The 116,439-nt window shown below is 44.7% G+C and overlaps 1 protein-coding gene across 2 annotated transcripts; it reads right to left on the bottom strand.

Moving 5' to 3' along the window:
• Positions 1-2,687: 2,687 nt before the first annotated feature.
• Positions 2,688-105,826, bottom strand: jarid2b (jumonji and AT-rich interaction domain containing 2b). 2 transcript variants are annotated; one of them, XM_083982543.1, is made up of 18 exons: positions 105,269-105,826; positions 54,096-54,222; positions 46,530-46,656; positions 32,267-32,490; positions 21,178-21,396; positions 18,080-18,324; positions 10,872-12,411; positions 9,388-9,932; positions 6,767-6,859; positions 6,441-6,559; positions 6,249-6,319; positions 5,969-6,083; positions 5,745-5,850; positions 5,459-5,641; positions 4,161-4,291; positions 3,719-3,905; positions 3,373-3,477; positions 2,688-3,148 (listed from the first exon to the last, which is right to left on the bottom strand). In XM_083982543.1, exons 1-18 carry the CDS (start codon positions 105,311-105,313, stop codon positions 2,885-2,887), a joined length of 4,446 nt encoding a protein of 1,481 aa, XP_083838669.1. In that variant the 5' UTR covers positions 105,314-105,826; the 3' UTR covers positions 2,688-2,884. The 2 variants fall into 2 exon arrangements, with proteins under 2 accessions (XP_083838669.1, XP_083838670.1); XM_083982544.1 differs by lacking the exons at positions 46,530-46,656; positions 54,096-54,222; positions 105,269-105,826 and adding an exon at positions 43,193-43,224.
• Between the last annotated feature and the right edge of the window lie 10,613 nt (positions 105,827-116,439).

Genomic DNA, 116,439 nt, shown 5'->3' with positions numbered 1-116,439 from the left:
TGTCAACTGTTAAAACAACTTATAATCATGCTCCATGAGCTGCATGGCTCAAATTATATTCATTAATGATTAGTGAGCCAATTATCTTCTTCAAATCAGCAATTACTGTAGTCCAGTTGCCCAGTTACTTTAAATTTATTCCTTTTGTTATGTTTTTTCTTCTTTTTAAGTTTAAAAAGTCTGAGAAAAAAGAAGCTGGAATTGACTTTTTGGTATTTTAATATCTGGTACTTTGCTTTAAAATATTACAATTACAATTATTGGATATCACATGAGGTAAGTGAGGAAATTATTTAAGAATTAATGCAATGTGGCTTTCCTGTATGAGACCATGAACTCAAATAATAAAAGTGTTCACACCCTTGTTGAAGTGACGTTAGGAGTCGGCACACAAAGAGACACGCCAGCAGGTTGGAAAGAAATGACAGTGAATTGTCGGTAAGTTTTTATTAAACCTTAAGTACAAACTGCAAAAGTAAAAAACTGTCAATATAACCAACATGAAACTCTCTTTCCGAGTGGAGGGAAAGGCCGAGATGCGGCACTAATAAATTAAGTCACCAGAGACCCCACTGTGAGCAAGTATTTTATACTGTAGAAAATGGAAGAAACAAACAATAAAAGAACTGAAAAGCAAACAAAAAATCCCATCAGAATAAAATATATTGTAAGGCCATAAAAACTTGACAACCACTTTTTTTTTTTTAATGTTGAGAACACCCGACTTGGTATTTCATTAAATAGTCCTAAAACAGTTCAGTCTTCTGCGAGGGACGACAACCAACAAACTGGATTATAGGATTTTTCCTTGACAGTCACCACTGGCAAGCTCAGTGCAACATGAGTAGCTACTACATTTTTGTTGAATTTTCAGTAATGAAAATGTAAAAACCCATTTTTTTTTTTTTTTTTAGTGAACATATCTTTTTCCCTTTTCTTTAAAAAAGTAAAGCTAAACAAACAAAACTAGGTTGGGGGCAGTCATTGGCTACTCAATATCTTCTTTCTTAGTGATATAAGCAGCACTTAAAATTTTTATACACGTTTACCAGAGCAACCCTGTAAGCGTCAAACTCACACGGATGAAGAAAGGGAAATGTAAGGCTTTTTCTTCATCAAGCACTCTCCTCTGGAACATTTTCTCTCTTCTCTTTATTCCTTCCTTCCTTTTCTTTCTTTCTTCCTAAACCCCAGAAAAAGGCTCAAGTATTTAAAGAAATTTACAGGATTATGTACAAAAAAAGTTGATGTTTTGTTTGTGTTGGACTTTTTTTTTCCTCTCTAAAAATCACTCATAATATATCTGGAAAAGGGAACAAAAGCAAATAAGCCAAAAAACAAAAACAAAAAAACAACAAAAAGCACAGTGAAAGAAAAGGAAAAAAAAAAACTTGGATTCCATATTTCACATTTTACACTCTTTGACTAGTGGCTCTACTTGAGATAACACATCAGATCAACAAAAGTAAAAAATAAAAAAAAAACACAAAATAATAATAATAATATAATATAATAATTAATGTTTACTGGTACAGATGAAACAAGAGGACTGGAAGAATGGAATGTTAACACGATTGCACATCTAGAACCAGAAAAGCCTGAAAGCTTTTCTGCCCTGTGGGATGGGGGGAGGTACTTGAGCTAGCTGTTAGCCGACAACAGGCGCTAACGCCCCACCCCCCCACCCCCCCGCTCCCCCTGCCTCCCCGATTTTTAAATTTTGTGTTGTTATACAGTAATTATAACCAACAGCACCAATAAAACGGATCTCCTCGCTAAGAATCAGGCACGGTTTTCACTTGCTAGCGAAGGAGGGATCCCTCCATGCCACCAGGAAGTGAGGTGAGCGGTGACCCTGTCACGGGTCAAAGCAGCTGTAGCTCTGCCCCCTCTCACATCCACCACCAACGAACAGAAATATCCACAATGACAACAAAAAAAATCAAAATAAAGTACACAGAAGACTTCTTGCAAAAAAAAAGAAGCTAAAATTCAAATTAGAACTTGAAAAAACATAGCCGACCAACAATAAACCAACATCATCTGTCTTTCAAGTTTTTACCTCGCATCGCCAACCCCCCTTTGAAAAATAAAAACACAATGCAGGAGCTGCATCAAGAACATCTAAAATCAATAAAAAAGGACTCTTCTTCCTCAATCCAAGGACAGAGAGAAACTTTGGGTAACTACTTGATATCATTTTCATTTCAGAAAACCAGGGAAGAAAAAATTCAAAAAGGCCGCCTTTTCATTCGTTCCATGTTCACAGTTGAGTGACGTGTGATGAGAAGGGATTGGGGTGGGGGGGTGGAAAGAGGAGGGCAGGAAAGAGTGATGCAAGCAAAAGGTAACAAATGTAACCCATTTTCAGTAGAGGGAAAGTGGAGGGCGGAGGTAAAAGGTAACAACAGGGCCCATTGAGTCTTCTTATGAACGTTACACTTTAATGCTTGTAAAATGTTGTTGAGGACGACTTCAGTAGGGGGGGGGGGGCGCTCTAAAATCATCCAGAATGAAAACAAATTCTTCTTTCACACTAGTGCAAAAAAGACAACTTGCTTTTCTTTTTTCTTCTTTTTTTTCTTCCTTTTTTAATAAAACAAGCCTGTCATACTAAGGGGGGAGGTGAACTTTTTTTTGGAAGGGGGGTGAGAGGGGCAGAGGTCAGGTGAGGGGGGATTTTTAAAAGCTCAGAAACAGCCGAACTTAAATATTGGGTGGTGTAGGAGGGATTGATCCTGTTTAATGTTTCCAAAAAAAAAAAAAAAAAGATATGGGAGCTGAGGAGGGTGTAGGGAGGGGGGCTGGCGCGGGTGGGGGTGGGTTGGGACGTGGGCACAGCAAACAGGGTGGCGATATCAGGACGTCCCCCTCACGGCCTCTCTCAGGACACGGCCGCTGCCTTAGGCATGTGGCTGGAGGGCAGGCGGGGCAGGGACACCTCCACAGTCTCACGCTTCCGGGGGCCCCGCTTGGCCGGCGACGCTTTGGCGGGGGTTAGGCCGAGGCAGGGCTCGCCCCCTCCTCCTCCCCCTCCACTGACGACGACTGCCCCACCACCAACAACACCAACACCAACACCGCCGCTGCTGCTGTTCTTCAACATGGCCCGGCCGCACACCTGGTTCACCAAACTGTTGATTTGCTCCTGAGCGAGGAAAGAACAGACAGAAACAGATTTTAAAAAGAACCCAGTTCAACTTTGTTCTTTGATGCATCTTATGAACGACAGCACTGACAAAACTAAAGCACAGAACGTGACCACTGTCACATGATGGTGAATTATCTAGTTCCTGGAGTAGTGTAAACCTGGCTGATGTCTCCCCCGCCTGGACAGAACCAGAACTGAAGGAGGAAGCAGCAGCAGCTCACCTCATCATATCGGTACATCATCTTCAGGCCTCTGCAGGATTTGTGTTCCACGTAGCGCAGGGCACACTCCAGACAGAAAACCACATTTTCAGTCTCCTGAACCACCTGCACAGGCACAAAAAAACAAAACCCAGATGGGGACATTTATCTTTGACATTTATCTTCGATACCATTATTGTAAAATGTCATTGTTTTAGTTGACATCATTTTGAAAATGTCACACTGTGCTTCTTATTGTGGAGGATACAGGTCAAATACCAAAAAAATGTATCCAAACTGTCATGAGAGTAATCTAATAGAACAAGTCCTCATGTTCCAGACACTCAGTGTTAGTGTTGGCTCTCACCATGGACAGGTAGCAGAGATGCTGACAGATCTGGCAGCGTCTCTCCGAGGACTCCAGTGCTAGCCATTTCCCGCGGGGCTTCTTGCGTCCCTCGCCGGGCCCTAGGCTGCCGTCATGCGTGCCGTAGCGAGCAGAGGAGAGCAAACCTGCCTTGTAAAGTTCCTGCCGTTGGTGCATCTCTATGTTCCTATTGGGCATGAAAAAAAAGACGCTCATTAGACCCAGAAAACCTTCGCTGCCATTGTGTAAAATCTGTGCTCAAACTGTATCATGATACATTAGTACGGATGTTTTTTTTCTGCTCTGGGGAAAAAGAACTGTGGTTTAACCCAAATATTACAAGGAACAGAAAATGTGAATATAGATTAGAAATGACAGAGTAGGAATATTACTCTATACTATATATGTAGCGTGTGTGGATGTGTGCAGTGCAGCATCCTACATGAGGTCTTTGAGTAGGGTGGAGATGGTGGTGAGGAGAAGGCCGTTGTCCCTCTTTGACTCAGCTGTAGCAATCTGGTACAGTAGCTTCTCCATGGAGAAGGGTTTGGCTATATGACGACATTTCAGGTCCTGCACACAAAAGACAGATTTTTATTTTTCATGCATTACAATGTAGTGTCTCAAACTCAAAAACAGAGATTTAGCTGTATCAAGTGTCTGGTGTCCTTCAGTGTGTTTGCACAGGAACCACAGAATCAGATCAATATTTCTCAACCTCATCGGTTAAGCTGCAGTTTACATTTATTTCTGTCTGGGGAATAAATGTCAGGAAGAAAAGGTGTTACGTGTATGTTTGATTTGTGATACTTTGGATGAACTGGACTTTGCTTGGTCCGTCTTGTTGTGTGACTTCAGCAAGAAAAACAAAAACCAGAGGCAGAGCTGCTTTTTTAATAAATCTGACGGATCAAAGTTCAATTTTAAATGTTGCTGAAGAAGAAGCAACAAAAACATGACAACTTCACCTCGGTAGTAAGAGAAAAGATGGGTCAGTGTCACCAGCAAAGTGTTGGACAAAATGTGAAATACGGTTACAACGTCACTCCTTTGTGCTGAGGGTTGTGGGGGTCACACTTGACCTTTGACCTGGGAGCTCTAAAACCTCATGTTTTCATCCTCATCTGTGCCAAATTGAAAGAAATTCACTATGCTATTTCTATTTATGAGTGGAACAAACGGAGGAGAGTGTTAAAAGAGGTTGAGGCACGGCTCCACACCGAGGTCCGCTGTATGAATGTCATATTACCCTTGAGAGTAATCTTTTCTGTGGCTTTGAATATGATGGTAGTGCTGGAGGTATATGTTCTTCCATCACCATAATGCCCATGATGACAGTAAGGAACATTTTCTCCTCTTCTATTACACATATAATGAGGTCCAATGGTCCAATGGCTCGCTCATGATCACAAAAAGGAAAAAAAAAAAAATCTAAATATACCTCCCGGGGAGACTTAGAGCTGCAATTACTCCTCACAGTTCAACACACTGGCTGATTAGAGAATCAAGCTCCAGGTTCTAAGTTCATTTATCCATTTCAGTTTCAATCAACTCCACATAAATCAGAGCTTTAACTGCCTGTTTCCACAGGGGGCCAGTGTTGAGAGGAATTAGAAAGCAGGAGTGGAATAAAATAAACAGGCCACATGTAAAACCTCTAATGTTCACTCCAAAGACACCCAGGTTTTGTGTTTACAGAAAGTATTTTATGTATCTTATTGCATTTGTTCATGTACTAACCTTTGCAGCCTGGTAACCCAGGTTCATCCAGTGCGGCGTGGCAAAGTGCACCGTCTCTGATACGCTGTAGCCACAGCACACTTTAGAGACAAAGGCACCGGGGAAGCAGACCACAAACTGGCCGCTCCGCTGGACTGTACGGTAAACCTTGATACCTTCACGGCACAGCACCTCTGGAGAGATCTGGAAGGGCGAGAAGGAAGAGAAATAGGGTTTTACATTTCTGTGACTGTCATGTAAAATTTAACATGAAATGAAAAACATGACAAACACAAGATATACTGACCATGATGTTCTTCTCCAACATTTCTAGTCCTGGGGTGCCATTGGCCTGAAGCAGTGTATGGACCACCTTGTCCAGCTTAGCCTTCTCCTCAGCAGGGACAGAATACCTGTGGAGGAAAAACATGACAAGGCGTGATTCTTCCAGACGGATCTTCTAGCTTTTTTTTTTTTTTTACACGTTTACAATTTCATACGAGAGTGCAGGACAGGCCAGCACATACTCACCAAATGCAATCAGCACCAGTGTGTAAGTAATCAATATATGGAAGGCGATTTTGGTCTCGAGACCAGCATGAGGTAGAAAAGACCATGCCAATGTTTAGCCAGGGAATGGTCACCCCTGGAAATGCAGAAGGGTTGACAGAGAGAGAAACAACAGCACCAGTTATTACCAACTGTAGAAAACACAGAATGAGTATACAAAGCTAAAAAAAAATTATTTTTACACATATATGTACGATTATATTGCAGGTTAATTTGTCTTTTTTTGAATTTGTGTCCATACCAGGCACAGCACCCAGATGCCTCAGAATGGATCCAGAGTTATTGGGGAGGACAGTGAGGTTCCATCCATGTCTGAAGTTAAGAAAAGAGAGACGGTCATTTTTTCTAACCCAAGAAAAGCAGTGACCGTCAACAGGCGAGACATTCAGTCCAAACAAGAGGGAGTGTTGTGGGAGGTCTGTGGCCTACTTACTTTGAAAATGGCTCTGACTTTCCTGTGGGGAAACCACTGCCATGTGTACTGGTGTCCACCTTCCCACAATGCACTGCCACGTGCCTGTCTCTCTGCTCCACAATCCTCCAGTACTCTTGCTGCAAGGGGGGTAGTGTGGGAAGGGGATAAAAATAAGAAGCAAAAAAAAAAACATAAGATGAAAGCTGTTGAGCAGAAGAATGCATGAAACAGGGTACAGGTTTCAGGTGATCTTTCATCTGACAACCGGTGTCATAAATTTGAGAGCGAGCCACTAGTAGATCATTTTGGCTGCGGCGGTTTAATAAAGATGTTTGCACGCTAACCTCAACCTCAGCAGCCCCTGGTTCCTTGTTAAAGCACATGGTCATGGTGTTCCGCGCTATCCTGAAGAAGTTAGTCAAAGACACCGATTTCCCCTGCAACAAAGAGACAGTAAACATCATGAGTCACATCAAAATTAAAGAGGAGGCTGAGGGAAACAAGGCTCCGCTCCACATAGTTATAAAGCTCAGTCATGGAAAAAACAACTGCAAATGAAAAAAGAAAAAGAAAAAAAAAACATCAGCAAAGAAAATACTCAACCATGAACTGCAACTTCCATGTTTGTATGGGAGAAAATGCTTTAAAGAAAATGTATCTGTAACTGTATTTCTGCTTCTCTATGAGCCTCAACCTCTGTGCGTTCTCTATAAGTCCCAGATACATTTCCCCTGGACTTGACCCTCTCTCCTGTGGACACTCCTGCTACAGAGCAGCTTTGAAGGTGGCCATAAATCTGCCGGGGGATGTATGGACCACGCTGAAAAATGACCTTGCAAATTCCTCATCGTCACAGCGACAGTTTGTCTTCTTCACCCCCCCCCCCTCCTCCTCCCCTCCTCCTCCTCTTCGGTGAGCAGATGTGTGTGTGTGTTTTTAAGTGACTGACATTGTATTTTTAGTATTAGAAAAGCTACAGGGTTGTAAAATAATACAGCATAGCAGTGACCTAGTAAGCACTGACAAGCCCTTCTTCAGGCCAGTCAGTAGCAGCACTTAGCCAAGCCTTTCCTGCTGTAATTAGAGATAATTATATCCTTGACGTGCACTTTGTTCTCTTGATAGAAAAGGTGAAATCTAACCTCCTCTTGGGGGCCGCTCTTGATGAAAAATGCATACAAATCAGACTTGTACAGAAGAGTGATGGGTCATATTTAGACAGGCCTGTCCTGTCAGCACGGTGACAGCCATTCACATGTCACTATGTTGAATAGTGCCTCTATAACTCAGACGTCTATGGACTGTACTGGGTCAAGTCTGTTGACAATATCTCGGTTCCTCAGAGGGAGGTCACACACAGGGATTTAGTTACCAGAAGAACATGGAGGGAGGAGAAGAAAAAAAAAAAAGGGAAAATGGGATCCAGATTCAAAATGGGTGGAGCATTGTCTTAGAATGTGAGAGAAAGCCAACACAGAAACATAGTTATCTTTAATGACTGAAAAACATTACTGTGTAACATCACTTTGTCGAGATGCTGCGGGGAATTCGTGCACACAAACCGTGACGCAGAGTCTGTGCACACAGCATGTACGACAAAGCTGGAATTCTTATATTGTGCTGCTGTGTGTTTGCACGTGTGGATATCTGAATGTACATAAAGAACCGATAGCCTCTGTGTACATGTCTGCAGACGGGAGAACGAGGGCTCGGCAAGAGGGAGAGTGCACGAGGAGGGTGGGCTCGGAGAGAAAGAGAGGGCTGGGAGGTTTTTGTTTTTGGGGGGGGGGGGGTGGGATTGCTAAAAGCAAGGACATGGGCTGAAGGAGAGGAACCATGGGGAGAGGGGCTGGATTAAAAGGGTGGAGAGAGCTGGAAGGGGCGGGGCTTAGAGTGGGCGGGGCAGTGGGGGTGAGGGGAAGGGCTGATTTGGGGGCTGCCTTCTCTCTGACCTACATTTCAGCCAGCCAGAAACAACACAGCTGCTAGCAGGCTGGGGAGGTGGGGATGCATCTACACACACACACGCACACACACACGCACATTTTGTTGACTTGTCTTTATGTTGTGATTGCAGATTTTTGTTTAAATGTATTGGTTTTAACTGTGGACCCCAGGAAGACTAGCGGCGTTCTAGAGCGCAGCTAATGGGGATCCTAACAAATAAAACAAATAAAACACACAAGGCTACTGACCACCTTAACACAGAGACACAGCTTCACAGAAATATTACAATCAATCTACAAGAAGAAGTGCATGATACAAACACTGCTGTCCCTCACTCATACACACCAACATCACACAACAACACTACTCTGCTGCATGGAACCAGGTGTTCAAACCTTTTGTGTTAGCTTTTACAAACCAGAAATGATGTCAGATAACAGCAGGATAATGTCCCTAAGGAAACTGAATAACAATTTTAATAGGAATCTGAATCTTTGCTGTTAACACCAGTAACATTGACCCCAAGAGTCAGAGTGCGCGCAGCAATTTCTAGCAGTGCATATTTTTGTCACTAATGAGCGAGCACAGAGATATCAAAATACTCAAGTTTTAGTGGCAATAAAATTAAAGGCGTCGAGTGTTCACACCTCATGGGTGACATTAGTCTCGAGTCAGATTCTAGTGAGATCTCTGACACCAGCAGTAATGAGGCATTTGAAAACAGCTCAGGTGCTGTCAACAAGCCAGACTGGGTCAGACATTAGCCAGGACAAATAAATGTGGATATTTCTGATTCTATTTAAGGCGTGCTGTGGACGGAAACAAACCTGATGAAAGTAAAATGCTAAAGAAAACACAATCAACAAACTATTGACAGTAGGAGGCAGAGAGACCAGTACAGATGTGCTTATACCTCAGAGCCATAAACATCATTTATGAAAGAGAAGATTAGAAAAAAAAAAGAAATAGACTTAAATTCCAATGTTGAATCGACAGCAAACGTCTTCTCCATCCTCACCTTGTAAATACATTTGTGCTGGTCACTGAGAACGCCCCTGTCCTCCTCCTCCTCCTGCTCTTCTCCATGCTGCCTGTCCTCTTTGCCTTGTTTTTCCTGAGCGAAGAGCCGGCGCCGGCCCGCTTTGACCTGAGCCTCCAGCTCCTTCAGTTGGTGATACACTCCATTGGGGCGCTGGTGCCCCGTCCCGCCCCCCACGATACCGCCTACTAGCCCGTTCTTGGGTTCGTAGCGCGGCAGGACCAGAGCGCTGGGCGTCGAGGAGTCCAACAGTCCCTCCAGAGGGCCCCGACGCGACTCCAGGTTCTTCTTCTCCTGCAGCACCTCGTCCTGCAGTCGGAGGCGCTCCTCGGCGCTGAGCGAGTCATAGGAGAGGATGTACTGGAGGTACGCCTCCTGCAGCTTGGCCAGCCGGTCCTGCGCTGACTTAGGGATGCGCAGAAGATCGGCCAGCTTGGTCCACTTCTTCAGGTCCATCACCTGCTGCATGCCGCCCATGTCGTTGATGAGCTGGAAAAAACGTGACAGGTCCACTTCGCAGCCACCTGTGCAGGGCAGGAGGACAAAGAGACGGTTACTTCAGAGAATGAGTCCGTAGAGGAGTCGCCTCTGGACTCGAGTCTAAACTAAGAAAAAATCTAATCAAATCAAGACTGCCATTTCGGAGCATCTGCTCCTGTGGCTGAATATGCTATTTCCTCTAGCCCATTTCATTTGATTTGGAACAGCCAGTTGAGCTATCAACTTTCAAACTGATGTGAAACACCACAGCACTAAAACAGAGACACAAATTAGTCTTAATGCAGAACTGATCTGCTTTGCAGAGTAAAGGAAGTCATCTGGAACGAGGACATGGCGGCCGGCTGAAGCCACTGGCTGCCAGGTCTCTCTCTGGCAAACGGCCACATAACCGTACTCACACTGAGCTCATCTGTACACAGCGATATACAAACACTACAAACACATGGACATCACCAGCCAGTGTAAAACTAGTACACACACACACACACACACACACACACACACACACACACACACAGTGTCCGTCTGAAGCAGGACTGATTAAGCGTTCATAAAATAAAATGCTGATGTCATAGTGAGAAATGGAAGGTAACAAGGCACTCTGGGGGAAATATTGTTTTTGCAGCCTGTCAGGCCCCTCGCTGTGTTGTTCCACATTGTTATTGTCAACTATAAACAGGAAGATAAAATCAGGCAGAGCGCCACTGAGGCTTTCAGACCTCCACTCACACCAATGGAAGTTGCTATATATTTGATGATATGCTTACTGGCTGCTTTTTAAAAAAATCTTTATAGAACCCAGAAAGATTTGACAAAACAGGTACACCTGCAGGAGACTGAGAAGGTAACTGTGCATCATCTTCTGATGTCTGACGTCCTCCATGGACTGTTGCTTAGCTAAGTCAGTGAGATTTTTTTTTTTCCTCGTTTTGTTCATTCATACATTTGTGAGTCTCACTTACCAATCACAGGTGGCTCATCCATGGTAATGCCCTGAGATTTGAGGTGCTTGCGGATGCAGGCCAGCCGCTGCACGTTGGGACCCCAGCGCCGGCCCAGCATGTGGACCCTCTGCACCTGTGTAACAAAACGCATCTCCTCGCTCAGCTTGCACTCTGGCCGCCAGTCTGGAGGCGGGACAACGCGGCACATGCCAGCCGCCTCGGCCTGTTCCCTCACCGCGTCCAAGTACACCAGGGGGTCCTGGAACTCGCGCGGCGCTGGCCGGAACACAGGGACTTCGCCCAGCGCTGCCCAGCCCTCTGGCCTGCTCCGCTGGCGGTCCCACTCCTTCTCCTGCTCGCGTTCCCTCTGGCGCGTCATCTCCTTCTCACGTTCCCACTCTTTGTCACGCTCAGCGGGCCGCAGCGCTGCGGGTTTCAGCTGTCCAGGGCTGTTGGTGGAATTAATCGGGGAGGAGGAGGTGGTGGTGGTGGTGGTGGTGGTGGAGGAGGAGGCGGAGGAGGAGGAGGAGGAGGAGGAGGATGAGGAGGAGGAGGAGGAGGATGAGGAGGAGGACACGGAGGTCTGTTGGGGGTCTGAGGTAGTGCTGGCACGACTGGGGTTCTGTGGGTGATTCTGGCCTGATGACGGGGAGGAAAAGGAGGAGTTCCGACCATGAGACCTGCTTTGCTGCTGCTGTGCTTGTCGTATCAACATCAGCTTGCCGGCCGACGCCCGCTTGGGTCGCTGGTTCACCGGCTCCGTATTGGCTGCTGGTGTAGAAGGAGTTGGGGTTTGTTGAGGTGGGGGAGTAGGAGGTGGGGTAACATGTGGAGTTTGTTTAGGAGACAAAGGAGTTTCTGATTCATGTCCATTAGAAACTGGAGTGGTAGGGGTGGCGATTTGCGTGGCAGCTTTCTCTTGATTAGCCACCTTCTTGCTGCTGCTGCGCGTCTCCAGAGGCGTCGGCTGAAGCTTGGCCTTCTTCGCCTCGGTGCCAGTGGTTTTGGCTTTCTGCTCGACAATCCCCGTCCCCACCGAGTTGAGCACCACCTCCAGACGCCGCTTGGAGTTACGCAGTCCCTCTCGACCCGGACACTCCCCCTGGCCCTGCTGGCACTGTCTCTGCCCGTCCTCCTTGGCCAGGGTGTTGTGCCGCTGCCCGTTTAGCCTCCCGTTGGGACGGGCACCGGCAGCCACATTGTGCAGCCCATTGGATAGTAGCACCTGTTTGCGGGTTTTTGCATTGCTGTGGTGGGCTGGTGCCGCTGCTTTTCCTGAGTTGGCCAGCCCATTGCTGGCTGCTGGCTGGCTGTGCTGATTGTGATTGTTCGCTGACGATGTTGCCGAGGCGGCGCTGTTGTGTTTGTTGCTGCTGCTGAGTTTGGTTTTCTTGCCCAGTTCTTTCTGTTTGGCTTTGGTGTAAGTGACGTGGCCCTTGGACACGGTGGCTGTGTACTTCTTCACAGTTTTGGACGGCAGTCGGAAGTCGCGGCTCTTTTTGGCACCACTGACAGCTTGTGCCGAGCCCGCCCGCGTCAGCCCGTTCACTTTAGAGACCTGTGATAAACAAGAGGGAGTGGGAGAGAGATGGGACATATTAGATCCGCAGCATTTCAAATATAAAGGAAATATCACTGAAAAACGATTTGGCACATCATGCTGACAAAGCTTAAATCTCAAGATGATCTGGCCTGATCAGATGTCTTTTGTCCTGTGTATCAGATCACATACATGTAAAAGCTAAAAATATTATACAATACAAAAGAAATGTAATAAAAGAACATTCATGCTGCAGTCAAAGAACACATGCACTGCCAATGAAGCTGTGAGCTTTTCAGCTCTGCAATAAATCTTTTGGCCAAAAGTATTTGTGGGAACTTGCACTATTCATTAGAGAACCAATCAACTGTCTGGATTACTATACTTTTCAAATGCAGTGCACTTGTACAAACTGCAGCTCAAACTTTTGATGACTTTGTCAAAACCACATCCTGAGATAAACAACAGTTTAGAATGGGTGGAAAATAAAGAGAGGGAGAGCAGCGACGGCTTCGTGGTCTCTCTGCTAGCAGATGGCTGGACAGTATGAGGTAGGAGGTGGGGTCGCTGGGATGGAATAAGATTCCATTTGAGCAACAACGGGGAAAAAAAAAAACTGGCCTTTTATTTGCTATGGTTTTTTAAAATGCTATCATTCAATTTTTGTGCTATGAATAAAAACTCAGCCTGTGTGTTTCTGTGTGTGTATGTGAGGGAGATAGACAGAGGGAGCAGTGGGAGTGTCTGTGACTGTGTGTCTGTGCATGCGATAGTGTGTGTGCACAGTCTTTGAGGCACCCAGCTGTAGATCAGAGCTTTGGTACAGTGGTGTCTGGTTCCCCGGCCGGCTGGCTGGCTACAGCTGTGGGAAGAGACATGACCACCCTCTCCCTCAGTGGACAGAGCTTTACAGCCGCCTCAGTGCATGTTTAAAACCACTGTGTATTTCTGTCTGTCTTGTTCCAGCCTTGCAGTCTTTTTTTTTTTTAGTATACTCCCTTTTCTCAAAATCACTTCGTATCCAGCATCATCCACTTTTACTTTGCCTGTATGCATTTCCATGAATATCCATTCTCTCTCTCTCTCTCTCTCTCTCTCTCTCTCTCTCTCTCTCTCTCTCTCTCTCTCTCTGTTTTCATGGCCCACTTTCAGTGCTGCCAGGAGTTTCCCATTCCCTCTTCCTTCTCCTACTCTCTTTCCCTTTTGATTGGTGTATATATGTGTGTTGTGTGAGAAAAGGCCCAGCAGAGTGTTTGCTGCTCTTGTGAAGTTGAAGATCAGTATTTGGTTGTCAATATCTGAAGGCTGAGCTGGAGGTCATGCTGCTGTAGTTGTTTTAACATAAAGGAGTATTCTTTTCCCCACATTTTATTTTGAAAACATTTTCAAACAAAATCAAATTTCATTTTCTCTTTGCCTTTACTCATTAACTCTTCTTCTCAAATCATCCAGACAAAACAGGGATAAACTCATTTAGCCATTTAGATAGACAGAGCCTTTAGAAAACACACAAATGTGTATGGATAATCATGTGTGGCTGTCGTCTGTCTACAGTATCTGTAAGACTTTCTGTACATACCGGCTGGAAATGAATCGCAAATGCAAGAAATGAGGGAGGATGGGAGAGATGGAGTTATTAATCACAGTCAGGCGCCACAGGAGGGAGGTGACAGCCGGCCCATTGACAGGTTTGCCTTTGAAGGGCTCTCGTGTCACACTTTGTCTGTGTGTGTGTGTGTGTGTGCACATGTACTGTATTGTGTTCGTCTCAGGTGGCGGGGGGCTGACACAAAGATCAGACCATTAAAAGATAAGGGGGGGACTGAAACCTAACCCTGCCTGCGTCAATCACCCTCCACCCCTAACACACACACACACACACACACCCTTGCAATATAAAAAACAAGAAGTGAGAAGTGAGAAGACATGTTTGCAACAGAGTGAACAGAGGAAAGGTTGAAAGTCTGAAAGAGAACGTAGAATATAGATGAAGGACGGCTGCACAGGGAGAGCTGCCAAATAAGTACAACAGTTTTCATGTGATACTTTCTGTACTTTGTGTCACACATAATGTTCACTTCTCAGAAACAAGCTGTAGCCTACAGTCAGTGTGATTGTATTTATTGGAGAATTAATCTGACACATAATCTCACAACTGACTTATTTCTTATTGTTCCATTTGCCAAATCAATACAAAGTCCAATGTGTGTGTTTATTTAGCGTTCCACTGATGCTGAGAGAGTAAGTAACTGCTAAAGCAGCAGTTGTCCAGACAGCTGCTATATTTATCCAGCCACAGTTTGCTGACAAAGCGTCGAGGCCAAGAGACACACTGTCATGACCGCTTCCTGCCACAGGAGGGCTCAGAGGACCGGCGGTCATTAGGGGGGCTCCGCAGGTCTCTCACTTTTCTCCCTTTAATTATTTGGTCTGGTGAAAGAGGGGGATGGCAAGAGAGTGATGGCAATAGAAGAAAAAATACAGAATAAAGAGGTGGAGGAGGAGGAAGAAAGAAAGAAAGAAAGAAAGAAAGAAAGAAAGAAAGAAAGAAAGAAAGAAAGAAAGAAAGAAAGGATAGTTCATTCCTGCTAAAAGGCACTGGCAGAATTCGAACAGAAATTAAAAGGATGATGAACAGAACAAGAAAGACAATGAAGCCAAAAGGGAAAAAATAGAACGCACGCACACACACACACACACACACACACACACGCAGGCACATACACACACACAAACACACAGACACACACACAGGCACAGGCGCAGGCAGCCGGAGACTGTTCTGGGGTGGATTTCGGTCGCACGTGAGCAGGGAGAGGGGAGGGAGTGGGAGGTGGGTCTAGATGACATCATGTGTTGCTATAGCCCAGCTGAGGCCTGGCAGGAAGATTTTTAACAGGCAACATCTGCAGGAGCCGGCCCTGAGCAGGAGGAGGGGAGCGGGGCAACGGAGGAGGACAGCGAGAGAAGGCCAGCCAGAGGATAGAAGAAGTAGAAGACGAAGAAAGAAGAAAGTTTAACCCTTGAGAATCACTGTCGGCCGACAAAAGATACAATCATCGACTCTTTTTTAAACCTGAAATCAAACGTGGTCTTTGTTTGATGTACTGGAGGTTCTGCGGCTCCACCTGAGCTTCCAATGCTTCTGACAAGCACCTCCTTTAGATTATGAAATACTGTAGCCACCGTAAGTTGAGGTTTATAATGGCTGCAATCCATTGTTTGATAGCATCCAACGCATCCATCACGCAGAACTGTGGTGCAATGACAATCAGGGGGTTAAATCCTACGCTGAACTATAAATCAATTCCTATGCCACACTCATTTACGGCGCGACTGGCGGAACATCTCGACCACGAGACATAAATCCGGCTTAAGCCCCCTTTCCCCTTTGCTGTCTTATTAGAGGCGCAATGTGATGCAGCCCAGGGCAGGTTGACTTTTAAGCAGCTGGAGAAAGGTTACTATGGCCTGGCACTAACAAAACACACCATGCAAAAATCCCTTATATATAAAGCCTCAACCTACAGGGACAAAAAAAAACAAATAAACAAGCCATTCTTGTTCTTTTGTTTGTCATCTTTTGCAATTTTGTACATGTTGTAATAGCGAAAGGAAGGTTAATTGACGTCTGAGGACAAACAACTAAACAAGAAAGTGCAGAGTACTTCTCAAAGGATGCCGACTCGGCTAAATGGTTTGGCCCTGCAAACCCCACCTGCGCTTACTGCTGCGTGCAGCTGCTTTGCTGACATCCTCGCTTTTGTTATTTAATTAAAATGGCTAGAATCATATTGTTTTATAAAAAGGTCCTGTTACGGCACATGTATTTTGTTGATACAAGCCACTATTAAATTAGGGAGAGCTGAATCATGGTGAATTGAATTATGATAATGCCTCTACCCTTCGGTTTTACACACAGAACTCGTAGTTCGCTTTACGGCTACATAATCACTTAACCTTTTATATGGCTTAGTCTGTATTTTCACAGTTGGTCGTGTGTATAAGTGTGTGTGTGAGTGTGTGCGCGTGTCTTGAACACACATGGTTGACGCACATACTGTTCATGCTAATTGGAGAGAGAGAGTAAGAGGAAGAAAAAAAAAAAGCACTAATCCTTCCAAATGATTGGAGCCATGTTGTCAAGGGCAAGATCCGTCTGTTTGACACAGGAACAGAGAGAGCGACAGAGAAAGAGAGAGAGAGAGTGGCGCATGAAGAGAAAATGAATGAGATCGAGAGAGCCGGAGATATAAAGAGAGAAGAAAGGTGGAAATGAGAGTGCAGGAGGAAAAACAAAATACACGGTATGAGAGGAGTCAAAAGAATCACACGGGGTGCCAAGCAGCGAATTGAAAAAGAAAGCGAGAGAGTGGAGAGGAAGAGCCACAGAACAAAGACGAGCGATTAAGCGAGCCTGAAGTTTGTCTTGGCAGGCAGACGCTCTCATTGAGATTCATTGTTGGTTTTTTACTGGACAATTCCAGCCACTTAAAAAAAAAAACCTGAAACACATGCCTGAGTCTGCATCAGCAGCAGAAGAACAGTACAACATCAACAACAGCAACAGCAGCAACACTGCCTGGAGGATGGTATTCAATAAGAAGTGAGAGGGAGGGGAGGAAATGGACAGGAAGACGGAAAAGGAGCAAAACTGGGAGACAGATTATAAGAGAGAGGAAAGACAAGAGAGACAAGTTGCCTCAGCAGACAATTGCGTCTCATTATGTGATCCTAAGACAGACTGCCTGTTTTCTGACTAAAGCCACCTCTGCCCATTCTCTTCCCTCTCCGCTTCTTCTTCTTCTTTTTCTTTGCGGGGTTCCTTGAAACCTGCTAAGTACCATAGAGGGATGCTGGCTTTCACAGCCCCTAGCCAGCACTACTAAATATAGCTGCAGTCACGGCAGGCCAAAACACAATCATTACTCTCTCAGACACGAGAGAGGAGAGGAGAGGAGAGGAGAGGAGAGGAGAGGAGAGGAGAGCGTGAAGACAGGAGCTGCACAAAGATAGGAAAGTAAAGGGAAAGGAAATGAGGTAATAAGCAATGAAAAGGATGTATAGCAGGGAGACAAGAAAGGCACAGGAGTAGTTAGAGGAAATTATTGAGAGGGAGATTAAAAAAAGAAGACGTGGCATCAACGAAAGAGAGGGGTAATTCAAATGGGCCTGATAGCCAAACAAGCATGTTGCTCATGGAGCTGGTTAATGCAGAATATTCCAGCAAATTTAGGTAAAACACACAGTGAATGGATGCTCCCGTCACGTTTTACAAGCCATAGAAACACTTCTATGTTTCCTCTCGTCCGTTCTGTGTGATATTTAGTCAGTACTTTAGTCAAGTAGTGGGTACTTGATGGCATGTGGTTTTCCTTTCATGAGTGTCACTCAAGCATAAGGGACAAGAGTTTCTGAGAAGGTCATGCAGCTCTCATGTTAGAAGGAAAGTAAGGAGGATATGGGTAGATGACCGATAGTCTAGGAACTTGGCTGATCTATATTAAGTCTAGTATAGTTTACACTGTCCATATATGGTGGTGGCAAAAAGACAAATAAACAAACAAACTATCTCGACTGATATTTGTCTCTGATGTGAATGAACCGAGCTCGACACATCACGTGTCCATCTGACTCCTCCTTTAACTGACCTGATCCCTCAATTCCATTATTAAAATTACAGCACCTGCTTGCGTAGCTCCTCTGCAGCTCTCCTCGGTGGCAGCCCATTGGCTGAGCCTCGACCGCTGGCCAGGGCCTGCTGCTCCCTCACGTGCTCCCGCGCCTCCGCCCGCTCGCTGCGCTCCCTCAGGAGGGGCGGAGGTGGAGGCGGAGGAGGCGGCAGCGGCGGGGCAGGCGCATCCCTGCCGTGGGTCCCCGCCTTGGGCCTCGGACTCTCCCTGGTCCCTGCTTTGCTGTGGCTGTTGAACACTGAAAGAGGGGGAGGGAAACAGAAGAATTAAGTGTGTTGCTTTTGTGATTTTTAATTAATACAGGGAGAGAAGGTTGTCTACAAGCACCTCTCTCAGTGCATGAATCGGGCTTGTATTCATCATGAAGACCATGAAAAGACCTTGGGTGTCCTCTTAGCTTTGCTGCACTGTTGAAACTCAGGAATTTATACTGGTTTTATATGTTTTTTTGTAATGCAAGTTCCCATATTTTTTTAAAAATATTTATAGATGGTAAAAAACAAATTAATAAATAAAATACACCACTGTAAAGAAAAAATAAGACCCTGTGGAAAGTTCCCATCCAGTGCCATGGCATGACTACCCTTAAAAGGACGTACAGCTACTATGCTTTTTCAGGCTACCGTCTACATTATGCAAATGCATCCCTGTAGCGCAGAATGGCTTACACACTCCTGGCACCGAACCACAACGATCAAGTGGAAAAGCCCGCACAAACATTGGAGTGACAGGCTTTTGGCTAACATATAGCCCCCAATCAGTGAAATATGCATGATTTAAGGTGTGCATGAAAACGTCTTTATGCTACATGTCAATGAACCTGTTCAAAATGGACGGAGACTACAGCAGCCCCCGGGGATGATGCTAAGCGAGTCGAACAGGAGCGAGGTAATTAACATACACATTTCAATAGCTCCCTCTTCAGCTTTTTTAAACCAGGGTCAATTTGACGTTTCATGGCATTTTAATATCAACAGGCAACAGGCTGTGTGGAAAGAATGACAGGAGAGGCCACAGCGCAAACAAACCGTCTTTACACTACACAGCGTATAGTACGGTATACTTTGAAAAGCAAGAAGTGCGCTCCGTACGCAACCTGTATGTGTCATTTTTCATATCAGTGAATGCAAAAAGTTTTCACGTGTGTGTGTGTGTTATTCATTCATGTGAAGGGTAAAGTGGACCCACAACCAGAAATAAGTGTCTGCGAGCCTCTGGGGCCCCAGCCTCAATAAAAAATGAGAGAAATCCTGACATTTTGAGAAGTGAGCTAAGCAAGAAACGGAGCCCAATAAAAGCTGTTTAATTTAGCTATGTCAACATGGCACATGGCCGAGAGAGAGAGAAGCGGAGAGACGGAGAGCTGATGAATGGCTCACAATGTAGGGCCCTTCCCGTCTCTCTTTACCTCCCAGAATAAGATGTTTCTCACTAATTCTATTTCTCCTTTTTCCTCAACTGCCTGCCCCCCCTTCCCTCACCCCCTTCTCCCCCCTCCCCCCCTCCTCCCTGAGAGCCCATATAACCCTGCTCCTGCTGGAAAGAGCGGGGCCCGAGCTGCATATTAAAGTGTCACGTTTGACACCCATCTTAATACCGCAAAATGTACAAAGGTGTGTGTGTGTCTGTGTGTGCGCCTGATATCCAACACAGTATAAACACTGTCTCAACACTGAGGCAATGGCCCAGTCTTGACTGTGTGTGCACACCTACGTATGTACACACACGTCCGTTTCTGTGTCCTTAACCCCCTCATCTCTTATTGTCCCCTACAAAGTATATCAGCTTATTTCCTTCTTATCTATTTATTTAGCATATCACGGTGAAGGCGCCAAGCTGCTTTGCAAACAGTGTTGGTATATGAGATAAGAAGGGAGAATAAGCTGTCCTCATGCACACAACAAGCCCGGATTTGTTCAAACAGGTCTCCCTGTCCTACAGTTTGTGCTCCTTATACAGAAATATGCAAATGTACAGTTTGTGTTTCATGGCGAGGCTACAGATGTTCTTGTTCGAATGAGAGACAAGTATATGCAACTATGGACCTCTCTCTGTTTTTCTTTCTTAATCCCAAACAGTTTCTCTCCTCCTCCACATTCCACTTGAGAGGATGACAGAGGAAAAAGCTGAGCAAAGCGTTCACCTTTTGAACCTTTTCTGGCGATGATTCTACAGACTGGTGGTGGGGGGGGGGGGGGGGGGGGGTGCATGAAATCCAGCCCTTGTTTCACGGGGAAACGCCTGGTCGGAAGGATTGTGTGTCTCTAAAGTCTGCCAGGGAGGGAGGGCCTCCAGGTTAAAATCGGTTCTCTAAAGCTCTCTATGAATTGTACAGTTGACTCTGATTTAAGATGTTTTATATGCTTAAAAAAATATTTTGCATTATTTCTCTGGACAACAGGTCATGTTTCTGAAATTTGATTTTACAGTGCCAGTCTGTTCTCATAGGCTCAATTGCACGCATCTGATTTCCTGAATGTTGCGCACAAGTGTGTGTATGTGTATTCATCCAAATGTCTATGTGCCCCCAAGGAGTGTACGTAGGCTGTCACTACATTGTGTGTGTGTGTGTGTGTGTGTGTGTGTGTGTAAGCAGAGGGCCCCGGCCAGCTGTTGCAGTGTGTGCATAAACACCTTGTTAGGGCTTAGCAAGCTAAGTGTTAATTGGGGTGGAAAGAGTCGATGAGCTGCTCGACTATCCCATGTGACTTACCCCGTCTCTGCGGTGGAAAAAAAAAGGGCAAACTTGAAATCGCTCTTACTCACTCACATAGAGGGAGAGAGAGGGGGACTTTACTGTTCAAGTTTGTCTTTCCTTTCCTCTGTAGTTATTCTGCTAGTGCACCTACACTCATTTTTTCTTTTTCTTCCATCTATCTTTTCCTCCACTTCCATCCTCTATACAAACCTCCTCTTTTATTATCTCTTTCTTTCCCATCTTATCCCCTCCTCCTCCTCCTCAGACGCTCACACTGGCGGTGTCTGCGGCGCATTATATCAACTCAACCGGAGTATGAAGACAGGAGAGGTGTGTTCCCAATAAAAAAAATATGACATGCTTTTGTTCCGAGCCGGTGTTCTTGTTCCTTACCATGCCCGTTCAGCGGCTGCCTGGCGGGGAGCTTGCCCTTGCGAGGTGTCGAATGGCAGGAGGAGGAGGCCGAGGCTTGGCTACTGCTTCCCCCGCCGTGAGAGTGGATACCACCGCCGTTCCTCACCTCCTCCTCCTCCTCCTCCTCGTCCTCCTCCAGGTCCTCCTCCTCCTGGGAGCTTCCGAAGTAGGCCATGTTGCTGGGCAGGGCCGATGAACCTGAGTGCAAAGAGGTGGGGTGGGGTGGGGGAGGCAGGGAGGGAGGGAGATGAATAATGAAGGGGTAAGCCGGAGATGGAGGGAAGGGAGAGGAAAAGGAAAATTGACAATTTGAAATAAGAAAAAGCTGCTTTACTGCAGATAAAGTCTACATGAGATGCTATCCTGTTTGAACACAAATACACCTTTTCTGAGACCCCCAGTTGTTCATGTGTGGAGAAAATAAACATCTCTTTTTTTCATTTTAATCTCAGACATTGCAGATGAATTAACATCAATGTGTAAGTGGTGAAAAATTTATGTAAAAATAGAAGTTGCTGAAGGGTTTGTGAACGATGGTGATTGTACTGCTGTGTTTTTTTTTTCATCTGTTATTATCCCAGCTGGTGGCCTATTGATGCTTTGTAAACTGCTCTGCACATTGCTGCTCCATTGTCACACACACACACAAACGTGCACACACAGACGCGCGCACACACACGCACAAACACACAGAGCATAATGTTTGAATAATTTGCAAAGCCAAAGCAGTTTTAACTTCAACAGCATTTGCACTTTGCCTGAATCAGGCCAAACCTGTCAGCTCCTCAAATCTCACACCGATAAGTTGCTTCTATGGGAAATATCATTTATCACCTGACCTTGATCTTTGTTCCTAGTGTTTATCCTTTTTTTCCCCATTTATCCACATCTCTTATCCATTTTTTTAGTTTCTTGTTACAATGTTGTGAGAGTGTCAGTGTGAGACATTAGTATTAGCGGTGCTGCTGCTGCTGGGGAGATCACTGATGCAGAGGGAGAGGGGAGGTGATGAACACACTCTGATCGCTACAACTGAAGCCAGAGCATTAGGAGCATATAACAAGTCAAATCTTCCCACGGAGACGCTCGATGTTGACAGTTTTATTGAGACATATATACACTGTACATGTGCTCAAATATCTAACTCTGTAAAAGAGTTACTTTAGAAACGAAATAGTCTCGCTCTCTTGCTGCCGAGCTAATCCCAAATCTGTCGCTTTCACTCTTCCAAAACAGGATTACTGTCAATCTCTCCTCGTACCCGCAGACGAAAACTGACGTTCCCTCTCTTTCCTTTTTCTGTCACACTCAATCACTTTCATTGTCATCTGTGAGAAATTTAAGTCACTACATGCTGGAAGGAGGCAAATGGCGTTTGGCATTGGACGGCCTATAATGTTACCTCAGTTAGCTGAACGTAGACACACACTCGCGCTCATAAAAGGTCATAAAGCCCAAAGCTATGTTATTAAATCTCATAATGTTGCACTCGTAAATCAGTGTGCAAACAGCTGCTCCAGTCATACAGATGCGGGAATTTATTAAAAAGAAGAAAAAAAAGGCGGCCTTGTGGAGAGCGGCAGTACTGACTGGCAATGTATGTTTGGACAGAAATATAAAAATATATAGACATGGGCAGAGTTGTAAATCATTTTTACTGTATCATGTGCCAGTGTGCTTCCAGTAACATTAAAAACGGTGCTGATCTTTGCCACAAATTGACTGCACAGACCTCCGAGTGCAAGATGAAAATTAGCAGTCTGCACAACGTTTGCATTTTCTTTAAGCGAAGTGGAGTGATCCATTGATGACCTTCTGATTCCAAAGCATCGTATTGGCCTTCTCCCTCAACTATCACAGTGAACATGGACAATACGAAGAATACACATATTATACCTCCTGTCTACTTATACACACTATGGACAATGGGCAATACAACCTATTGTTTATTGTAAGCTATGTACACGTGTGTATACATGAATGTGTGTGAGACCTCGAGTGACTGACGAAAGGTCAGAACTCCGGCAAAATTCAATCTCTACAATTAGGATTCGTCATTTTTATAATTGCATGTTTGTGACTGTTAATTGACAAGAATGTTTGGTTATGCAACATCCTCATAGCTTCGATTAAATCCGGCTGTTTATTAGCAAGAAGTGCCAGATTTTTATGAAGTTGTGAGTCCTTTATGACTAAATCAATTGCATGGCATGAGCAACTACTGTGGTTTTTATGACCCTTTCAAGGGGCACAGGCATTAATGGGAAGCAATGTGCGATTATATGTCAATTAAAATAATGCTAAGCTTCCTGCGAAAAACAGGCTGAATTCAGTTAGCCTGCATTAAGCTACTTCAAATTACACAGAGCGAATTAAGAATTAGCCGAGGCAATTATTTAATTAGCGCACTTGCTGTGGAGAGTGCTGAATACTTATCTTAGATTTTACACATTCAATACATTATTAAGTGGCTTAATTAAAATGTAAAGATAACACCAAAATAATTCAATTTTCTAACAGATTTACACCAGGGTACATCTGATTTCTATAAGAAATAAATCCAGAAATTCACAGCAAAAATACTCCAAGGAATTCACGAGGTCTCTATTTGGACAACATGACTTGGATTGAAGGGAAAATGCTCATTCATTAGGTCATCATCAGAGTTATGTAACCACGCACAGAAGCCGGTGAGGGCTGAGTAACTGTTTAGTAACCAGCACTGTGTAATCAATATCTGTGACACACACACACACACACAATCGCATCTGCTGCAAAGAGCTTGGCTTGGATGCAGTAAACATTTGTGTGCAAGTGAGTGTGTATGTGCATGTGGTTACAGTCAGTGCTTAAATGACACCCTGGCTAAGCCTGGGCTTTCTAATGACAAAGGAGAAGACATGGTGCAAGGCTTAGCTGCTGCTAACCAGCACCACACACGGCAGAGAACTGTCCAATCCTGAAGCATTTTTCCCTAAATGGCCCACGCTGAAGAATTAAAGTCTTTTAAGAGAAGACACGAGCACCAAGCTAGAAAATCCCTGTTCTTTCTGCACCGACAAAGTGCTGTAAATCAACTTCTTAAATAATGTTGATGTGACAGATTATTTTCTCCGTCTGTGATGAGCACAGGATATTATAAGCACACTGAAATCATTATTCCACCATCCTTTTCTTACTGCATCTTTGAACTGTGCACTAACAACTATTACTGGCCAGTCTGGGGACCTGTGGTTTCCACATGTCACTCTGCATTTATTTTGCAAGCCTAGTTTAAATATCGTACTTGTGTCAAAGCTTTCCAAGCACTAAAAAAGTAGAGCCTGGTAATAATAAGTCTTGTTGTGCCTTGGATCTGACTTTTCACACAGCAGCTCTGCCAGTTTCTAATTATCTCCTCAGAGAGCTGAAGAGAGAACAATCTGTAGTGCCAGCAGATTCCCTGAACAGATATTAATGGAGTTTTTACCTGCTCTCTTTAACTTCAAAAGGAGGTCTATAGGGCAAAAAGTAACTGTTGGAGAGCAGTGAAATATTACTTTTACGTAATCCACAGTAACCCGCGTGGTAGGTGCTGCTTCTCTGCAGGCTGGGACAGAATCTCCCGTTGCCTCTGTGAGTAAGAAGCTTGGAAAACAGAGTCCAGTGTGTGTTTTTGTTGTAGTTCCTTGGCATACAGCATCTGAAGAAGGATTCAGACAATCATAAGCGGCTGAGCCCATGTTTCAGAGCCACTTTGCAGCAAAGTTTAATTTTCTGGCTTTCAACCAGTGGATCAGACCGGGAGGATTGGGTGGCATACACATATACACACACTCACAAAGTCACACACAGGGCCTAAAGACGCACAAACACACGAACAAACACATGCAGAGACACCTCGTTTATCTTGGCGACAGAGCAAACGCTCCTCTCTTAGACCAAACAAACACACCGAGGCAGCACACACACTGGCCCAATCAGCTTCTAATGACTCGCTTCATTAGCTAAATGGCTGTAATTTACTGCCCTGAACAGGGGTCAGTGGGCCAATGGCAAACAGACCTCAGGGGCACCCAGGGGCAGAAACTGAGGGAGGGGTGCGTGCTTGTTTTGGGGGAGGCAGGGAAATGGATAGGAACAAGTGAAAACGTACAAACATGGCAGAAAATGTGTGTGTGCTTTTATAGTAAAGTTGGGCGCTTGGGATTAAATGCATTTAATACATGATCCCCAGAAGTCTGAGAAGGCTAACGTTCATATGGAATAAACTGAAAAGAGGAAGAGAGACATAAGAAAGTGTGAAAGAAAGAGAAAAAAGAGGAGAGGCAGAGGAATACTGAGTGGTACAAGACAAGGACCAAATAGACTGAACGGATGTCACGACCTCTGAGCATTATTCTATTCAAAGAAATAATGAGACTGTCTAGGATTCTGAGGAGACGGAGGAGGGAGAGAAAGGGAGAAAAAGAGAGGCGGACACAGGAACGAGCCTGTCCAACACATCCAGTGGTCAAATACTGACCACTTGCATCCCGACTACGGGAGCAGCAGCAATACGCCTGGGGCCAGCACCAGAGATTTACAGAATCCGTCTCTGGCACAGAAACCCTCAATCCATCAGCTCCTAGAGAATACACACACACACAAACACAAGGATACACACGCATACACATATATACGGTGAAAACGCACAACTCAGGCCTTCTCCAAGATCTCCAACAGGGCTTGAGCCCAATCCCCCAATTACACCATCTTTTCATCCACCTCATTCCAACCGCAGACAAATCATAATTAGGTCTGAAAGAGTCTATTAGGATTGTCATTTTTAACAGGGCTTTGGGTGGGTGGGGGGGCATAATTACAAACCCTCCATTCTCTGGCTACCCTTCTTTTGTCCCCTTAACTGGAACTGAAACAATGAGGACAATTTAAATAGTCAATCAAGAGGGTTTAGCTGCCATGGGGACATATGGACACGCTGACTTAGAACAAAATGCAGCATGTGTGCGCAGGAAGCACAAGGCCTGTTTTTAAGAGAAGGGTCGGACAAATGTAGGTTTTTCTGGCACTGAGAGAAAAAAAAAAAGTTATCTCCCCTTCTGGCTGAGCTGTGCCAAAACTCTTCATCAGTCTCTTAGGAGAGAGACAGAGAGAGGGAGACTGAGAGAGGGATTACGTCTCCAATTGACATTCTTCGATGTCAACGAAACCATTAACCCCCACAAACAGCGGCTCCGCACTCGGACGAGAATACAGAATCAGCCGGCGCTGCCTCGCCAACTTCTGTGAGCATCGTCAGCAGCAAGGAAGTCGCAGCTCTACACAAACACTTTCCAGTATTTTTTTAATCAAACAGCAGGCATACATTAGAGGGGAGAGAAAAGTACCTTATCCCTGAGGGAAATTCGCTTGTCACAGCAGCAGTGCACTTGAGAGACACACGAGTAGCTGTTGGACTTGAAAATCTATTCCCCGGAGTGACAATGCGTTTCTAGTTAAACGAGATTCTCGGGGAATAAAAATACCATCAAACAAAATCAGACCTAACAAACCAGCTACAAAGATAACAAGTCCTAAATTATAATTCACTTAATTCCACATTTATCTCACACGTGTAATTACGTACTTGGAATCTGAGGTCTTTGGTTCACTAGGTCAGAGCTTTGGGGTTATGTAAGCAGAGCAGAGACACTGGCCTCACTGAACCCGCGGGACAGGGAGGGAGGGAGGGGGGAGAGAGAGCACGCTGGTGCTAGCAGGCATGTGGATGAGGGCCCAGGGGGCAGAGAGGTGGCTGCAGCAGTGGTGTACATGCACCCTGGCACACTGACACACACACACACACACACACACAAAATCACAGGAAAAAGAAACACAAAATTACACTCCTGGAAATTAATCTTATGTAAGAGACTTATTTCCAGGAGTGTGTGTGCAGACAGTTGCTTATTTACCCCCTAATCTATTCTTATCTCATGTATGTCAATGTGTATTTTGTGCGTTTGTGGGAGTGTGTGCATGTGTGTGTATTTTAGCCTGACTGAGAACAAACTAACTAAGCTTCTTCTTGCTTAAAATGTAAAGTGAGGGTAAGAAAACAACCATTATAACCTTTATACCTTTGTAAATTGTGCAGTAAGTTCAACTCCATGACAACAATCATTCCTGAAAGACTTTGCGTTCAGTTAATTAGGAGTTTATGTTAATTTGAAACGAAAACCATCAGATGATGAAAACAATGTGATAAAAAGGCACATAATCTGAATGTGTATTACACCGCCTCCCTCTGCTCCTCTCGGTGCTGCCCCCACCCTCGGAGCGGCAGCACTGCAGCCTGTAGGTTACCAGAGGCAGACGGGGCCAGAGGCAGACTGTCTGGCTACCACCCAAATGGCTTTCTCCATGGATATAAACAGCCCAACTACAGGCCTGGACCACACATAAACACCAATCTCAGAACACAGGCGAGGGATGAGCGCTCTGGCTTGTGTGCGAGTGCGAGTGTGTACACGTTTGCTGGAGTAAGAGATGAGCAGTGAGATAAATACAGAATATAGGCCCTAGACAGTGTGGGTGGTGAGCATACATGGCGTGCATCCTTCTATACAGTAGACAGAAATCTTGTTTTTCCCACTTCTCCGTCCAGTTACTCCCACGTTGCATCAGAATAATCTGGCACCCCTGCTCCCCCCTGGAGGAATTAAAAATAACTTTTCCTCAGATACAGCAACAATACGACCATCACCACCACCAGCAGCAGCAGCAGCAGCAGCAGCAGTCAGCCAATCCATTATCACGGCGAAACAGATCCCAAAAGAGTAAAACACTATCAATTACAAGCTTGAATTTGTTAGCTGTAATTTCACAACACTGAGGGACACAAAAGCCCCCGCTTTCACAACATTTGTTTCTCATTTCGTTGCTCACTTTATCACTTCGAAAATCCTTCATGTTCCAACTACTTTCATGTCGCTGTCAGAGTGAGTGATGGATGGGAGGCCTTTGGGGTGGATGCGTAATGTTTATCAGATAAGATAAGCAAATACTGCAGTGGGTGTGTGGGGTGTGTGTTTACACTTTGTGAACGTTTGACCTGAGATGAATCCCAGAAATCACCACAGACGGGGGCTTGAGGGTGGAAACGTTGCTAAATGTCCCATAAAAAACTTTTTTTTTTCTTTAAAAAGGGGGAGGTTAGAAAGATTTCTAGATCAAATTGAAAAAGAAAGAGAATTACAGGCATAATGGATTTGAGATATCCATAACACAGCCAGCAAATCTGTCAGAGGCATTTTGGGAGCAGACATGAAGGAGCCTAATGTGTGTGGTGGTCACATCACCAGAGACATGTATCAGAATCCTAAAGGGGATTGAGGGAGGTGGGGGAGTGTTTCAGACGATATCAAAGACTTGAGACGCTTTGAAAAGATTAACCAGGGTAACACAGATATCCTCACAGGCTGTGTCACGTCACACACCCTGGATGCCCGACGTGTGCTGCAGGTACACACCGAGGCACTGACACGCACGCACGCACGCACGCTCCCGATGGCAGGGCACGCAGGAGATAAGCAGCAGCCAGGCGACATCAGTGGAGAGCGTGGATTTTCTCTCATGCACATGCTTGGACACACACACACACAGACACACAACCTCAAGGGCTCAGCTGACATTCTCCCATGTCCCTGTCTTGGTAAGGGTCCCAGCATATGGGTCATATGAGAGGCCAAGGGGAAAAACAGAGCAGAAGAAGCCCGCACAGGAAAATGTCATCCTCACAGCATGGATAGGACACACACACACACACACATTATGCATATACACATGATGCACTGTCTCCTACTTTATTTGCTGTGTACATTAACGATCTAGCCAAGCAAATCAAACATCTGCATTGTGGAGTAAAGTGTGGAGGAGAGGAAGTTAGTATTTTATTATATGCGGATGACATTATTTTGATGGCAGAAACAGAGGTTGATTTACAAAGAATGTTGACATGTGCAAGCGATTGGTGTAAAAAGTGGAGACTCTTGATAAATGAAAAGAAAACAGAAATTATGCATTTTAAGAACCCTGTTAAGCAAACAAGTGATTTCCAATTTCATTTTGGAGAGTCAAAATTGAATTATTCAAGAAGCTACAAATATTTGGGTCTCTATTTGGATGAACATATGACTTTCATGAAGGGATCATCGCTACTGGCTGAGTCAGCAAACCGGGCACTAGGGGGTGTTATAGCTAAAATAAAGACCCTGAGGGATGTTGGGTACTCCACCTACTCCAAATTATATCAGAGTTGTGTGTGTCCAGTGTTAGATTATGTAGTAGGAGTATGGGGATTCAAACAGTACCCTAAATGTGAGGCTGTGCAAAACAGAGCCATGCGGTATTTTCTTGGTGTACATAAATTCACACCAACACTAGCCGTTATGGGAGATATGGGCTGGGAACCCAATGAGGTACGGTGGAGTGTATATATGGTGCGTTTATGGAATAGGATACTAGGATTAAATCGTAACAGGATTGCAAGAAAAATCTTTGAGTGGGACACTCTGACCAATGGGGCTTGGGATAGGGACATATATGACATCTTGCTGAGAGCTGGATATGAAGACCATTATTATAATAAAGAGAAAGTTGAGATTAACGTATTAAAAGAAATTATTTTTCAACGAAGTAAAGATAGATGGGCATTAGATATCTGGGGTAAACCAAAGCTGCGTACTTACTGTGAAATAAAACAGGTATTTGGCCCAGAAAACTATGTTTTGTATAATTTGTCTAAAAAGAAAAGATCCCTGTGTGCTCAATTGAGAGCTGGTATTCTTGGTCTTCATATCGAGACAGGCAGATATGTTGGCACAGCAGAAGATGATAGAATTTGTAACTTATGTGACATCCGAGAGGTGGAGAATGAAATGCATTTTGTGTTCTACTGTCCTTTCTATGACTCTACAAGACAAAAATTATTTAGTAAAGTAGATCCAAATAATGAATTTGTGTGGTTGGACGATGCTGAGAAGCTAAAACTTCTTTTTTATTTGAATATTTTTGCATTTTCTTTGTTTCTTGAAGAGGCTTGGGCAATGAGACGAAGAGCGATATATTGTTGAGTACTGAAAGTAATCTGAAATTGTTTATTTATGTCACACCTGTGTGGCAAGTAACACCAACAGGAAGGACTGTCTAGTTTTTGTTTTTTTTGTATTTGTTATTGTGTCTTGTAATCCCATATGGGATGGGCCACAGTGGTGGCATGACACGAAAATAAAATATTCATTCATTCATTCATTCATTCATTCATTCATTCATTCATTCATTCATACACACAGAGCTAAACTGGGTCTATAAATACAGCAGTAAAGCAGGGAGCGGCAGAGTGGAAAAAGCCCAGTGGAAAACCGTTCAATTGTTAGCTTAGCAGCCTAGCTCTAAAATTAGCATTAGCAGCACAGCAGAGAAGAGGCCTAGAAATCAGCCTGCAAAGCACCAATCCTAACCTTAATTATAAAGGAAGACAGCATCAAGACTGAGTCAGGACCAGCCACCCGCACCTCATTAGTCTACCACTCCACACATGAGGGGTGGGGCTGGTTTAGCACCCAGAGCTTAGAATAATCTCAACTTCAAAGAATATGGTACATTATATCATTAGCCTATGTAACGCCTTGGCCTATATATGCAAATCAAAGCCCCTCTCACCGAAGGCTTCAGTCACTTTTAGCAACCTCCAATTATATGTTCCTGAATGAGCCCCTGTAAGGTGAAAATGACATCCCATAATAAGGGTATTCTCATCAGAGTGGCAACGTATAGCTCATCACGTCCCAACAGACTCCAATCTAAATTTGCCTCTTCTGAATCTTTAGCCTACTTTGTGAAATGGGCAGAGGTTAATAATGATAACGATAAATTAATCTGAAGCAAACGGTTTTGTCTTCCAAATGAGTTAATTTCTGGTTTGCGAGGGTATGTTTAAGGAAGGAAAAAAAAAGGTGAGTGGGATATTCAACAAAGGGTAACACTGAGATAGCAGAGAAGTCACAGCCAAGGTTGTTTGAGAAAATTGCTGTAAACTTTTTTTTCATTACTACTGTTCACACCTTGAATGTGACACTCGCTCTTCTTTCCATATCTTCTGTTCTTTCACAAGAAAAAAGAAGTGTTTAACATGATGACTTAATGTGCAGTTTATTTAGGGGTGTGATAGTGTTTGCAATGCATTCAACTCAAAAAGACAGAGTGTTTCCCGTTAGGACACTCCCAATAAACAATGCTGCTGTCTGTGGCTGGCACACACACACACACACATACCAAACTGCTAATTGCCCTGTCGTGGATTTTACAGTTTATTTGACATCAAAGGTGCGACATAGCGTCCATGAACCTGTGTGTAGGGTGTGTGACTGTGCGACTACTCTATGCACAAACAGCTGCTGTGGTAGAAGGTGATAGGCAGGGTGTTAAAGAGACAGATAGTTGTTGAAAGGTATGAGGGGGGAGACGTGTAAGCTGATGAAATGCAGGATAACCTTAGCCTTGGGCGTGCGCACAGACATTTGTACTATGTATACGTGGTTTTGTCTGTGTGTATGTGTGGGCGTAACGTGATTAAATCCGGACTTGAAAAGAACCTATTATATGTTCTCTTGAACTGCTTATGTGCATGTGTGTGTGTGTGTGTGTGTGTGTGTGTGTGTGACATCTAAAATAAAGACTAGGGCAAAGTGTTAAACCACACTTCAGGTTTCCCTTTAGATGTTTACATGAGATAATTCATCTCAGTGCAACCAAACGTCAGCACCGAGCTGCACATACAGTACGACATGTCTCGGGAATGCTTGGTTCTGATATTTGGCAGTCGGCTGGGTGTCTTCATACGCTTGTTATTAGACAGTTAAATAGCAGCAGAATGTTGTCCAGCCTCTGAGGTAATGTGTAGCAGAGACCTGTTAAAAAAAACCTCTAATATTAGAACAAGACGTATCTGCTTCTTTCTTGTTCAACAACATCCCTCCAGCTCTACTGCAGCTCGTAGGTGTGCATGTAATTATGTCTCCATCTGCTCCACTCCGCGGTGTCTTACCTCTGAGGCAGAGGAAGGTGAGGAAGTCCTCTGTCTTGGGCTTGCGCCTGGACAGGTCCTGAATGGAGGAGGACAGCGATGAGGAGGCGAGCAGCGTGAGGGACGAGGAGGGCACGGTGGCCAGGCCGGTGGTCAGGCTCGCTGGCTCGGCCACTTTGACGGGCGTGGTGCTGGGCGAGTTGGGCTGCGACTGGGCAAACTTCCTCTGAGCCTGGAGCCGAGGCCTGAGGGGGGGGAGAGACAACAACAACAAGGATGAGAGTGTGAACTATGTGATATGTGGTGTTTAATTACAGCCGAGCAGAGCTGTGTTCGTTCAGCTGAGAGGGGTGGGAAAATATGACAAAAAAAAAAGAAGACCACCATGACTGCTAGAGATTTCCAGCTCCACGTTCACATGACGACAATTATGAGCTTATTCACACAATAAATCATGTTGATTTTCAAATAATAAAATATTATTATCATACAAAACAAACACACAGAGAAGCTGCTATTATATTAGCCCAGTGTTATTATAGTAGACCTTGTGTACCTGCTGATCATTTATCCCTACACATCTTGTTGTCTGCAGCTGATTAAAATCTCACACACACACACACACACACACACACACACACACACACACACACACACACACATACAGTTTCTCTCATATATTTTCATCATTGCTGTGGCCCTTTGTCTATTGTTTCACTGTAGAGTGTATTGCTCAAACAATTACCCTGTAGTGAAGAACGGAATGGAGCATGAGCTCACGATCACTTGGGAGGCGCAGGCACCCACACACTCTCGCCGGCATCTGACATGGTCATTCAGCGTGTGTGTGTGGGTGTTTGTATGTAAATGTGTGTTATTTACATGAGTAAATTACAGGTGCATGGAAATGTATGCATGTAGCCGTTGCTGTTTCGCTCCTGTCGAGCTCTGGTGGAAGGTAATTAAGGCGTCTATAGGACGGCACCAGAGCAGCTGATGATAACCAAATACACAGGACGCATCTGCCAAAGGAACAACACAACAACTGAGACTCCTCATCTCTGCATCTCTCTTCATTGCTTTCTCTCTTTTGCTCCCACCTCTTTCCCATCTTCCATTATTTCCCCCCCCCCCTTCTCTCCTTGCTTTCCTCTGCAGTCCACAAAGCCTTTGAGATGTCTTTCATTTTTCTCCACGCTTGTCTCTTTTCTCTCTTTATTTCACAGTGTGTGTCAGTGGAGGCGAGGGACGGAGGAGAATATTAAAGAAGTGGATGTCTGAAAAAAAAAAAGGCTTTGGACTCACTTGCCTACACAACCCATGTGCAAGCACACACACACAGCCTTGATGTCTAGACACATGCGTGCACATACACAAACCATTTGTGTTAGACTTCTCAGGAGGTACGTGAACCAGCAAGTGGCCTCAATCGATTAGCGCTACTGTGTGTGTGTGTGTGTGCCTGAGTTACGCTATAAAGGTTGAGAAGCAGTAATAGAAGCAATGTGATATCCTAGTATTATTTGTCAATTTGCCGCAGACAGGATTGAAGTCAGGGAAGATAGGATCATGTCTGGACAACACCCACAATGCATTTGGCGCAGCCACTGAAAGGTGCACAGCTCCGATTACACTTCAATCAGAGAACAGTGCGGTGTCAAAACGTGTCAATTTCCTGCCGTGACATGGGTGTAGGCTCGATATGTGAGAAATTGAGAGATGATTGCATACACATCGTCAAAGCATCGAGTTCGAGCGCAAGGTGTGAGGAAACTGAGCACACAGCTGTTTGCACACGTCCTGTTTGTTTACACTCAGACACTCTGTAAACAAAGTCGTATCAGCTGGTATTCTACAGAACAAAAAAGTGATCAGCAACTACACAAATTCCCGTCATCCTTCAGATCAAGGATAGGTACGAACAGGGAGTACAGGAAGTTTTCCCCTGGTATCACAGAACAAATTATTTTCTATTCAGTTGGAAAAACAATATAAAGCAGACGCTTCATGTAAGACTGTGATGGATTTGAAAGATAAAATTTGAAGAGCTCCCAAAGAATGAAGGGAGGAAAAAAAACAGAAAAATAAAATTTTGAGTTGTCAACCAGTTTAGATAAAGGATCTAATAGTAAAAGGGAGCAAATTACAGAGAGAGGAAGAGACCTGACAGAGACAGGGGAGAAAATGATCTAAAAAAAATGATCAAATCTGAGAAAAACGAATGGAGCGAATAAACCAATGAAAATCAAACACTTTAGAGAAGAGGTGTGATACACAGCAAGAGAGACAAGTGCAAAGGGTGAGTGAAGTGTGAGAGGTAGAGCACCTCCTCTTCATTTCACACATCCACATTGTGTCTGCTAGGCTGGCCTTAAGCTGCTGCCTGACTGAAGAGACGGAAAATGTACACACATCCATAAACTTCTACAAAACGCACAACTTGCTTACCGGGCTTCAAGTCAAGTCTTTCCCCCATGAAACTTCACGCACACACACTATGATAAAACAAAGCGCTTTGGCCATGGGACCACTAGGGATAGAGAGTGCAGTCACTGTCAGAGGATGGAGGGGGGATGAGGCCAAAGTGATGGAGAGAGGGGGGGAGAAAGAGAGGGCCACAGGGAGGCTGATGTGCAAAGGAAAGTTAAAAGAGAAGAGGTTTGCATGACTGTAAGACTGGGAAGGAGGTTGTGAATGAGAGGATAAGCAAAGGAGAGGGGAAGGAAACTGAGAGAGAAGGAAGGACACAGTATAGATCACAGTTAGGTAACTCTAACCACAAACATGCCACAACATCCAGTTTGGCAATTCGACACAGTGCATTTACATTCTGCTGCACACAGGCACACACCGAAGATGACACTTAAGAAAATAGCATTTTGACATTAATGTAATTCTTTAATGCATGGCAATGTGTTTACATAGACGTATGTATTAACATCTGCATGCATGTATTCATGGGTGTGCAGCTGCTGCTTTGCTATTATGGGGTTCAAATGTGCAAATGTGCAGCCAGCCATCCACGTCCCATTGTCCTATAAATTCAGTCGTGTGTAATCACACAGGGAGGGAGGGATGTAGACTAAACTGAGCTAGGAACACTTCTTAAAAACAGCAAGCAGAGGAGGGAGACTGGTGACTCTGTGGTAAGACAAACCCTGGATAGCTTTATTGCTTCAGCCTTAGATGAACAGAATCCCATTCAATGGCTTAAAGACAGCCAGACAGAGGGGGATAACTGACACACATACACACAAAGAAAAAACAGAGTATGACAACAGAAATAAAGCACAAGCGATTGTGCAAAAGAATGAGGACAGACACAGATGAGCTAATAAAGCAATGTGCTTACTACATCCTGTCTAGACAGTCAAGAGCCTCAGGTTTTCCAGGGAGAATCCTCCGTTATCTGTTACCTATTAACTAACATGGGAGATATGCTGGGGGGCCTTTCCCAAACTCAAACAAACACTGGAAATACGTTTCTAGTTACAGGTAATTCTCTAGTAATTGGACCAAATTCTGTTTACATTATGCATTTTCGGTTGTCATCTTCGTTCTCTCCGTTTTAAAATAGTATGCTAACGCAGGAGACAGGGCTAATAAAAAATGCAATAAAAAAAGATCTGCTTCACTGATGATGTAATAGTTTGGCAGGGAATGTAGAAGCCGGGGAAACAGATGAATACAACGTTGGGGAAACGACAACTTCAGAAAGAAAAATAATTATTCTAAAGATGACACCTCTCCGGTTTGAAAACAGCACTTGAATGGCAAAACAGCTTAGTGTTGTTATTCTTAATGTGTGAGAAAATTAGGGCATAAAAAACAATTACGGTAACACTTATTGAACAAATTCAAAACAATTCATCCCCCAAAGTTTTGCCAATATGGGCCTATTGACGGCGTGCCACATGGCTTTAATTAACAGCTGAGGAGACAATCTTGATACTTGAGGTTCAAGTGCAGCAGAGACTTGCAGACAAAACACACACAAACACTTCACTTCCACACTTCCCAAGGTAAATATTGAGAAATCAGCATGGGAACAATTTGCAATGACATGACTGTTTTTTGTTAAGTGCTGCAACTGCACTACAGGCTGAGGGTAACACGAGCCTATGATTTTGCCCTCTGTCTGCCCAGTGTGTGTGTGTGTTCGTGTGTGCACGCAAGCCAGGGTACACCATGTTCCCAAGCGTGTTGGGCTATAGAATAGTCACTGGTATGGTGCCCCAGTAGGAGAAGTGAGGCCCATGTAAGTTAAAATTAGCCTGATTGCCCTGATTGAAGGAGAATGAGAGGAGAGCCACAGAGACACACGGAGGAAACAGAGATCCAACAGCGGTAGAAAAAGCAGAGATTACAACAGGATGTCCCCATTCATCCCTTTCTAATCCACCTTTCATCCATCTCTTCCTCCCTCCATCCCTTCCTGCCACCCCCCCAGTCATGTACCCTTCAAAGGGCCGCTCTAATGTCTAATATTACACATGCCACGGTAGCTGCCGGAGCATTGATTATCTCTGAGAGAGACAGAGTGAGAAAATGTGACAATCCTGTCACCCAGCAGTCCTGGGAAAGGAAGGCGGAAAAAAAAGAAGAAAGGAGGAGGATAAAGGGCCATTTGATTTACCTCCAACACATATAAAATGTAGTCAGACGAAAAATGGGGTGGAGCTGGTGATGAAGAGGCAGAGGGGCCGGGGACAAGAGAAGGATGAGCTACAGTCAGAGAAAACGGATTGTGGTCACCACGCAGCCGTGGACGGACGCGCACGCATGCACATGGGCGCTGTCAATCAAAAACACGGCGACTTCTGGCTCTGTCCCTTCAGTCTCCATTTCATCGACACCTTTTTCGAGTGATGACCGTTTCCATAGGAACTGCTGCGATGGCAGGACTCCTCCTTGTGGTCATCTTGATTTATCCTGCATGGTTGTGTTTGTGAGCAACACACAGCCTATACACTCTCTACTGAGTACCCCTGCATCTCTGACCCCTGTCGGTAAAGCCAGTAAAAAGTGAGTTCATCTTAACACTCCAACCCCAACTGCTCTTAAACCAGTTCACTGTCAGCCACATCACATCTGCAGGGAGCAGGAAACTAGATGACTAAGCACATTTGCCTGCACAGCCGACAACAGCTGATTTATTAAACAGCACATCAACTCATTTGTGCATAAAATACTTATAATAGATGCAACGGAAAATACTTTAAATGCCAATTAGGCATGGGCCGATTGTTGAAAAAGCCGCCTCCAGTGCATGTTTGATTTATTGAATAAGCTGCTGGCTCAGCATATCGGCAACTTTCAATTCTTTATGTACATGAAATATTGATGTATGGAGTCCAACACATGCAAGTACAAGCCATATATAATTTAGTACAGCAGAAGAGACAGCTAAGAGACATAAACACTGTCAAGACTTCAACAGCAGCGCGTAATAGATGTTTTAATTCCTCAAGCCTGGGAAAACATTTCTAGTTGCTATTTTGACATTTGTGTTAATGGGTGAAATCTAGCTCGACAGAGGGAACACAAAATACCCAAACTGTCTCTGATTCCAAAGTTAGACCTAGAGCCCGATGCCCAAGTTTTAATTAAACGTGAAGCCCGTTCTTCAAGCCAGGTCCTATTTTTACCTGCTAGATTTCCATCTTTCTCTAAATATAGCGTCGGAGCTAATCCTTTAATGAGTAAAATGACACAACAAATGTGAGAGGGCTTTTAATGGCATGTGTATCTGTGGCCCCGGTGTCGCATACTGTACACTATGTCCCCTGCAAAACGATGCCAGGGTCATTCACAGCGGAGCCTTCTTGGCTGTTATGTGTGGTGTGGTTTCGGACCTCTGCTGCACCACTGAAACCTGAGATTTTGGATAAGGCTGGGCGAGTGGAACACGAGATAGAGGGCCCCGTGTTGATTTGTGCAAATGTGTCAGCCGCCTCCAAATTTAATGACTCTCTGCACTCTTTAATACTGTCGGAGCTCTTTGGATACAAGCAGTCAGCAGCTATGTCAAAAATGCACCATTAATTGGAAAGCAACCGTGTATCTTAATTGAATCCATTCCAAACATCCACATAACAACAGAGAGAGAGAGAGAGAGAGAGGATGACTGACAGAAAGTGGGGCAAATAAGACAGAAAGAAAGCAAAACAACAACAGCACACTTTGGTGAGGAAGTACGATAGTGTACAAGGCCAGAGCAAAGCGATATAACAGCCAAATAATTCCTCTTTGCATTTTACCTACATACCTGATGGGAAACTGACAAAAACAAAGCTCGTTTAAATGTGTATACTTCCATAATTTGAATGTGTTTCCATAATCTGAACTGTTCCAGGAGTTTGGCAAATACATCAGTACCACTCTAAGTGATCCTCCAGCTATGTCAGACATTTAAATTTCTGGCTACTGTTTTCTTTCACTCTTTTCGCAGAAACATGGCACACGTGAATCAAGCGGAGCCTCGAGCATGTCCACGGTGTGTCCAAGGTTTGATAGATGTTGGCACGAGGCTGCACTCGAGTCAGACTTTGTGTTCCTTCCAGTGGTAAAGGTTATTGTGTGAGGAGAAGAGCACTGATCCAGAGTCTGTACCTTAGGGACTGTATTAATTGGCTCCAGATGGCCCACATGGTCTTCATAAAAGAATACCTCGGTGCAGCTGACTCTGTGCGTGTGTGTGTGAGATGTGTCCATTTTGTCCACATCAGAACAACCTAAAATGTGCATGTTTATGTAGATAAGAGTGAATGTTTATGTGCAAAGATTATTCTTCAACAAAATGTGTATGTGTTTAAGTCTCTACCTACTCATCTGTCTATATTTCTTTGTGTATATATGTATGTATATGTGTGTGCGTGTATGTGTGTGTGTGTGTGTGTGTGTGTGTGTGTGTGTGTGTGTGCGCGCAAATCTGGCAGTCTGTTCAGATTAAATCCATCAGCACATAAATGAATGAGCAGAAATTGTGTGTTTGCACAATTTCTTAAGCCCATAAGATCTTTCAGTCTTCAAAATGTGATGTTGAAAGCAATGATTGCACAGTAATTGACACCATGTGGGCAAAGCATGTGTATGAAAGAGATAAAGCCCCAAGGTTACTATGTTTTAGCAGGAAATAAAACAACTTTTCTTGGATTGTATATAGCAGGAACTCCAACTGTAACCTTTCAACCACATACTAAATTTAAAAAGAGCTCGATCTGAGCCAGTGTATAAATTGAAGAAAATTAATCAACTGCCCTTTACAGATGGTAACTCCTACACTGTATGGAGCAAATGGTCGGGTTGAACGTTCAGAATGATGGATTCAACTTGAGCTTGCAAAACCTCCTTTTGTGCAGTGCTCATCTCCAAACACAAACCCTGAGCTGGCTGATGCGTAAACACTCATAAAGCGAACACGCACACTTCACTCGATGTGTTTATTGCCTTTCTGTCTCTGTGAATTTAGGAGCAGGGCGACACTGCAGCGAAGTGACCCGCTGACCCCGTGACCTTCACCTCATGGTCTGTGCAGACCCCGGTCACGTACACACTGAGCATGTGCACACCAAACACAAATAAACACAATCATTACTCAGTGAGTCAAGGCTGCAGCTGATACGCACTATAGAGGCCCACTTAATACTCGCCGTATTTGACCAAAAGGTACACACAGTAGTTCACTATATGACAAGCTCTGATAAACATGATAGTAATGTATATACTCGGGTATTCCTGTATATTTTGTCAGCAAGTGGTTTTTAGCGCGGATCTGCTTTGCTTTGACATTAAGATGAATGTGACTCAGTGTTATTCAGAGGTGCGATAGTGTGTGTGTCCCTGTCCAAACTTGGCTGTGACAGCTATATGCTTCTAGCAGTCACAATACGGCTGATATTCACTTGAGATAAAAGACAGAGCAGGGCCCGAGCGCATATTTAAATATAACCTTGGCTTTTCACTCGGCCGTTGAATGAAGCCATGAGAGGGGGGGAGATGTGCTGATAGGCAGATGTGGAGACAGAAGACATCTTGACAATAGATCAAGCTTAGTTGTATCTCTGTGAATATATAAATGCTATATTAGGTCAGATGGAAGTCACCCATTGTCCCCTTTGTCACTTTAAAAATGCTAATGCACAAAAGGTGGCGCTGCACTTGGGCCTAATACCACCAAAATAACTTCAAAAAAACACCAAATGCAGCACAAGGTTTTGAATTTGTGATGAATTACATGGCAGTAAGGACTGAACAGTAGTCCTTGATCCTCTTCCATCTCCCTCATGGCCAAAAGGAAAAGATAAAATACCACACGTAAATATGGACAGATCTTTTTTTTTCTTTTTTTTAAAGCAGTCAAGCTCCACTGCTCAGGGCTATTTGCTAAAAAAAAAAAAAAAACCCAGCCACCCTTTCACCACGCAAATGGAACTCAAACCCTGTGACCTCTGACCTCGCAGTCCACCTTAAATCACCCATGGGGGCAGCTGACCACAGCCAGGTTCGGTCAATAAACATCAGAGTCTCTGCTATTTGTGCGAAGCAATCAGCCTCATTAAGCCTAAGTCCCATATGCAGACCTTCAGAGACCTTGAGTGGACTCACATGAGGCCTTAAAGCTGCAGACACAGCAGTCTATGACTCAAACAAAGGACTAGGCTCAAGTATAGCGCAGTGGCACAAATAAGATAAGTGGATAAACTCAATGGTGAACGTACATTTTCTGCAATTGGGATTACAGATTTTTCTGTCAATTTGATGACTTCCTGTTGGAATTATCTTTGCATCCGAGCAGATCGGTTCAAAAGAAAAGGTGAACGGCGCCTATATCGTACTTGTATCTCTCTCGCTCTTTCTCTTTCACACCAATTTACTGAAGATTCCCAGGTTGAGATGACAACACTGACCTTTCTCATGGGTCACCACACTCTGCAGAGGAGCAGCTCCTGCTACATTTCTGAAGCCTCTTTCCTTCCTCCCCATACACAGCCACTTGCGAGCTGAGCCGTCTTTACCAACACAGCATGACTGTCTTCAACTGGAAGACACAACTTTGACGTAGGCTAATCAGATACAACATTAAAACTTGAGGCTTTAAGCTTGCGGCTGATCAGTATGATTATGCTGATCATCACCATCCTCTCGAAATATATTCTAATGAAGGCATACACTGATTTTAATATACTGACACCAAACAGATACTGATTCTACAATAATCTGAGTCATCTTTAACCCTTGGGGGGATATTGCAATGCTGTACAGAAGGTTAAGCCCCCTCAAGGCAAATTTGTGATTGTGATTTTTGAGCTGTTCCAGCGGTTCTCGAACTGGAGGGCAGGCCTGGAGCCACTGCAGGGGCTGGAGCGGATGACCAGTGGGAAAATATGGAGTGATTATTGGGGGAAATAAACAAACACTAAAGTTTTCTGATGCTATCAAGCTGATGTTAATTATAAAAGTCAGCATAGATCGGTTTTTATTAATTGCTTCCTTTATCACAGTTAATAACTGATTTAAAAAAAACCTGTGCCTGGAGCAGGGGAGGGTGGGTTTCAGCTTCTGAAGTGGGGCATGCCAGAAAAAGTTTGAGAACCACTGGGCTATAAAATAAAGTTTGACTTGACCTTGGCTTACAGATATTCTTACAGCTAAAAAAAGACACACTATAAAAAGTCTTTATGACTTTAGGATGGCAGCCCCAAATGCACCATATACAAAAATAACAGCATACAGTAAATCCCTCGAAGCATTAAGAATTTTCTTTTTGTATTATGCCATAAAAAAGCACCGTGCCAACCTGTTGTAACACGGTTAATCTGTGCTACAATCACAGCGCTAAACATTTGTGTTTGACAGTGATTATGGGAGTCAGTTTGTGTGCTGAGTGACATTATGGACTGTGATGGATGGTTAATACTTCTTCACCCCTTCCATTCGAGTGGAGCAGAAGGCTTTCATAAAGCCGCAGCCAGGCAGCGACAATGAGAGGAGAATTTAGAGGAGATTTTGGAGACTGACATCCAGAGCTGAGTCACAGAGAGAGACAGAAAAAAAGAGAAAGACCATTTACACTGTACTGAAACAGACTGAGTATTTAGTGGTATCCCAAACAGGGCAATCCTTTTGAATGCACAACCAAAGCTGCTGGTGTGTGTGACTGGCTGAAAGCTCACTGGACTATCTGTCCACATCTCTGATCAACTCAATCTAACATCTGTGGATGTCTTTGTGCTTGCTTATGTGAATCCTCCGCTTTCTATTCATTTAACCATTAGGTGTCACTACAGCAAGGTGGTGCACTGCATATAGGTCCCATCCAAAGCAAATCAATAGACACATTATGGCCCTCTATTAACACGCACTCACAGTGTGTGCGTGCAGACCTGCGCACACATGCATATAATCCCTCATAAATGGAAATGGTGATTATGCATTACTGACAAGAGTCATTGGTTACGCTAGACAAGACAAGTGTGTGTGTGTGTGTGTGTGTGTGTGTGTGTGTGTGTGTGTGTGTGTGTGTGTGTGTGTGTGTGTGTGTCTGTGTCTGTGTGTGTCTGTGAGTGTATACACACTTGGCATTCATTAAGTCGAAACAAAACAAGCGGCAGCAGCTGAGTGTTTGAGTGTGTGTCTTGGCCGAGACAACAGAGAGAACAGATTCAAAGAGAGCCAAAAGTGGGGTGCAGTAAAGAGAGTGAGGGGAAAAAAGAGAGAAAGAAAATGAGAGAGAGAAGGAGCGAGAGAGAGAGAGAGAGAGAGAGAGAGAGAGAGAGAGAGAGAGAGAGAGAGAGAGAGAGAGAGAGAGAGAGAGAGAGAGAGAGAGAAAAGCAGAAATTAAGTTAAGAAGAAGTCTGTCTGAGAGGGGCACTCAACTTTTGATCCACACTCTCTCTACACACACACACACTTTTGCAGAGTTTGTATTCAGGTTTTTTAACTCACATGCACAGATCAGCTAGTTGGGTTGCCAGGGCGACACTGTGAAAAAAAAAACCTCTTGTAAGCATTAATTAGATTAACTGTGTGGTGCATCTTGATCTAATTCTCCTGGTTCTGGTTTCATCACAACAGACAAGAGCATTCAAGACTTGTTCGGAGCCCATTTATAGTCTCTGAGCACAGTCATGTTTGACCTAATTTGAAAACCTAAATTCCCTGTTTACATCCTGCACTGAATATAGAATAAAGCCACAAAGACTTCCTGATCATTTAGAGGAAAACCACACTGAAGTCATGTTTAGTTTCCACCTGTGAGAGGAGCAATTCAGAACTGAAATACCAGTGAATGACTTTGTTTTTTCACTTATGACTCAAAGATTTACGAGTTGCTGACTCACCAAAGAAGCTTCTGCAACAGCAGGATGTTTTACGACTGAACTCAAGAGGTTTTAAATATTCTCCTAGACTGCCAAACAACTGGAGACGCCTGCAAAGCATTTTAAATCATACATGCAAAAAAAAATGACCTCCTGTATTTTTTTAATTTTTCTATTAAGCCTTTGTTTAACCAGGTTAGTCCCACTGAGATCAAAGATCGCTTTTATATATAGTGAACCTGAGTTTCTGATAAACACAGACACAGATTAACATCAAATGTGGATGAGCAGAGGTGCGGGAATATAACTAGGTCAGTAAACCGTGGCAGTGACGATGAGAGTGTGCTAGATTGTGAATGTATGTAGTGTGTGTGTGTGTGTTTGTGTGTGTGTGTGTGTGTGTAGGGCCTACTCTTGGCAGAGGAACCCCATTTGGAGAATATGGTCATGCTGGTAGGAAAGGGCTACAATGAGCTGGCATGTTTGAGGGGATGTGCTGCCAGTCTCTCCACCAATCTCAGGAGCATGGGAAGGCAAACACAGAGTTGATCTCAAAGACTTCTAAAGGGGGTCGCTTCCTGCCAAAAATCACTTGCACCTGTCCTTCTGTCTCTGCCTCCCTTCCTCTCTCTCTCTCCTTCTCTCTCTCTCTCTCTCTGCGGCTCCTCCCAGTCTTCCCCTCTCCGTCTGCACCCGATCCCTTCATCCTCTCTCAACAGTGTGAAACTTTTTCTCCGCTCAAAATTGGAACCAGCTTTACGCCGCTGCTCCTCCCTTCTGTTTTGGCCGGTGCCAGGTGTAAGAGCTCCTGGCATCGTCTCACTTAGTCCTGCTCAGAAACAGTGCGGGGGCACCCATGCCAGGGGCACTGGAGTCATCCCTCACACATAAAGCACAGACACGCAGACACACACACACACACACAAAAAGATAAGCATTTTAAGAGGGCGTGAGGCATTGCCAAGCACTGGCTGGGCTTGCCTTTCATTAGCATCAGATAGAGAGCCTTTCTTCACTCAGTCCTGCTGTGCGTGTGTGTGTGTGTGAGTGAGTGAGAGAGAGTGTGTGTGTCATGAACTAATGAAAACCATAGAGCAGTCTGGCCTCAAACCCAACTCCATTCAACACACACCACTGCAGACCATCAGAGGAAGACAGAATAAAAGTATGAGACTGTCCTTGTTATAGCGTATTCCTTCAGTGCTGTCCTTCTTGTATAGAGGAGACTAGTGTTTATACTCCACTATAATATAAGCCACAGGGGTCACTTGGTTTTAATTCAACACTTTCTGTTGTTAGTTAGGCAGTTCTGTTACAATTATCCTCTCATTGCACATGTATCCGCATTTATCCAGTCTGACTTCAAGATAAACTCCTATGAATATATATATATATATTTTTTTACTACTTGCTGGAAAAAAACACACATTTTCTTTCTTTATCTCTGATTTGCTTTCATCATTATTTCATTCAAGGCTATACGATTCCTCAAATTCAGAAGTCTACTTGAGTCTCAGCGACGAGCTCCTGATATCAGTTGTTCCAGTGGCCTTCTGTTTCAAAGCCAGGTAGATGAAAGCTGGTAATGACTGAGCTCAGATTTGGAGGTTACAGTATCGAATGACAGCTACGGGGACGGAGGCAGGTGCTTGACACACAGTGAATGGAGCCTGTATGGGCCGCTCATTACAGAGGGACATCTGCTGCTGTCCGGCCTCCCAGGCTCCGCCCCCTAGCTTTACACTGATGCTTTGATGCCCTGTCAATGTGTGCGCGAGAACAAAACAACACACACTAGCAGACAGGCACGCACCCACGCTCAACACACACACACACCTGCCACCTACAGTAGACGGCTGCTTGAGAATAAAAATCTAAAAGAGAAGAGGCTGCTGGGAATACTGTGTACAGACACCGTGTATACTGTATTATGTGTGTGTGTGTGTGTGTGCGAATGTGATGTCGAGGCAGAGGGAAAAACATAAGCTTTGAGACACACACACCACCCATTTTAATCTGGTTCACTCTATAGAGCATAAGTATTTGTAAATCATATTTTCCAGCTTGTGATTTCAAAACCTGCTTCATGCCGAATGCATTAGAAGCATCACATTTTCCAAAGATCCTTTATTCCATTTTCCAAGAACATTTGTCTCAGGGAGAGCAGCGTTCTCTACCAATTTCAGTGAAAATTGCTATTTTTCACAGACGAAATCTGTTTCAATAATTCACCCGCGATATAAATGACTTCATAAAAAAATTACGCCGGGCGGAAATTAGCAGCTTATTGTACTCTGCAACAACTTCAATTTTTAAATAATTCATTTAGGAATGCATGGCAACATCGCTTTAAGTGGCTCATTATAAATGACTGAAACAGCATTTGTGTTATAAGACGGGAGGCTGCGCTCATTAAAGGACCTCGATGCTCTTTTAAGGATGCTACTATTTACACTTCTCTGTTGACTGTCATATTCTATTTCAGAACTAATGGGCAACTTGCTCCTCTCCAAACATTTTAGTGCACACACTTATCAGTGAGGGGAAAACACACAGAGAGAGAGAGAGAGAGAGAGAGGTTACTGAGGATTTTGGAACAGATGATACATGGGAGACAAAGAGAGAGAAAGAGCAAATAAGAAAAAGGAGAAGATGAAGCACGATGTGTGTGTAGAGAACTCTGCACCATGCGGCTGCTTGTTAACCCAGAGACCTTGAGAAATTCATCACAACTAAGCTGCACTTACAAATTGTAACAAGTGTGTAAAGTTCCTCATCACACTCACAAACTGACACATTCACACTCCCAGTATCAACAGCAGCAGCAGCAGCAGCAGCAGCAGCATCCGCCGCCTCTGGCATGAACTCACATACACAGACACCACGAGGCCCACAAACCTACACAGATGCAACAATCAGAGCTCTCTAAAGCAAACCAGATTAGTAACCTCACACAGCCTCACCTCTTCTTTGCAGGACTGTCCCCATTGTACTCGCCGCTCCCGTCCAGTCCCTGAGAGCGCAAGGACCCATCTTCTTTGTGGCTGCCCTTTGATCCCGAGCCATTCAGCTGACCATTGGCTAGGGAACCTGGAAACACAAAGCACCAAAAACAGGGGTTTGAGTCTGGCCAGCATTATATATTTTTTTACAGATCAGATTGTTGTGAAAGCGTCCACCTCCAGATATCTGGCATTATCCTCCATCAGTAGGCCATTCCTGGGGCTTAATATTGTTTAAAATATAGCTCGAGTCTTTGGGGAGTAAACAATGTTTTCATCTGACAGTGTTAATAAAGCCTTCTGTTTTTGTCTTTGATTTGATGCAGTGGAGAGAGGGCTGAAGGCAGAGTAGATGCATTTCTTTTGATAAGATTATAGTAGCTCTGCTTTATCTGACAGATTAAAATGCAGTGCAACGTGGAAGAAGATGGAAAGACAGAGTGAAGAGGATAAATACAGAGAGAATACAAATCATTCAAGCATCTAGACTGAAAAATAAAAAGCATGCGGAGAAAAGCACTGAAGATGTTCAATGGAAAAATCCTGACAGTGTCCAGTCAGTGTGACTGAATGACAAACTATTGCAGCATAATGGCAGCTAATTTTGGAGAGGCAGGAAAGTTACTTATTCATTTCTCTGTCCCCATTTCCCCTTGTTAAATGCAACTGCTGCTGACGTGCGTGATGTGTGCCGTTTGACAAAGAATTAGAAAAAGAAAAAGAAAAGGAAAACAAGCCTGAGGCGAGCGAACGAAGTGAACAGATATTGCCGGACTTGACATTCTTGCTGAGCCCAATTGACATAGCCCTAATTAAATATTTAGCAAGCAACTCCGACAAACAAAATAAGCCCCCAGACAGATTCTTAAATCAAAAGCAACAACAGGCACCGAGAATTCAAATTAGGTCAAACAGAGGAGTGGAAGTCAATGGTAATTAAGGGAGACAACCAAATTAAATAGATATCACAAGGCGTAATTTCCTCATGGGCAGTTCTTGGAATGTGTCATACAGGCCTGTCGGACTCAACCACAGAGTGTGAATGAGCAAACTTAACTTTTCAGTTATTTAAAAATAAAAAAAGAGGGGAAGAATGGAGGAGCTGCCACAGGGGGACTGTGTCCAACTGGAGACACAGGTCACATGTTTGACCAAATACATATCACTCTCCAAAACTGAAGAGTTACTGTATATTGATTCCATCAAGGTTTCACACCTACAGCAGTTCATCACATTTTACCTGTTTTGACCTGTTTTGACAAGTTTTCATGCCTGACTGGACTTTGGTAGGGCAGCCTGTTAAATTATTCACATTCACTTTGCAGAAACAAATAACTCACTCAACATTCAAGTCAATGGTTTGTTCAACCAAGAGCTCAGCTCTCATAAATCTTTTCATTCACCAACACCTTCCCCACTTCTTATTCCACTCCTTCATCGGATGAGGTGCTCATCACCTTCCCCGGCGCACCCCCTTATGAAATTCCATTTGGCTGACGCTTCACGAGGATGTGTCACTCAAAGTGCACCGCAACACTCCTAATAGCGGGTGTCAAAAGAAAAAGAAATTAAGATAATAACGACAGTGGAGCACAGGTTAGGATAACTGGCAACTTGAATGATATCCTGTTAGCGGGGACGCTACTGTTGAACAAGCCCAGGCATTGTGTCATCAGAGAGAGATGAGAGTGGGAAGGGAAGTTGTAGATCAAATGACAGTGTAGGAGACAGGATGAAGATGAGCAATTGTGGAGCAGGTAAAAGAAGTTTTCAAACATATGATTTAACTGAGATTTATAAACATGCTCTGGGCTGAGTGAGCACACACGCACAAGTCATACACTCATCAGTGCATAGACACAGGGGCTGTTGGTTTTTCTCACACGCAGGGCACGTCAGTACCTGAAAGCAGTGGTACAGTCATCAGATACACATCGCTGCGGTCAGAGAGTTTACAAGCGCCGGCGTGATGAGTAAGGCCATTGCATTTTTGGCAATGCTTTATGTTGCCATTGCAGAGCCTTTAAGTCTATGGGCCTCACATGAATCACTGTTTTACAATGGCTCCGCCGCACGAAAGGCTTATATCCATATTCCTTTAATCTATCAAGAGTTTCACTTGAAGTCCTTTAAAGTTTCCACTTTTTTTAAAAAGAAAGTACTATTTTTTTTTTATTATCTGCACAATTAATCTGCATCTAAAGACTCCCTTGGTTCTATCAAAGATAAATTCCAAAGATTAAGACATATCAGGACATTTTTCAGCACTTAATTAATTTGTGACCATGAAAAATATGTTTAAAAGAGAAATTAGGGGAAACTGATTAAAAATGATAATTACGTAAAATACTGCAAAACCAAAGAATGTGCACAACTTCTGGACAATATCATTTTGTCAGTGAAATTTGCACTGGAGCGAGAGAAAAAAAAAAAGCGAAGTAGCTCATTAACTTTAATTGTGCTCACAAAATGACTGACGCGTGATGTCCCCACAGAACGCAAACAAACAGGGGGAGGCCCATTTCATCACCCCCACTTCCACTCTCCTCCGCTCTCTTCCTCCCCTCCATCTACTCCCCAATATTCCTCCTAAGAGTTGTCTGACATATGCTGGTTGCACATGAGTGCTCATGTGAGGGGCAGTTCAGGGAATCTTGGGAAGGCAGAGGCCTGGGGATGGGCGAGTGTGGCGAGTGTGGCAGGCGGGCGGGCAGGCGGGCAGGGAGCCAAGGGCCAGTGTCTAAACTCAAGGTCCTGGTGCTGGAGGAGGCCTGTAGGACAACAGGCTGGGATGGGCAGAGGTTACAACTTGAGGAGGGGGCGTTGGGGTGTGATGAGGCAGCAGAGGGGCCATGCCAGTGTGCCATCCCAGTAGCCTCTCTTGGGGAGGGAGGGCGGCTTCTAATCAGATTTATGCGTGCTTAACTAAGCCCATCGCCTCGCTATGTTCACCTCAAGCTCTCGAGAGAGCAGAGGTACATAGCGTAACATGGCATATCACAGGGCTGAGAGGAGCCTATTAGTGTGAGCCATAGTAATAAGTGGAACTATAGCAGAGCAGCCATGCCATGGGAAAGACTATCACCGGGGCAGAGTGTGCCCTTACACAGTCTTGACTACACTTAAGCTTACATTGTCTTAATGTGAAAATGAGCGAACTGACACACCTAATGGAATGATATAAGGCCTGTGAATGCAGCTGTGCTTAAATGCTTATTTGTTTTGAGGTTAGCAGATATGTGGTAATAATCTGTCTTTTAACTTCCCTCGCGCTGATGAAGAGACTTTAATCTCCCTTTCCTTCTTGTAAACAAGAGCATTAAAATTCTATTTCATGCCCTTTGTGCAAGCAAGCCTTGATGCCTGTATACAATTAAAATTGGGGGATAAAATGAGAAGAAACAATGGGGGAGGTTTATTTTAGGGAAGCTGCATCCAATAGTATCTGTTCCCTGAAATTTTTCAGAGTAGCGGATACTAAAAACTGACTGCCTGGCGAGACAAATTGAAATAAGCCCAGAATATACTGCTCCTTCCTTCCAAAGCTGAACCTCACAACACTGCATGATACTTACCACAAGCCAGAACAAAAGCATACAGCAGTCTGCAGTTAGAAACACGGCATCTGCTATTTTTTTGCAGTTCAAGGCTCTAAATCTAAAGTATCAAAAGGCAAAGATGGGCTGAGCTGCTGTGAAGAAGAAAAAACGAGTCAGGGGGGACAGAATAGATGCAATCTCTTTGACTCACTTAATTCAATACCTAAACTCTTCCTCTTTTTGCTTGTGCTTCTTTCTTTCTTTCTTTCTATCTATCCTCCTCCCTGTTAGTACTCCTTTATCTGTCCCTCCGTGCCAGGTGATGTGATCACCAGAGAGAGAACGGAGGGGGGGCCCGCACACTCGGCTGCCATGCAAAGAGCGAGCGGCATGGGAAATACGGAGAGACAGCACAGTGATGGCAGAGCGAGTGCTGAAGCGAAGGGGGCGACGTGCATAAAAACCAGCAGGAACGACAGGTCTTGAGACTGGTAGACAGACGGGAAGAGAAAGAGAGGGGACAGTCAGAGAAATGGGCGAACCCTCTCTCCAGCCCCTCCAGGTTTTTGGCCAGCAGCCAGCTCCTCCATCAATAGCACTCAGGGAAATGGAGAGGGAGGAAAGGAAAGAATGGGAGGGGAGAGAGGAGGAGAGGTACAGACGAGTGTATCAGGAGGGGGGGGAGATGGCGAAGTAAGGAGGTACAGGAAGAAGATGCAGCTTCAGCGATTCGGAGAACTGGAGAGGAAGGGTGGGAAAACAGGACAGAGGGGAGGAAACGGGAGGGTGGTGATGGAAACAAGAGGGAGGGAGGGTTTGGGTGACAGATACTGTAGATAGTTAAGACAGACAAGGCAGAGGACAGGAAGGACAAAGCGGAAAAGAGGGAGATGACGAGAGAGAGGGAGACAGAGATGGATGGAGGGAACGGGAGTGAGAAAAGGGCTTCTGTGAGAGAGAGGGGGGGGGGGGGGGGGGGGTTGGAGATACATAATCGAGGACATTGAGCAGCAGGAGTGAGAGGAGACTGGAGCTTGCGGAGAAGGCAGTAACCAGAGTCCTATTGATGTGTAATGAAACACTGCATCTGGGGGGGGGGGGGGGGGGGGGGCAACCGGAAGGACAGACGGATGGATGGAGGGGTGAGAAAAGGAGAGGAAGAGGAAGAACGTGGCTGAGATGGAGAGGGAGTGGGTGAATGAGCGGAAGCCAGGACGCAGAAGGGCATAATGTCATTTGTTAAATAATGCAGGGAACGAGCACGAGAGAGGCAGGAAGTGTGATGGACACAGAGATGGACGGCTGCCAACAGCGAGGGGTAAAGTGGCCGGGGAGATGGCATGATTGCTGGTTATGGGGCAGGGAGAAGGCTGGGTGGGTGGGGAGATAGACTGACACACACACACACACACACTCGGACACACACACAGCTGACTGACAGACTGCCACACCCCCCTCTAAAACAGATAGCCAGTGCTGTCACGCAGCGACGGAGAGAGGAGGAGGAGGAGGAGGAGGGGGGGGGGGGTGGATGAAGGTATGTGGGGAGGGAGAGATGGAGAGACAGATGCCTGGGGAGGGAGACAAACGCTGCTTTTTCCAAGATTACAGCCAGGTATTCCTCCAGCCTCTTTCATTCACATGACACATATTACCCCAAAATGGTGGACTCTTATTTTGAAATAAATTTAAAAACGGAATACCTTGCACCGACAGATAATTAAGCGGCAGCTCTTTTTGTTAATCAAAGTCATTTTCAAGCACAAACTCTCCGGGGACAAGCTTCTGAAATGTTCTTCTTTCGTTATGTTTCTACATCTATCTACTGTATCTTTATTTAAAGCCACATAGTCAAATATATATTTTTTACAGCAGAAAGTATATAATGAATTATATAAAACTCATAATTTCCCACTGATGCCTTACAAATACTCAATACTGAAATACTGAAAACCAATCAACATTGTAAATGACACCAAAGAGAAAAATGTAGCAGCTATTTTTGCTTTAACATTGAAGCAATTATCAAAAATGTCTCTTGATTAATTTTCTGTCAGTGAGTAATTCATTAGCTGACTGATTATGGCAGTAGTAATCACTAATCCATCACCTGCTCCAACTTTGCCTCTGACGTTATCTAATACATGCATGATGTGACTCTCCAAAATGGCTGGTGGTTTCGCAATAAAGCCCGTGCGAGACTGCAAACTGTGGCACATGTCTGGCCCCAACCTAAGCCCAGACTCTGTAACCCACAGTCCTCTAAAACAGCGGGGGCTGCCCATTCAGGATGTAGCACACGCTGAGTGTGATCCTCCAAAATGGCTGACAGTTTCACCACATCGTCTGCGCGAGACGGGAAACTGTGCCGCTCGCACAGCCTCCAAAGCCCCGCTAACCCACAGTGCTCTAAAACAGCAGGGCCCGTCTATTCAGCCCCGGCTCCCTTTTGTGTCAGCGCAGGCTGCTGTCGTTACCCCCGGTGCGACGGGCTGCTGACGCTTTCTAATGAGTCATTTTTATTCAGGCGATAAGGTCAGCTACCCGCGGTGGCTTAAAAGGCCCCGAGGAGCTGTGGAGTGGCAGCCACGAGATGCCAGACAGACACACAGAGATACACTAGCTACAGGGAGGGGAGGGGGCACAGAGAGAAGAAATGAAGGTGTGAAAAAATATATAATAAAAGGAAAAAAAATGGGGAAAGGGAAAAAAAAAGGTATAAAAGATAAGCTACATTTCAAAAGAGATTTCCCTCCTGTCTGTCTGTCTGCCTGTCTCCCGTACTGCCTAGATGGATGACTGGCTGGCTTCCTTGGCTGGGCGTGAACTTTCAGAGGCTTTTTTTTTTTCTCCCTCCGGTTTCCTTTCTTTCGGTGTCTGGGTTGTGTTAATGTCAGCTGAGAATAGCTTCTGAGGCACGTGTGAAGTTCAAATCTCCGCTGTTGGCTGGCTGAGGGCTTTTTATGGGTGGGAGCACCGGTGTCAAACAAAGACATGGTGGCTGCTTGGTTCAAAACAAGCTGTTCATCATCACCCCCCACCCCTCACCCCTCAACCCCCCTTCTTTGCTCTCACTCTTCTTCTGTTGTTTCAGGTTTACACGGCACAACCGCAAAAAAAAAAAGAAAATCTCTGAACTGTTGCTGTAGCCGGCTTCCACCTGGAATTGGATTTCTGTCTAACTAAGCAACTTCAAGTATTAATCCATGTCAGGGGTTTTGCTGTTCAGTCCCGGTTTTAATGAGTCTGGACCCCAGAGTGAGTGTAAATGTCCGAGCTGGAAGAAATTAACAACATTTGTACACATGTTTTCGTTGTGATCGGAGCCCCTCTGTTTGAAGCAGAAACAACCTCTGAAAACAAGTGTGTAATACTTGCAGCCTAAAGGTTCCTTTGAGGACGTGACGGTGAACCAAGACTGCAGCTCACTGACCACTGACCCACAACAAAAGGCAAACAACAGCCCTTGATCATTTGCTCTCATTGGTTTCTCTCCATTTCAAGCGAGACCAGTTCCCGTTGACAAAGAAAACTTGCTGGGTTTTCGCTCACAAACAGACTAATAAAACTGTCGCTTGCAATTAAAGGAATGAAGAGCTAAGCTGAGATACTAGCCTCTGCAAAGCCAGACAAAACTGGCAACTCCAACATTTCCTCCATAAAATGTGAGTCTAGCGAATTCTTTGCTTCCATTTTTTTTGTATGAAGTCAGAGTTTTCATCATGTCATATTATTGCATTTGGGAGACAGCCTTTAATCATCACAGGATTGTTTACGGCACAGCATGCGAGGTTCACTTTGTTTCCTTCCACCACTTTACAAAGTCCTTGTTTCGGCTGCATACAGATCTCTGAGGGTAAAAACTGGATAGCAACAAAGACACACATCTGACAGAACATCTGTCCTCGTAAAACAAAGACAGGTGGAAAGATGATGTCATTGTGGTGTAGGTCCTTTGAAGAGAGAGAGGGCGAGGACGTGAACTCACCATTGGAGTTTGTGGTTCCGTCGCCATCCAGCTGCCGTTTCTGTGCACTCCTAAACTCCTTCAGGGAGAGGTAAAGCACCTTCCGCATAACTCGCTCCTCCGACCACGGGATCCCATCACTGTCATCCTGTGGAAACATCCAGCAGAGAGAGAATAGATCAACACAAACTCCTAACACAAAGAGGATCAGTGGGAGTTGTTTCTTTCTTTCTCAGCGTTTCTCTACTTGTGGGAAGAAAAACACTTCTGAATTCTGACATTATTGTTTGAAAACCCGGCAGATGAGACAACCAACGGGCCCATTCATGAAGACGGTAGCTTTACAAGTTGGACAGTTGTTTATGCTGAGTGTTTTCCTTTGTTTCTGTTGTCAGCACGGCCATGACAACAGCATGGCCATAAAGTGTGTGAGTCGAGGCCGCGGCCAGGAAATCCTTTCCAGGCCGAGACAAAACAACACCTCACGAGCTAATGCCAGCGTGGGCTGTACATTTTAACCCTTTACCCAATTCAGAAATGCTAAGGTTTTACTCTGAGGAATTTGTGGAGCTATGGTAAGAGAAAAAATTATGTTACCATAAAGGAAAACTGCTGCTAGCTCGTACTTATTTTAGTAACAATGTGGAATTCAGTGGCTGCTTTTTATTACATGATGTATTTGTCAGTCAAAATGACAATAAAATATGGCAAATACAAAACGTTGTTGTGTTCCATGTGGAAATGCATAAAAAGTTAAGACTGCTTTAGTGAAGAGGAACGGACAAACAAAGTTTTGGTATAATGGGGAATCTCCATACATATTGTTCTGGTCGTATCCCCTCCCCTTCATTTCTGGCTCTATCGTGACATTAGCATGACACAACATTAGCATAACATAGCATTAGCTTGCAGCTAGACATAGGGCCATGCATTAGCATGACAATGCACCGAGGAACGGCATCTCGGTTGCACAATGCAGTGATAGGAGAGTGTTATGGTGATGAATAGGTAGGAAGCAAATGAAAAAAGCATCATGGGACTGCGAGTTCATGTGTTGCTAATCTCTCCCAGCGAGACCAAGACAGAAGACGTTATTGTTGAAGAGGTCACCAGAAGTCACACACACATACGCACAGCACATCCTTTTCCAAGACACAGCCACCACCACCACCACCTCTCCCCCCCTCCCCCCACAAGTCACTTTCAATCTGAGCAGCAAACACGTGACGGCAGAATGCTCAGCACATCAAAGCCACAATTTATTCAAAACTATACAGCTCACACTGAGAGTTTTAACAGCTTAATAGAAAAATATTCCTCTGCAACAAGCATTGTTAAAAGGGTCTTTAGAGAGTGTCCAACAGCAATAAGCATACTTCTCTCTCCCACCTCGCTCCCATACACTCATTGCTGTGGCAGCTGTGTTTGATGTCTAACAACGCTAATGACTAAAGGAAATGAGATTAGGACATGAGCAACAACAAAGAGGTATTAATAAATAATGGAAACTGGAAATAGCTTTTCTCTAGTCATGCCACGAGGCGAGCTGGTTTCAGCTCTACGATTCGAGTAAAGAAAACATTTTATGTCTTTATGCAGAAAAAAACACAACTAATGTATGCTAATGATTTGAATTAGAAAACACATTTCTAATCCTGTTGACTCATCCCAGTGAGTGCATTTCCCTCTGTCTAAGTCAGACGTAATGTAAGAGGCCGATGTGAAAAGCAACCTGTGTGGGAGCCACACTCTGATCATCCAGTTGACTCAGATCATTTGAGCTGGCTCGGCTAAGTGCTTGGCAGACACTGCAGTGACATCAGCGTCGGCTGGGGGTATTACAAAAAAGAAAAAAAAAGGAAAAAATCTCCACCTCACACAAAAATAATTACATCAAGACGTTTTATCGCCGCTGTAATGACAAGATAACAGTCACAGCATTCCATTAAGGGTGCATAAGTGCTCTCGCTCACAAAAAAAAAAAAAAATCAGATGACTGTGGTCGGGGGTAACACAGAAACCGAGTCTGCGTGTAAGCCTGTATTTCTGTCTGAGTGTGTGAAAGAGAGAAAGTTAATCTCACCCTAATATTATTCGTCCTCCCACAGCCACTGAATAAAATGCTCCTGAAATGACTGCTGCTCATAAATGTCTTGTCTCTTTTAGTGCAGCCGCCCGATCCCCCTCTCTCCTGGATGCTCAACACACGGCTGACAGAGGCTATGATGGATAAAACATGTCTCTGATCAAAGGAGGCAACCTACCCATAATCACAGCAGCATCAAAACAAAGGTGTGTGTAAGTGTGTCTTGTGTGCATTTGAAACTTTAAAAAGGCAAAGTTTTGGACTCATACAACACGTGCACAACACAAAACATAAAATGGAACCAGCTTCAGTTCATTGTTCACCATCTTATAGGGATGAACTCAGTCCTTGGTACCTCACTGTCACTTTTCAGTTTCTAATTCATCAGACAGTCAAACGGTAACAGTCAAAAGGTGGGTGATGAGAGACGAAGCTGCGAGTAAATAACCACAGAGATATCAGGATACGGTGTGAAAACTCCCCGCAATTAAAGCAAAACCAAGTGAGTGAGCGACCTCATTCACTCACTCCATTCATTTCGCAATCTCTTAATATTTCTTGACAATATTGACAAGCCTGAAAAGTTCTGCTTGTATACGACGCCTGTGTGTGTTCTTGTTGTTGTTGTTTTTGTCTCTTCACTAGATAAAAATAAGCTTTTGCTTGAGTGCTGTTTTGAGGAGGGTGGGGGGTGAGGGGGAGAGGGGAAGGCAGGGGGGACAAGATTAAAAGCCGGTGTGTCTGCACATGATGGAGCTGATGGGTGACAGCCACATCTGCCTGCATGCAGCGCACATGCTGGCACACACACACACACACACACACACGAGCGGACCGTTCAGTGCACCGATGCTTTGCAGCCTCTGACAGAGGTTGATAGGGTGTGTTTTGTGTGTAGCGTGCAGTCCCTCATTACACTGTCACACATGACCACGTGTGCGTGCATGCACACACACACACACACACACACACACACACACACACACACACACACTTGTGAGACAGGTAGTGCAAGTATTCAATTATGCCATTTTCTCCTGTAGTTAATGTCATCTAATCCATTGAGTGTGTGTGTGTGTGCATGTGCAAAAGCCTGCCAGGTAAGCACCAATTACCTAGACAGCTCACTGGCACTCTTTCCCTCGTGGTTTGTGGCACGAGGCCAAACATACACTGACACACACAGCATTGACAGTATATCCCAGGGTTACAAACACTCTTACATATACAGCGTCTATGGTGTCCATATCTCTGCCTGACACACACACACGCACACAGCTGTAGAGAGTGAAAACAAGCACAAAAATGTCTTCCCTCCGACAACTGACCTTAAAGTTCATCTGCATTTCTTTCTCTCTCACTTTCTCTCTGGTTTCCTCCCAGTTGTTGGCTGCGTGCCACAGATATTTCCTGAGCTGTGTACACATAGCAACAAGGTCTGGGGTAAAAAAAAAAAAAAAAAGGAAAGGAAAAAAAAATGCTGACTGACTTTTCATCAGCTGAGGGAAAAAGCATGAGCTCCGCTCTATTACAGCTGCTGTGCCTTTAAACCACACCATTAGCGCTTCGCACTTCAGAAGATCATTTAAATGGGTTTTCATAACCTGTGCTCGAGTGCAGGTTAACTATTTCTGACCCGGGGAACAGTTTGTCATCTGTTTTTGGCCAGGGTGTTGGTTTCCCTTTATTGGATTTTCTGTCACAAAAGCCAGCTCCTTCCTGTGTGTGTGTGTGTGTGTTTTCCAGGTGTAAAATAGAGAAGTGATGGACAGCAATAGCATGCAAAATCTCTCTGAAGACATTCGCACTCTGCCTGCCAGAGGGTAAGTGTAGCATGACAGAGGAGGGGAAACATCTACTCAAATAAGCAATAGAACCAAATTGTGTTGCGTCTCAGTTTCACATCCAGACATTGCTGTATGTGTGTGTGTGTGTGTGTGTGTGTGTGTGTGTGTGTGTGTGTACGTGTGTGTTTTTGAGGCATTGCCAGAGCTCTTTAGAGACAGCTCTTAGACAGAGCAATGCCAGCAGAGCACTACCTGGCACTGACATACACACAGATACACACACACACACACACACACACACACACACACACACACCTACGCCCCGACCAGCTCCCATTAGGCTAGTGGAATCCCACTAATGAGCATGGGGACTTTTTCTGTGCATGTGTGTGTGTCTGTAACCAAGAAAGGCATCAGGAATGCCGTGTATCTGCCGTCAGCTGACAGCCCCACCCCCAACTCCATTGGCATACAGCGATAAACCGACCTGCAAAAACCACACAAACCCCTTTTCAAAAAGGCATCCATAGGCATCATTTCATCTCCCTCTCTGTCTCTCACACTGTAACACACTAACACACACACACACACACACACACAGCAATAAATCCGTACAATACAGTGCTAGGAAGTATACCGGCATTATATCTTTCCCACGGGGCTTTTTAAAAACACTTTACCCAATAAAAGTTCTGCAAAAATTGGAATCTAATACGAAGAAAAAACCACTGCAGTTTCTTGTAACATTTAAATTCTTTCCCTGACATTATGCTGGAGCATAACAAGGTTTTAATGCTTCATATATAATGTCATTTCCTGCTACAGTTTCTGTTTATTACTTTCTCAGTCATTTCTGCTGCAAGATTTAATAGAGCAACAATAGAGTAAGAAAAGTTCTAGTGAATAAATACAACAGAACATTTCATCTCTGTGTGTTTTACAATATAAAAAAGCAGAATTTGGGGGGGGGGGGGGGGGGGGTGCTCTAGGAATTGAGCAAATGTCAAAAAGCTTGCTGCCTTGTGCCAACGATCAGACGTCAAAAGTCTGAGTAGGATTAAGTCTGTATCTGTTCATCTAACTGGATGAAAAGTGGGGCTGGTTCCACCTCATAACATCCGCCTTGTTCAAACATTCCTCTCTGCAAAGCAGGCAAATCCAATAACCCCGATGGTTGATGAAGAAACAAGTGGATTGCATTGGCTTTATGTAACAGTGGATGCTGCAAAAGAAAGATCCTGAATGAAGTATTAGAGGGGAGCGAGAGCGAGGAAGAGAGGGAAGGAGGATGATATTGAGAAAAAACCTGACAAAAAAAATCACATTGCCATGAAAATCTGATCTGACCATTCATCTATTCAGCGGAAATGAATGACAGAAATACAAATTTCCTCTGAGACCATGTTGAACTCTCTACTAGAATATCACACTCAAACAATGGATTAATTTCACACAACATAAACACGCTGAACACCAGCCTCGACTAGAAAACCACCAGTAGTGAAAAGTCACCGATATTTTGTAAATAAAATAAACTTACTGAACATGTGCATGAGACTGCTTTTAACAGGGTTTTAAAAAAGAAAGCACACTATGCCTTTAAGAACATCACAGAGCCTGTGTGTGTGTTGTGCTCCGGGTGTGTGTGTGTGTGTGTTAAGTGTGACAGAAAGCCGAGCCACGCTAACGTCAGCTCTGCAGCTCATACGTGCCAGCTCTTACTGTACAAGAGAAACCACTGATTCAAAGGCAGATAAAAACCCATTTGCGAAGGTTTTATTTTTCATGTTTCACTTTTATTCATCAGTTTCTTGTCTGATGTACTGGTTTGGTGTAGACACTCACAACAAAGAAAAAAAAATCTATTTTTACACAGGTGTTTGTATGCATCCATCGCTACCGATCTCACTCATGTAAGGCTATAGTGAGCGTATGTGGATTCATACACACATGCACACACTTCTGCATGTATGTACATTTCTGTCTATGCAAGCGTTCACACTAGCTGCTCTAAAAATAGTGCGGCGCTGCTGCCGACTGTGCGGATGTCATGGCAGAGGAATGTGGGCCACATGCCAGCTGCGATCTGCTCTACAAAACCAGTCCAAAATCTGTTATTCTAACACACATTTCCCCTCAGAGGATGGACGGATGGATGGGTGGATGAGAAATGTTATTTCCACAAAGCCTGGGTTATTGTATCCAGTAGTCAGGACAGTCTCTATCCCACGACTCTCTCTCTCTCTTCCTTTCTCCTCCTCCTTCCACATCTTGATCCCTCTCATTCTCTCACCAACACATGGGCCCCAGATGACCTGCTGCAAGGATATGACTGTTCGGGGGTTCTCAAGTGGTGCAGATGACGGTGATAGCAATTATTCAATTGCAAAATACATCACAGTAGATGCTTTCCTAAGGTCATGACCATCCATTTGGGGACTGGAGACAGTCAAGAAATCTTTTATCCTTTCCCTGCGGAGAAACACAACTGCAAAGTATTTGAGGAAAGCCTTGACTATCGCAACAAGAGGTCCAAATTATGTCCACAACAATACTGGAGGGCTCTTCAAAGTAGTCTTAACATCTAGTCTAAACATCCCAGTAGCATGTTTGCGAAGAAGTGGCTTAATAGAAAGCTGACAGGAAACTCTTTCATTTGTAATTAAAAATAAGTAGGTAATTTCAAGGCCGCTGCCCACTTCGCGGCGTAAATGACGGCTCTCGCTCCCCAGGACCCACCCTGCCGCTGAGTAACAACATGTGACAAATGCTTTTTAGCAGCTCGAACATCAACACGATTTGCCACACAGAGGTAAAACAAGGCCAACTTCCTCGATTTCGCATTCCAATCCTAACTACATCCTGGTCCCCATGTCCCTTATAGCCTCAAGTGGACCGGATGCTTGGCTCGGAGAGCAGGCGAATAGAATGGGGTCTGTGGGGTTGCCTGGGACAAGAGGCCCCGTATAATCGCCTCATTACACCAAACGCTCACTGCATCGGAATGTATGCGTGTATGTGCAGCCACCGGGCCTCCCCCCCCTTTAAACTAGCCATGCTGGGATAGCCCCAGCAGAACAGTTACAGAGCATTTCCATCTGCAGGGAAGGAGGAGGAGGAGGAGGAGAGGAACGCCACATGGCCGAGCGTGTACCTTCTGCTAACGCGTAAACTGCATGAACCGTAAATTTTCCATAAGCAGAAATGCTGAACTTCCTTGTGTAACAACAGTAAAACCGAACTATAAAAGTAAAACGATGCAGTATCAACTGGAACCAGGCACATGCTTTCTAAATACTCCAGTCTCAGAAGGGTCATTCTTCAAATAGTCCACATGAAAGAAACCGGTGCGTGTGGCCACGTTCACTTTCAACCCTTTTCCCTCAGTACTTACATATGCAACACATAAATGTTTCTCCTTCAGAACAATGCCTTATGTCTGCAGCCTGGCCGTGATGGTCTCTCCTGCTGAGCTCACAGTCTCAGACACACACACACACACACACACACACACACACATAAACCTCCCATGTCTCCGCTGTCAATCATATCAGCTGTCTGCTTTTGCACACACACGCACGCATGCACCGTCTGAATCTATCTGAGCGTGCGTAAGTGACAGACTGCCAGCGCCATTCAGCCCTGTCGAGCATATAACGCTATCAGCCTGGTTAAAGTAGAGCACAGGGAGGGAGAGAGAGAGAAGGACCTTTTAAATACAGAATGTGACACAGTTCATTTTGACTAAAAGAAGCAAGTGAGTGAGTGAGTGAGTGAGTGAGTGAGTGAGTGAGTGAGTGAGTGAGTGAGTGAGTGAGTGAGTGAGTGAAAGAAACAGGCCCAGCTGGCTGCATTATAAAGGATTTAAATTGACTGGGCTGCCCACCCACACTGGCTATGTGACCAACTGACCCCTGTTTTGACCCTTAACCTCTCTCATACATACACACCCCAGCCTCCAACTATTCTCAAAAAGTGTGTTGTGTGCGTTTGTTTGCTTCTCCGTTTTATTTTTTAAATAAATGAAATCAAATGCAACAATTTGGGTTCTCTGTCACATCAGCAGACACCAGCTGTTTGACCTTTTCACTACAACGTGAAAAAAAAACAAAAAAAACAAATTGCAAACCAAAGCAAATTGTTTGACTACAAACATCCTATATTAACTCCATGACCTAAGTGTAATCAGCTGTTGTGTTTATTTGTGCTGACTTTTCCCAAAATTTCAACAAAATCTTTGTTTGGTTGTTTTTTTGTTTGTTTTTTTAAGACTGAGATGTGCTTAAAAACAGACAGTATTAATTTGTGGAGTTAATAACCAGGAGACAATGTAACAGACGGGACTGACTTGTTAGAAAAAATAAAAAATAAAGCCCTTACTAATCTGTGCAGCTGGTTTGTTTATCACATTCCTGGAACACTGACTGCATTTATAGCAGTATTGACAGATTATCTAACACTACGTTGAAGGAGTTTCTTAAGGTTTGCTTCCGGCCTCAGTGCGTGGCAACAAGGCACCAGAGGGGTATTACAGCCAAGAGCCGGAGCTCAAAGGCAACTGTTTTACTGTTCATCCAGTGCCACGAAGCCACGGTCAGTGTGGAGGAATTGTTATTGAGGGAATTTTTAACAAAACATTAAAAGGGACGGTGTGGTGTTAGCTTTGCAGCCGTGCCTCTTGTCAGCTTCACAGCCTCGTTGCCATGGTTTTTAGGACTCAGTTGAGGAAAATCCTTCATATTTTTAAGTTACATTTGGCAGATTGAGAGTGCTGGGCCACATATGGTCTAACAATGGACTAGAATACAGGTCTCATGGTGAAATTGTGGGTGCAAATAGAGCATAAAGCAACCTGTGTGTGTGTGTGTATGTGCGCTCTCTCTGATTTGACAGGTTGCATAACAAATGGCTCCCATTCAATAATAACAGCTTCGTGCACCACACTTACCCTCCAACTCTGTCACAGTATCGTTTTCACTTTGGCTACTTGCCGCTGACCAGAGGTTTGACTCACTTCCCTGCACTGCAAGCTCATGCAGACACACACATATACACACACAATCTCACCACCTTTGGTCACGTGGACAGCGAGTTCTAACCTACAGCGCTCCCCGGCAAACTGTCATTCATCATAGTAGCAGCGGCAATGGCTCCTACGCCTCCCCACTATTCCCCCAGGAGCCTTGATCCCTTTTAACAGAACAGCATTTCTAACCTTCTTACCTCCACACACCAGCTGTGCTGCTGTGCAGAGACAAACACAAGGTGCGACTTAAAAAATCACGGCAGCAGCGGTTGATTTCTGTAGATTCACGCAGCTTAAAGGAAAGTCCTGTTCATTGTCGTGCTGGAAATATGACACCAGGCGCTGTGTGTGTCTCTGTGGAGATTATAAAAAATCCTTGCACATAATGAAAATTCCTGACAGGACTTTTATTTACTTTGATTGATTGCCTTTAAATCCTTCTTCGTCACATGTATTAACAGTTTATATATGACACAAATGCGAATGGAATACCCCGTTGCTCAGTCTCTGTGACATGTGACAAAGAGCAAGGTCACAGTTGTTCTGCTCTTGTACCTCTGTAAAAGCAGCTTAAAAAAAACTGAACAACAACTGATCTCGTTTTACAAACTGGAAATACAGTCATTCTTGTAATGGCAGTTTTTAGATGTTTTAGGTTGATAAAGTCTAATCAGTCATGCTGAGGACTATGTCATCACTTGATTCAAGTACACAAAAAAATCTTTTGTGACAGGAGTGACAAACACTATGCCATAATATTTCTGCCTTCCAGGTTTGATCATAACATCTGGCACGATTTGATATTTTGATATTCTGTAGTATTTAAAGGAGTGTGACTGGAAGCTCTTAACTCCCCACCAGACCTGGCAGGGCACATTAAAACACTATACACTTTAAACATAGCCTATGCATGTTATGTTACAGTGTGTGTAGACATATTGTGCCACAGAACTAAAGCCCTCCCACTCCCACAAACACAAAGAGGGGACAGGAAAGCAGAAACAGGAAACAGAGTAACCTCATTAGCCTCGTGCCTCGTCTGACAGGAACAGCCTGCAGGCTAGCAGGCTCGTACCGACGTACAGAGAAGCACCGGCCTCTGGTCAGTTTATGCTACTAGGGGGAGACGATGCCATTTGTATGGAAGCGAGCTGGTGTGAGGGCAACGCCTGAGGGGGTCTTGTAGAAAGTCTCCCTGTTAGCCTTGGATAGTCAGACTCATCAGGCTGACTGTAGGATTACATCTGGAATCCGGTTAGGTAAGGCTGCAAACAATCAGACAGGAAGAAGCGCACAAGCAGAAGCAGCAGCAGCAGCAGCAGCAGCAGCAGCAGCAGCAGCAGCAGCACACGTGCACACACGTAGACTTACACAACAACAACAACAACAACAACAACACATAGCCTGAGGCTTTAAACCCATTTACCCTTGCAGAATTTTGCACAAGCACAGACAAGCTGCTTTACTAGAAAGACTCATTAATTCGCCTTTCCACAACCAGGACATGAAAAGGTAAGTGAACGTGTGAGAAAAAGGAGCCGCCACTTGCCACACGAGTGAAGAGTGAAATAACACCGGGAGCAAGTACAAGTTAGATCAACCCAAATGAGTTCATTGTAGCCACTTCAGACACATCTCTCCCTCTCTCCACAGCGACGCCTGAAATGTTGTCAGTGAACGCTTTCACCCTGATGATGACATTTCTGTTTAGGCTTTAACCGACACTGAGGAAAAGAAAAACAGATGGCCTCTGCACATCGCTCCCACTAAGAGAAGTTCAATCCGAGTGCAATCATTTTAAGATGGAGTGAAAGATGGTGTCTCTTTATGTGAGTGCGATTAAGTCTTTAAGAGATCGATAAGCACCTCTGTGTGTGTGTGTGTGTGTGGGTGCGTGCGTGCGTGCGTGCATGCGTGCGTGTAGCACTCCAGCTGTAGCCTTGGTCAGGCCCTACGAATTAACTCACATACCAGTTTTTGTAGCTGCAAAACAACCTCTTTCTTCATACACACACACACACACACGCATTTTCCCTAATCTCATCTAGCCGTGTGCATTGTGCCTGCAGTTTAACAATTTACAAAAGCAGCCATGTGGGTGAAAAATAAGTGGTGTTCACATTTCAAGAGTCTTGGCAACATTGTGTTTAGGGACTGGAGATACAATGCATCGGTGTTAAAAAAGAAACCACAGGTGATAGTGAAATTAAGTTACAACTGTTTTTGTTGTTTTAGTTTCTTTTTTTTCCTGTGGTTCATTATTGGTGCCAACATTTCAGTGGTTTTACAGTTTTTGAATTATAATAACACCAATTAAAAAAAAAAAAAAAGCCAAAACACTGTAAATCTGCATGTTCACTTTGATTATGTGTGACATTAAAATTTAACACCATCCAACCGCAGAAGTCTAATAAAAATAAAATTAAAAATAACTGTATGCATGAGACTGTGTGTTTTTGGCTTTTGCTTGCTATGCTGGGTGCTGGCCTGACTTCGGTGCTAAGCCCTCATCCACTCAGTGTGACACAAATGGCCACAGACATCATGTGTTAATGAAATGCTGGGTATGTGTGTGTACATTAGTTGACATTTGCCTTGTAATCCCCTTTCAGCATTGTTATATCAAGGCATTAGCCAGTATTTTCACAGCAGCAGCGTGCGTCAGCCGCGGCAAAAGAGCAGGTCCACACGTCTATCACAAAAATCTGGTTTTACACAAATACATGCAAGACTGAGTGAAACAGACAGAAGAGGGGAAAAAATGACCGTGCAAAAGGAGCAGTAGCAGCTCATTCACATGTCTTGTGAGAAAGAAATGGACGGCTCGTCTTTCCGTTGGCCCATAATGCACCACTCCATTTCTGTATCCTACACTACCTCTTTTCTCTTACACATGCATGCAGCCAATATACTGTCCAGGGCTGTTCACTGAGATGGATGGCCGCCCTCTGATGGCCTGGATCCATGCATTCACACTGTTCCATATATAGAAGAGCACACACTGTGAAATTTAAATATAAAATGCCACTTGGAATAGAGAGAAGAGAAGAGAAGAGAAGAGAAGAGAAGAGAAGAGAAGAGAAGAGAAGAGAAGAGAAGAGAAGAGAAGAGAAGAGAAGAGAAGAGAAGGAGCACAGTGGCTCCTGTGTGGGCGCTCTGGGCCTGGTGCCGGTTGGCATTGGTTGGCATCACCCCCTCTGCAGCTGGTGGCAATATTAACCCGCCTGTTGGCAGACGGCTGGTGGGGGCACGCGGGCAACAACTAGCCAGGCTGGAGGTGGGGCAGTATCCTGTGTGTCAGTGCGTGTCTGTGTCCTGAGATGCCCTCTGTTGGCCCTAATGTGTGTGCACACTTGTGGGTCAGTCACTGGAGGGTTAGTCTGACTTTGTATATGCGACTGCGCACACATGCCCTGGGTGTGCACGCGCAGAGCTGTGTGTGTGTGTGTGTGTGTTTGACTCTGCATTCAGCTTATTGCAGTGGTGGATGGAGTGAGGATCCAGACCATAAACAAACCAAACCGAGCCGAGACTAGAGCATGACAAAATGTTGGCTGCTGATCCAAAAGTCCCATTTGAAAAACACACTGCTAACTTGGGGCCTGTGGGTAACCTTGGAGTGGAAGAGAAAAAAAAGGTCAGACTCTCAGGCTCCACCTCCTCTCCACGGTGATCTAACTTTTTCAGCAGGCAGCTTTGTTCAAATGAGTTTACAGATATTATTAATTCATCACAACCTGTGGTTAGTTAACAAAAGGTTTGTTTGTCTGTTGGCGAGCTGAAACGTTATTTTGTGTAAGCTGACGTTAACACTGCCCTTTTTAGGAACTGATACTGCGAACTTCTTTTATCATGACTAATGATACAATCAGTGCAATACTGCAGAAAAAAAAAGAGGCCATGCTATGACTTCCTTTCAAAGGAAAGAGACCCATTTTCCACTAGTGTGACTGGGGGCTGATGACAGCAACAATAGAGTAGCTTGTACTAGCCCATGTAAGGTCAAGTCTCTCTCTGGCTGACAATCTCACTAACAAGCCCATCAAAACACAGTGCTCTTTCTACAGTGTACACACACACACACACACACACACACACACACACACACATAGATACACAGGGCTGTCACTGAGGGACTTAAAAGCTCAAACTATACAAGTGCTTGTCTGGATCATTACAGGCAGCCTGTGTACTGTTATGTACACACACACACAGCCAGGGCCAAGTGGTGCATATACATCCCTTCTCCTCGCAGCTTCTTCTGGTCAGCAAGTCTGTGTTAGCTCTATGTGTGTGTGTGTGTGTGTGTGTGTGTGTGTACACATGTACAGTCGTGGGAGATGCTAATTACATGGCTTCAAATGCATCGTACATGAATCAAAATCTGGGTCAAAAGGCAGGAAACTGTACCTCCTACACGTCATCCTTTTCAACTGCAACAAACAGGGATATATCTGAAGCCTGCCACCAAGAGAGCTGAGTGTCTGCAGACCAAGGGATACAATACACACTCAGCTAATTCACAGTATACAGTATGTTATGTGTTTGTTCTTGTTTTCATTTTATAAAACAGACTGGATGCTCAGAAATAATATTTCTGATGACACGCTATTAACAATTCTCATGTAACTTGCCAGGCAAATGAGACCATTCCAACAAAGCAATAATTAGGCAACATAACTATTATTTCATAGACAACATAATTATTTCACAGTCTCCCATTGCTAAACAGGGTGAGTAAAATGAATCAAACTGTTGTGAACAAGCCACAAATATCACTTGGGTGACAACTTAATTATCCAAATTTAACAAAGCAAATAATTATCCTCTGGCTCTGAGTCTACTCAACTATTTTCCTTATGGAAATGAGACTCGTGGGCACACAAACACATGCAGAGGCTCGCGTTGCATGATGGGGAGCTGATGTCAGCAGAGTTATTCAGGGAAGAAGTACGGGGACACTCTGGGGTGGGTCAATAGTAAAGGCCTGTTATTACTTTGTTGCCCCTCCTGCTCATTGAGGTAATTCAATATCAAAGGCGAGAGAGGAAGAAGGAAGAAGAGTGTTTGGGTGTGTGTCGTAATGCTCTTTTGTTTTATGTGGCTCATTCTGTGAGGACTCTACATTGTTTAAAGTCACCACCAGTACAGACAACTCACACTGTGCCGCCTTTAACACCACAATACACACTGAACATGTGTCACACATTGCACACGCTTCTGCAGAGATAAGGTTTTCCTCTGCATGCACACATGCAAACACTTTGCCATGTCTTCTTGTACACCCAGACACATAAACATGTGTTTTGTTAAAAAAAAAAAAGAAAAAAGAAAGCTGCTTTACGGCCTTCACAGTCCCTGTACCTTTTTGTTCTTAAAAACTGGTAAAGAGGAATATCTCAAGTCCTTTCAGTTATAACCCCTATGAAGAAGGCAGCTGTGACGGGTGTGAATAATCTTAAATGAGTGGCAATATTCAGCCAGTGGACTGAAATAGACTGGAGCCTAAATCATCCCGTACACTCTATGCTCGCCAAAATTACCCATCACAGCCAATAAAGTTAGAAGTAAGTGCAAACTACCATGAACTCATAACAAGAGCAATGAGGTGAAACAACACAAAAGCATGCAACAAGCAAATCCACACCAACACCCAAAGTCTTTTTATTTACTGCACCATTCAAAAAGCTAAGCTAGTCCACAAGCAAAGTGCTAGACAAGCACTCTAATAAATCTATAACCATTCGCAGGGGAATGGAAAAAACAGCCTTTACAGTGCAACCTCTTATTCACACACCCTCTCACCGTTTGACTCCCTTTATTGCAGTCCAGATGCATTCTGTTTATTTACCCCGACACCGTGGCCCAATTTAGCCCGAACGAGGGAAATTAAATCAGGCCTTGTGAAATCGCTACACTTCCCGGCCCTCGTTTCGTCCATTAAATTGTCATTGTTGGCCAGTCATTCATGAGACACGGCGAAACAAATGTAACGCTCAAGGAGCACAGCATAAAGCCAGAGGACATGGCGGAAATTGCGGCACACTAGGTGGGTGGGAGGTGGGGAGAGGGGTTGGGGGAGGGGGGCACCTCGACCAAATGAGAAATCATTAGCTGAAACACTCAATGAGATGGATTAGTGTTTTTAGCAGTAAAATGGGTCATGTGGGTATTTAGAGTGTCAGTAAAAAGAAAAAAAAGAAAAAGCAATGTAGCTTTGAAGTGGATGGAGAGAAGAGGGGATCAAGCTGCTTTCACATGTATTATATAATATAATATAAACCGTCAATAATGGGTAGATGGGAAAACATAAACTAAAGTTTACTTGCAAAATAACCTCTTTTTTTTATCAAAGGATGTCTTGGGCTTTTCAACAGAGAAGTCCGGCTAAAGGTCAAAGGGTCAGGGGCAAGCAGGTGGCCAGAGGGGAGGGGGGTCAGAGTTGACCTCCTTGCAGACACATCAGTGGGCAGGCCTTAAGCCACTCTGCTGAAAAGACCCGTCAATCACAGTCACTTATTTACCATGCCTCGATCTGTGTTGGCCCCAGGGATCCAGCGAGCTATTCCTCCCCGGCCTCTTTACCCCCGACCAGAGCCAGATAAGGGGCCTCTTTACATGACAAAGTGCAGTGGAAGACCCGCACAGAGAAAAGAAAGAGGTTCCTTTCAGTTGCCAATGGGGAGCAAATCCTCTGCCCACAAGAGGTTATGGTCACATGGTTCTAATTTAAAACTGAAAGGTGAAATGGGAACTTTGGTTTTCTTGGCCCAACATCACATCAAGTATCTCGCACATCAAATTAACTTAAAGCTGCATGGCCGTGATGTTCTGGATCATTGCTTCTAATCTCTAAAGCTTTGAAAAGAATGTTCTTTTATTTCTGCAGTTTTCTCCAGCAAGTCACACCATAAAAAAAAAAAAATACTCGTTTAAAGTCAGACTTGGTCATTGTAACAGCAAACATTCGCAACACTAGAAACCAATTAGGCCGGGTTGCTCTGAATGATACAACTCACAGCTACTCTACTGCATGTGTTACGACTTAAGCTTGCAGCTGCGAGCGAGCTCACCTCTTTCTGAACCTCACCCTCGCTAATGATGTGAAATGTGTTAAAGTTGCCGGTGCTTCAAAAAGAGGCGAGAAGACAGAGGCAAAAGCATCTCCCTTTTGTTTTCAAATAAGTTTGGAATCAGAAAGATGTTTTGGCTGGTGAAAATGAACGGTTTTGAAAAGGGAGAAACAAGATGTGAGAAAGGGGAAGCCTGGTTTCCATGGTTTACAGAAACTGGCAGAAAAACAAGGCATCTGTTATGAGTAAAAATTTGAGGAAAAAAAAGGAATATATTAGTAGAGGGAGGAGAAAGAGAGAGGGAGAGCAAGAGAGAAAGGATTTGGGGTTTGATTTTGTTTTGAGTCTGGGCTGGAGAAAGTCCCGATCTAGCCATCTGCCCGTGTGAAAGCAACCGGAGTTGTCAGACACTTTCTGCCAGCGGGAAAAAAAAGAGAAAAAAGAAAAGAGGAAAAAGAAGGGGTGTCACAGGGGAGTTGGTAGGAGGAAGAGAGGGAGGGAGGACAGGTAGGCATTGTGTCTCGAGTTCCCCTTTCTATTCATTCACCCTGGTTCCTTTTTGGCCTCTTGGGGGGGATGGTAACTGAAGAGGGTGTTAGAAATGTCTTGCTGCTCGGAGGCTATCATCTGCGGACAGGGAAGTTTTGTCTGCAGCGCTCTGTGGGGATGAAGGAATTCAATCAACTGGCATCTGTAGAGGACAACAGAGCCCACTGAATATCAATTGATCTGGGATTTAAAAAGAAACGTGTCGCACATTTGCAGTTGAAGTGCTGCGGCGCTGCCAGCAAAGACAATGGTGTTGTGGGGGAAAGTTCGATCAGCCTGCAGCCTGTTATTTGAATGAGAGGCGAGGACGTGGTCGACCTCAGGATGACTGTAATCACTGTGAATTTCTCACAAGCTAAAAAAAAAACACACACACAGATTGAAAATAAACCGAGGTCCTCTACACATGCGGCGTCCACACACTGCTTGACACTTACACAATTTACACCACCAGAAAAATACCTGTTTACAATCCTACAGTTATTCAAATGCTGACTGCTGATTTACTGCTGCACCGTGGGGGGGCGTTTAATTTGAGACGAGGTGAAGGTACGATGGCAGGTCGTCCCACAGGCCCGCGGGTATTTCTCCTTGGGGAAGTTGATTTTTTCTTTTTCTTTTTTTTTTTTAAACAATCTCCCCTCTTCCCCTTGTCGACACGCTCCCCTCCATATTTCACACAGACTTCTCGAATGTGTGCAAATCTTCATCCATCACTGACAGCGGGGCAAAATAAACAATCATACCATAGATCAATCACTGTCTGTTTAATGCCGTGCGGTGCAAAGTGGCGCATGCAGCGGCACATGCGCGCAAGTTCACACGCTTTTGCGACATGCATGTTGTTTTTGAGTGTGCGAGATGCGCGATCGGAGAGGAGAGGAGAGGAGAGGAGAGGAGAGGGGCGGGCAGGCGCCATTTCTTTCTGCGACTCTGAATCTGAGGCTCTGGTGGAGAAGGAGAAGGAAGCCAACCCTGACTCACAAAAATCTTTCTTCACCTCTCGCCCTCATCCTTGCAAAATGAGTTCAAATTCAGCTCCAGCGCCACAGGCAGCAGACAGGAGTTGCTGTACATCCAGATTTAGATTGTTCTTCACCCTGTACAGAAATCTGTGCCGTCCGCTGGTGAAACAGAACCGTTAAACACTGCTGTAAACGCGGCCGCAGACTGAGAGGAGCATCAGGCTTCGGTGTTGATATCAGTGCTGTCAGGACTGATCCTGTCTTTAATCTAAACCTCAGATGTGGGCTCTCTATCACCGTGTCTGCTTCAGAACCAAAGTCTAGCGGCCGTCATCACCTGGCCTTCCCTCCTCTCATCTAACACTTCATAAAGACCATTCATCCCACCATCCTTTCATCCATCTATACCGGGGGCCTCGTTAATCCTCCTCTTCATCCTGACCCTGTACCACTCTACTGGACTGGGACAAACTTCAAAGAGAGAGAGTGAGATGGTGTGTGTGAGAGAGAGAGGGAGAGAGAGAGAGAGAGAGAGAGAGAGAGAGAGAGAGAGAGAGAGAGAGAGAGAGAGAGAGAGAGAGAGAGAGAGAGAGAGACAGATTGGGTGGGTGGGCAGCTGTGTTGTGCTTGGCCTACACCACAAAGCCTTTAGAGGACAAGGGCCCACACACACTCACACACACGTCGCTACTCTTTAAAATCCTCACCAGTCTCTCCACAGTTAATCTCCAAAGAAAGTGAAGGAGCTATGTACAGTAGAATCAGATCAATTTACCACAAATCCGAGCACAGTGCAGAGCAAAGCACCACACACACACACACACCAGGGCTGCAAATAACAATCCTTCTCTCTGCAGAGTAAGTGTCGACCAATTCATTTCTCAAGTAAACAATTAGTCATTTGGACTGAAAAATGAAAGCAAAGAGCGAGAAACTCCCAAGGTGAAACCTTGTGTTCTAGTTTTGTTAGTCCAAAACCCAAAAGATATGTAATTTGCCATCACAAAAAGCCAAGAAAAATCACTTTCAAGAGGTTGGAACCAGAAAATATTTGGCATTTTTGCTTAGAGAAACAGTTTGACAAGGCTTTTCACCACATTTTTTAAGCTTCACAGACACAAACACATACACACACACACAGACACAACACTGGTAATTTCTCATTTCATATCCCAGATGTTGATTTAGTGTCAGCATATTCAAATTGAATCATACAACATTTATAAAAAAAAAAAACACACATCAAGCACAATAATACAGCAGATCACTGCGAGGCAGAGCTCTCAAATGACAGGGACGCTCGTTTTCCCACAGGAAGAAACACCATTTACCAACCAGGATAGAATTACACCGGCAAACTGTGATGAACAGCCATTAACTGGACTGGCACACAATGCACTAAGCTAATGCCCGGCTCCATATGGGCTCCACTGTGCCGAGGGAGAGGGGGGGGGGGGGGGGGTTCTCTCTGCTAACTGAGAGAAGGCTTTGACAGACAAGCCCCAGCTAAAAGTGACAGTCTGTGTTGGAAATAGATTCACATACACACAGACACACACATATATACACACACACACACGACTGATGACAGCTAAGGGAGTCTGACGTGCCTGCCACCGCCACTGGTGGATGTATGTTTATTTTATTAACCTGCCACAGACTCGGCAGGAGGGGGAGGGGTGGGGTGATGGGGGTAAGATGGGAACAGGAGGAGAAAAGGCTAAATGTCGGTGTGCACGCTGTGACCTGTGAACGTACAGGCACCTCGAAATGCATCCATTTGTTGTGAAACATTCCGGGTTGTGTGCTAATCTGTGTTCGCTCCCCCACTACACACACACACACACACACAACCTCTTCACAGCTTTTACAGCGCTGCATCTAGTGCACGTTTTTTTCCCAGGAGGACGGACAGCTTTTCAGACTGACATTTTTACTTTGTGTCTGACTGTGACCTATTGTGTCCACATACAAATGATACACACAAAAAAAAAACTGTAACAACTGAGGCTGGAGCAAAAAAGGGGATAAAACAACGTGAAAACTGTGGGAACAAACAGTGGAATAAAAGCCAGCTGTGTGTCCCATGTACTAGCATGTTTCCATTATGCCTTTCACATATGGCAACTGCAACTCTTAATAAGTAGCAACTGTAATGCTAACACTTTGTGAAGCATCTCCCCCCCCCGCTCTACAAGTAACTGACTGTGAATTCTCACAAGATAACGGCCTCACGTAGAAATGCACCATTCCTGTATCACCTGTTCATCTTGCCAACCCTCACTTGCGACACAGACCCACATAACGCACCCACCATAACCGCCTCACTTATCACCGGACAGGCTGGTAACTGACACTCAGCCATGCGCGACACACCCCGTCCTGATACTAGCCAGCCCTGCTCTGCTTCTTATTGACGTTGGCCGCGTTTTACTGGCAATCTGCATTAGGAGTAAGAAGAGTGTGTGCATGTGCCTGTGCCTGTGCCTTTTGCCCCAGAGCAGCGCGCCTCCTGACTGATTCATGTGTTTTAATAAAAAGCTCAAACTCTGCCCCACCCGGAGGAATGCACCTGTCACATGAAATCAGCAGACGAAGGGTGAGAACAATGCGGGGCTTTGATGACCCCTGTGCCAAAGCTATACCGAGACACACAGATGCCGGACAGACAGTTGCAGCTGATTTGGGCCTGCACATGAAAAAAGTATGTCAAAAGGAAAACCACCACGCTCTTTTCTAGCTGCGGTGAAGGAGAGAAAGAGCGTGTGTGTGCTGTTCTTTGTGAACTCTGTGTATGTGTGTGTGTGTGTGTGTGGGTCAGCTGTTGCTCTTGGCCCGGTTTGCACCGCACAGCCTGGTGGCTTCACGGCACAGTGACACCCTGTCCTCATGTCCCCGTTTTTCTCGAAAACGCAGCTCGTGATATAACGGCCCATTCACCGTAACAACAGCAGAAACACACTCAACATTATTGAGGGGACCGAGCTCCTTTTAACGACACACTGGGTCAAAAAATACTTCACTCCTGGCTGACTGGGCACAGACCATTAAGAGTGCTTTTCCATCCACCAGCAGCACCTTTCCAAGAAAGAAGGTGCCATCAGTGTAAATACCTTTTAATTGCACCCAGCGCAGCATTTAAACCAAAGCCCGTGTTTTTACATGTCTTGAGCTGAGTTGCGTGATTTACTGAGCTCTCATAAAATGTGCCATTTAATTTAAGCCCATGTTCTGTTAGCGAACGCTCACAATCGTTTTCCTGTATTAGCTCAGTGAGAAGCTTTCGACGGTTTTATTTCTTCTGTCGTTTATAACTGGATTGGAAAAAACGAGGAGGGGAGTGAAGAAGAAGAAGAAGAAAAAGAAGAAGGGAGAGTAGCGGAGGGAGCAGGAGGAAATACAAGGCCATAATTGCACGCCACTTGCAATCAACTTGAATTCTGCCTTTGTTGCTGATTAAAAAGCAGAGAGAGAAAAAAAACATGCTAAAGACATCAGAAATATGGAATCAAATCAACATGCTGCGGTCAGTTTTTTTTCACCACCACTCACAGCCTTTTTCCCCGCTTTTTTTGTTGGAGTAATTGTCAACTTGCATTAAGTCAAGAATAAAAACATTTTATACTTAAAGAAAATGATGGAGGGGGAAAAAAGAACTGTTCCACATGTAAGTGGGGTGGCCTGAGCTATTACGAGCATTGGGCTTCCAACACATTATTAATATCCAAAATTACAAGGGAATAATGGCAGGCTCTCATTCAGGTACAGCTCTCTGCCTCCTCTCTGAAAGCCGAGGTATTCATACATTTGATGAGTGTAAGGGTAGAAGTGGAAAAGTTGACCCAGCATCTTCCCTCAGCGCGCAATTCTGCTGATTGTTTTTGGGGGAAAACGCTCATTCCTGCAATTTCATCACGTCCAGCAGAAACCCTCTGTCCCGAGGAGTGACACTCAAACTGATGAAGAAATGTCGAGCGACTCTCCCTGACAGGGATTTGACACATCAGCTGTCAGTTTCCATCAAATATTAAAGAGCTCAAATGGTGGGGGGGAGGTGGTGGTGCATATTTAGGGGCTGTAAGTGTCAAATTTTCAACAGCAATAAAACATCCAGCAATAAAAACACAACATCTGATCATTCGAAACACATTACACCCACTGTTTCAATGTGGCCCAATTAGCAGAGTGTTAAAAACTACAACACGAGGGGCGTTCTCAGAGTGTGACATGGCAGCCAGATGCTCATTTGCCAAATAACAAATGCTTGTTCAATTACTCTCACCTGCCAAAAAATGGTCGTAAATATTGCTGTAGGCAGGCAAGGTTGGCTGGGGAACAGCCTGAAGCTCTTGGGCCAAATAGGCTGCTGGCCCTCACAGAGTCTGATTGTTTTTTTTTCCTCACCCTCTCCAACCCCGAAACATGCCCTTCCCCACCTGACTCCCCTCGGCTTTGCCTCTATCCAACATGCACTACTGGCAGAAAACAAAAAGAACCAAAACAAACAAAAACACATACCGCTATACAACATACTACCTGCAGTGAGAGTGCATCAAATGATCGAGACGCCGGTTCAACTGGCGGAAAGACATTTCCATCACTTCCCAGACTCTAACCCCCCGGATTCAAGAGACGTAGAGGACTCCTGTTGCCCACAATTTCCTGTCCTGAGACTGAACATACTCACAGTAACACACACACACACACGCACACACACAAAGTCTGCCAGCCTGGCGCCTGCTGCCAGAGGTAGGAGCGAGGAAAAGGGAGAAAGCGGAGATGGACAAACGGAACATCCAGGAGGCGCCGCCACAAAGGGCTCCAAAGTGAGGTCATCTTTTTTTTTCTTCTTTTCTTCCCCCCCTGGTTTTTATTTCTAGCCATATCTCAGTCAGCCCCACCTTCCATTAAATGCCCTCTATCTGTTCCCACTCGGCTTCTATTTAGCTGCTATTATCCTGATCAGCTAAGACCAATCCTGATGCGACTTGACTCAAGAAAAAACTACTTTTCTCTCTATCAAAAACTGGAAGTACTACCAGTGGTGCCACCCATGTGGGGGCCTTCTCTGCTACTTAATGAGATTTGTGAATGCTGGAGGGGATGAATGAGCTGTGAAGCCAAAGCGACCAACCGTTTTGGTTTCAATAAACGTCTTTCGCCTTTGAAAATTTTAGCCTTGGGTTCTTGATAAATGAAGTGTCGAGAAGCCGCTGGTGGTATTTTCTGTGTGGCAGAGGAGGGGGAGAAAAAAAAAAGAAGAAATATTCAGCAAATTCAGAAATTAACTTCTTTTGAGCGGACTACAGTGTGTGGTTTTCTTTAAAAGGTCACGTCAAATAGTGCAGGCCGCGTTCACAGTTGCCCGTCGTGGTTTCAGTAACACTTCCCCATCACGTGTTTCACAGCGATCTTGACTTATAACAGACTGGTTTATTTTGGATCAGACTGGGAGGTAAACAAAGAGGTAATAGGGGCGTGTGAAGCAAATACACACATAACACTGAGATAAAGAGCTCCAGCGCTCTAGCAGGTACAGTGGCCTCTATGCTTCATTAAGCATGCCGCAATTCCTTTGGCCCTGCTATGTTTGCCCAGTTTAGACAGGAAATGACATTGTGTTAGCGTTACCAGGGAGTGGAGGGTGGGGTGCTGAGAGAGAAAGGGAGTGACCACAGGGGTAGAAGGAAGAACAGGCTAGAAGTAACTGAGATTAGATTAAGAACGGAGGGAATGGTCTACCATGAAGAGAGGGGATTGATAAAGTGAATTAGTGAATTAGCACACAGCAGAGGTGCACAGAAAAGAGCCTCAGCGTGGCATTACCTCAGCCATAACGGCGGAGAGAGGGAGACGGGCTAGATGAAAGGAGGGAAAAGTGACAGAGAGACAGAAAGACAAAGAAAACAGCACGCCGGAAGCAGGCACACAAGCCTAATCTCATTAACACTGACTGGAGGAAGGATGGAGGGAGGAAGGAGGGAGCAGAGTGCTGTAAGACAAACCCATATTGGAAATCAAGTCTCGTTCTTGCGAGCTAAAAAGGTCAGCGTGGTCATGGCGTGTGTGTGTGTGTGTCTGTGTACTTAACAGGTTGAGGCCACTGGAGAGCCCAAGGTCTGCAAAGTAGAAAAGAGGTCGATAGTGCATTACTGAGATAGAGAGGGAGGGAGAGAGAGAGAGAGAGAGAGAGAGAGAGAGAGAGAGAGAGAGAGAGAGAGAGAGAGAGAGAGAGAGAGAGAGAGAGAGAGAGAGAGAGAGAGAGAGAGAGAGAGAGAGAGAGAGAGAGAGAGAATGCAGTTGTGTGTGTACAAGGTCCTGTCTGTCTATTTGTACTCCGCAGCAGTAGCAAGAGACAGTATCTCCGCTGGGAGTCAACACCCGCCTGCTGCATCAGAGTGTGTATGCATGGGTTTGATGGGAGGTGGCTGAATGAATAGGCCAAGCAAAAAAGCAGCGCTCACAAAGTGGCTTCAGAGAGATATTTATATCTACAAACCAACTTCCCCAAAATACCAGCTCCAGTTGCAATGAGTGAAAAAAAAAAAACTTTTGAGATACAGTCTCGCAGCTCTTGTCGTTACCGTGGCAGACATTACATCATGAGGCGTGGCCTGAGAACGTTCTGGGAACCGTTCTCACATTCGCGTCCGGCTCTCGTCCAAATCCCAAATTCCCATCCTTCCACTTCACCATAAACAACAACCCACACGGATTAAAGCCTGAGACGGGAAGCCGTGCTAATGAAGGTGAGCTGAAGAATCTCTTAATTCTACCCTCATTTGCCCGTGAGGAAGACGTACTTTATTGAAGTTAATTTCATCAGGATATTTTTTTATTTTTTTTTAAACAGCAAAAAGGACGAGCAGGAGGAGGAGGAGGGGGGGAAAGGAAGCGAGGCAGGGTGAAGGAATGGTGAGAAAGCAGAGAAGGAGACTGAGATGTGTGGGAGTGTAGTCACAAACTGACTGGCAGTCCTGCTGAGGGCTAGCAGGAGGTTCTTGCACACACACACACACACACACACACGCTTGCACACATGCAAAGTGGGCCAAGGCATCTGTGGCGGGGACCTGTGTGAGTCAGGCTGACGAGATGACGAGCAGACAGACAGAGAGGAATCAGGCCCGAGCGAGGGAGAAGTGATCTTGATGTGCAGCCAGTAAATGTGGCTCCATCACAACAGAGCGCAGCGAGCACATAACTTGTCAGTCGGATACACCCACAGACACACACACACATGCACGCACACACACAACCAGAATGTAATAGTAGAAGGTCAAGCATAAGCACATGAAAGTGGATCATCTCATTCTCGTCTGATGAAGTACAACTTTTCTCACTTGTACACCTCGGCGCAGCTCAGCTGGGACATCTGATCAAATCTCCATCCAAACACACACACACACACACAGTCGTATATATAGATATAGAACACATGGAGATGGGTTCACCCTGAAATTATGGACTTTATTGGTCTGATTCACCAGATCTTTTGGCAACACTATAAACAGCTTAATATCATACCATGTGCTACAGACTGGGCTCCAGCTGTGAATTTGTGCAACAGCTGCATGTAAAATTTGCTATATTCTATATCTGCTTTCATGTTGTGTTCTGTGCAACACGCGCATATCTGTTTCATATAACAAATCAAACATCAATCCTTTCTCACACCAAATTATTTTCAGTGACCGCCCCATATCTCATCTTTTTTTTTTGGGAGGGACGCACCTTTTTCAATGGACGCTCCTAAACTCCCCTGTGAATCGGACTCAGGGTGATCCCAAACATTTGACATTCCAAAGCCAACAAAAAAGCTTTGAAATAATCCCTCCCTCCCTGCGCTCAAAGCTCCCCTGCCTGCTATAAATCCATATAAGAGCATCAGCGCTTCCGCATCATAGTGTAAACTGCATTCCAGTGCTGCCCTCAGAGTGTCCCCACTTTAAAAACATGGACAAGACACTCTGGCTCCGGCTGTGGCCATCCATCTCCATTTACATTTACTCCCCACTATAGAATCAGCGTGGAGATCTATCTTTTTTGTTGCTGTTGTTGTTGTTTTTCCCTCTTGTTGCAATGGTCCATTGAGAAGGGCATATTCATCAGATATCTGCAAATCACCCTTCTCTCCCTGTCTGGCCTGTTCAAACACATTTCCATATAGGCTATTATTAGAAAACTCCATCCGCTTCGAAACGCCAGAGACACAAATGCACGCTTACACACTCACACAGTCTTCGACATACGCAAACACGGACAACTTCCTCGACCAAACTCTGTGACCCTTTGTTTAATCATCGGCCATGTGCAGGGGGTGGGGGGGAGGTGGGGTTACGCAGCAGGATCAAAGCGAGCTCAAAGACAAGGCTAAATAACCGGAGGAGCACGGTCGGGTGAGTGATGTGTAAGCACTGTGGAGGGTTGGTGTGGGAGGAGGCGGAGGGGAGGGGAGGGGCAGAGGGCGAGTGAATGGGGAGGAGAAGGAGGGCGACTGAAGCGACAGGGGAGAGGCGCTCACTGGTTTAACTAAAGGCTGTCTGTGAATCGTCATAAAAACACTTCATATGGCTTCCAAACCACATTAAAACCCTTTCGATTTATAGGCCGGCCACTTTATTGGGCCTCCAAAATGACTCCAGCCAAATGGGCTCTTAATGAAACACGGAAACCCAGAGAGAGAGAGACAGAGAGAGACATGTATGTGGTGTCACTGGTGAGTAAGATGAGGCTGCGCTTTGATATGGCTTTAGTGTCGTGGCAGTAGGCGAAAGGAGCGTCTGGTTAAAGTCCTGCTGTTTCTTTGTTTGATACGCGAGGCATCCTGAGAGACATCTGCCTGCTTGCCTCTCTCAAATCACTCGTATTATGTTGCCTTAGAGGAGACTTTTGTCGATTCAACCTTATGAAATCTCTCTGTGATTAATAGCCGGTGGCATCTCCAGTCTATAAGTTTGACACGAAAGTGTTGCCGTGACTCAGACAAGCTACAACAGACAGAAGCCCTCTGAACCACAAATGAGATTTTGATATTCACCACAGACCCAGCTGCAACAATCTGTTTAATATCCCTCCCCAAAAAAAAAATCCTTGGCTGCGTCCTGTCCCTTTCAGAGCAATTCTATCTTGTATTTGTCCATTCTGGTGCGCCCACCCAATGACAGGCCATTTATCTGGCTGTTATAACCGTCTGTCTTCAGTCGGGGTGGAAACTGTACACTCAGAGACAAACTGCAGAGCTAATACTAACGAAAACAGAAAGCACTTTTTTTTTTTTTTTCTTAACCAGAGCCAGAGTTTCAGGTTTTTATCTCCACAGAATTTCTCTGTTCTCTCACGTCACAGCAAAAGTTAACCCGTTACATCATCGGCTCGTGCGTGTGTCAGGGAAACACCTCCAGGGGATTCCTCGAGTTTGTCTCATGAAAAAATGACGTCACTGCTGGTGCGGCAACCACAACAAAGCCTGATGTCTTCATCAGGAGCAGGAGCTGCTGCTGCTGCTGCTGCCGCCTCTCACATGCAGGAAATCATTTAGCTGACTCAAATGTGTGTCAGTGACATGGCGCAGTGACCCACTCCGGTTACAGAAAGGGAAAATCACACAGAGAGAACGACGAACAGTGATGCAATGCCAGGAGAAGAGAGAGAGAGAGACAGAGAGAAAGAGGGAGGGAGGGAGGGAGGGCTGGCTGGCAGAGGTGAATTCAGGTCTGAGTCAGAATCCCCTGAATCACTCTTTCATGTCAACGTCACTATTTAATGAAACCCAGAGCAGGTTTCTCATGAGGAAATATTTGTGTGCAGGCAAGGCGAGGCATGATGGAATCTGCAAAGAGAGAATAGAAAAGAACGGCGTTGAACGCTGTGGAAAAAAAAAGAAGAAAAAAGAAAACAAGTTGTGCTAATGGTGGTTGTGTGGGCACGCTGTCATCAGGCTTTGACAAATAGAGCTGACAGAGGAGGAGATATTCCACTGGTCATGCTCTCTGCTGCCAGCTTCTCAAAGCTGCCCAGCGATGACCCCCTTCCAGTCCCCTCTTCACCATGGCTGTGTTCCTCTCAGTCCTTGTACATCTACTTCCTTGTTATAATTAAGACTCTCTCTCTCGCTCTCGCTCTCGCTCTCTCTCCACACACAGAAGTTGGACAAGTGCCAGAGTCTGAGAGCCAAGGAGCACATTTCAGCGGGGGTAGAGCACGTTCTGGGCTTCAGACGATGACTTTACATGGATCCTCCACTCAAATGTCACTTTGCGTCGGCCTCGACTTCAGACTCCTTTTTTATACATCTCGCCGAAAGCGCGACGAGACAATCGAGTGCGTGCTCGAGTGTGTTACAATGCCTGCATCCTTATCTCTGCTGAGCAGGGGGGGACAAGTTCAGAATGATTTGCGATGCATTTACCCTGCCCTAAAAGCCTTTAACACCTATATGCACAGTGTGTGTATACACTCCCGTCTTCTTCTTTTCCTCTTGCCCTAGACAAAGGGTCAGTGAAAGCAATCAATCATAGTGTGGCACTGAAAGAAAAATGCTCGCACTCGTCTCTGCAAAAATAATCAATCTTAATCTATCGTGTCCCTTTCATTTCACATTGACAAGAGGGAGCGAGCGGAAAACTAAATCAATAGGAGAGAAATGTGTTGTGGCAACAATGACGTGGCATTAGGTGTGTGTGCGCGCACGTGTGTGCGTTAGGCGGTGAAGTCGAGCTCTACCCTGACATTCCTTGGATTCTTGAGGCTAAGCGTTTGACCTGAGAGACCCGGCGATGAAGACGGACAAAAAAAGAAAGATAAAGTATTTCACAACATGGCAGCGAACAAAAAGGAACAATGACGCACCAACAAACTCTCTCTCTCTCACCCACTGGTATCAGCGCTGAGCTCTGTGTAAGTGTTGCCAGGCTGGGTATGAACTCTACGCGCCCTCCGCGTTGGGGATAAGAGGGGGGGGGGGGGGGGGTGCTGTGACTCTAGCCCTCTAAAAACCACAACTCCCAGGAGGCTCGGGAGGGGGGGATTTATTGACCACAAGGGCAGTCTGGGAGTCTGGAGCTAACCAGACCAAGCGGGAGAGGAGGCAGAATTAGTACAGGAAAGGCCATCAGGGAGTGTGTGTGTATGTGTGTGTGATAAAGCCTGTGTGTGTGTGTGTGATAAAGCCTGTGTGTGTGTGTGTGTGTGTGTGTGTGTGTGTGTGTGTGTGTGTGTGTGTGTGTGTGTGTGTGTGTGTGTGTGTGTGTGTGTGTGTGTGTGTGTGTGTGTGTGTGTGTGTGTGAGAGAGAGAGAGAGAGAGCACAGGGAAGCGTTGCTGTGCACTGGAGACAGGTTAACTGCCAGCGTCTGCACACAACGGAAGACGGGCCAGAGAGCTGCCGCCCCAAACATCCGTTATTTAGCGAACAGCCATAGATCTCCGTCTTCCTCCCTCCCCTCCGCTCTTACTCCCTTTCTCTCTCTACATCTGTTCACTCTCCCCCTTCCCTCACACCTGCTCCCTCTCTCTCTCTCTCTTTCTCTCCTCCTCCCCTCTGTCTCCCTTTGCCCACCACTTACTCTGCCGTCACTCCCTGCCTCTCCTTGCCAAGCTACGTCAGTCAGCGGCTCGACCACCAGGCAAAACACAAAAAAACCCTCTACACTGAATTTAAAGTCCTGTTCTTCCTCCTACCCCCTGTAAGTGGTGGTTTTGTGTATAGTTGAGGGAGCAGTGTGTAACTGATAGCCACGCAAACCGCATGCACAACATGAAAAGGGCCCTTGGATTTTTTCCCCCCCTTCTTCCACTTCCCAAGATTGTTTTCCCACACAGTCAATCCCCTTGCGCTCGTGCAGAATGATGTGAATCGCAGGAGACCTGTGTTTTTTCACCATACATCCACCAAGTGGGAGACTCTCGGAATCTTGGCAATTGCCCCCCCTCTCCCTCCCTCCCTCCCTCCCTCCTAGTTTCTGCGATTGCTCGCTATTCGGAGGTTTTCTTTCCCACTAAAGCTTCGGCGTGTGGGGGAGGATGGTATCCTGTCAGAGAGATCCAGGAATTCTGTGTGTGAGCGCTCAGTACAGTGAGGACTCAGTGGGGAGAGAGAGGCCGGTACACTGAAGCCATTGTGAGCCAGCCAGCCACCCACACGTGGTGCTAGGCTCCCAGATACAGATACACTCTCATGACTGGAAGGGACAAGAGCCGTAAGTCCTGAAGCCACACTACTGTACTAATGGCATGAAGTATGTACGCTATTTCAGTATCCTGCTTAGGCAACTACAGAGTGCAACTTCAACCTCCTGAGAAAAGAAAAGTTGTTGTTTGCAGAAATGCTTCTTCTAAGAATGAAAGATGTACGCAAAACCTATGTGTTATGAAACTGGTGTGAGCAATTATCAAATTCGTCAAACTAAGATGCTGTCGTCCGATGCGTGGCAGCTGGATCCTGTGTTTTGTCATTGTAAACAATCACATCAGCACCTACACACACACTCTGACTCGCAGCTTTGCTTTCTATCAGTACAGCTCATCAGAATAGAGAAGTACGCCCGTGTGTGAGTGCATGTGTGGTTTTTTTTTTTTCTATCGTCTCGGCTCTGCTCATCACAATGGAGGAGTATGTGTCAGAGCGTTAACTGCACTCCTCCTTGTTCCCACACCTCCATTTACCGCCTGGGTCACATCCGCCACTTTCCTGGTAAAGCGAGTGCAGCTCCTGACTCGATGGAGGGGCCTGTGTGCAGCGAGAGCAAATCTGGCCTCTCGCCTCAATCGAACGCTATACACTCCCCTGCCTGCTCACACCTACGCACGCTGCCACTCACTCTGTCTCGCGCACACAGACACCAGTTCTCTGAAATTACCGTCTACGCAACATAATGATGTGGCTTGCTGTATAGAAAGCAGCATGGTGCCAGTTCTCTTTTGTTATGCATGGATAGGTGGGATCAAAGATGGTTAACGCCACACTGGGGCAAATGTCAGGTTCTGTTCTCAATTAGTGCTCAAAAACAGCGTGGCCACGTACAGGACTGTACGGTATGGTAACGTACACATTGTGTGAAGGTAATTCACTGGAAAAAAGAACTGTGCCAATCGGGCTCTGTGTTTGGCCACGATCAAAAAGTGGCGTGGGATTTATTTCCTGGCAATCGAGGGGGAAGCCGAGTGGACCGACATTAAGAGGTCGTGGATGTGACTTTTTGGAAAACCAGCATTGACGTAACAAAAGATTTCCCCTCTCAGAGCTCTAGATGTTTATTGGTGATGGAGGCTTTTCTTGCCAGTTGTCATAATGAAACTCCTCTGAAATCAGGTAGTCTTCCTGTCAGCGCAGCCGAAAAGGAGGAGGTGGTGTAGAGGAAAGTGTAAAGATGACTAAGATTAAAAAAAGATTATCTGAAAATAAGGTTTTTGAAAGAGCGTCTGACTCAGGTCAAAAAGGTACAGTAGCTTTAGTTTTCCCTTTGTTAAAACATGTGTCACACGCTTTTATCCTGATGCAGATTATTTAGAAAAACAAACTGAAACTTTCCTCTGGTCTTTGGAAATCTCAACGCGTGCATTTGTTTGTTAAAGTAACTACTTTTTTTAACCACAGTTTCCAACACTTCCACTTTGCATGACCAAACCACAGGAGGCCGAGCAGCAGGCCCCTGCCCCATCACTGGGGAAACCCTGTGCACATTTTGCGTGCCAGGCATCTATCCCGCTGGTTTGAATAATTAACTTGGGGCCTGTTTATCCTCTGAGCTTATTCAGAGTTGCTGGACCGTTGATTCACCCTTTTTAATTCCTTCAGGTTTTTGGCTTAAAAAAAAAAAAAAAAAGCAGGGAGACAGCGCTGGCTCTTATGGGACCGTGCTGAAAACATACCACACACTTTCTCCTCTGCAGGGTGTGAAAGTTTGTGGTTTGTGGCGAGAGAAGTCATTTCAGAAAGAAAACAAAAAGAGAAAAAAAGACTCCCTTGCAAGACAAGATGATGCACATCTTCTCTGATCTGCTGCCAGTTACTCAAAACATGGGGATTTCTGCTAACTGCGAGTGAGCATGACGGGTGTAGGGGCAGAGTGTAATTCATACGTGGTGAGAAACTTGTATAAACTGGAGTGGCAGTCATGGAAAACCTTACATTCATGAAAAACAAGCACAACGTAAAGGAACACAAAATGCGTTTTTCATCACTTTCTGCGTCTTTGATTTTCAGATTTTTTTTTGAATTCCACAATTGTTGACTGCTGTCAGTGCCTTGACTTTTTGGTGGCCTTCTACAAACTACAACTAGGTGTCCAAGTCCATGCAAGTCAGCCACAAGAACAACAAATAGAGCCAACATATATTCAAAGTTGTCCTGACCTGAAGTCACTCAGTAGAGGGGGGAGTTTAGAGCCTCAGCAAAACGGCGGTATTTCCGAATCAATGTTTTATTGACGTGACTGGTAGCGAGCAGCAGTTTTATTGTATTTGGCAGGACATTGATTTGAACACGTGCTGATCTCTACGCTCATCTATATTCATTTGGATGCTTAAGGCGTCTTAAAGAAAGTAAGGGAGAGGGGGTGTTTGTGTTAAGAGGTATACTCAGACGCACACTAAACACTCCGAACAGTTCGGTTCGACTGTCTCGGTGCGGAGCGTGCGTGTTAAGTTCATACGCATGCGCAACTTTTTTTTTAACATTTAGTAGCTACAGAGGTGAAGGAGCGTAGCAGGCGATCCGTTGTGGAGGTGTTAATGTTGTGGTCATGGTGAGCTGTGCCCAGCCCCTCCTTGCCCTGCTCTCCCCGTCTCTCTCACAAACACATTGACAACGGAGCTGTCTGTGAACAGCCCCTCCTCTCTGTGCACACTGAAGCCTGTTTTAAACAGAAATCCCACTATAATGCTGTTAAGGACGACCCCTCATTGTGTCAGATTTGCTTGTCTACCTTGAACAGGTTATATTAAAGGAGATGAATCAAAACATGATCATGCGTGATAGGAAGATGTTCAAACAAAGGGTGCAAACTTTGCAACAAGAAGGCTGAAAGTGTTGAAGACACTTTTTTTTAGTTATGTGCTTTATTGGACACAAAGTCTATTTTTTATTGTTAAGTTATTTAAATAAAGTACATGGCAATTTAAATAAATTGGAGCACCTTATTGTATTATTATAGCATAATTTGATCATAAAAAGAAAGCGTGTGTGCATTATTTCAGTTTTTTCATGACTATGCAAGACAATTGTTTTGTTGTTTGTTTTTTTAACTGTAAATGATGAATTATTGGATATACAGTATATATCTTATGTTGATATGTGATATTTCTGTTGTGTTAAAAACCAACAACGTATACCAACTGTGACCACAAAACCGTGATATGAACCGAACCGTGGATTTTGTGAACTGTTCCACCCACAACACACACACACAAACACACACACTCACGAGAAAGGAAATGGGAGACCATTCTTAATGTTCCAAATCACTTGAGGCAATACTCCATATGCAGCGTGTTCACATGATCGCACAGGACGCTATTAGCATGTAGTTTCAATCAACCAAGAGTTCTTCAAAGACACATCTGAACACGAGTTTGAATCTGAAGAAATTCATACAGACAAAAGCAGCTTACTCTGGATTTGAACCAGATCTTTGCAGCCACTTACAGCACACAAAGACACGCTAAAACATTTTTCAAAGCCCGTTTGTTTATGAATAAATTTTATATTCGGCCTTTATATACATAGCTAAACAAAAAGCAGCTCTTGTAAAGTGTAGAACACAGCCTGAGACATAGCTCAGCAGCCATTACGGAGCAATCTCGAGCTCTGGTTTCACTTCCCATTAGCCATTCAGAGCCATGACAATACCCAGGGGGGGAGACAGTGCAGCCCTGGCTTTTCCCCTCTGCCAAGGCCCTCACATTACTCAGTTCTCTCTATATTTACCCCACCAACTCCTCCAGATGCCTGCATTTTGCAAGATGATTATATTCTTCAATAAATGTCTGACTACAATTAACTATCCTGCCTTTCTTCTCTTCCTGTATCATGAGCAAAGCAGTGTGTGAAAGGAGCCTCTCCACCTCCAGCCTCAGTGACCCTTGGGAGGAATTACCAAGGGCAGCTTTTTATAGAATGGGGGGGGGGGGGGGGGGGGGGAGAGATCCCAAATTAAATACACAAATTAATTTCTTCTCATGTGGAATACTGTATTGTGCTGTAACTGCAATGCCATGATCTTATCAGAGCCCTGTATCCCTGTGGTCAAATCGGTCTAACCTTACCCCTGCCCTGGGCTCCTGCCCCCCCACCCCCAACCTCCAGTCCCAGATTACCCATCAATCCCATTTTATTCCACTGGCTCAGACAGCCCACCAATCAGACGGCAGGATGGGGAGGAATATGACAGAGGATTGGCTCATGGGGGGGAAAGGGGTGGAGCAGCTCAGCCATCCCCTAACAACAGCAGCGTGCTGTGAAATGAGTGAGCATGAGAGACAGAGAGAATTCACTCGTCCAGTTTCCCCTTCTCTACTATTTACTTCTTCCTCTTCCTCTTTACCAGCCTCTCGTGCCGGAGCCCTTCTGTCTTCTCCTGCATGTCACACACACACACACACACACACGTTCCGTCTCAAAAATAGTGCTTTCCTTGCCCAGTGTCTTCTCCCCCCTTTTTCTCTCCCTCGGCTGTCAGTCTGCATATGACTGCTGACTCTGTTGCTCACAGGGACACGGAGCAGAGCTCTGCCGGGGTTTCAGCCGTCACACACCGACACTAAAATACACACACACATACACACACACTCGCCTGATGCTGTGGAAGCTGGGGGAGGTCAGGCTAGTTCCTGGCGGAAGGAAGCAAATTACACACTGTGCTACACATGCCCACACACTCTCTCTCACACACACAAACGCACACATGTGTGCACTTGTACGCTCACGGCTCGGGGTTGAACGGCGTCTCTTCTCTGACCTACTTCTTTACTGTCACTCAGAGGCAAAAGATTGGGCACACTCAACATCAACTCTGCAATAAAGACCGAATTACGTGATTGTTTAGGATCAAGAGGAGGGTGGGGGTTGGGGGGAGGGGGGGGGGGTCCTGACCTCTCAACCCCTCACCACCACCACCACCACCACCACCACAATCTCCCTTTCCTGTGGTGGGGAGTCAGCAATGAAAAGAGGCCCCCTTCTGTAGACTGGAGGTGTTAACAGCCAGCTACAGCCTCGAGCAGCCATCTTGTGCATTTGCATGTGTGAGAAGAAGAGAAAGAGTAAAAATGAGAAGAATAAGAAGAAGAAGAAGAAAGACGACTGCAGAGAGAGAGAGAGAGAGAGATAGTGTCTGTCTGTCACAAAAGGTGCCCCTTCAACTTTCAGCATACCCAGCATGACTGTCAACATTTTTGTCATTTTTACAAGATCACATCTTTGATCTTTTTTTTTTTTTTACCGCGACCTGTGGACGTCTCATTCTGACTCAGACCAGAAAGAACGGCCTTCACATGATCTCTGCTTGACTGTGAACAATTCCCTTTTTTCTCGAAATAGAAAATGTTTGTGAAAGCTGATACAGAGGACCGTGGTTCTGCCAATGCCTCTTCTCCTTCTCCTACTCTGGAATGATATCAAGTGCTTGGAGCATCAACAACACCGTCTTGGCCTCGGGTCCACTTGTTTGTTTGCAGGTTATTACAAACAAAAAACTTTTAATGATACTGTAAATGGTCTTCTCACACACAGCTCGGTTCAGCTGCTGTTCAGACATGATAACCATGTCTTGGTCTACAGGCCAAGTCACTGGCATATTTTTGGAAACTCTAGCTTAAAAGTTCTGCTACTCACATCCCGCATATTTTCTTTTCATTAAGCGAGTCCTGGATAGACGCAAGATTGAAAGCGGTCTCGGATTACACCGTCAGAGAAGCGGCCCTACACGCAGGATGTCACGCTCTAAATGAAGAGATATTTGGATGGGCCTTCCGCTGTAGAATCTAATTAAACTCAAGAGTTTCAGGTAATTTCCAGATAGAACTTGATATATATGAAATCTGTGGTTAAACTGGTGAAGTGTAGAGTTACCGTGCAGCTGTGGTGTGTTTTCTTTGGACGGCCTTTTGCGGTTTACCACATGGATTCGAGGCTGGTTGATCGCAACTGTTTGTGCCATGACACCTGCAGCTAAAACAAGGTGAACACCAGAGAGGGAGAGAGGTGCTTCCCAGACACACAAAGGCCTTATCACAGAGCTCCAACCATTGCACACCCACAACCAAGACACAGAAAGCCCACAGAGAGAGGGGGGCGGGGGGGGGGGCCTCCCCCCACCCCTTGCTCTTTCAGCCTTGACAATAGCAGCACTGATAACACCTACCAGCTATGGAGATACAAAAGGAGAGGGTGAAGGCACAAGAAAGGGACAAAGAGAAATAGAAGGGAGAAGGCACTGCAGCCTGCCAATGGATATCCGTTCTCCTCCGTGCCTTGCCAAACACTTTTCCCCCCATTAGAGAAGTTAAGTCTGACATGAGAGCAACTTTTTTTTTTTCTTCCCCTCCTCTCGTGAGATAGTAAACAGTCCACTCCTGGAAAAGCTGAGCTACAGTGGCATGAATGAGGGTAAAAAAAGGAAGGAAAGAAAAAGGAAGCAGTGGAGGTAGATGTAACTTGATAACCTTGCATTGGTTATCAGGCAGCCAGTCATTCAATCACACAGCCGGTAAGCCGCTGATGGGTCGGCTTGGGCACGCTTGGAATAAACTCCAGCAGTGAGTGACAGCTGCCTCCATGAATCAATCCATCTGACAAGTTATTCATACATCAACACCCTCGTTTATGGAAATCATATGCAAACTCGCTGTCAAGCACCAGATGCATTTACAAGGGTTTGACTTATTCAATTCCCTCGCAAGACAAGATCATTTTTATGGCAAATTTTCTTTTCTTTCCCCTTTTCTTTTCTTGCTAAGATGGGGTGGGAACGATAAACCACACCTGCTTGGAGATCTCTGCAGGGTCAACCCGTGTAGCACACACAGCTGTTAGGAAGACTGAATAAAGCTAAATGTGGAAGACATTAAACGTACCTCTTGAAAATCCAAATCTCTTTACAGCAGCAGAGGTCGGAGAAACATTGATTTCCAACACTCTTGTGATCTTGTAACCATAGGCACAGCTAGGAATCCTAGGGCCTCATGTCAACAGCTCACTCCGGGTCTGAAACAATAAACATCTAATCCCTGTCATGTTACAGGGCCCCTGCGCAGCTCTGGGCCCCCTCTGAATCGATCAGGGTCTACACCCCCACCCCCATACGGCACCCCGGCCTGCGACACAACTGAAAGGGGGGTAATCAATGGGATTTAGCGTGTGCTACAGATGCAATAACAAGCCGAGTGAATAAAAGATTTAGCGCCGCGTGCCATGTTGAGTGTTTATTTGGGGTCGGTGATTGACAGGTGAGTCCGGCGTCGTGTTAGAACTATCGGGGGAAACGTGGTGAATGTGCGTAGCTGTACGTGGAGGCAAAAGGCAGCGGTGCATCCAACAGCATTCATTTCCCATGATAGCACCCTTGGCTGTTAGTTCCACTTGAGATGATATGTCACAAGGCTAAACTGCTCTGCTGGATCCTGTGGATGCTCAATCAGGGTCAACAAGTCTGACCCAAGCAAAAAAGAAAAAAACACTATGCGATCACCTCAACAACCTCTTGTATTTGCCACTAATGACACCACAGTGCCGCTTCTGTGTCAACTTCAAAAACAAAACCTTTGACTTGTCATGTTTAACTGCACTTAATCCAATAAAAATGAGGCTCCAAACAATTCTCCTGCCGCAGCTCCGACAACACTGATCAGGAGAAATGGCATGTCACGTAAGCCGAAGTTGACACTGAGATTAAAAATTCAATATAGGCCAAGTCATTCGATATCACAGCCATCATATTTCAACCTCGCTAATCAAATTCACAAGCATGACCTCTGGGGAATATTAAATGTGTATATAACATGTGTCATCTCTCAAATGTTTTGCAGGGGAGATATCCATCTACAGCGGTAAATACAGCGTAAAGGCGAGCCGGCAGCAGTCACAGCAGCTACGACAAATTCGCTCCCCATAAAAATGAGCAGTGGGTAGATTTCAACCGTGCAGCTTGCCAGAACCACGGGAGGGAGACTAAATGATTATGTTACAACAACACTGCTCCAGCTCTCAGAAAACAACAATCAAGGTCTAGGTAGGATATTGCAGCCGAGTAAAATTAAAGGGGAGTGGAAGCGAGACGCACTGAGGGAGGGAGAGCAGGAGACAGATATTATGGAGATCACCGGGGGCCGAGTGTCTCTGCAGAGCGAGCAGAGTCACGCAACTCACGAGTAGCCTGCCCCCGAAATTCATACATCCTCTTTATGGGGTTGACAGGAGGGAGAGGCAAAAGAGAGATAAGCTCCTTCTATGTCCAAGCAGCTATGACAGACTGATCCTGTGCAGAATATAATCTGTCAATCAAACTGCGCTGGGGCCGTTTCAACGAGCCAAAAAAAAGTTCAAACCCCAAACGACAGCACTTCCTCTCATCGTACAATGTTGCGCCACTGGGGAACAAAAAAAAAACCGCGTGTTGTTCGCTGTGGCCTGGGAAGAGTTAACCGGCAGCAGGCTGAGCCTAATGCATATTGTCAGGGAGATAAGATTACAAGTTAGTGCAGTAGTTAATGGAAGCCACTGCAGCCCACCGCTGATGGCTGACAGGAAAAGCCGGAACGGGGCCTGACCACGGCCACAGAAATACCCACCCCACCCCCTCAGACCATTATGATGACCGGGGTTTAACCTGCCACTGTGGTCAATCTGATTCTGAACAGACTAATGTGCATCATCCTCCAAAAGTGGCTCCACAGTCTGACGTGGGAGAGCAGCTGGGCTGAGGTGGAATTCGCTGTGCTCTGATCAGGGAGGAGCACAGCACAAGTTTGAGTCTAATACCCGGCGACAACCAAACCAAAAAGTTAACCTGTGACATACACGAGTCTCATGCAACTAGGTCAAAAGGTGTGAAACGCATCCAGCAGACCTTTATCATACTTTCACTGCACAAACTGCCGAAACCGAAGACAAACGTTACAACAGGTCAAAGACGTTCACCTGCTGCAACAATTTTTAAATATAGACCGACACGACCGCATCACGATTACAAAAGAATAACACTAGATGAAGAAAAAAAAAAAAGTCTGATTACACTTGTTCACACAGGAACAAGAAATCACTTAGGGAAGCCATGTGAGTGATATATTTTTATCATGCAAAACAGTCCTCAAGATATTGGAGGTAGGAAACGTGCAAGGAGTGTGTGATGAGAGCCAAGCAGCTGCATAAAAATCTTCATAAAATTCAAAATGTCAGATTAAAGCTAAACACAAACATATGAAACTGTTCAAATGTTATTCAGCACCCCGGCCAATGTTGAAAGTTACCACGCAAAGAGACTCCAATCGCCAAACCAACATCTGAGCCATCTATAGGCACTGAAAAACTATTTACAATGCAGCACAACTGCTCATTTACAACTCACCTAGACCTCATGGTGCTACATCCAAAGCCTATTTTCTCTGTATTCCACTGTGTCCAACATCTTAAGCCTTTTTAAAGCCTGTGTTTGTGTGTGTATGTGAGTGAGTGTGTGTGTGTGCGCTGCTGTATGACTGCAGATTACAGTGTAGCCAGAGAACGTTATGAAACAAAGCCAGGGCTTAGGCAAGGGAGTTCCTCTGCTTTGGGACTTGTAGTGCAGGCCCAGGAGTCCATTCCCTGGCACAACTGCTGGCACAAGAAAAAAAGGAGAAGAAGGAGAAGACGGCGACAACAAGAGGCAATTAAGAAATGATTTTCACCTCGCAGCTTGGGACAAAACCCTCGTACCTCACTCCACCTCTTACTCCCCTCGGTCTGCTATTGCACACAAAGGCAAAGGCTCCAAGGTCCAGAGAGAGAGAGAGAGAGAGAGAGAGAGAGAGAGAGAGAGAGAGAGAGAGAGAGAGAGAGAGAGAGAGAGAGAGAGAGAGAGAGAGAGAGAGAGAGAGAGAGAGAGAGAGAGAGAGAGAGAGAGAGAGAGAGAGAGAGAGAGAGAGAGAGAGAGAGAGAGAGAGAAGGGGGGCAGACAGAACACGGTGGACAGATAGCGAGATGGTGAGAAGCGGCACAAAAAGAGGGAGCGTAGAAACAGCAGGACAAGGTGAAGGGGTAAAGGAAAGTTTGTGTACAAAGCAGTGGACGGCAAAAGACTGTGAGAAAGAGGTGAATAATGGTCTTGGTACAGTGGGGATGAAGAATGACTATGATGCATGAGGGGCGATTAGATGGCGTCAGTGTAGCCGGCAACCTACAGAGGAGAGAGAGAGAGAGAGAGAGACAGAGGACAACAAGCCGATAGCAGACTCTATCACTGGTAATTGACCTCAAAGGGAGCCTGGATGGGAAGTGAAATAAATGAGTTTAGGTGTGAGCACTGAGAAGAAAGACGTGGCTCCCAAAAAAAAAAAAAAATCATCCCTGTACCAAGCTGCACGCACAGGTATAGTTTCATCATTAATCTGAGAGAGATTCTGACAATAACGCTTTGTTAATGAGTCACTGGCTGGTAGTCATCAACGAAGAAGAATAGGAGCTTCGTTGCTGGATACATTCTGGTCTGACTGAGCCTTTCAAATATCCCCGTTAATGATGCCTGAACCCAGTTAGACAAGAGTTTCTCACACGCACACACCAGTCATAGCTGTTCTCAGTTATCAGGGCTTTATCTTGTAATATAATGAAGCTGGAGAGTCAAAGCTCTAGTTCGTGATCAGACCTGCAGCCCACCCTGATCGTAGGCGGTGTTTGATGTCACCACTTGCACCTGTTTCTGGAAAGACTCACCACTTCATTCACTACCAAATGTTTCCGACAAACTGAATGTATAGAGACAATTCTTCATTATCTAGACCAGACACTAGGTTTAATGCAGGTGTTTACATTGTAGGTACGGTAGTTTTGTTTTATGTATTTCAAGGGTGAAAAGGTCAGTGAGATATGTTTTTTTTTGTGAATTGCCCCTTTACTGTCATTTAGTTTCAAGTCGCCAATTAATATGCACAAGATATTCTGAGTCACAACTTTGTGCCACATAAACATGCAAGTCACAGCTGCTGTTTGAAATACAGCTACTGCGCCGTAGACATTAGAAACCTAAAGGAACACATTGCCAGGATCAATCATCATAATGAAACACACGACTTCAGCATATGTAGACGTACACATACTTGCACTACCGCTCGGCTCTAATTTATGTTTGTTAATGCGTTTGAGCATGAATGCGACACATAATGAATTCATGTATCACATATCTCCACCTCGGGAACAAGACACGAATTAAAAAAGTAGAATTAAAAGCCACTGTCACATATGACTGAATGGTATGAGTAATATGAAATTCCAGAAATTGATTTCAGTGGGGGTGTTGGTTCAAAATGAATGTGACTGTCGATAATGGTAAAATAACTGATTTACTGTCAGGAAATAGGCCAACAACAAAACCTGTGAAAGCTTCCCAGTATCTTGTGACTATTGCAATTTACTGATTAGTTGTTACAACAGTTAGGTTATTAAAAAAACCAGAAGGCTGAACAGGCAACAATATTAGCAAAATGCTCAACAAATGGATGAATGAATTTTTGTTTTCAGTTTAAGAGGGAAGACCTAAATCTCTGTTAGCCTTGAATTTGTAAATTATAATATATATATGAATAAGATAACCAAGATTTTAAAAAACAAAAACAAAAAAACATCCCCCTTCTCATCTACATTTTCTCTCTTTCATAGTAAAACACTTGATCTCTCTGACTCACAATGATTGCAAGATAGCGAGATAGATCTAGTAACTTCCCCAGATTGCGGCCAGGAACCAGATGCTCCAACAACAATATAACTTTACTCTTCATTTTCTGCTCTGCCACTCCCTCCTGAGCTGAAACAAAAAGGAAGAGCTATTTGACTCGCTCAGAAACCTTGTCAGCAGCATGTCAGTTTCTATAGAAACCTGGGGGTGGGAGTAGAAGTCCCTCCCCAACCACACACACTCGCATCTAGCATTCACAACAGAGGCATAGAGGAGAGAAGGAGAGTAATGGGGGGGCGGGGGTTAATACTTTCGCATCACCATGGTTACTTCCTACTAGTTGGCTTGCAAATTATATTTACCGAGAGTTTGTTTTGATTCGTGTAAAGTGCTAACCAGCACCTGCATTACTCATTTCAGATGTAAGAAAGTGAGTGTGTGTCTGTGACAGTCTGGCCTCGATTCAGTGGTTACCTCATTTCCTATCGACACAACAATTCAATCTAAAAACAGCAATGGCTTTCGTCAGCTTTAGTGATGTGCTTTTTTTTTTTCTTTTTCCAGGAGCTGCATTTTATATGGACTTGTTATTACAACAGATGAGTAGACAGGCCTCGCCTTCACCGTCGTCACTGTGGATATTCCACTTGAGATGGTGCCTAATTTGATTATTCCTATCCTCTTGGATTTTTTTTTCTGCTTGACAATCACAGGTTGTGATTTCCCCCCCCCCCACTCCCACTCCCACTCCCACTCCCACTCCTGCCCTGGGCCTTGTGATGTTTGATCCAGGGCCAGGGGAGGCCAGCCAGACATTCAGCCCAGACTCTGGTGCCCTTCCCTCCGAGTACCATGCACTCTAGCCCCCCTGCTGTGAGGCCTGGAGGAAATCACGCAGCCAGGAGAATTGTGAAAACCCTCATCTATTGAGCAGAGGTTAAAAACAGGGGGAACAATACCTTTGACTCACACTCTGCCTCTCTCTGGAAAAAACTTAAAAAGCACCTATTGCTCAAAAAAAAAAATCAATAGACAAAAAAAGAAAAGGAAAAATCAATATTCCTGTCCTGACTCAGTCAGTTCTTCCTGTTATTAATACTGCTTTCCATTTATATGAATAAAATAGGAACACCACCACAGTAATTCACATAAGAAGATTAAAATAAAGAGACATTTAAAGAATATCACAGGAAAGAACATAAAAACAGAAATGTGTGACAACAGCAGAGACAGGTATCAAACACTGAAAATGTGTCCAACGGCGCCATAAATGTTATTTTAGTAAAGAGATTTACTATGTGCAAAATGACAACCCCAGACGGTGGAATTATGAGTGTGTGCATGCATGTTAGTATGCTGGTGTGTGTGTGTGTGTGTGTGTGTGTGTCTAGCAGGGTGGCGGCGGAGGGGGTTAATTCACACAGCTGTGTAAGATCAAACTGGAGAGGAATCCAAAGTTTCCTTTGGCAGACAAAATCAAAACAAAAAAGGATGGAAGAATGCGAGATGCCCGGCGAGTGGGAGACCGAGAGAAGAGAGCTGCAACAACTGCCAAACAGCCTAATCGCGTTGCTTAGCAGTCTGATCTCGCAAGCAAATGATGAGCACATGCAAAACACACACGTAGTCAGTAAAACTTTATAATAAAAAAAAAAAGACAAGCACGAGGACAAGGGAACAGGATCCTGCCGATCGTGCAACAGCTCCTCCTCCGCAAGTCAATTTTCGCAGCTATGTGAGGAGAAAATACCCCTCCGCTTCTTCCGCTCCTCTCTCCAAGAGCTATCCCACAGAAAAAGCTCCCCGACGCCTCGCTCCTCTCTTTGTAGCTGCGCTGAGTAATGGAGTGAATGAGTTGAGCGGGAGGAGGTGAGAGAGATAGAGTGGAACAGGGGGGAAAATGCACTTGGTATTCTATTACAAGACAAGATGTGGTGGGTGGGGGTGGGTGTGTGTGTGTGTGTGTGTGAGGGGGGGCATTTCTCATGGCGGATGGAGGACGGGGATGTAGGATGGATGCAAACACAATGTGTATATATTGACGTGAGAATTAAATAAACCATCCATTCTGTCTCTTACAGCAGCTCCACTGCACCTCCTGGTCTCTCTCCTCGGAGCCGACGTGGGAACCAGCACATCCGACAACTCAGCAGCGACGGCGGCAGCAACAACCAGGACCCCTCCCCCCCTATCATGCTTCAGCATTAAACAACATGCTCCTGCCCAGTCCTCTAAATACAGTTTGGGCTGCCTAATCACTATAAGCGAGGGCCAGATGCAGTTACCACCTTTTCGGTAACCAGTAATTTTCCTCTAAATCAGTCAAAAAACCGCAAGAGTTACAACTGCTGTTCAGCCTTGAATCAATAAGCTTCGAATAAAAACCTCTTTACACCGCACCACCTTCACCACATCTTCTACTTGTTTCTTTCTTTTTTCTACTTCATTGTTCAGTGAGGGCTGAAAAGTAGAGATTAGGCAGCAACAGTGGTCACCCAGCCACTTTGCTCCACTGGCTCATTACTCCACTGTTAGTGGGATGGGGAGGGGGTGCCATCCTGAATTAAGGTCTCGCTCGCAAGAGGCCAAACGGTTGGTGAAAAAAGGGTTGCATTCGAGAGCTGTTTAACGGAAAGGGAGGTCACTGTTCCACAACTAGCCATGCATTGCTGGAGAGCCGCAAATGACTGCTGTAAAAAAAAAGAGGGATAATGATAGTTAAATATATATATATATATATATATATATATATATATATATATATATATATATATATATATATATATATATATATATATATATATATATATATATATATATATATATATATATATATATTTAAATATATATAAAAATATATGTATATATAAAAATATACACAAAAAAAGTTATCACTGGAAAATACCCTGCAAGATTAAAAGAGAGAGCCATTCATTGGCCAAAGCAAAGCTCTGCCAGAGAGGACCAGAATAGAGTGGCCAGTGGCTTGTTGGCAGGAAGAAACAAACTGCTCCATCATAAAAAAAGGAATGATTCATAGATTACTACACTTGGTAGAAAACTCATGAGACCATAACACATAACAAGAACAGTTATGAATGTACACTGTGCTGTAAAATGAATATAAATTGGCATGTAGCTTTTTCTTAAGAAGGCCAATAGCAGAAAGCTCAAGGATTTCCTCATCTTAACATCACAGTGGAGACGTTTTATGATGTAGCCTGCTGAGTCTTACTGGCATATGTTTGACAGTGAAACTGTGGTATTCCTGGCAGAAAGAGAGGGAAGTAATGGAGGATCGATACCAACTGAGCCTCCGCTCTGTTGCTTCATCCCCCGAGGCTTAATTCACTGGATGTGTAAAGACGACGGTGTCACAATAGGGGATCAGATGGGATTGACCACAGGATGAAAATGTAAGGGGTGTTTATTAAACTGATGTAGCTGAGATGAAGAGAGGGAGAGGCTGAGCAGAGATCGGTCAAGAGGTTGTCAGAGATGTACATGATGGTCATTAAAAGCTAATGCCAGTCTAAGCCACAATAGCTTGGTGATTCCAAATAAAAAATAAAAAATAAACCATGGGTGAAAACAACTTAATGCCTCCTATATCAGCCTTACAGAGCTTAAAGGAAAGCCCAGGGCTAAGCTCAGATTGAATTTGAACTAGGAACAAAGAGTACCAAAGGATCTGTTACAATCATTTCATGTATTTTTCTAAAGCAAAAAATACATATTTCACAATGCTTGAAGAAAGATATGGTAAATAGGAAAAAAACACACGCATTCAGTCAATTGTTTTCTTTTCTTCCTACTATTGCTGAATGTCCTTCATGGGCCCCCATAAAGCCTGCAAGGCCAAACCAAAGACAAAGCTAAAGTGTTGATTCAGCTTCATAGGGATCCTGAACGGATAAGCTGTGGCAACCACTCACTCATTCACACACACACACACACACACACACACACACACACGCAAGAGTGAGCATGTGTGTCCACACACACTCAGCCTCTCAGGGCCTGACCAGCTGTCTTGCTCCCCCATCTCCATCCAAACCCACAGGAGCAGGAGGATATAAATCACTCGGCAGAATGAAGACACGCACGGAGGGAACACACGTGGTGTACGTGACACACACACACACACACACCTGCACTGGCCGCCCACAACTGCACTGTGTCCAACCATTCCTTGTTGTCCAACTATTGGAGCATATGCTGTAAAACACACCTACGTGGGCCTGTGCACACATTGCTCCTGCTCCTGACAAAAAAATAAAAATACACACAGCGTATAACAAAGACAGTCACGCCCAGTTTTATGTCATCGCTCCTTATGGTCTACGCCGCTCATATCCACGTCACGCAGAGGTGTCTCCTGGATATCGTGGATATGTTGGCCCCAAAGGCCGGTTTATCTCACCTGCTGACTGCAAGCGTACACCTAGAGACCTTTGCCTCTGCGTGTGAGTGTGTACTGGTGCCAGCACAGCGCCGGAGATGGTGCTCAATGCCAACAGCTGATAAGAGAAAAGGTCATATTGCATAACAGGGAGTTTGTGCCGTGTGTGTGTGTGTGTCGTGTGTGTGTGTGTGTGTGTGTGTCGTGTGTGTGTGTGTGTGTGTGTGTGTGTGTGACATAATTCAGTAGAGAACAGATGCGAAGTGAAGAATATGGAAGCAGGGGCAGTAAAGGGTAAACAGCGCGAGAGTCTGTATTTATGTCAGAGAAAGAAAAAAAAAGCTGAGCGGCGTTGCATTTGGCCACTGAACATCCAACGCCGTTCCAAATTGAAGTCGGCAGCTCACAGAGCGCTTGTAATGATGCAGTAAACTCTCTGTTGGCGAAGCAGACTTTATTTAAAGGAGAGAGGGAAAAAAAGAGCTTTCCCATCTCCTCATTTCAGCACAAACTTAATAAATACATAAATAAATAAGGCTGAATTTTTTTTATTTTTTTTAAAGGGACTGGGCTCGCCAACTTCACTCCCAGATTTTTCTCTGGCAGTGCTCGTCAAGACGGCAGGCCCAGAGAGAGGAGAGATGAGGCCAAAGGGACGTGAGGCTGGGCCTGCAGCGTGGGAAGCTCTGCTTCCTCCATGCTTCAAGTCTAAACTGTTGAAGGTGGTGGTGGTGGGGGGGGGTTGAACTGAGGCCTGACAACAGTTAATTAACACACACATTTCACTACACTAGAAAGTTACCAAAAACACCAAAGATATAAGGCAGCAGTGACGTGATTTCCTGTTTCTGAGAATTTAGTGCACAGCGTTAAGTATTTAGCACACTTTAGGTTTTCGCTGCACAGTGCGAGTGACACAAACTCCTGGATTGTTTTGCTTATTTTCCATTGTGTGCAAATTGCTGGCAATCTTCATGAGGACTTGGCACCTGCTTTAATGCCACACTGATACAGTTTGGCATCATCATCAAAGTAGCCCTGCTTTGATTTTTCCCCGCTGATGAAAAATTAAAATTAACAAGACAATGAAGCTCAGTGATGTTACTTTCAAATTAAAAAGTATTGTCCTCTGTTGTATATTGTGTAAAGCAAACTCTGCCACATCCTGCTGCTTTCAGAGCTTGAAAGACTCATTGCTTTATCCTCTGCATGGAGATTCATTCACAGGAAAGCAACGCTAAGATAATGAGCAAGCACATATGGAAAGCACTTTTATCTTTTACCATCACGCCTTTCACAGGTGCCACGTGGAACGTAACCATAGTGAACGTAGTCAAATAAACAGGCAGTAAAACGTCGCTTTTGCCACCGTATACTTTGGCTTGACATGGTAGCCATAGTGATGGGGGGAGGTTGCAAAGTGAACCCTGTCATGTTGCACACGTGAGGCGAAGGGAGCTTATGAAAGAAGAATTTGCATTGAAACATAAGGTTAAATGAAGCACATTGAGGCTCAGGCACGGTGAAAAAACAACCCTGTGACCCTCTCTTCATGGTCCGACATGAGGCCCACATTTCATTTGGACAGCCCAAGAACGAGAGAGCGAGGCAGAGACAGGGAGAGAGGGAGATAAAGAGAGGAAAAGGAGGAGAGGAGGGGGAGAGTCTGTGCCTTTGCACTCCCCATTCTGCCCCCACTCTCTGTTTTTGTTTCCTCTTTTTGTGCATGCTCAACGCACACACTCACAGTGCAATGGATTTTCAACTTGGCCCTCATCAGTTGTGCGCCTGATGAAACAAACACTGACAGCCTCTTTACATTTGTAAAGGCCCCTGCAGCAGCTGTGCTTGTCCCACACACACCATGCATGCACACAAACACACACTCACACACAACCTTTGAATCAGAGGCCTAGCCCCAGCTGGGGCCTACAGGAAGAGCCGACTCTGCACAAAATGGCCCTGGCTGCACTCTGCCGTGCGCTCCTGCTATTCTCGCTTACATGCATTCACAAACACACACACACACACACAGTGTGTGTCATGTTTCGTTAGACAGAACAACACTGCTGCACATTAGCTCTTGGTACCTCAGCCATTACACAGCACCTATCCCTCAACCACCAGCTAGAAAGTCGCCAACTAATGGAAGAAATAAACCTACAAAAACCACATTTAAACAGGAGCTGAGAGAACATGTGCACACTTGAGTGTTACTCAACCTGACGTTTGTGATGAAGCATCATTGAGTGGGGGAAAAAACTAACAGGACAGTTTGGCTTTTCTTCTTGGTTTTGTTCACAATGACGTCTATCAGCCCAAGTGGAACGTGACGATTGCCTTGTTTACTTTTACTAAAGAGTCATCCCCCCTTTTCAATCACATTATGACTGATGAAACTGATGAATTTTAATATGATTCACAGATAGTGGGTGTTTGTTGGACACAGGGAGAAGTGTGTGTGTGTGTGTGTGGGGGGGGTAACAACTCACACCCATGTTTCAGGGGAAATGGTTAAGCCAAGCATGTATAATTGTCTTACGCTAATTAAGGGGGGACAGAAGAGGGGGGAGGGGGATCAGTAGGGGCCAAGAGTCCTGTCGCAAAGCCTGGAGGTTGGGGGGGGGGGGGGGGGGACTGGACTCCTCCAGGTTGTTGTGGAAATGCACATTTGATAGCCTTATTTTGTCCAACCAGAGTTAATGCATCAGCTGCAGCTGCTGAAAACACATGACAGATGTGATACACATGCACACACACATAGTGGACACATGCATCCTGTAGCAGGGCACACAGACACACAATTTCCCCAGCCCTTATTCTCTGGCTCCAGTTCTAATTATACAACCAAGTTATGAATAGGCCCAAGTAAAAATAAAAAAAATCCAGTTTTAGAGAGTGTGAGACACCGGTGGCTGTCGAGGTCTGGTTCAATTTTAAGTGGGGACTTTTGTTTGAGTCATTATTTCTATGGCACATCCTGTTTCCTCAATTCAGAGGAAGACCTATACAAACACCTTGACAGGATTAAAAACTGTGTTATCTTTGACCTATTCAGCCCACACTGCCAACATATGTCAATAAAGTGTCATTAGACATGTCAGCAAAATTACTTGGTAATGGTGAGAAAGAAATAAAAATCACTGTCACAGTTAAACCTTTAAAAAGGCCAATGCTGACTAAACCATACTATGGGATGTCATTTACTGCAGCAGAGGATTTTGAATTAAATCTTTCATCAAAGAGGATTTTTAGCCCCTTCATATAACATGCTAAGACATGGAGCAGAGAAACCATACCAAAAGTGGTAAATTACCAGCTTCTGGATCTGATGTCATTACATGTCAGATCTATTTGTTTACACTTTAATCCAACAACTTATTATAGGGGAGAAACCACATGGACACTTGAAAAAGTTCCTAAGAAAACTGTCATCCAGATAATTATTAGCAGACACGCTGCTATGCCTTCGTTGCTTAGACATGATGTAGTTCATTTACTATACATGTTGACAGAGACAGACCGGCCTCCCAGTTTAATTTAGAGGAACTCTTCAGCACAGATGGAAAAATCCTATTTGTATTTCATGAGATTGTTCATTTACTCAGACAAACCTGTTGCTTGGTTTGGCCTTTTTATAACACGTCTCTTCTAACACAAGATAAATATGACAAATTGTTCTGTTTTTGGTTTATTCAGCCACATAAGTGTCTGCAAAAGCGAAGCACACTTTTTTTATATAGACACTCCACATGCTGTTTGGATGGGGGCGGGTAGGTCTTGCTGACTTCCAGCTTCAGACAAGATATGCCTCGTGCAATTAAACACAACAATGTGCCCACTGGGCGCGTGACTATAATTCACAGGGAACCGTTTAGAAATGCAGCAAAAGGGGGGAAAAAACGAGTGCTACAAAGTTTAAAGCCCAGGCAGGCAGCAGAGGCCCGGCGTGTAGCCTTCCATGTAAACGATACATGGCAACTTAGTAGAGTGATATGCTGAGCCAGTCACACTTTGCAAGATTTAAAAGTCTTTGTTTCATTCATGAAAGGGGACAAATGGGTGTTCAATAGACCAAAGCCTGAACCAAAGACTACATCTGAACACTAGATAAGGCCGGACTACTTCATTTCCACAGCCCTTTTCTCCATAAATTCATCAGTAGCCTACTTGCAGGAAAGAAAATGGTTGCTTCTTGGTATCGCTTCATACATGAGCCTCTGCAATGCGACTGCACACAGCCGCTTTAAAAAAAAAAAAAAAAAGACTGGATCCTCGAGAAACTGTGCTCAGTCACACCGACCATGTAAATGTGCTGCTTCATGTGAATTCGGTGGCTGAGGACGAGACCCACACGCTTGTAAACTAATCCTCCTCCTCCCCCCCTGTAGTAGGCTACTGCAAAAATGGAGTTATCCCTCAGCGGGCTATGCTGCAATATCGTTCACAGAGGTCACACGGAGACCTGCGAAAATGACTGGGACCCTGGCGGACTTCACGAGCGGTAGGCTGGGACTAACAAGCGAAGACGACCGCATTAACAGTGAAAACACCGCACATATACAGAGAGAGAGAGAGACCGTGAGTGTCCTCGCTACGTTTTTCAAGTGGTGGAAACTGAGCGAATATGCTGAATTGCATGACCCCCTTTTCCTCCTCCAGCTCTCCCTCACACTCTTTATGGAGAAAATTAAAGAGCCACAACAGTCCGCGAAACATGTCGGTTTGCCAACCACACACACACACATACACAGCCCCCGAAAATACACAACCCAGCGACAGACACGACGCTATCTCCAACGCAAACTCCATAGGCGAGGAAAGGTATTTAACACATATGGTGTCAATGGAGGAGCTGGGTTTTTAAAAGCGGAGATAAGAAAATGCTCAGCATGGGACGAAATGGAAGCTGAAATAGCTGAGCCATGGCCGACAGGCTTGTGTTCACGGCTCTTGAATAGGAAGAAACGGGGAGCGAACAAAAGCCCCTTTTCTGCTAACACTTTGCCAAGTCTTTTAATTTAAAACCCTTTATGGCTTTATCACGCAGTCAAGACATCGATACAGCCTCTCCATCATGTGTTAAAACCGGTCAAAAATGAGCGAGGCGACCCCCCCCTCCTCTCTCAAAAAGCACCCGATGTTCAAATAGCCTAAAACATGTCTGATGTCGAAGAAACGCTGCAACACACGGACACTGAATAAACATTGCTGTCTCTTTAAATCAAAAGCATGTAACTGTTAACACGTTGAGGTAACTTGTAGCCATTAGCTCTCCTTTTTTTGGACAATATTTGACCCAGATAGTGCACGAGCAGCCTGGCGGTAACCTTCACAGCCCGTGATGAAAGTTTATGCATTTTCATCGAGACGAGCAAAGGCAAACTTGAATAGAGCGACTGCGAGCATTTGCGAGCATAAAAAAAAGGTGTGTTTCTACTTACATATTTCTTTTGAATGATATTCCTCTTAGGTCTTTCCTTGCTCATTATGCAATCCCCACAAAAAATGTTTGGCTATAGAGAGAATGGCCACATGAATTTCTTTTCTTTGACTCTCGCCTCTCCCGGAGCACCACCACCAAATGACGGATTTAAATCCCCGGCTCTGTAGGAAAAGCTTGCTGGCTTTGCAGAATCCTCCTCTCTGTGGTCCCCCCCTTTAAAACTCTTCGGATATAAATCCTCAAAAATACAAGAAAAAAATCAAGGGTTGACGACGAGCAGAGACGGACTGAACCCAAACTCACTTGGGGATAACATAGTCAAAACAAATGCACAACAATAAGTTCCATTCGCCAGAACAGCTCGGCTTCTCGTCTCTGCGCACTCACTCCCGGCTCTTTTCAAATACATGAATATGCGCGAGGTGTTGTCAACAAGTTACATCTTGCTTGAGGCGAAGGTACGATGCGAAACGAATAAATAAAATTAAAAAATAAAACGTCAAGTCACGTCTATTTTTTTTCCTCCTCTTTTCTCTTGGCTGGAGCCTGCGGTCGACGAGAGAGCTCTCAGCGGCACTGCTCTACTGACGGAGAGCAGCTCCTTTCTTCCCCAGCCTCAGCCTCTCAGCCTATCACATCCCGCAGCATTCAGCGGCAACTTCAAAACCCCACTGAGACAGCCCTCAGCACCCAAACCCCAGCAAATAACACCTCTGCCGTCGTGTTTTTACCCGTTTATGTTGCCTTTGCTGTAATTCCAACACCCAGTTTCCAATCATATGGCGTTTAATTCCTATAACATTTAGTTTCAAGGCTTAAATGTAACACACACCTTTTAAAGAGAGCCACACTCAAGTTTAATATTTCTGTATTTTCGTGGTATAGGCTACCTATGGAGATGTGTAGGTGTAAATATGGCTCAGTGATAAGTGACCTTTGCGTTTCCTGCTATGATCTGATATGAGGAGCAAGGCAAGTTTAATCTATTAATGGTTATCTGTGGTGGTTTTACTTGTAAGGCAACAGCAGACGCATTCTATGAAGACGCTGGGGGATAGGAGAAAAGTAGGTGTTCCCAAATTACAATGTAAATGGAAGTCCCCATCCCCCCACACTACACCACACTACCCCCCACAAACTCTAAGCACGTGGTTAAACATTAAAGACTATAGCATTTGAGAAAGCTTGTATGAATCCTCCACCTGACAAACATAGCTGTAATAGGAGGCCTCAAGCATTTAAACACAGAAGAATAAATACATTATCAGGTGGATTAAACTCTTCACTGTGGAGGAACACCCATGAATTATTGCTCTGAAATAAACAAGCTCTTACTTGTAAGTGTGAATTGTCCATGTCAGTCTCTATACTAACTCCCATTGACCTGAATCAGCTGCGTCATCTTGTTTTCAAAGCCCCATAAGACTGAAATGGTTATGGGAACACATTCTTGGCCTTATTTACTTTTATTTCACTGCAAACACTTACCTTTGCAGTTTGTAGTGTACACAGGTTTTTTCAAAGCTCACACCAACATCTTTTGACAAAATGTGTGTGTATCAGCACTTGTGCATATTTGTTCAGCTAATAGTCATACTTTTGTTTCATCCACTCTGCAGTGACTCCGAGCTGACTGGGTGTCCTCATCCCCCTCACTAGAAGTGGGCTTGCTGTGTCATTATTCTAATACACTGAGTGGGACGGTTGCTCTGCATGAACCTTGGAGGTAGGTAAGAGCAGTGTGTGTGTGTGTGTGTGTGTGTGTGTGTGTGTGTGTGTGTGTGTGTGTGTGTGTGTGTGTGTGTGTGTGTGTGTGTGTGTGTGTGTGTGTGTGTGTGTGTGTGTGTGTGTGTGTGTGTGTGTGTGTGCATACAAAAGGACAGATTTAGTTAAGGCCTGGTCGACACTGAGAAGAGCTATAACTGTGTCTCCTCATAAAGCAACATTTTTAACCCTTCGTCAGGCACCAATGACCAGAACTCTTTCCTCAAAAGCTGAAAACCAAGGCCGTCTGTCAATCAACCTTTCTGGTCCACACTGATCTTTGCAACAACTGTGTGAATTGCCCTGAAATTTTGCACAGACATGTAGGTTCAGAGAGGATCAAACCGACTCAGTTGATGAGTCCTTGGTAAGCTTGAAATTTTTTTTGAATGCTTTTCAAAAGTTTTATTGCTCTCTCTCATGTGAGGGTACTTCTTTATAGTCTGAGGATGTTTAGCCCCCCTAAAGCAAACCCTTCAGCTCCCACTGGGTGAGAAGTTGACCCCTGGTATTCACATCCACAGACCAATTTTCAGCTTTCCCCTGCATGTCTTCGCTCCGCACGAGGAAACCAGTGGCCAGGTATGACTAAGACATGTTAAAAGCAGCCTCACCATCTCAGTGAACCCCTCTGAGCTGGACCATAATCAATCACCAGTATCCGCACAATCATGCTGATTTCATTATCATTCATGTAACGAGCAAGAGTTATCGATTCCTCCTCTGTTTGATGTAGATTTAGCATAACGCGCCAAATGATCAAAGCACTAAACTTACCCATGAATGCATGAACAAAGACACCAAATCAATAGTTGACGGGTCAATATTTTGTGCATGTTTAATGCATAGTAAAATGAAACCTTATCATTTATTTACAGGTAAATCCATGGACAGTAGCTATATATCAAAAATATTCTAAGTCCTCACAGTACCTTTATTCTTTTAGCCCTCTAATCAATGATGTCTTGTCCTCTGACAGCGTCTGAGTCAAGCAGGCTATTTTGAGATGACACTGTGGAGCAGTCTGCCTTTAGCCCGCATCACCCTGCACTCTCAGGGGGTTTAAGCAGGGTCTTCTGCCCTGCTGGTGCTGACATTTAGGCCCACATGAATCAATGAGACAAGCTGTGGAGGGATGCCTGAATTTCACAGCAGCCCTTCCCTGCCGCTCACATTTAGCCCACACCATGTACAGGCAAAAAGAGCTGGAGTGACATTTTTAGCTTGATTTCTCCTTCCACAGGCTTGTAAAACATAATGGGAGATGAAGAGAAAATCTTCTTATATAATTAATGAATTGAATTTATATCAGAAAACTTGGTGTAACCTCTAACTGGAGCCAACTCCAGTTTGTCAAAGACGTGTCCACGTTGGAGACCGCTGTACGGAGTGAATCACAAGTGGGTTGTGAAGTTAGTAACACTTGTTGGTCTAACACAGGGAAGGATTTAGATGACTGATGTGTTTTTATTCATAATTCATTCAAGTAAAAGGACAAGCGCCTGCAAGAGCGTGATAGTGTCGGTAATTTTTTGTGTGCGCGTCCTTGAAGGGACAGCAGGTTTTAAAAGTGCTGTTTGGACCGCTCCACGCTTGTATAAACGACTCAGGCATTTACACCAATGGATTTAAGAGTGTGTGTGTGTGTGTGTGTGTGTTTATGTGTGTCTTATATATGTGTGTGTGTGATGGAGAAGGCCAGGGATTGATTAGAGCTTTCACTCTCAATGTGGTTAATTGCCCAGTGAGGCTTAGCAGACGGTGCTGGCTAGATTGATGTCCGATAGCCAAGAAGAGGGGGAGTAGGGGTGTGTTTGTGCATGTGTGTGTTGGAGGGAGGGAGGGTGGGGTTGATTTACTGGGCAGCATGGATGGGAAGGGGGACAACGAATCCCAAATTAATGTTGAAAGATTGAATGGTTAAATATTGCACATTGTGGAAATAAACCCAAAGGAGTTTCCTTCAAAAGGGGGGAAAAAATCAAGCGGTTGTAATCACATCTGCTGAAAATAAAAGGAGAAATAAAGACAGGAATATATTCAGCCAAGTCACCTTTTGTCTTGTTCCACAATAATTTATAGAGGGTTGATTTTTTTTTTTCTACCTGCCTTCCGTTTTTGAAGACGCTTCCACTGGTTTTACTTTGACAGTGACCTGATGTTTTAATTTCTGCGCAGCTTACTTAATCTTTAAAAACAATTGTTTCACCCTGACAAAGAATCAAGCAGTCCAGACCTCAATTAATCCATCTCTGTGTTAAATAGGAGTCCTACAACAACTGGCATCTGAGTGGATTTTTAATCTCACAGTCAAATACTGAGAAGTTCAAATATTCCTATAAATGTAAACATAGCAGTGGAATAGAATAACACCACAAAGGAAGATGAATGGGATTTGCTCCTTGGCATTTACAGGAGGCCTCATGAACAGCACTCCTGATCTTTTATTCTTCAGCACTCATTGTCTACAGGGTTCATAAAATTATGTTTATTGTTCAATAAGAGGAGTAAGAGGGTTGTGTGTGTGTGTGCGTGTCTGTGTGTGCAGGGGGGGATGGAATTAACTCGCTGAGTGCGATACTGTGGGACAAGCGAGCCAGTGTTGGCAGGGTGGGTTGGGCGGATAAGGAAGCAGTAAAATCGTGGCTTATACAGCTCGCTCCCTTTCATGAAGGCTGTTAAAACTCTTAAGTAATACAAGCACCGAAGATATTGAATACTACATATAAAAGAAAGAGAGGGAATAAAAGGAGAAAGAAATAAAGTTTTGCACTGCAAAAACTGTGTGTCTAAGAAAGGATGATCTTCTATTATGTTCAGGGTCAAAGTGGTGTCAAGCCTGTTTTGAGAATAAAAGGCAATTAAACCTGATTATGCAAGTCTATCTCTGATGATCTTTATTCATCATTTTCTCTTTGTTTCGACTGTAAAACATTAGACACACAAGGTGTGGCAATTAGAAACTAACAGCAAAAGTCATTTTGTTGCCGACTCTTAAAAAAACACTGGAGTGTCTTTTAACAAGGGGAACAAAATCTGTGAGTGTGGTTTATTCATTTGTTCCTGTTTCCATTAGACAGTTGTCCCATTTCAAATTCTGAATAATTGTTATTCAAAGAGGAGCATCACACCCCAAGCTTATGTTTTCCCATTTAAGTGAAGTTCCTCAGAACCAGACAAAGTTCAAATTCTTTTTTGTTCTTTTACTAAAGCCAACATTACATGAGGTGACAAACAATTCACTTTCAGCTGAAAGTTTGTTGCTCATGAAGCTTTTTTTTTATGAAGAACTTTAGTGGTCACAACAGTATTTTAATCTTTTGAAGTAAATTTGCTTCACAGGGCATTTTTTTTTGCAGTGTTGACAATGGCAGACAGACTGGTGGTCATGGTGGCTTTAAATGACTCTGCTGAAATTTGAATCTTATAAGTACTCTCATTAAAGTGAGGTTAAGCTTCCACACAGCTGCCCCCCACCTCCTCCTTTCTAGTGTTCAGGGACTCGTTGAGATCACAAACACAATTTATTTTTCGACAGCCCCTCCAACACACACACACACACATATATACACACACACAAACATACTCTTCCCCTTCTGAAGGGACTTGAGAGTCCCCACACTACTACCATGGATAATTGGACACCTTCAGCATAATAAATCCCCTGTTGAAACAAAATAGGCACCAGCGGTGTAGACTCGTATCAAGTTTGTCAAATATGAGAACAGCAGTGATGGCGAGACAGAGACAGAGACAGACAGAGGTACAACCTAGATTTGAAAGATACACAAAAGCCCTTTGGCAGTGACTCTTTCTGATTCGATTCACATGTTGAATATCTCACTTCCTGTGCTGCGGTGTAGTAGGGCAACATCAGCAGGAGGAATATCCACGCCCTCGGGCTCCAGGGTGAAGTTGTCCTCAGGGCACGTAACTAGGCTCAGCACGCTCTTCACTGTGCCCTAAGTTGACCCATCTGGAAGCTAAATGCAAAAGTGTCTGAAGATCAGAGTCGAGGGATGACTTGCTGTTATTTCTGCCCCCAAGGCTGTTGTTGTGTTCCACTAATGAGGCGGTTCTCCCCAAGCTCACCTTGCAACTGCAAATCCAGATAAGTCAAACCTGGTAACCTGCAGACACTGTGCAAAAAACCCGAGTGTGGATATAATGTACCTCAACAAGCTCTAAACTTTTAATGCATCCTCACTACGGTCTTTAGAGGCACCATGGTGAATCAGTTGAAGGAAAACAAGCAGATTTCAGACCAAAGAACTTCTTTCATCTCGTTTTAATTCACGCCACTGTTGTGTTTCACATATCCAGTGTTTTGAAATTTAATAAGATCACCACATGTCTCTCATTCATGCACCATGTTTTTCCCATCTGTATTTACTCATCCATTCCCACTGCAAGTCCAGTTTTCCCATTGATTTTGACATCATTCAACACTTCACTCTTCTTCTCCTTTCTCCCCTCAAACCAGTCTGGACTGGAGTACAGTGTGGATGAGTATCTCAGCATAACTCGCTCATGAGGAACAAGCTGCGTTGTAGCATTGGCAGGGTCTCTTGTGTGTATCTAGCCACACAGAGAGTAATAGCGTTCAGCCACAAAGGGTCCATAGCCCAGGAGTGACTGGCTGACTCATGTGGGTCAAGACCTGCCACAGGTGGGGGATCCCAGGCTGAATAACCTCCCTCCCCGATGGTGGGCAGCCGCAGCCTTGGCGCCCCTTTTCACCCGCCCGGGACACCTGCACCGGACACAAAAGCCATCCCTCTCCAATTCTTCGAGGGCATGAGCAGAGAGAGGGAAAAGGACATGTGGAAGAACGGTGCGAGGGGAGAAAGAAATGGGGTTGGATGGGTCGCGGTGGGGGCTGCCTCAATCGTAGCCATGCGGAAACAAAGTAACACAAAGTCGAGCCACAGCAGGGGAACAGCTGGAGCACACAGGGACGGCTGTCTGGGTGGTCTTAGAGGGAGAGAGAGAGAGAGAGAGAAAGAGAGGGTGCAAGCTTGCAGGAGAAATGAGCGAGAATGAAAGACAGAGAGAGGGTGAGGACAGAGATGTTGAAAATAGAGGCTGTTAAGGAGAGGTAGAATAGGGAAAGAAAAAAACAGCTGAGGAAAAGCAGCTACTTGTGAGTTTCCCCTTTATAACTGCAATTATGGCAAATCGATACACATCAATATCTAATTATTCCAAGAAGCTCTTGCTCCATTCGCCCCATCAGGAGAAGAGGTGTAATTCAAAATACAGCGGTAGTCACGTCTGTGCAAAAAAAAAGAAAAAACCCAACAACAACTAATTACTGCAAATTTGAAATAAGTGAGAAATGTTTAAAACCGTAGCTCAAGATGGGGTGATAATTATGATAACAGACGTTTTTCCTTCTGCTGGATAAGAACAGAGAAATCAACATTCCCACTCGACACATGCTGAAGTAAACTAAACAGAAAGTTGTCTAATCATTTTCACCACCTCTCCCCACCTTTCACAGGGGCCGTTTTAAAAGTGTACTAATCCAGCTGCCGTTATCAGAACAATTTAATTAATCCTTTGGCATTAGCAAAGTTAGAGTGTTTGGTTATTAGGGAAAGCATTTGATAACCTCACGAAAAAAAACGAAAAAAAACACAGTGAGGCAATATCCCTGTGCTTTTTCATCGGAGGCTTATCAGACCAACATGGTTTGCATGATAAAAAAAAAGAAGGTAAGTCATGCGGGAGGTCCTGCACATTTGCATATCCCCTGGGTGCACGGTGTAATTTAGCTACATATGTCCCTTCCCTAATAGGCTGGAGTTGGCTTAACGCGAGGCTTGTGTTTTTGGAAGCGACCTTCCTTGATTGTCTATTCGGATTCGCAGCTCTGCTCTGATTTGCAATTGAAAGGCACGTAATTGTACTTCAACTAACTGAATAACTATAGGTTTCTTTTTTTTTTTTTAAAGAGGGTACGTGACAGAGAAAGGTGGGGTTTTTTAATGTGTGTGTGTGTGTGTGTGTGTGTGTGTGTGTGTGTGTGTGTGTGTGTGTGTGTGTGTGTGTGTGTGTGTGTGTGTGTGTGTGTGTGTGTGTGTGTGTGTGTGTGTGTGTGTGTGTGTGTGTGAGTGTGAGTGTGTTTTTATTTCCTTGTATGCTGGATTCAAGAGTGCCATCTTCTCACATTGTAGTACCTCTCTTTGTACACCGGTGGTCATTCAGTATGGTGAAAAAAATGTATACAGTCGTACACGTGAGTGTGAAGTCAGCCCGACTGCTTACATGCACTAACTCTACCGATTCGTCCCTGTATCACATTGCGCTGAATTCATAATGCTACTAATCTGCCTCCATGTTTCCCATGGTAATACATAATGTGTCTGACTCAAACAAATGGAAATGTATTCATGATATGCATTCGCTTATTCTGCACTAAGTTTGACATTCTCCCTTCGAATCCGCCGAGACTCCGACAATATTAGTAGGGCAGATACATCACCAACCAGAAGCCACCGTAAATTGAAGACCTTTTTTGTTCCTAGTCATGGGCCGCTGCTTATCTCCCATATTTGCCTACTGTAATTTGCCTCTCAAATGCTCTGCTGTATCATGTTATGGCTGCCTATATCTGAGAAATGCATATTCCACCAGTGCTAGGAGCCTCGAGGATGTTAATCCCAATTTGTTATCCATGACATCAAACCCAATTTATCCAGATTTAACATCAATTCTCAGTTCAGTGGAGAGGAAAAGCACTGGAATATGCATACATGTTTTGTTTTTTAATCTTTACTAATAATAACCTTGCCATTCCTGCAAAAACACCTTCCACTTTTCCTGCTTCCCGATATTAAACAAGATTAGGATAGCTAAAAGGTTAATGAGATTCGCTTCTTTTGAACAAACTGTGCCTTATTTCTCCCTTTCAGTGGAAGCTATAAACATCATCCCTGTAATAACGAATGGTGATTATGCCAATGATATTAATTATCATTACTTTCAATTACTACACCCAGCCAGGCCCTGTCGGTTATGAGGGCAGCTCCCTGCGGAGGAGCCGCCACCCGCCGCCATACATTCATTAGCTGAGCCGAGTGATTGTGTCTCACTCCTTCTCCATCTCTGTCTTTCTTCCCCTCTCTCCTCCTTCTCCTCCTCCTTCCTCAGTCTTTGTTTCACCCTTTTCTATTTTTCCTCTCCATCCTCTCTTTTCCACTATAGCCAGTGTCAGTGAGTCCAAGAAGCTCCACATACTAGCAAGGGTAGGCCAGTGAATGAATGAGGTGAGGTGGAAGTTAATTGTGGAGAGATCTGAGATGAGCTGTGAGGGAATCAGTGGCACAGATTGTACAGATTCCTCAGTTGCCCACCCCCACCCCCCACCTCCTAATTCATTCTCCTCCTCTTTCTCTCCACTCTCGTTTCTTTGCTTTAGCTCTTGTCACCGGGTCCCTCGCTCAATCTTGTTGCTTTGTCTCTCCCCTTTTCCACTCTCCCTCGCTCCTGACACGAAACATCCATTTCCGCCCCATGAAATATGGAGAGGGCCCTCATGAATTGTTTACAGGTTAGCAGCATGCATGCCAATGGCAGCGGGGGGACAGGCTCAGGTTTTCAGACAGGCTGCAGTTGGCGAAGGGCGGTGATAACAAGGAAGACAGGCCCCACCAAATACGCTCGTAAACCTGGAGGGTCTGATTATACTGGCCTGCAGCCTGTTTCAGGGTATTAAGTTGTAAGGTGTCATTCATGCATGTATTTTACATCAAAAAGTTTGTATTGTCAAGTTTTTTAAACCAGGATGCTCACAAAAATCAATAATGTGCAGCTTTAGGTGATTTATAAACTTAAGTTCATATGACTTGTATGAACTGCAGTCAACATGTAGGAGGAAATGGGTTCACTGTGTGCAAGTAAATATTAACTACAACATGTGCTGTGCATGATTTCCCACTTTTCAAATGAGCAGAAAACCGATAGTGGACATTAAGCTTTTCAGCAATGCTGCCATAAACTTAACTGAGACTGTACTCCAGCCCTTGCAGCACTAAAATGTTCACCTGTCCCAGAGGAATCAAGAGGAGAGTGAGAGGAAGTGGGCAGGGTGCTGTAATTCGATCTTTTGGGCGGCTCAGGATATTTCTTCGGTCGGTCTCGCTGGACGAAACATGGCCTGTTGAGTTGGTTAATTTCCTCCTGATGAGCTTGTAGATCACGTCATCGTTGCACCGCAGGGATATGAAGGATGGATATGGAAGCATCAATTAAGATGTACTTGGGTGAGGGTTTTATCAGTTGTGGCTTTTTTTTCTCCTCTGGCCTAATAGCTTGTGATTGATAGCGATGAACTTGAGCACAAGGGGTGTGCATTTCAGATGGACAGATAGAGCATTTGGAGGGCTTGCTGACTAAAGTGCTGTACTGCAGCTTGTGCACTTGTGGTTATAATGGAGTGCTTGGGAGCCACACCACTTGAGAGATTGTGTGGATATATTATTAATCTGTTCCCTGTGCCATTGCTGTATGGCGCTGAACTGTGGGCCCGACAGAGAGAACGCTGCTGTGGCGCCGTCACCCCCTTATCTGTCTCTTTCTCCCTGTCTCCTTCACTCTCTTTCGGCCTCTATCCTCTCCCCCCCTGTCTTTGTCACTCACCCTCTTTTTCCGCAGGCTGTCTCGCGAAAGGCAGACACAGTCGGAGGAGTGGAGGAAGAGATGATCAGATCAATATTTCTCTCAGGAAATAGGCTTCCTCATTCTGATTCTCTGTCTCCCTTCCTTCTGCCTATGCCTGTCTTTTGTACAGCACCGCTTGTCTGACCACATCATTGGAGCATCGTGGCCAATTTCACAAGCAAGACAGATAAGCAGCCATACTCAGCGTGTCACGCAGTGTGTGACAAGCTCGACACACACTTCCCATATAATGGGAGGGGTGGGGATAAAAGTGATAGAGATAAAGAAAGTAGGTGTTGTGGTAGAGAAAGAGGAAGAGACTGGACATCTGTTTCTCAATGTCATGAATAAGTCATTTTGAAGATGAGTCACACCGTGGGAGCTGCATAATAAAATCCCATGACTTCCCATATTTGACTCAAATACAGTGTGAATGGTGACCCAGTGTAAGTGATGAAGTTGTGGATGTTAGCTTGGGGAAATAACATTCATCTTTGTAGAATGCAGTTGTAATTGATGGGGTTTTTTTGTCATTGGATGAATGGCTGTAATTTCATTTCCATTTTCATTGTATGTTTTTTTTTCTTTTCTTTTTTAACGAGATAGTCTTTTCATCTGTTCATGAATGACTGTTTGTTATGTTCAGTTCTCTATTGAAAGTGATATTTCTGTCTCAATGGGATTCACCTGAATAAAAAATAACAAATAAAAACAAAAATTCCTTCCAGATTTTAAAAAACT

Source organism: Trachurus trachurus (genome assembly GCF_905171665.1).
Source record: "Trachurus trachurus genome assembly, chromosome: 11".
In the NCBI taxonomy this organism is placed as follows: Eukaryota; Metazoa; Chordata; class Actinopteri; order Carangiformes; family Carangidae; genus Trachurus; species Trachurus trachurus.
This window is presented reverse-complemented; position numbering and strand designations above follow the sequence as displayed.

Excerpts from the sequence above, each read along its gene's own strand:
- jarid2b (XM_083982543.1), bottom strand. The coding sequence starts at position 105,313 with ATGAGCAAGGAAAGACCTAAGAGGAATATCATTCAAAAGAAATAT. Across the intron at positions 54,223-105,268 it reads ATATCATTCAAAAGAAATAT|GATGACAGTGATGGGATCCC; the intron begins GTAAGTAGAAAC and ends ATGTTTCCACAG. Across the intron at positions 46,657-54,095 it reads CGGAACCACAAACTCCAATG|GTTCCCTAGCCAATGGTCAG; the intron begins GTGAGTTCACGT and ends TTGTGTTTCCAG.